Source organism: Callospermophilus lateralis, chromosome 8, assembly GCF_048772815.1.
Source record: "Callospermophilus lateralis isolate mCalLat2 chromosome 8, mCalLat2.hap1, whole genome shotgun sequence".
NCBI classification, from domain to species: Eukaryota; Metazoa; Chordata; class Mammalia; order Rodentia; family Sciuridae; genus Callospermophilus; species Callospermophilus lateralis.
The window spans coordinates 8,976,954-9,121,132 of NC_135312.1; the positions used below are offsets into that span (position 1 = coordinate 8,976,954).

Sequence of the window (144,179 nt, forward strand, 5' to 3'; positions counted from 1 at the left end):
GAGAAAATAAATCAAGCAAGTAAAAGTATACATCCACATGACAAAGACTCTCCAACTTAGAAAATTGTATGAAGTCAGAAGGAAAGCACCGTGCACACAGAAGTGGGGTGTCTTGGACAAAAGAGTTTGCTCCTTGAGATGAGCCCAAGGAGAAGTAAATTCCAGGGCTACATTGTTGGCTCCGAGAGAAGGGGAGACCTAAATACTTCACGGAGGCCTGAATCAGACCAGATATGAACACAGTCCCAAGTAGGTCACGGTTGTAGGGGTGCCTTGGCAGTCAGACCTGAGACAACCATGATTTCCTCCAGCCCTCTTCTGCCTCGCTGACATCACAAGATGTGGATGCACCCCAGAGAGCCCCCTGCAGGGAGGACCGGACTGCGCCTCTGGGGTGCTCCATGCATGGCAGTGAGGCATCTCCATGGCGACCTGATAAGATGACAGATGAGGACAAGACAAGATGCTGAGGACTGTCGTTGGGAGCTGGTAAGGACAGATGGCAGTGAACTTGTTCAAAACCTGGGGAAGAATGGGATGGACCACTCAGGCTAAGTGGGCCTTACAGGGGGAAAAATTAAGCCAGTTCACTGTGGAAAAGCAAAGGTTCCTTTCTTTCCCGGGGTTCACGCACTGAACTTTCCCGGGGTTCACGCACTGAACGTCACGTGGTGATCTGAGTGAGAAGGTGGCGGTGGAGTAGCTGGCACACAAGGGAGCAGCTGGCAAGAGGCAACTTGAGTTCCATTCCTGACCTCACGTCCTGGCTTTACAAACGCGTCGATGGAGGCCAAAGGAGAGGCAGCAATTGTTCCTAATCACAGAGCAGCTCGAATTCGGGTCTTCTAACCTCCAGGCCCACGCTGCTTCCCCAAATAGCTGGTTGTATCTTTTCCAAAAGGAACAGAATGGGAGCAGAGTGCCCTGCCTGCAATGGGCCGTTTCCTCGAAGTGCCAAGTCCTTGGTGCTTGTGTCTGGAGGGAGCAGTCTTTCCCTTGCATCTGACCCCTTCATTACATCGGGGGTGGGGGACATAGCCACAACATCCCAACTGGTTGCCCAGAGGGACGGGCGTCTTGAGAGTCCACCTATGTCAGGTTGGGTCAAGGAGTGATGGCCCAGCCCTGTGCCGCCCCAGTATCTTGCAACTACGTTTATTCTCGAGGCGGGACGGCCTGTGAGAATCTCCACCCATGAACCTCGATCCAGGTGACACAGGGACTTTTCTAATCTACACTATTGTGTTGCTTAGGACTACTTTGTCCGCAATGACTGAATGTCTTGAACTAGCTTGGGTAAGCCCACGAGTTTCTTAGGAGGATGCTAGTCCCAGGGCTCACAGACATGGGTTTGGACTCCAGGATATATTGGACGCAGATATTTAAATGCCATCAAGAATTCTAACTCTGTGTTTAATTTCTGAGCTACTGTTTTATTCTTAAATTCTGTAATCATCAGAAAGGATTCACCCTTAGGCTGGCCAGTTGGGCTAGACAGCCTGGGTCCCACCGGCATGTCCCTATTTTGGCCTTCACTTAACGGAAGAGGTGGGGTCAGAGGGTCCTCCGTAGGCACCCAGCACTGGTTCTAGTGTTCATTCAGTGGAGGACTCCATGCTAGTTTCTGAGGGAGAAGACAAGTCAGGGAGAAGAGCCAGATTTTTCCCCCGGGGAGCCTCCCACTTTGGAAGGGAAAATGACATAATGTGGTCCAGGAAATGCCCTCATCGTGTTGGGTACAGGGAATGGAATTCTCCCTCACACAGGGCCTGGGTTCTGAAGGTAGAAAGCAAGGCCAAAAGGGGCCTAAGTGCGTGTGAATACCTGAATCGCACCCAGGAGGCCAGGTGCTCAGGGCCAGGGAGAGGAGCAGAACCCAGAGTGACTCACACAACCAGGGTCACCTCTCACCCCACTGAACAGACTGGCAGGCAAGAGCCCCTCCCCAGCCAGAGCAGTCTCCTCCCATCCTCTCCTACCAAGAGCCTGGAGTTACATCTATGGGACGTGCCTCAGTACGTCCCCCAAGCCAGGCAGCACTGAGCTTGGGAACCAGGATGCCAGCCCAGGGGGCCTCAGCTTAGTCCATCTTTCCTCTCACTCCAGGCGGAGCCTAGAGTCACTTCACCACCGCCACCACCCCCCTTCTCTAAACCTTTTAAAAGTGGAGGAGGCGCTGCGGCTTCTCCCTGGGATTCTCGACCCCACCCCAGCAGCAGCACAAAGTCCAGTTCAGATGGAGCCCTGTGAGTCCGGGAAGGCTGGGTTGTGCTGGGCTGGACTGGAGGTCCTCTGGACAAGCGAGGGGGGTGGCGGGAAGCAATCCCCGGGCAGCTGAGGGGTGCCATCCATTTTCCTAGGTTGTATATGCTACAAAGAGCTTATCAAGGGGTGTTTACACATGAGGAGACCTTGCTGTTTTTAACAGATTAACATAATGTATTGGCTCAGTGACCTGGCAGCCCATTTACATGAGCTGTTAGTTTATACTTGACTTTTCCTGGACAGTAGGCAGATAAAGAGGCCACCAGGTTGGTGGGGAGGAAGCAGGCCTGGCCCAGAGTGTCCATTAAGCAGTTAGGCATGGGGTCTGCAGGCTCTGTGCACCCTAGAATTCGGCCCAAACTCACCTCCCTCTTTCCCAAGTGGAGACAGGAAGCCTCCCCTCTGGCCCTGCCTGTGTCCCTCACTGAACATCTCCAAGCACTGGCTCATGTCCAAACACCAAGGAGGAATTTCACTGTCAGGTAAAAATACCGAGTATTTATGTCACACCCGGGTCAGACAGGACAACAGGATCCCAGGGCCTGGTTACGTTTTCTGGTCTAGAAAAGTCTGGCCCCAGGGCACTCAACTGGCAGGCACTGTGCCCTCGCCTGTCGACTGTGTATGCTCTGGGTCTCCAGGAGCTGGGCACTGCTCTGTCTTGTGTGGATGAGGAAACTGAGGCTCGGCGACATTCGCCCAAGTGGAGCAATTCCTGGAGGTGGAACTGGAGGTCACCTGTTTGTGCTGCTCAAACAGATGACCAAGGACTGGGGATTTACAAAGAATAGATGTTTCTTTGCCAGTGGCTGTTGCAGGGTGGGGAGTCCAAGAGCAGAGTGCCAGTGTCCTGCAAGGGCCTTTGTGCAACACCACCCCCTAGAAGAGGGTCGGACAGGTGAGTGTGCAGACCAGAGAGGACAGGGTTTTTTCTTCAGGAACCTCCTGCTGAGATGATGACATCAATCCCTTCAGAATCCGATCACCTTGGAGAGGTTCCAGCTCTGCACACTGGCACAACGGCCATGACGTCTCAATGTGCATTTGGAGGAATCTTCCAAACACAGGGGTGTTCTTCTGCCTGTGACCTAACCAGATCTCTTAACTTCTAGGGGACAGAGGAACTTGTCACTTGCAGAACCCTTGGGACGGATGTCCGACAGTGAAACCTGTTGGCAGTAAGTCACTTTCAGTCGTCAGTGAGCAAGAGACTCCCCTAGGGAGCTTGTTCAAAGTGCAAACCCCCCGGGGACTCACAGACTGTGGGTCTGTAGTTCAGCCCAGGGAGCAGCATTTCCCATATATCCTTCACAGATGCTCCAAATCTGAGGCTGGTCAACCAGATGGCATCTTTCAGCAGCACAGGGTCCCCTCCTCTCCAGGAGTGGAGGGTCTCTGGTGAGATCAGTTATCTGCTCCTGTCCTAGTCCTTCCATTTTCTAACCTTTTAATTTTACGATGAACATACATGATTCCTGGAGTTATTACAGCCATCTTGGGGCCATGAGGGAACCAACCTAACAGTCATAGGCTGACAATACCAGAGAAAAAGGCAAGAACTCTGGAAACTTGATGGTATCTTGGGGCAACTTACTTAAGCAACCCAGGAGTCACCTTACCCTGAGAATGCTTCTTGTGAGGTGATTAGTATTCTTAGATTATTTAAGACATGTTAAGCTGAGTATTCTGTTACTTGCAGCCAAAAGGGTCACAGCAGGTATACCCGCTAATGAGCTTCACCTGCTTACTGCCTGAGCTAGTTCCAACAGGGCTTTAAATACATCAGCATCTGGGGCCCACCAGACAGTAACGCCTATGACTGCCCAAATGACTTTAATTGTCATGAAATACCTAGTTACCCTGAGAGCTGCTTCAGTGATAATCATGGCATTTCATATATACTCCCTTCATGCCAGGAGTTGGGTAATGCAGATGCTATCATATGCCACCTCATCCCATCCTTAAAATCACCCACTGAGATGAGGAGCATCTGTGTTTTGCACACGAGGAAACTGAGACCCAGAGAAGTTAAGGAGTTTCACCAGGCTGCTGAGCCGTGAGTGGCAGAGCCCGAACGAACCCCAATTCGTCAGACTCTCAAGATGGTTCTCTCCAGGAGACCATGCTGTTCCATTTTCTGTGACTTATGAAGCTCTGTGTGTTCACACATACACTGAGGTGCTTAACGATGCGGACAAAAGGCATTCATCATTGTAATCCCTGATGGAGATAACAGAAATATTAGCAAAGGCCCAAGTGAAAACAGATCAAGTGAGGCCTCGTCTTTTACAAGGCCAAGGAATGATTTACTTTATCACAGCAAAGAATTTTATTTGACAAATGCATACTTTATCATCTTTGGTCTGCTGAAACTGTAAGTTTACATTTTTCCCAGCCATAAAATTAAAATAATTTTGGCTCCAAAAACTTAAAAAGAAATCCCATTGTAGTTCAAGTATTTCCCTGGAAATTTCAATGTGAAATATGGAGCTGGAACAAGTAAAAGTACTTTCAGGCAGGACAGACTCTGGAGTCCGGAGGGGCAGGGTTCCAATCCTGGTTGGGCTTCTTGCTTACTGTGTGAGCCTGGACAGGGCAGTTCACTCCTCCAAGTCTGAGCTTTCCTATCTGAAAGATGAACTCACTGCAGTCTCACTGCAGGCCTGGGCAGAGGTTTGAATGAGTAGCCCGTGCCAGCTGCATGGCTGCATAGGTGCATAACAAAGGTCTCCTGATGCAAAACCCTGCGGGAAGCGTGTAACATGGCGCCTGCTACAATCGGTAGCTATGCGATAGATCTTAGTTCTCATTTCCCACCTCCAGGGCGGGCCTCCAGACCCCGCACCAAACCCAGAGGGTCGTGGTTGTGGAAGGAGTGACAAGACAGCATCCCCATGGCTCGGCTCTCTGGCATCTTTCACAGCATGGTCCCTACCCCTGACCCAACCCAGGGCAGCGGGCCCATCTGTCAGTGGGCCATCTGCCAACTGAGAAGACAAATTTGAGAAAGTCGGAGGATCAGAATAAGAACAAGGAGTGGGGCTGGAGAGAGAGGAAATGGTTAAGTCAGCTCAAGAGCCGAGGTCTCTGGGAAGCTGGAAGGAGGCAAGCCTCCATGTCCAAGTCAGAGTGGATTTCAAGCACATTTCAACGAATGAGGGAATGTCCAGGGAATGTGGGCGGCTAGTGGGAGAGGCAAGAGACAGGGTCCTGGCAAGGAGGACCTAGCCATGGTCAAAGGGAAACCCAGCAGCTCCCTAAAACGATGGGTTACCGAAACTGTACCCCGAGAGACACTGAGATAAGCAACCCTGGAAACCCAAAGTCCCCATCCTTCTTTGGAATCGTGCTTTCCTGCTATCCCCCACCGCCCACACCACATCCTTAGCACCTCCTCTCAGCCCAGGAAACTCTCAGCGCTGTCCCCGTTTTACACATTTGCAAACGGAGGTTCACCGCTGGTAATGTGTTCTCTATCAAATAAGGGAAACAAATGGAGAGACAGGGAGATGAGTGTGTGCAGCGATTGCCAGAGAGAATCCAGGGCCCTGGGTCTGGGCTGGAGCCCCAGAATTGTTTATTAAGCTTTCCAGGCAATTACAATAATCACCCAGGTTTGTGAAACACCAATATCATCCAAAACACCCTCACCATGGGTAAAAAACACAGCCGGACAGAGATGGAGGAAACGGCCTGAGATCACTCAGCTGGTCAATGGAGAGCAAAGACGGTTGGTCCCTCCACCTAATCTTCAGGGCACTTCCTGGGTCACTTCACTGGCTGTTTGACAGTCCATGAACCTCCAGTATGGATCGCTTTCATTCAATCAATAAGGCTTTTTTGGGTGCATGTTTGGTGCTAGGCACCAGGTTCTGGCCTTATGGGGTTCATGGTCTGATGGGAAACTGGTCAGGTAGCTTACGGAAGCAACGTGACACGAAGGTACTTTGAGGGAAAGCAGTTTGATGCACAAGCAAAGGGGCACACGAGGGGTCAGCAACTTCTTCCTGGGAGGCTTTAGAGGAAGGAAGCAAAAAATAAGTAGAGTGTCCTTTCCTGTGAGCCTTTTGTTTTAATAAGCCACTTATGTCTGGAACTTGATATAATTAAGTTAGAATCGACAATGTTAAATGGAATGTGTGTAAGGATATTTATTATGTGGATAAGAAAAAATATGATGCCACTGAATATGTTAGGACCAATATAGAGGTACCAGGAGAACTTCCTGTAGACATGGACCTCTGACTGAGCCCAGGCTGCGACTCTCTGCTTGTGACCAATGGTGGAAGTCAGCCCTTGTCTGTAGCACGCAGAACATGAGAGGGGTCAGCACATACACCACGTTTACAGAGGGGTTTACCATTTCCAGGGTGAAATGAGAAGGGGTGGAATTCATTTTCTGATGGGAACTACAAGGTCACTGCGAAGAGCACACTTTCATTTGTAATTAGCACAGCAAGCCACATGGTATCTCTGAAGGATGGTTTGGCAAAATTTAAGGGACATAACAATGTACTCAAAATGCCCTTTAAGCCAGTCATTCTACTTTTAGGAATTTACCTTGAGGGTAAATATATATAAAAAAAATGTAGACAGATACACATAAGATGTTCAACGAAGCACATAGCTGAATAATAGTGGAAAGGTGGACAGGGGGCAACTGCCCATAGACAAGAGATTGAAAAAATGAAGGATCACAAACTATATACTTAAAATCCGTAAAGTCATTAACAATTCTGTGCATTCATGTTCATGGATGTAAAAAATGTTTATAATATCAGTTAACAAAAAGCAAGTTTTGAATTTGTTATTTAATAAAATAATGCAACATATATGTAAGTTCAGTTCCTGGAGACGTGTGTTGGTGCATGGTTTGATCCAGGAGGTGAACAATCATGAGCACGGGAGGAGGTAACTTAGATATTTTTCCTCTGTATCATTGTACAATATCTACATAATCAGAACCAATAATAGTTATTTTCATTTAAGTTTTGAAGAAAAAATTATTTCTAAGCGATAAGAAACTTTAATTTACTAGAGTTTGCAAATATTCAATTTTCATTTTCATGGACTTCTATGTCATCTAATTCATTTCTTTTTTTCAGTCATAACAAGAGACTATTCATTCATCTGATACTGTTTAAGCACCTCCATGAGTCGGCCCAGGGAGGCCAGGAGTGAGGAGCATGGCTGGCTGGTTGGTTACGAGGTCAGGCGTCAAGCCAGGCCGTCCAGGATTGCATGGCAGCCCTACCACCTCAGATGGCCCATCACACTGCTGAGCCTGCTTCCTCGTCTGTCAGAGGTCATACCAACACCCACTGAATTAGTTTTCTATTGTTATGAAGTCAATTACCCCCAGACTTGGGACCTAAAATAACTATAACAATTCACTATCACTCCTAGTTTCTGTGGGTGAGGAACATGGGGGCAGCTCGGCTGGGTACTTCTAGCTCGGGGTCATTCATTGCTGAGGTTGCAGTCAAGTAAAAAGCCAGGTTACAATGACCCAAAGCCCTGACTGGTGGTTTCCAAGTTGATGGAACCAAAGGGCCACAGGTCGGTACTGAATGTCAGCAAGGTGTCTTGTCCACAAACTCACGTTGCTGCTGGAATGTTCTTGCAGCATGGTGTCCAGCTTCATCCAGGAAGAGAAGTGCAAGGGACCCATGAGGGAGCTTCAGTGCCTTGGGTGGCACTGGAGATCACTGACACCACCACCATCCCTGCTGAGGTATTCCAGGGTCACCATTAGCTCTGATTTAATCAGGGGGTAACACCAAGGTGCGGTTATCAGGAGGTGAGAACCTTAGGGGAGGGGCCCTTTGGGAGGCTGACTACCACATACATCAAAGGAGAAAACATTTAGAAAGAGCTCTGGATACCTGCACTGCAGGAATTAGGATGGATGGTGGATGATGGTCCAGACCTTTGGTATTTCAGATCAGAAAACCGAGTCTAAAAGGTCCGACTGATCATGCAGACAGTTTCATTTTTTGTTTATGGTGATACTGGCAAGTGCTCTACCACTGAGCTACATCCCCAGACCTTTCTATTTTATTTTGGGACAGGGTCTTGCTAAGTTGCCCAGGTTGTCCTTGAATTTGCGGTCTTCCCACCTCAGGCTCCCAAGCTGACGGGATTATAGTTGTGGACCACTGTGCCTGGCTAGGCAATTGGGTTTTGAGACAGGAGAAGTAAGTTTTCTAACTGTCCTCTTCAGGGTCTTTCTTCCAAGGGAAATCCCAGTAAAGGTGCAAAGTGGGGGCCCACATGCCAGAAATCAGTGGTCTGCAGAGTTGAAGAAGAGCAAATGTTTTAGAAGGAAGAGTGGGAAAGCTGTGACAGGATTCTGAATGTCATACAGAGGAATTCACTTTTCTTTGATGGAAAAGGCCACAGAGGGTCGCTGGGGGGGTCTGGCACCAGAGAGTGACTTAAAACCCATAGGTAAGTCCATTCTCTCAGCTGTGTGTGCAACGGTTTGTGAGGCCTCTGAGGTAAGCTGTTGGAGCGATCCACCAGGTGTTGGGAGACCAGGGCAGCAGCCAAAGAAAACAAAAAGGGGTCGAGACATGGCATCCAGGAGTCCCCACCATGTGCCATATGTGGGTTCCGTGTTCATTAAGGACTGAGAGCGAAGGTGAGGGTGGCTAAATGTGCATGGGCAGGGCCCAAGACATGTGCCTCCCCCAGTCCAACCCACAGCCCCGAGTCCGCTTCCCTCCACAGTGTGGGAGGCCCAGGAACATCCAGTACAACTCAGGATCAGGACTTGGAAGCAAGTAGTGTGCCCTTCCTCGTTTCCAGCTCTCCAGAATGGAAACCTGGTGTCATGAAGGGCCAGACATGGTTCTGAGCTCAGCCCAGAGGGCCCTGCCCTACTGACAGGCTCACTTCCTGCAGGGAGGGTGCTCTGGGGGAGGGCTCCCTCCAGGCTCTCCTGTAAGCCCTCTTTCCCCACCCAATATGTTCTGACCACCCCTGCATGCCACATTCTCCACAGATGGAACCTCTCCTGATACCTTAGGTGCCATGGCCTTCCTGGCTCTTCTGCTTACTCCTCCAGGCTGGGGGCCTCCTGAGGCAGACACCAGGTCTGCACATGCTATGTCCCCAGGGTGTGGCCTGAACACCATGATTATGCTCTCTGAAAAAGCTTGACAAATAATATTCTCTCTCCTAATTTCATTAGCTTTATATCCAGAAACTAAGGTTTACAGTCACAAGGCAGAATCTGGCCCATCCTTGGGGCTGCTATTCACAAAACCATTGCTGTAGATGTAGCATGTTCTCTACAACAGAGAAATGCCTTGTTCTAACAAAAATGGTAAGACAATGTTTGAAAACAGACAAGAAAGTGACTTGAGAAAGAAACCCATTTTCTAACAGGCATGAAGATTCTGCATGGGGTAAGAGTGGCCCTGGCCACACAGAGGAAGCTGGCCAACAGAACTTGAAAAGCTGGATTAGACAGGGCATATGCCCTCTAACCGGTCATCAGTTACCACTACCCCCTACTGTCTTACACGCTTACCTGCTTTTTATTCCTGTGATTACATGAATAACCTCTGAAGGCATATGAGTCCACAACCCTGCAATATGATACAGTGCTTCAAAAGGAATCCTCTCCATCTTTGGGAAGCAAATGTTTGCAAGGTTCTTTGTTAAGCTGGATAGAAATCTTCATAGCTTCTCCCTACCCATCTTATTTCTGGGTACCACAGGTCCTATAGCACAGATACAGCCTTGCCCTAAAACACACTGTCTGACCTATTTGAATTCTATCTTCAGAATCTCTCTGAGCCCTTCTCTTTTCCACATTAATTTAGCATGAAGTCTTCCTTCAACTGTTTCATAAGACATTGAGTCCCCTCACTGTAATCAGAATGCACCTTATTTCTTTAAAGAGGAACATCCATAAGGCAAAAAATACTGTAGGCCTGGCCTAATCCTTTACAATTCAGGATGCAAACCAAAAGCCAGCTGCACCAGCATCCTTGGGAACTCATTACAAATGCAGAACCTCAAGCCCACTGCAGATCTACCCAATCAAGATCCCAGGTGACTCACACACACAACCTACTCAGAGGAGAACCGTCTTCACCTTATGTGGCATAAGGCTACATGAGCTTTTGAAGGTTATTATGATATCCTATTGGCCTTGTTTCCTCCTATCAGACATACCTGCTTTTTTCTACCCTTATTGCTAAGCTGCATCTTATATATTATTGTTTTTTTTAATATTTTTTAGTTTTAGATGGATACATATTTTATTTTTATATGGTGCTGAGGATCCAACCCAGTGCCTCACACGTGCTAGGTGAACAGTCTACCACTTGAGCCACAACCTCAGCCCCATATATTATTGTTTTATTGAAGCATTTAACAGTCTTAATACATTTTGGTGAGTTCTGCATGTGCCTACGACTAAGTTCTGAGGGGGCAAAACACATCATGTTAATCTGTCTTTGATGTCAAGCAAAGACCCCAGTATGTCATAGTTGCTTGTGCAAGAAGTAATCAAAAACTAGAGACACTGAAATGACAGAGAAAATCAACATATCCAGGTATGCCATGATCCAGGGCTCAAGCACAGTGGCAGGGATTTGGACTCTTGACCCCCATCCCTTGGCATCAGCCCTGTCCCTGGGGAGGCTCTCTCTCTGCGGCCTCACATTGGCTGCCAACATTGCTCAGAGCTACATGTCTTTTTATTCTAGTCCAGTGGGTATAGTGATCTGAAAACTTCTGTGAGAAAAGCTTTTTCCTTTTCTGTTTCAGAAACCTCAGCAAATTTCTCCTCTGGTTTCATTAGCTCTGATGGACTGATCAGCTCAACTCTGGGCCAACCACTGAGGTGAGGGGAGAATATCACCTAATATGCTGAAACCAGTAAGGATACAATCTCAGAGCAACGAGTGGCCAAAATGGAGAAGGAGGGCTCCACCAACAATTCGGGAAACTGATGTTGGGAGGAGTGGTGACATGGGCACCAGGAGGCAGCGGATGTCTGCCCTGATGTTTAACAGCTCTGCCTCTCAGGTTCCTTTCAATCTCACAAATGCACAGGACACCCAGCATCTCAGCCACCACCAATATGGGTTATGGCCCCAAACTTCTCTGTTTTCAAAAGGTATACAATTATTATGCTCCTCTGCTTGTTTCAGTAATCAACTTTAAGGGCCTGGCCTACCTCCTCCTGGAATAATGAAGCAGTCACAGGAGCTCTTGGGCCACTCCAAAAACCACTCCAGAGCGGTCTGCCACACATAAGAGGGTGAACTTGAAAGGCAGCATCCAAACTTGGGTGGAAGACTTTTATGTTTTCCAAAAGCTCAATAAGCAGCAGAAGTGACCACAATGTGTTTGAAACTTTATAGCATGTGTCTTCAGGAGACAAAGTGCCTCAAACTACAAAGTAATCATGGAGAGACTTGTAATTTTTTAAATTAAAAACTGTAGGCAGGAGAGGTAACAGTTGAAGTAAAACAAGCACGAATTCTACTTTTTGTTTCAAAAATAAAACCCGAGGTACGGGGAAAATTATAATATGGAATTTAGAAATAGGCTTTCTCTGCCTGCTGTTTCTGTGTGTTCATTATGCCTGCTTGCCTTGGCTCAAAAGGCTCTCAGCGACTGGCCACACTTAGCTGAGAGACCCAAGGCGGGAACAGGGAAGGGTTTCAATTTCTGACTTCAGGGGGAAAATTATCACCAGCTCCTTTGGACACACACTGCAGGTCGAGGTGGTCAGCGTGAGAGCACAGGTGGACCAATACAAGCCCATGGCCAATTCTCCAGAGAACCATAAACCAGACCTGTTCAATGCCCAGGAAGGACGTCAGTGGAGCAGAGCATCTGGAGAACAGATAGAAACAGGTCCCAGTTTCTTCCATTATACCTCAGAAGCATTTGGGACAGCTCCTGGCTTCACCACTGACTCAAGGAGGGCTCTTAACTATCTCCTCACTTATCCTCAGCTTCAGTTTCCTCAGAGAGAGGGGCCAATGATTCCTTTCTCATTGATTGGTGTGAAAGTAAAACTATTCAGGTGACAAGTGCTAGAAACGTCCAGAACTGACCATTCTAGAAAAGTCCACAGAGGCCATTTTTCCCCTGCCCCCACTCAGTCCTTTTCAGTGCTCAAACTTTATAAAATACACAACTGAAGAATTCTGTTCTCATCATAGACCAGCAGCTTGTACAATCGTATTTATGTATAAAGTCACACCTTATAGTACTGCAGTAGCTGTCCTGGGTCAGGAGAGGGAAGCTTTTCAAAGTCCTCAAGTTTTCACACAGATATAAACAACACAGAATGACCAAAAGGAACTTGGTCCCATTCCTTACTAAATATAAAACCTTGGACAAGTTAGTTCAGTAGTGGGCTTCAATCAACCACGGCATTTAAAATAGCAGCAGCAACAACAAACATGTCTCCTACAAGACTGTAAAGCCGATGAAGGTTAACATCTCACTTATTCAACTTTATATTCTCCTAAAGGCCCTGGTTTGCATGCGTTAGGAAGATGTTGAAAGGAAGGATAAACCGAACTGTGTGAAGGGCTTAAAAGGGTGCTGAATTATTATAAAAGATACAGAAATCCAAATAAGGAAGTTAGATCTAGTACCTAATGAGTACAGTCAAAATGTTTAAGTCATCTTTAATTTAAATTTTTAAACTTAATTTCTTTTCTAGAGATAGATGATCTACCCAGTCTAGCACTGAGCTTCCATAACCTCTGGCAAGTTACTTATTTTGTCTCCTTAGCCATACAAGGATGTGAAAGAAGTTTTATAAAATCCCTCACAGCTCCAAAATCAAATGTCCAAAACTTCTGCACACACTGTGGCAACTTTCCTATGAGAAAGGCACCCTTCTAGGCACTGTTAGGAACACAAGAGAGAAGAAACACAGAATTGCCCTTCAATTAGCTCATGATTTATGAAACAGTAAGAGAGGGATACGAACAGCTCTGGTTTAATGCAGCAAGGGTGGTGGGCGCCTTCTAAGAGGGAGTAACATGGAGCCGTCAGCTAGCTTTGTACAGGAGTGGCATCCATTCCTGTTTCACTGTAGCAAATACAGGGTATCCATCATGCCAGGCACCATATCGGAACACAAAACACATCTATGATCAAGACAAAGAAAACTGCCTTCATGGTGCCCAACGTCTTGTGGCAGGAGACAGACAATGGGGGCGCAACAAGAGGAAACACAAAGCAGACAGAAATGAGTTCACAGTGCTACTTGCACAAAGGTCTAAGAGTAGCCGAGAAAAAATAGAAAGGTAGGATGCGGCTGTCATAGAGCTTCTGAAATGCCAAGCTGTGGAATTCAGACTTTAATGAATCCAACAAAATAACCTAACAACTCCAAGTCACTGGCTATATAGTGAACTTCAGAGGATCACTGACCATGTATTCAATTATAATTTTTCTATAATAAAAAGATGGCTGAAAGAAATTTTTAAAAAATTTAATTTAAATAAATTTATTTGTGAGAGAAAAACATCTGAACATCAGGTACAGTCTGATCCACAATGATCTAACAGGATGTTATAACTCATTCTGGAGTACTCTAATACAGTTTGTAGGGAAAATTCCATGTGGAGTATCAGCTGAACACTTATTAAAATTCATAAAGCCATCTAAGCTGAGCATAATACAATACATAATGACCATGATACAGTAATAAAAATACAATATCAAATACTCACTACTTTGTGAGTTACAAACTATAGTATAAACAATTTAGGCCCCTTTTTAAAAAATGAAAAAATATTTCTATTACAGCCTTATTTCAAGCATTTTCAGTTAGGTACAGCTTTATATATTTTCACTTAAAACAGATAGCAAAAGAATGCCTTCTTAAGTAAGTGCAGGTAAAATATGTGACTTGTTTCAATATTTGCACTCTGAAGTATACTATGACATATGTGAGTTCAGATAAGAGAATGAAACTGTGTTGTGGCAAAATTCTGGCTGATGATCAAGAATTGGACGGTTTTCACATTTGGTTAAAAAATTTCACATTGGGAAAAAAAAAAGAAGCGAGGATATAAGGAACCAACATCATTCCTTTCAATGAAGTAGTCCAATTCCAGAGAGTGGGCTTTCCGTTTTGATTTCAAAGTGTGTGGTCCCGAAGTTGAACTCCTTCCAGTCAAGGCACTGCCTGTGGCTGAGAGGCAGCACTTAATGATGAAGCGATGGGGAGGAGAGTGGGAACTGAGCTACAGAGATGGTCACTGATAAACAAGCTCCTAGATGGCCCAGGGTGGCCAGCGCTCCAACCCAGGAGGAAAACATGCTCACTGCACCGCACACATGGAGCTCCGGGGCGGGTGAACAGTTCTTGACATGGAATCCTGGCTGTAGTTTACAATATCTGCCTTCACCACCCTCTGTCATAAGAGAAAAGAGTTATTATCGGTACATCAGAAAGAGCTCCTTACAGTATATTTTTATTTTCTGAACTTTGGTGAACCCCTGATGATAAACATCATAAAAGAAGCAGGAGTTGATATTGAAAGAATCAGTCAGAACTAATGAACAGCTGTGTTTTTGGTTTTCTTGTTTGTTTCTTTTTTTGAAAAAAAGCAATAGCAACTCAGTTATTGAGTCTTTTCTGGTTTTATAACATTAATTTGCAGTTTTCATAGTCTTATAAAAATGTGACAGATCAACATGAAAAATTAAACCCTGATCATAATTTAAAAGAATCAAGATAAATCATTTACACATACTTTAATTCATGATTTTTTACCATCTATTAAATATTTCCATAACCAGGATACTCAGCCATACCTCCTCTTAGAATGTTTACAGCGGTCTGTGTGTCAGTGAGGAGAGGTATGCTGAAAAGGACTGAGGAAGAAGGCAGAAATGTTCTGGGAAACCAAGTTTTAAAAACTTTTCTAGTTTTAAACACTTGCCTCCTAAATCCCTAACTTACTGCCAAATAACTCACTATTGGATTGTGAATAAAAATAAGGTATAATGAGGAATTTAAAAAATGACTTCATGTTCATGTTTTTAAAATAATTCAATCTAAAAGATACTTTTAATTCTTCTCTTCTTTCCACTAACCCATATGTAAAGAAACATCTGAAACAATGAATTTATCAAAATGCCCTAATATTTATCTCTAAGTAATAATTTAAATTAAAACAAATCCTTTACTGATTTCAACTCTTTAAGTCTGCACATAGAAGCAGACAAAAAAGGCCAATTCAAGGCAAATTTGAAAATACTCTTTCAATTCCCAGCTATGTCAGAAAAAACGGTAAGAAATGAATAAGAAAAGAGCTGCCTCCACTCTCCACTTCACTGCACGTGTAATAAACACAACCATGAAGACAAACATGTTTGGAAGTAACTGAAATGTTATTTTAATTTGTTCTCAATTTCTTGTTTAATTTTTAAGTCTTTTGACAAAAAAATCAATTTTTCAAAGTTCTAAAACAGGACTTATGCAATATTAATTTACAAAAATGTACAATAATCATCTGAATTTCCCTATTCATACAGAATAAAGAACATAGCATTCACTGGTCATCCCCTCCCACCTCCCCAAATTCCAATAATTTATCCATTAATACCTGACTACTGTACTGAACAGATTCTACTCTGAGAAGAGCTGGTATGTTGATTATCTTCTTCCGGATACTTCACTATTTCTGCCCTGACAATATGCTGTCAATTCCGTACAATATAAACAAGATGAAGGAGAAAGAATAAAAGAGAGAGAGAGAGAGGGAGAGAGAGAGAGAGAATGAAAAGTATGTTCAATGACTGAAAACAGAAGGGAACACACCAAAGTAGAAAAAGAAGATTAACATATAAATTTAAACATGTCACAAAAGAAACAGCAGAAGCATGCAAACAAAAAAACAATAGGAACAGAGACCCAATAAACAATACTCTTTATAATTCTATTTAAATATTGAAATAGGTACATTGAACTTCCCAGACATGTAAGTTCTATTTTTTTACCCCACAATCATATATAACATATATAATGCCCAGTATATCAGAGGACTGTGAAGAATCATTGGGCTTTTCTACACTAAAGTACAGTAAGAGAATTAATTCCATTTCCTTTGACGCACATTGCTGAGGATCTTATGTGCCAGTTACTCTCTGCTGGGAACACAGGGGTAAATTACACAACTATTTGTCATACAACCCAAATGCTTTGCTAGTGGACCTATGCTGTAAGAACACAAAGGGAGGAGTAATTAAGCATCTTTCAATGCAGGGCATGGAATGAAGAAATTAGAGGCAATTTTTACATTCAATAATATTTGTTACTTGTCCAAAATTTCCTTTTGAAATTACTCCTCCACCCCTCCTAACCCTGACCTTTGTGCTTCCAAACTGATGTTCAGAAATAACAATTGTGAGACATGTAAAAAAATATATAGAATATGTATTGTCTTCACAAATAGCAGCTCATATTAAGATGCTATAGCTATTGTTTTCAAACATCTAAGAGTTTTGCTAAGTAAAAATAATAAACTACACTACAATGTTTTTTAACTGCTTCAGCCCTTAGGATGAAACAACATGCATGACAGAGATAACAAGCTCCCCATTATTTTTAGACTTGAAGCTATCCTTGCTTTTCTATATGACCACAATATTTTATTTCAGAAAAATCTTTCCTTTGCACTAGAATCTATAAATATATTAACACAAACAGAAACGCATCTTGATATGGGCTGCTATTTGTGAAGACAAATATGAATAAAGATCAGGTGAACAATTGAGAGTAAATTAATAGGATGCTAAGGCATATGTATGTATGCATTACCTTAGGTCAGTTCTGCTTAAGTTCTCCAGCAAACAGTATTAACTTCTGGACAAGATTCATGATTTACTAGGCACTCAACTATGGACAGAAGCACTCCTAACCACCAGATGAGGGCTGAGGAGGGGTCCTCAGTGAACTGTTGAGCACCTCCACCTGGCCTCCCTAAACCTGACTGCTGAATGTCAAACTATGAATTACAGTGAAGAAAAGGGAATTTCTAATCAGTAAGCAACTCATCAATCCAACAAATGTTGATTTATTCCTATCCTATAAACAACCAGCTTACTGAACTATGCTCCAGGCATTTTGATCAGAGTACCTGACTAACATAAATGACTTTGGTTTTCCTCATTCATCTTATAAAATTAAAGAAGAATTAACAAGGCAAGGCAGCATCTTTCTTAGGGGTCTTGACTCTATGACAAAAATCTTTGTATGATGTTTCTAAACTGTAAGCCATAATGAAGGCTACAGATTCAAAACTTAGCTTTCTATGATTAGAAAAATTAATTTCCGTGTCATAAACTTCATGGTAGGTGGTTTCACAGCAGCTGGCTTGTTTATAAGTCATTTATTGATTTTTTCTCAGAGAAAATATGGTCTACAAAACACTGACCTTTATTTTTAGAGTCAGAAAGTACACTTTAATTATTCTCAGCTATTGGCCAATGGAGTAAAAATAATGAAGTGGCTTTAGAAGGAAAGGAGCCTTGTGGGTGATCAGGAGCTTACTTAACTCTGACCTTCAAAGAGCATTTGCAAGTGGATACTGGAAAGGGAAGTGGTAGAGATCCAGAGCCTACACAAGAAGCAGCCTAGGGCTGGGCTAAAAGGTTTAAAGATGATAGATGGATTCATAGAAAGGCATTAAAGATAAATTTAGTTAACTGTATAATTATGCCTTAATGTAGATAGTATCTACCCCAGTAAAAGACATGGTTTGTCATACCTAGAATATGGAGCAATATTTATTACTATCTCTATTCTAGGTGTTGTGAACATTTAGATAAATAGTGTGTGATCTCTGTTTTTGATATGTGTAAGACTAGGACCAAAAAAAAAAAAAAAAACAGATGTGTAAACTATTAAAGAGTAATCTGGTTGATATACAAAGTATAGCAAGATTACAGATTTTCATACGCAGCATGGACATAGCATGTTAATAGCATAGTACTTTGCACAGAATAGAAACTAAAATAAAAGTTACTATTGTTCTTCTGTGTAATGGGCCATTATATGCTGACAGTAACATTCATAACTTTGGGTAAGTTATTTCATCTCTTTAGTCCTCACAAACAACTAATTTATAAAACACAAAGTTTATCCATGTGGTGTCTAAAATCCCAGATAGTCTTGAAATTTTATTTAAAAATAAATTTAAAAGGTGAATAGGAAAAAGAAAAATAGGATATGATGGGGAAATCCATTAAGCAAAGTTCAATACACGGGTATGAACAAAATGAGTAACTGTGTTCTTTAAGGAAGACAAGTGGTACTTAGAAAAGGGATTTCTGGTGCAGTCCTCAAAAACACTGGAGAAAATGATAAAAAGATTAACATTTGGATAAGAAGAATCAAAGTTCTCCCAGGGATACTTAAAGAAGGTTGATATTCAGGTAAGTGAAAAAGCAGGGAAGTCTTAGGACCAGGCCTTCAATGGGCGTTAGTGTTACACAGCTACTCGCTAAGATGTTAATGAAGACTCAACTGAAATCTAGAGCACGCTTACCACATGCTAGGCCCTATGTAGACACTGTCATATACAGTATGAAAATGATCTGAGGCGACATCAATGTACCAGACATTACAGAATTTTTTAAGAAACTAATGCATACCTAATTAAACAAATTCTTAGTTTATTAACTGACAAGAAAAATGCCAAGGCTAACAATGTATTTACAACCCTTAACAAAAGCATATATGGCAAAACTTCTATGCAATTAAGATTTAAAAAAAAAAAGATTGTGCATTCATCACAGTTTATCCAGTGAATTATTAAAAAGCTAAACACTGGACTTTCTGGAGAACAGCAGTTAGAAATTTAATTTTCCCCTGAAGCTCTATTTTTCAAACAGAAACATAGGAACAATCTGAGAAACCAGAACACCTGTTAACAACAGTCCCAATTTTCACACTATCTTAGAGGGAAATATTTGGGGGAGGAGAAATATTGATAAATAATGCAAATAAAATTATTAACTAAATTAGGGATTGTGAGAAATGCATCTGTAACGTATCTAATTGTTTAAATGTTTTCCTGCTCCATTTATCCTGAAGCTCCTTGAAGATAGGCACTTTACCTTATTCATCTCTGTTCACAGATTTTAGTATGCTCCCTGGCAATGAACAGACTCTCAAAACGTTTGCTGCATTAATAAATTGCATTCACTTTCCTTTTTCCTTTCCCTGTTTTGTTACAAAACTTATAAAATGTGTTGATAACCTGACTTTATGATTCCCACACAGAAGCAACCTGGATTAGAACTAAAATATCAAAATCCCTTTAAATAACCAGTGAATGAAACTAATACAGAAACCTCTTTATAAATGTTTATGTCAGAAATTAAATTATTACTACAGCATCAATTCCCATGTTACATTAATTTTCTGACATTAATTTTCTCCTCAAAATAATATAAAATACTCTCAAACATTACCTTGAATCCCCTCAAGAAATGTTTCAAATATGGAAAACCTGCAGAATTTTCTCCCCCCACCAAAACAGGACTTCTTTCTTTCTTTCTTTCTCTTGTTTTCTCTCTCTTTTGAGATGGGGGTTCACTCTGTTGCCCAGACTGGTCTTGAACTGTGAAATCCTGGGCTCAAGCAATCCTGAGTGCTAGGACTATAGACACATGTCACCAGATCTAGCTAAAACTTCTTATTCCTTTAAGCAAACTTTCAAAATTATTTCACTGAAAAATATCAATTGTGAAATTAATAATTGAATTGGTACCTCTACCAATTCATCAGGTTTAGGGAGGGATAATGAGTCTTCCCACTATACATAAAGAATTCTGAGACATGATAGAGGAGGGTTCAGTATCTTACATTTATCTTCACATTCATGAATTAAAATCAAGCTCCACCAATAAACTGAAGACAGAATGAAACCTCAAAGCACAATAAACAAGGGGCAGTGTGCAGGGAGGGAGGGTAGAGGGTTGTTTAGTTAACATGTCTAACATCTCTTTAGTTTAAATATGCCTAGGTGTTAAACACTCCTCTAAATCAAGGATAACTGGATGCTTGTGACAAGAGGGAACTAAGAAAAGTAAAGTTTTCTGGAAATTTTGCCTTTTAAAATTTTTCCAGTTCCTCCTCTTTGGGGGCGGGGGGTCTTCCTGCAACCTGAACACCCACACAGCTCAGGCCAAATGCAAGAATACTTCCTTAGTGCAGCTCATACCCCTGTGAAAGACCAGCATGTTTTTCATCCTAAGTATAGCCACCAATCACTGGAGGACCTTGTCTCCACTCCTCTAGGCAAGCAATCTTAGAGTTATATTGGACTTCTGGTTCTCTCTCTTATCGGATCATTCCACAGACCCTACAAATTCTTCTTGGCTCTGCTTTGACTCTTGTCTTTATCTCCAAATAGCAGTAACCCAGTCTCCTAACCTCAATCCCCTTCCTATCCAACCATACACAAAAATACCCCAATAAATTAATTCTATATCAAAATTCCTTTATTTCCCTACATAAAAATTATTTCCCTCTTGCTATAGATAACATTCATCAATATGGCATTCACAAATTCCTATGATCTTTTCTCAAACTCCCTTTATACTCCAATACAAATGGTCACTTATTTTAATCAAACTGCTCTTTTGTTTCCTAAATATGATCTAAGCTTCTCTACCCAGGTACATTGTTCATGTCAGCTCATTTTCAGCTCTTTTCTTCCTCTGCATACCAAACTGCTCTATACACCTTCCCCCAACATGGTAGAGTAGTGACAGCAGAGGAACTTGTGTCAGACAGACTGTGTTCAAATCACAGCCTCACCACTCCCTACCCATGGTTTAGTGATCATGTTACTTAGCTCATTCACAGAAACAGTGTCCTGGCCATAAAATAATGAAATGCCATTTGTCCCAGAGAGTTATTCTGAAGAATAAATGAGATAGTTCAGTATCTGGCATAAAATATACTAATTTTCTTTACTAGAGACAGAAACGACAATTTTAAACTCCTTCAACTCTTACATCCACCATGATATTGTGTATATAATACATGATCAATAAATCACTGACTGTTTGATAATTATCCACAGACTCCAATTAACCAGCAATAAACATCATTTAGAAAAAGAAGGGGAAAAGCAGAAAACCAAAGGATCTCTGAGGTCTACAGGGGTCTGTGTGATCAAACAAATCATGTTGACTCTTCTTTTTTGTATTCTCCCAAACCAAAACCAAGAAACTATTTTTTATGTGCTTGGGACCTGTTTACACAGCATAAAATATCTTACCTTTGTATCTGGCCATGGAAAGTGCTGAAATAAACATCTTTATATCATGAGAATTAAAATAGTAAATTTCCAAGTTCCAACTTTTAATTGAGTCCTAGACATAACCACCTCCTCCGTGTAAAACTTTTCAATTGATAGTTGCTCTAATTATTTACACACACACACACACAGTAGCCACAAGAATGTGACACAGAAATAACTTTAAAAGGAAGAAAAATTTAAGGATGGAAAAAGATAATTATACCTTTTTAGCTGTACAGCAAAGTAGGAAGGGTGGAGAAAATTGAGGGGAAATGTTGTTAGTTTGTTGCTTCTAACCAAACCACTTATGAAGTTTAACTGCAGACTGCTACTTTAATTATTCATTCTATCAAACATGAGACTTAAGTGCAATCACAATGGCATTCTCAAGTTCTTGACTGCTGGTATTCATTTGATTTAAGTCTAAGGCGACTATGGAGGAATAGTGAAAGAACACAGAAATTCTCAATAACCAATAACACTATTAAACTGACAAGATAACATCAAGAACTAATATTATAGTGGAGAGTGTTTTAAAGATGAACAGATTAGCCCCGAAAGAACTTAAATGAAGAAATACAAAACAATATGGTCAGAATTTTAACCCAAAATTAGCCACTGATAAAATTTTCATTAAATCTTTTTCTTTCCACCAAAAGGGACAAAATGAAGTTTCAAGATCATGATAATTTGTTACAAAGTTAATATCCTTCATCTTCTGCAATTAACACTGATTCATACACATAATCTAAGGTTTTACAGGATATGTACATAGAATGCATGAATGAGATTCATAGACAAAAACTAATGATTTGTTAAAAATTCATTAATTTTTAAAAATATACAGTTCAAGATAATCACCTGTGACTGTTCTATTTCTGCTTTGTTTAATTTTATCCCAAGGATTTCAGCAGCAACTTTTTGGAAGCACAGGAAGACCTACATAACAAAAATAGGTTCACATGATTTAAAATAGTCATACTTAAAGTTACCTTCAAATAAGCTAAATTTCCTAAAAATCAATAAACAGGAAGAATTGCAAAAATATGATGTAGCATGTGATTCCAAAAAAAACTTTATTGATCATGTGTAACAACTTTATCATTTTTCAAATCATTAAACCATAGTTTGAAAGTCCATGAAAGTCAATGAATTAGTCTAAATTTGTATTTATCCCAAAAGCATATGTTTGTAAATATTTAACATGACAAGTATAACCCACCACATTAAAACACACACCTACTAGCATAACAAACTACCATAATTCCTAAAAGAAAATAAAAATAAATTAATCTATAACTTAATGCTCTGGTTTGTCACTGTCAGCTCTATTTTGGTCCACTGAGCTCACTCTAGTCTATCTTAAAAGGTTTTTCTTTTCAACTAGTTAATAATCTTTCTGATTTTCCTATCAATTTCAACAAACTCTCCATGTCTCTTCAGTAAGACAGCTTGCTACTCTTTACTGTATTTTATCAGTTCAGAATAAAGGAACAATATACTCCATTACTATTATAGTTAAACAGAAATCTACAGAAGCTTTTCTATGAACAGTCTCTCATACATAGTCAGCTTAAAGCAGGTCCACTATGATTCTCAGAACTTCCATCCTGGCATTTATTGCACTATAACTTATCTTTACCTCAAAAGTGTCCTGCCATATGCCTAGCCCTCCAAATCTCATGATTACTCACTGAATATTTACTATAACTTTAATAACTATAATTTCTAATAAAAAGAGATACATACCTTTGAGAGGCTTATGCAATTTTACTCCAAAAAGCATGTTTTAGTTCACTGATGGTCAATGTTAAAGGAACAACAGAAAAGCTAATGTGGTATAACAGAGAGAAAAAGAGTGATCATAAAAGAAAATGAGCAAAGAGATGAAGGAGGTACAAATCATGTAGGATCTTGTGGGCTAAGGAAAAATTTGGCATTTACTTGGAACACAAATGAAAGCCACGGGAGAATGGTCTGACCAGACTTTTATTTTAGTAGGACCCGTCCAGTTGGTGTGTTGAGCATTCATTACAGAATCACAAGTGAACAACAAGAAAAATCAACAAGGAGATTAATGTAAGAGATTATGGAAACTAAACCAAAGTAGTAGCAGTGGAGTTGGTAAGAAACCAACTCCATCAGGATCTGAATTTATCATTAAAGTAGAACCAAAAGGAATTGATGATGGATAGATGTGGGTTGTGAGAGAAAGGAGAGTCAAGTATGACCAAAATTTTCTAGGTCTGAGCAACTGGAAGGATAGGATATGCCATTTTTGAAGTGGGGAAGACTGAGATTTGAGAAGAAACTATCAAGAGGTCAATTCTGCATGTGTTTAAACTGTTAAACATCTCAGTGGTGATGTCAAGGGGGCAATTGGATCTACGAGTCTAGGCAAAGCCATGAAACTAAATCAGGTGCTAATGGAGTAAGTTTAGAAAATGAGACACCCAAGAACTGAGCCCTACAGCACTCTAATATTTACAGGTTCAAGAAACAAGATGAGAGACTACTTAAGTAGAATGAAATCAGGAGGCATAGAATCCTGGAAGCTAGATGAAGAATCTATTTCAAAGAAGGGAGAGTAATCAACTATTTTATATGCAATTACTAAGTAATAAAGATGGAGATGAAGAAATGACCACTAGATTAAGCAAAAAAAAGAGGTTGCTGGTGAACTCTGGCCATAGCAGTTTGGGTAGGGGCAAAAGTTTGCTGGAACAAAAACTGAAAGGAGAGGAACTGGAGATAACTCTATCAAGGCCTTCTGCAAGAAAGTGAGGAAAGAAATAAAGTAATAGCAAGAGAGAGATGTGGAATTGAGAGTCTTCTTATTTTTAAGATAAGTCATAATATCCTGTATGCTGACATTATAATCCAGTACATAGAAAAAAAGACAATGCTGGAAAAAGTGAACTGCTATATCATAGATTAGGTAGAGGGAAATGGGACTACTGAAGTACATAATGGAGGGTTACCTTCCTAGGAGCACAGATCCCACAGTGACCATGGGGAAGAGGTTTGGGAACAGATGTGCAGGAGAGAGCAGAGGGATTACTATAGATGTGGTAATGTGAGTATGTGAAAGTTGTCTTCTCTTTGTTTCAAATTTCTTAGAAAATAGGAAACAGGGTCACCAGTAGAGAGAGTGAGAATGTTTTAGACATCTGAAGAGAGAAGAAAAGCTATGAAATAGTCATCTAGATATCTAGATAAGAGGGTGAGATGATAGAGTAGGAACACATGGCACAATCACCAAGCACCATTAAGGGCCCACTTGAGGTTCATCATTGTAAATTTGAAGTGAAACGTCTGGCATGCCTCTGTATTTTTTTTGCAGTCACATGATACTCTGCCTCATCTTGGACCCAGAGCAATGGAGCTGGCCCTCTATTAACTGAGACCTCTAAAACAGGAAGCACCAAAATAAACTTTTTCTCCTTTAATTGTTTCTTGTGAGGTCTTTTGATCGAGCAGAAAAAAAAAAAAAGCCGACTAAAACACTGGGTGGGTTGGGAAATTCAGGCTGTGAGCTAAAAAGACAGAGTAGGGTGGTAGTCAGTGATTACTGATTCTGAGAAGGACTGCAATAATTTTTAATGACACTCTCAGGAATGAGTGGCTCCAGTGTGGTGGAAGACAAATAAAGATGCTGAAATCACTAACAGTTATGACAGAGATGGTATCAGAGAAAGTACTGTAATCTCAACACAATCAAGGAGGGAAAGTAACCTGGAGCTAGAGACAACAAAAAGTTTTAAACTGATTCCACAAGAACAAACCATTTCAAAAATGTATTTATGAAGAAAACATTGAGCATTTCAACATAAGTACATAAAATACCAAGCTAATCACAAGCTAAAATACTAGAAGTTAAAATCATCCTAAAATGACAAAAGACCCGTAGGAAGATTTAAGGGCAGAAGCTCAGTGAATTCATAGACAAGTTTATCAAGTACTAAAACCATGCTTTAAATGGCACATGGAGCATGTGCCCATGTTCAAGTAATCCTGGAAGAAAGAGTTCCAAGAGAACAAATTAAGTGGCTCTACCCACCCCGCAAAATGAAGTACCCTTTATACTATTTAATATTTACCTTAGTCATAAAAACTATAAAGGATATCATACTAGAAAAATAGCAAAGATTAAATCACAGAAAATTTTCAAACTTTTTTTGGATGAAATTGTCAAGAAAAAAAGCAGTCATGCACAAGGCCCTGGGTTTAATCCCCAGCACCAAAAGGAAAAAAAAAATAACAAATTAAACCCTGAATAGCAGTGAGCATTTACCAAAAAAAAAAAAAAAAAAAGTATAACAAATGATTGTTATTTTTAATATAAAAATGGTCATAGGAATTTTTTGAAACCAAATAAGAGATCCAGAATAGCTAAAGCAATTCTAAGCAGGAAGAGTGAAACAGGTGGTATTGCTATACCAGATCTTAAACTATACTACAGAGCAATAGTAACAAAAACAGCATGGTACTGGCACCAAAACAGGCTGGTAGAGCAATGGTACAGAATAGAGGACACAGAGACCAACCCACAAAATTACAACTACCTTATATTAGACAAAGGTGCTAAAAGCATGCAATGGAGAAAGGATAGCTTCTTCAATAAATGGTGCTGGGGGAACTGGAAATCCATATGCAACAAAATGAAATTGAATCCCTTTCTCTCACCATGCACAAAAGTTAACTCAAAATGGATCAAGGATCTAGGAATCAAACCAGAGACTCTGCATCTAATAGAAGAAAAAGTTGACCCTCATCTCCATCACGTGGGGTCAGGCCCCAAATTCCTTAATAAGACACCTATAGCACAAGAGTTAAAACCAAGAATCAACAGATGGGATGGATTCAAACTAAAAAGTTTTTTTCTCAGCAAGAAAAATAATATGTAAGGTGAATAGAGAACCTACAACCTGGGAACAAATTTTTACCCCTCACACATCAGATAGAGCTCTAATCTCTAGAGTATACAAAGAACTCAAAAAGTTAAACAACAAAAAAACAAATAACCCAATCAACAAATGGGCCAAGGACCTGAATAGACACTTCTCAAAAGAGGATATACAATCAATCAATAAATACACGAAAAAATGCTCACCATCTCTAGCAATCAGAGAAATGCAAATTAAAACTACTCTAAGATACCATCTCACTCCAATAAGAATGTCAGCCAATATGAAGTCAAACAACAAGTGCTGGTGAGGATGCGGGAAAAAGGTACACTCATACATTGCTGATGGGACTGCAAATTGGTGCAGCCAATTTGGAAAGCAGTATGGAGATTCTTTGGAAAGCTGGGAATGGAACCACCATTTGACCCAGCTATTCCCCTTCTTGAACTATACCCAAAAGACCTAAAAACAGCATACTACAGGGACACAGCCACATCAATGTTTACAGCAGCACAATTCACAATAGCTAGACTGTGGAACCAACCTAGATGCCCTTCAATAGATGGATAAAAAAAAAATGTGGCATTTATACACCATGGAGTATTACACAGCACTAAAAAATGACAAAATCATGGAATTTGCAGGGAAATGGATGGCATTAGAGCAGATTATGCTAAGTGAAGTTAGCCAATGCCTAAAAAACAAAAACCGAATGTCTTCTCTGATATAAGGGGGGTGACTCAAAATGAGGTAGGGAGGAAGAGCATGAGAAAAAGATTACCACTAAATAGGGAAGAGAGGTGGGAGAGAAAGGAAGGAGAAGGAGAATTGCACGGAAGACGGAAGGAGACCCTCATCATTATACAGAATACATGTATGACGATGTGAGGGAAAAAAAAGAAGTGTGTCACATTAGATTGCATAGAGAGATGTGATGGGAGGGGAGGGGAGGGGACGGGGGGATAGGAAAGATAGCAGAATAAAACAAACATTATTATTGCTGTATGTATATACGTGACTATATGACCAATGTGATTCTGCAACCTGTACACTCAGAAAAATGAGAAATTATACCCCATCTGATTGAAATGTATGATATGTCAAGATCATTGCACTGTCATGTGTAATGAATTAAAACAAATAAAAAAATTTAAAAAAAAGAAAATTATAACTGATAATAACAGAAAATGAATAGTTAATGAAATTTTCAAAGATTTAATTTTAATTTCAAGGAAATTCAAATTTCAATGGTGAAGTATTTTTTTCTTTTCCTTTTCTTTCTTTCTTTTTTTTGCCTGCCACATTGATAGAGACTTTAAAATAAAAAAATTCTCAATGTTAAAAAGGGTGTAGTAGTATATAATCATACAATGCTGGGACTATAATTTAGCCTTTCTGGTAGTAATTTACAATATTTCAATCCCTTATCAAAGACTCCATCTGAAGAAAAAAAATCAAAACATCAAAATCTTATGGACAAAATTTTACATTAGAACATTATGTTCAAAACTTAGAAACATAACAACATAAACATGGTTAAATATATTCTAAAACATTTATCTAATGGATTATTAAATCTATCTGATAATATTAAATGATATGGGGAAGTTTTCTTCAGATAAAAATAGTAAATAAAATTTTAAGAAGTATTTCTATATTGTATCTTAACACTTTAATATTTATTGTGGATTGGAGAGGGGCCCCTTAACATCACTACTTGGTCACAGTCCTACCTCCACTAATTATCAGCTTGGTAACCTGGGCCCTCTTACATGCCCTCTCATAAGAGTTACCTTTGAAATGGAGATAATCAAGGTAGTACAACACCTGTCACAGCGTAAGTACTCAATAAGTGAAAACTGCTAGCAGTAGCAGTACTAGTGCTTATGAATACTAAAAAATGAAGACTAAAAGGAATCACATGAAATAAAGAACAGTCACCTCTGGATGTGGGGATTATGAGTGATTTATATTCTTTTAATTCTTTGAATTTTAATATTCCTTAAAATAATAAAATAATACTAAATTAGTTATAAAAATAAGATAAGCAAAATAAGCATGTTATCTCTTTTATGCCTTCAATAGGAATTAATTTGTTTCAAAATTTAAGAAATAGAAGATTACTGCCCAGGAATACTAGTAAATAAAAGTAAAACATTACTTATAATACACAGTATTCATTATTTTACTTACAGAGTCTCCTGTCTTGGCTGAGACAAAGTGGCTACTAAAACCATTTTCCTGGCAAAATCGTAAATGTTTCTCAGGTTTTACTGTTCGCATATGCTCCAAATCAACTAGAAAAGTGTTAAAGAGAGGGAAAAAAATGCACTATGAGAGTCAATCAAAACATTTTTTACATGTTTAAATTTGACTAACTTTGCAATATTATACCCTAGTATAGACACTAGCTGTATAATGCTAGGCAACTTATTTAATTTCTTTATGCTTCAGTTTCTACATTAATAAACTTGAAATGATAAATTTATTTCTTTAATATGGAGTTCTTTCAGAATTAGTTCATGTAGAGCCCACAATGACTGACACATATGGGCTTTAAAAAAAAGTTGAGCTGTCATATTATTATCTATATAAATTAAACACACTGATGAGGCTCAAAAAAAAAATCTACTTGACATAATGCATTTCAACATTGTGATTAACTGAAAGTAAGATATATTTACCCAAACATATTTATTTTGAAACAGTTTACTTTTAATAATTAGAACAGTTTTGTAATCTTTATAAACTTTAATAACACAAATACATAGTATTCTGCCAAAAGAGATCAATATTACATTACATATTTATATTAATTTATTTACAGCCATGGTTTAATTTCATAAAGACACATTCAACTCTTTTTCCATTTCTAAAGTGTCCACTTGGGGAGTTATGGGTAAGGATATGTCCCTTTGAATAGCTGAAAGTACTTTAAAGTACAGCACAGACCTCATATCCAATACTGTTTTTTTATCCAGCACTCTATTTTTTTTCAAATGTGATTCTTTATTGAACAGTTTCTCCTTTTACAACGCTACAGACCCTATAAGGGTGTTGACTCAATGCTGTCAAATTATAAGGCAAATACATTCACAGGACTTAAGGACAACTAGACTCTTTGAGTCAATAGAGGAAAAAAAATCTTAAACCTATTTCCTGAGGAAGGGACCCAACTGACTTGTAAAAACTTGTAAATTTGCAAATCTAGTAAGCCTACATAATAGTGGCAATTGATTGTCAACTAAAAAATGTTCTCATGCTTCATAAAAGGCTTTATTTAAAATTATATCGAAGGTTCTTAGTTTGTAGGCTCAAAGGATTTTTCTCCAGGAGATTTCTGATGTAGTGGGGGATTCCTGAGACCATTTATATTGCTTACCTTGGAAAATAGAGAGTTCTTTTTTTTCTTCTTCTTTTTTAGACAAGTTGCTATTCCTTAAACATCACTGAGACCTTATTTACAAAAACCAGGCCAAAAAATGTCCAGATGCCACAAGCACCAATTTGTGGAAGACTAAAATACTAAGCTATTAGCACTGATGTTTATACATCTAGTTCATCATAATATTGAAACTAAAATACTTTCCTAATTCAATAAGAATTAATTCTGTCTCTGGAAAAAAAGCCCCAATGAAATTTATATCCAATTAAAAAAACATGAAGTTGTGTCATTGAAAGTCTATTTGAATTTGTGTTTTCTAATGAAACAGTCTGTCATTGTCTTTCTCCCTTTTAATCTTCACTCCTTCTTCCCATCTCCCCATCTACCATATAAATTATAACTGAGCAATTTACTATCCAAACAAAAATTTTTCCCAATAAAGGTAACCATGAAGAGACAGTACTATATCACTGGTCAGTAAAAAAAAATATTTTATTTAATAAGCACTTATTGAGCACCTGTTATATTCCAGGTACCATGTTAGGCAGGCAATGGAAGAAAATTACTGTTTCTGCTGTGGGAGGGGTTTTGTAGCTATGTAAATCCAGCATAAAAATATACAGTCCAGTCTCTGAAAAAGCCACTACAAATACTGTGAGCATAAAAGGCCCTTAAAAATTATAAAAATTATTTTAATTAGCTGAGATTCTCAAAAATGAGATAACAGGTACAAAAGGCTCTCAAGAACTTCCCTACAAAGCTCTTCTCTGATGTGTTAGAATTTAGTAGGCAGCATTTAAGAGGGCTTGGTTACTAGAGGATTTGGCTTGAATGCCACCCACAAAATCATATGTTAAATTTATTTACTAATGTGATAGTACTAAGAGGTAGGATCTTTAGAAGGTAATTAAGTCATGAGGGCTGTGACTTCGTTGGTAACATTAGAATTCTGATAAAAGGGCTTGAGGAAATGGGTTTGCCCTCTTCTACTCTTCTGCCATGTGAGGACACAGCATTCATCCCCTTTTGCTTTTCCACTTTCCACCAGAAAGGACAGAGCACTCAAGATGCCATCATGGAAACATACATGGGGCTCTGATCAGACACTGATCAGACATTCTAGCACCTTGATCTTGAACTTCTCAATCTCCAGAACAGTGAGAAATAAATTTCTTTTGTTTATAAATTACTTGGTTTCATGTATTTTGCTATGGCAGTACTCATGGACGAAGACAATGGAACAATTAGTTCTAAATAGAAAAAAGATATAAAATATAATGATGGGGGCTGGGATTGTGGCTCAGTGGTAGAATACTCGCCTAGCATGTTTGAGGCCCTGAGTTCAATCCTCAGCATCATAAAAATAAATAAATAAAATAAAGGTATTGTGTCAACTACAACTAAAAATTTATATAAATAAATAAATAGAATATAATGATGAAATTTCAGTGAGACACTGAGAAAATCTTTTTCTTCTATTATTAAGAGCATCCTTAAAATTATTATCCAGTAAACTATCACAATGACTTTGTGTGAAGGATTAAACTAAAATGCAGCATATTTTCAACATGATTTATTCTTCATTAAAAATATTTTTTTATCTAGAAGGAATGGCTATTTTAGCTGGAATGAAAATAAATTTTTGAAAAGAAAGCACCACAACTTTATGAATGCCAAAAAGCATATGTGCTTCTAAAGACACTGTCCACTCAGTGTAAAATGATTAAGAGTACTGCTCATTTTTTCCTCCCTGCCTTCCTCCAAGTCAAATTATGAAATTTCTATCCCAAGAATTCCCAACAACAATTTTTACCCATCACTATCGTTTAGTCTTTTGTGAATTCTGTTAACAAAAGGCGGTGTTATTTTAGTATCACTACTTTTGAACAACAAGAATTTCCTGAGGAGTTAAGCAAGTCATAAAAGAAATGTTGACTGAGGACTTCACTTTGCTTAAACATGTAGACTTCCAAACATCATGGAAACCCCAGAAATTAACCTCATATAATATAACCAAATGACCTTCAACAGTCAAGACTACTCAAAGGGAAGAGGACAGCCTCTTTAATAAATGTTGGTAAATTTTTGGCATTCTTTCATGAAAAAGAATGAAGTTGGACTCTTACATCATGTGCAAAAATTAACTCAAAATGGATTAAAGACCTAACCAAAAAAATCCCCAAACTAAAACTCTTTGACTAAACAGAAGAAAAGTTTCAGGATATTAGAGTTAGAGATGATTTTTCAGAAGAAAAAAAATAGACAAAATGACTGAATTAAACTTTAAAATGTTTTTTGCATCAAAGCACACAACAGAGTAAAAAATCTACAAAATGGGAGAAGATATCTGTAAATCATTATTGATAAGGGATTAATATCTAGATTAAGTCCTACAGCTCAACAACAAAAATCCAAGTAACCCCATTTAAAAATAAGCAAAAGAATTATACAGACAGTTCTTCCAAAATGATCATCAGAAATGTAAGCTAAAACTACTAAGAGATATCACCTCAAACCAAGTAAAATAGCCACCACTGTGGGGGTAAAAATCAGAAGTACTGATAAGGATGTCAGAACCCTTGTGAGCTATAGGTGGGACTGTAAAACAGCACAATTGCTATAGAAAACAGTATATATCGGTTCCTCAGAAAACTTGACATAGAACCACCATATGATCCAGACATCAATTCTTGGTATATCTCCTAAAGAAATGAAAACAGAGTCTCAAAGAGTAAAATATTAACACACCTCTGTTCATAACAGCACTAAACACATGAGCCCAGAGGTGGGAACAGCTCAATCCATGGATGAATGAGTAAACAAAATGCAGTACAGACATGCAATGGAATGTTACTCAGCCTTTAAAAGAAAGGAAATCCTGTCACCTGCTACACCATGGATGAATGTTATGCAATGTAAAATAAGCCACTCACCCAAAAACAATTGATACTGTGTGATTCCAGTTACATGAGGTAACTAAAGTAGTCAAATTCATAGGAACAAAAAGTAGAATGGTGGCTATCAGAGGGATGAAGGGAGACAGGAAAGTGAAGTTGGTATAATTTCAGATTTGCCAGATTACAAAGTTTTGGAGGTCTGTTTCAAAATGTCATAAGTATGCTACTTTACTGACTATACACTGAAAAATGATTAAGATGGTAAATTTTGCTATGTTTTTTTTAACAACAATAATAAGGAAACACAGCCTACCCAAGCTAGAATTTCTGATAATCAGAAACTCCCAAATACTTTAATGGAAAACTTCAAATTTATATAAAAATAAATCAGAAAATGACTCTTCACATACCCCTCAATCAGCCTTAAGAACTGTGTCTCCCACACACTCCATATCACTTCACCCAAAGATATTTTAAGTAACATGCATTCTTATTTTTGTTTTGATTTCATTGAGTTTCACAGCTTTGGTTCCAAAGCAACACATGAGAATTTTGAATCTAAAGCTGTTACTTTCATCTTTCAGTTGGCCCTACTGATTCCAATGCAACAATCACTCCCCTAAACTTATGTAAGGACTCAAATTTGTTTACACAGATTACTTCCAGGATAAAGTGACCAGTATACTAAGATACAGAGACAGACTGTGATGAGCAACAGGAAGTAAAGGGTATTTAATAAACAGTAAACAATTCTAGGAAAAACTGCATTAGATCAAAGGTCATCATGAAGAAAGCATCATTACCAAAAAAAAATTTCTCATGTCCCAAGAAATGTCCTTTGATGTTCATTGATCCATAGATGATGGATAATTCATAAGAACTAGCCCCACAAGAAATAACTTTCTAATGTCTCAATTGTCTGTATTAAGGCAAATGTAGAAGAAACTTGGGCTGAATATAATCATAGTTCTTCAATTATTCACTGATTTATCTGATGAGGAAGTAGGGTGTGACAGTGAAGAACAAACTCCCCAATAGTAGGCACATCTTTGCCAGCACCTGTCATGTTTTATCTTATTAATAACAATATATTACAATCTTGAAAACTGTTGAGAATAGATTTTAAAGTGTTCTTACCACAAAAAAATGCTATGTGAAATAATGCATTAAGTTGATTTGCTTAATTCAGTCAATCCCCAATGTGTATATATTTCTAACCATAATATATGCTTTATGTATATTACATACATATATGTGTATAATTTTGTCAATAAAAATAATTAATTAAAAATAGATATTTTTAAAAAGAAAAAGAGGAATGCACTCTCCAGAACCAAAGTGGCTAGGTTTGATTCCTTGCTCTGTTATTATCTATGGGATCTCAGGCAAATCACTTAATCTCTTCTCAGTTTTCTCATGTACAAAACAGGGATGAAAACAGTATCTCTCTCATAAGGTGGCTACAGTGGATAAAATAACACCTGTAAAGGAAACAGATTAGTGATGAGCAGATGGTAAGGTACATGGTATGTGATGGCACATACTCAGTATTAGCCAGTGTGACTATAGTTGTCCATAACTACTTGGTGTTTTTAACTGATTAATAATGAGAAAGCAAAAGGAACCCATGTACAAAAAGTACTCTACAATGAAATGCAGAGACCAAGAGAGTAATAGAGGTCTATAAGGTAAGTTACAACAAGAATATAGAAAAAGACAACTTCTAAAACTGCCTGGGGATGACTGAAAAGATCTCACAGAGAAGGTGATACTTCAACTAACTACTGAAGAATGAGGAAAAATTAACACAGGCATAAGGATGCATATTTTTTACAAAAATAATAGCATGCAAAACCATCTAAAAAAAACCTGATCTGGTGACATTAGCAGCCTGGGCAATGAAAGTCTTCTATGATGAGATGCTAAGAAGTTTATATGCACATAGGAAATCAAGTGTGCAGCTGCAGCTTCCACCCAGCCTACTTCACACATTCCTGGCCACTTGAGCAAGGAAAAATTATAACCTTCAAAGGAAAATCCTAATGGGTGCCACATATTAGAATGGGTGCCACATTCATTTTCTCATTTTATTGGAAGCTCTTCTACTGACTACACAAAGTGATGATGGTTTCTAAATTCAGAGATTATTCAGAAGAAAATTACAAATGATAAAAAATGTTGTACTCCTTTACATGTCATAAATAGTATAACTGTTTAGCCACCTTGTAAAAATAAATAATTATCCATATCTATTCTATAACTTTAAAAATAGAAGACGGCAAGTTTGATACTTACAGATAGCTGATTTTTTTTCTTCCTCTGGAAAAGTCATTACACTCCTACACACTTGTCAACCTAAAAATGGTTTATATTAACAGTATATCTGGGAAACCACAGATGTTTTTAAAAAGAGGTAAAACAATAGATTCAAATAAATTTATTAAAATTGATATGAGTATCTATTATATGTCAAGCACTGTGCTACTAATAAGCATAAGCAATAAAAAGGGGAACAAATTAGATGTTATCCTTACCCTCAGACTCATGAGAGAGAAAGAATGATAAATAAACAAACATGTAAATAAATGAGAAAATTACAATTACCATAATCTAAAATGGAGAGGCAGAATGAACCAGATATGGAGTAAGAGGATGAAAGAGAAGGATAGGCACCAGAATAACAACAATTTTATATAGGGTTACCATGGAAGACCTCTTTGTTCTGAGATCTAAATATAAAAACGAGCAGAACAAGTTAAGAGGAGGTTCAGGGAAATAAATGTTTCGGTTACTGGGACAGCAGAGAGGACAATCAGAAGAGGACAAGATTGGAGTACCATAAGGAAAACAAAGAAGCATAATGAGCAAGAGTAGGTACCTATAGCATCATGAAGTTATGATCCAAATACAGCGATGATAAGCCAGTAGAAGGCTGTAACCAATAGCACAATGCAATCTTTAGCATTTCAAAAAAATTATTCTGATTGCTACAGGAGAAAGAAGGTTGGAGAGCAAAAATAGAAGCAGGGAAACCACTTTAGAAGACTTTTGAAACAACCCAAGTGGTTTCAAAATCTACAAAACCCTTTGGGACATCATAACAACCTTGAAGAATAGGTAAGCTTTATTCCAACTGTACACACACAAATAATAATAATAATAATAAAAACAGGTACAGAGTGGCTTGACCAAAATTCCAAAGCTGGTTACAGTAGCACCAGAATTAAAAATATGCTATCCAATTCAAAACCCAAGAAGAAAGAGCATCAGCTTTGGTGATAATCACTTAACAAGGTTTATTCAGAATTCTAATTAAAATAATAAAGACCAAGAAACTTTAAAAAGTCACTATAATTTTTTAAGTGTGATCTATTATATTGCTTGTTATTTACTTGTTAGTACTTTTAAAGTATTAGCAACAATGAATCATAAAACTGAGCCCATAAGCATTATAGAAGAATATCACATATGCTTTTGCCTGAGCACTTGATTATTTAGTCCTTTTTGAAGGACTTGCAGCTGTACCTACCAGTTGTGTAATTGTACAATGTTTAAAATGATCCATCATGATTAGCCCAACCATAATAAGTAAAAATTTCCATAATAATGTATTAAACTTGATTTACATGTTTAAAAATATGTATATATGCTGACTTCTACACACCAGTGCTAATAAACCAATTATATAAATACTTCCCTTTTAAGTTCTATTCATTTACTAGCATTCAGGAATCTTTACTCAAGGATCTCCATGGCATCTACATAAACAATTACTGATACTACTGGCCAGAACAGTAGTCAAAGACATAGTATCAAATGTAATTGATTTTTTTAGAAATTAGATACAGTAAATGTATTATAAGCAGAGTCACTGAACAGACTAAAATGATATAAATTTTTAATAAAAATTTTAAAATTCTGAAACACTTTACAATATAGCACTTATGTTTTTTCATACTGGCCTGAAACTTTACAATGTTTCATTTTCCAAATATTACTTTTTCAACATGCTATAAGAAAGAACATGTCCTATAATGAATATGACTTTTTTCATTCAAATCACAATGTTATTTCATGTTTTTAAAAAAGGGCAAGTTCTATAGATGCTAATTAATTATATTATTAATGTCTACTCTCGACAATGGAAAGAAAATGTTCAAAAGTATAAACTATTTTTGCTCCTTAATCCATACATAATAGCAGGAACAGAATATTCTCAGTGAAATGATTATAAAAAATGTCACTGTCTAACTTAAAAGAAGTAAAAGCAAAATACAAATATAGTACTTGTACAGATTTTCACAGTAATTTTTAGGTTATCAAGGAAACATCTAGAGTGTTGATCTGGTTATACTCAATTCAAACAAACTACTTGTCACATTAACTACCTCCAGGAAGTTACTCCAAACACAAAATAAACTGTTTATGCCCCTACTCAGATAGATAACATGACAGATTGTTATTAGTTGAAGACAGATGAAATACATTAATTTGATTGTGAGCATGTGTTTAATTTTACCCTGCCATGTACACTCTCTAATGCTGTCTTTCTATGATGACATAGTAAATCACGCCGTATTAGAAGAATTGCTTAATGCAAGAAACTAAAAAATTAGCAGAACTTGACTTTGACTTTGCAGATTCTTAAACCAACCTTCTCATAAAAATAACTAAAAATCAATGGGTTCTACAAACATTCAAAGAAAAAGGGTAGCATCAAAGAAACCACTTTAATTTCTAGTATAAATTTAAAGACCTCAATGAAGTTTAGCATTTTTCCTGTGTACTAGCCTTCATACTTCTTTATGAAATGTCTCTTCCTTCCTCTCCCCATTTTCTACTGGGTTTCATGTATTTACCTTATCAATTTGTGTAAGCACATTCTATGATAAGGACACTTGTCACATTTGTTCCAAAGATTCTTCTTAGTTTAGAACTTTTCTTTCAAATTTTTCATAATGGTTTTGAGGAAAAAAAATAATATTTTATGAAGTCAAATACTCTGAGAAAATAAACTTGTTATTCTTGCAGTTATACTCATTTGGTTCTATTGTTACATGGAGTCACAAACAAAAAACAAATGAAGAACATCATAAAAAAGGGCCCAATACAATAGCCACCCACAAAGTATTTGTTAATTGAAGAAAAATATTTCTAGATTCTTAAAATTAACACAAAATATCAACTGTACCTAAAATAATATTTATTCCTTCATTTTACAGGAATACTACATAGGACTAAAAATTAAGTAGAGTTTCACACCCCAATAAAAATAAATCTCATAGACATGTTGAGACAAGATACAAATGAATACATTAATGATTCATTTACATAAAATTCTAAAATGGCAAAACTAAAATCTGGTGAAGCACAAGAGACTGAAAGCAAGAAGAAGCAAAGATCAGGACAAAGAACAAAGTTACTTGTTTGGTTTACATGTTAGGTGTTCCCCCAAAACTCATGTGACACAATGCAAGAACTTCAGAAGTGGAATAATGCCGGATGGAGATATAACTGAGTGGTTACTGAAGTCAGGAAGGGTGTGGCTGGAGGAGGTGGGCATTGAACGTATGCTTCTGGAGTAGATATAGTGTATCTGGTGAGTAGGGTCTCTCTGCTTCCAGATCATCATGTAAGCCGCCCCCACACACCCTTCTGCCATGATATTCTGCCTCACCTGCAGCCCAGAGCAACAGTCAGTCATCTATGAACTGAGACCTCTGAAACCATGAGCCCCCAAATAAACCTTTTCTCCTCTAATTGTTCTTGTTAGGTGCTTGGTCACTGCAGAAAAAAAAAAAAAAAAAAAAAAAAAGCTAACTAAAACATTACCTGGGAGGACAGAAGGGGACCCATGAAGAAAAGCACATGACATGCCTCTGGGGAGTTGGCAATGCTGAGCCTCACCCAGGAACAGTTCTTTATACTACACACACTTTATATACTCCTCTAGATCTATATTTTCTTATAATAAAATTCCTACTAAAACTGAAATACAGGATGTTCTTGTCTTACTAATTTTTCATATGATCAGTGTTGCAAAAATATTCATAGTCTTCTGCCTTTTTCCCAATGACTTTTATCAACCTTTTAATCATAGAATCATACCCTCCCAATCTATCTATCTACCTATCATGAATCCTGTGGGTTCTCCTCTTTAATTACTCATCACCTGATTCTGATAGATCCTCACTTTTCTTTTTTTTTTTCTTCTTATAAAGATTCTGAGGAGATAACAATGAATATCTTAATTCAATAGACACCAAAATACCATCAACAGCAACAATTATCAAGAGGTCAGAGAGAATGTAAAAATTCATATTATTTCCTCAACTTGAAGTACCATTAATTGGATTACCCATCCCCAAATTTCTTCTGGGAGCAAATTAATGCCTAAATACTTCTCCTATTACCTCAGTTTAAATTAGATAGTGGGTGTAAATGAGGGCATAGCACCAGTGAATAAAATCTTTCTATATTTGAGGCTGACTACAATTTTTCCTCTTTTTATGTAATATTTGCATATAAATTATATAGAAGATTAGCATTTGCTCACATATCAAACAAAAGGCTAAAGGAACTGGAAAATTAATAAACATCCTTTAATACAATCTGGGGCATTTAATTTAATTTTGGGCATTTCTCATAGAAATTCTTATTAGAAAACTTCATAATCACACAGACTAGATAGGCTTATTAGAAAAGTTTTGTATAATAAGTAGATATAATAAGGCCCAGTTTCACTCATATCATTCTTACACAGACATGTGTGAAGAAAAAAAAATATATTTGCCCTGCCTAGATAATAGCATACCATGGCATCTTACAAAGAACAGAAGAACTGCCTTGATTAGGCAACTATACTATGGTTTTTAAATCCTTCTTTATATTTTCTCCTATTTTCCAATTACCAATAATGATTGTATATGTTAGAAATACGGGAAGAGGGGAAGTAATACAATATAATTTAAAATAAAAACAAGAAATCATGAGTAAACAGAAAATTGCCCTAATGGCCATAGAATTTACAGCAATAAGAATAACAAAGACTTATACAGCAGCACACTGTTTTCTAGGCATTTCACATGTATTAAATCATTTAATATTCACAACAATCATTATGTGATAAATGAGGAAACCAAGCTGTGGAGAAGATAAATGACTTATGTAAGACCATACATCTAGTGAGAACCAACTAGTTATGTCTTGATAACTAATATGGCAAATGCTTTACTCTGTGTTTTAGTAACTATCTGTGGTCCTTTATCCTCTATAGGCATTTCAGATTTAGTTTGCTTAAACAATACAAACACAAATTCTTATTTGGGCATTTGGTTAAAATAACACTGAATCAATTAATCAATCTGAGAAGTGATATTTTTATAATACCGATTCTTTATATCTTTGAACATGGTGTATTTGCTGTCTTTCATTATGTCTTGTTTTTGTTTTGTCTCAATATAGAGCTTCTATGTACTAATTATATCACCTGAGAATCCTGTAGTTAATTTCTTCCTTTTAAATCTGTAAATTGTCTTTACCTCTTTCTTATTGTTTTTAAAAGCTGAAACCTTAACAGTGTGGAACTGGGGTGGTGAAAGTGAATTTCCTTGCCTTGTACATGATCTCAAATGGAAACCATTCACTCTTTCACCATTACATATGCATTAACTGCAGGTTTTTTATAATTCTGAAGTTCTTTCTCATTCCTAGCTTATACACAGCTTCTTTTAAAACCATGAATGGATATTAAATGTTATCAAATGCTTCCATTCATCTATTGAGATCATAGTATAACTTTTCTTCTTTAGTCTATATACATGGTAAATTATACTCATTGATTCAAATATGAAACCAGTCTTACATTTCCATGATAATCATAATGTAATATCCTTTGTGAATATTACTGGATTCAATGTGTTAGTATTTTTTACTTTTTTTTTTCTTCCCTTAACCTTTCCTTTTTCCTTTCTTCTTGCTTTGGGTTTAATTCATTTTCTATTTTCTTAAGATAGAACTTAAAGCAAGGATTTTAAGGATTTTTTTTTCTTTTTAAATACAAGCACTTAATAATGCTAAGCATATTCCTTTAAATACTGCTCTGACTATATGGTATAAACTTTAATATGCAGTTTTCTTTTTATGCAATTCAAAATTTTTATAATTGTAATTTCTTATTTGTCTTGCAATCTATTTGGAAGCGAGTCACTCAATTTCTGAATATTTTGGTGATATTACTGATATGTCTCTGGTATTGATTTCTGGTTCAATTTCATCACAGAGAACATATTCAATTCTTTTAAATTTATTAATTCATTTTTTCTAGATCAGAATATTTTCCATCATTGTAAACATCCCATGTGTATTTGAAAGTAACATGTACTCTCCTGTTGTCAGAGGGATGTTCTATCAACACAAAATTAGGTCCAGCTGGCTAATGTTGTTCATACTATCTATATCCTTACCAGTTCCTTGTAGTCCCAATACAGTTGGGACTGCTTTTCTATCTCTATATCTTAATTGGTATATTTAGACCAGCTATCTGAAAGATTTTTCTGTGAAGGCCAGGAGAGAAAATATTTTAGGGTCTTTGTGTCATACATTTTTTGAAGCAACTACTCTTCCGTTTTAGTAAAGATGCAGTCATAAGTAATACTTAGAGGATAAGTGTGACTATTTATGGACACTGAAATTTTATTTCACATATTTTTCAAGTTTCATAAAAATATTTTCCTTCTATTTTCTCCCTACCATTTTAAAATGCAAAACCCATTCTCAGATAATGGGTAATCCAAAAACAGATCTTGGGCCTTAGTTTGCTGACCCTCTGCTCTACACCTCTGCTCAAACTGCCCCTCTGCTGAAAAACCCTTATAGGCTTTCTATGGTTCTTATGATAAAATCTAAGTTTCTCAAAACATTTGTCTGTTTCTCAATTCTTCCAGCTTTGCACCTTTGCAGCTGTGACAAAATGTTATAAATCCCCCTTATATTTCATACTATTTACTAATTTTTGCAGCTTTATTCATTCTTTCACTTCTTCCTGGAATGCCTTTTTTTCCTCACTTCTCTTCAAGGCACACTCCTGCACATCCCTTAGTATCTCTGCTCTTAATTTTCCTCTGGCCATTTCTTCCTGCCAAGCTCCCTGTATATCAAGTGCATCATCAGACAACAATATCCTACTGTCTTCTCCCACCATTGTGCTTGTTAATAAAAGGCACTCATGAAGGAATAAATAAGTTAATGGAAACTTTAAAATATATGAAGAAACTGAATGTGTGCAAATGTTTACAATATATTAGTGACATTCTAACATGTAATTATATATTTAAAATTACCAAAATATATCTTAATCAAACTAATTTTAGAAACATTTTTAAATTACAATAAAACTGAAATCATTTTGTCAATTATAAAATGTCTTTTAGATTGTAATATTAAACTGTAATGTACAAAGCTCTCAGAATGATGTTGCCCCAAAATGTCAATAAGCCAAGAAGTAAATAAATACAAAAATAATGTACAAAAATAATGCTTCCTCTAAAAAAAAAAAAAATGGTTTCACTTAAAGAAAAGACATAAGATAATTCCTCTCAGAATTCTCTTTGAAAAAAGTAAAATCCATTCTTGAATGAACCTAAGACTAAATACAAAATTTAATCAATTTTCACCAATTCATATAAAAAATATAGAATATAATCAGTAAACTTCAGTGTTTTAAAAAAGGGAACCTTAAAAAAGGTGGAATGTAATTTCAACCTTCAAAAAATACTCTTCATTGCAAAGAATTCAGTTCATAGTCCCAATATATTAGCATATCAAATTATAACTTTATGTATATAAATGGCAGTGGTGAGGAGAAGTTGGAATAAGAAAGGAAACAAAATTATACCAACCAACTTTGGTGTTCAATTTTAAAACCAAAACAGCATTTCTTTTCAGAAATTAAAATGGACATGTACAGTTGAGAAGTTTTAACAATACCCACCTATTTTTTGCTTATTTTCAGACAACTGCCACTTTACATTTTTGGTTAATCCCAAATTACAGAAAATAATAATATAGGATTTGAGACTCACTCCTGAGGAGTTTTTTTTTTTCTTTTGTTTTTGGCATTGGGAATTGAAACAAGGAGCACTTTGCCACTGGGCTACATCCCCAGCCCTCTTTATTTTTCACTTTGGAACAGGGTCTAAGTTGCTGAGGCTGGCCTGGAACTTGTGATCTCCTGCATCAGCCTGCCAATTCCTGGGGATTTTTAAAACTCCACATTCAGGTATTCATTTTCAAAAGATTCAGCCTTTTTATAGAATATTTCTGTGTCCTTGTGAGAATTTAAATCTATAGCTGAAAAATAAACTGTTTGGCTGAAAGACTGAAATGTTCTGATCTCGCAAGTATACATAGCCAAAATCCTAGTTCAATATCTGACTTAAAACTAGTAGGCTTCCTTTTACTGGGGTGTGTTACTGAATTACACATTTTAACTTTGAAGTATATTCAAATATAGAATGTTGATTCTTATTAAAAAAAAACAGAAGCATATCTCATGGAGGCCATCTTATAACAAACATATAAGTTTACACCTAAAAGAAACAAAAGAGAACTTACATGGAATATATGGTAAATTAAATGTACTACTGAAACACAGTTCTGGGGATAGGTGGCTTTCTTGTAGTATGGATCACTTGATTCTACTGATACTCTTTTACTAACTACTACAAGAAAAAACTTTTATTCAGAAAGGCCATCAAGCTTCCATCCATTAAAGTCAGAAATACAATTAACATTTATGATTAAAATTCTTAATTTTCAGAATGAATACTGTATTCATTATGGGCACTACTGATTCCCATTTTTTTTTCCAGAATACTCATTATCTGAAAAACAGAAGACTACACTAGGGAATTTAGAACAATTAAGCAATATAGTTTTCCAAGTGATATCAATAACAGAAATTTTTTGCACTCCTCAGCAGCCAACTCTCTCATTTTCCCAGTTTACTACAATCTGTTAGTCACTGAAGCTGGACCCTTGATTAATTTTTCCCCCTTTATAAGACTTGACAAGTTATTTTTAAAATTCTGAAACAATCACAAAATGAAAAGTGAGTTAACTATAGGAAATCCAATCAATAGGCATTTTAGTTAACTCTTCAAAATAAAACTTTAAAAAACTTTCAACACAGCAACAGTAAGTACACTGACTAAAAACATTACATGAAAAAAATACATATGAAAATAAACAAACATATCAATGATTTCTTGTACTTGAACAAGCTGTAAAGTTACTCCACCAATATTTAATAGTATTTTTAACAAAAACTTAATAATATTTGGGAACTCCCAATTTATAATTAATTTTTTCAACAATTTTTTCATTACACTGTCTTCTGTACATAACAGCCTCAGAAGAAAATAAAACATTGTAATAAAATCTCACTGGGGGACAAAAGTGGCATAATGGCTATTCTGCCTGGTTCCAACAAATCAAAATATACAGTAAAAATATATTACATCTAATAGGAATTAACTAATCATACTGAAAACAAGATACTGAAATCAGTTTCAATGATGAATCACGTGTCATTGAAACAGATCATTCAAATTTAAAAGTTGCCAAAAAGAAAAAGTTTTAGATAGTACTTTATAATTATCACATCATAATTCACTACCTAGCTTTAGGATCCAACATGGCGGCCGGCGGGGAGGCAGCACTTTCAATACCTCCGCATTAACGGGATCAGAGAGACGCATTAATCCGCCTAGATTCTTCCTGCTGAGAAACTTCTAGCAAAATTACACTAAAAGGAGACCTGCCGGGAAATAGTAAGTTTATTGGAGGTGAAAGTTTGCCCCAGACGAGTGAATCTCGGCCACGCAGCGCAAAGGTCCAGTCCCGCCGGCCACTGCCGAACGGCCCCTGCCCGCCCGGCTCTGCGAACGACCGCCCCCCACTCCTGCAAATGACCGCCGCCCGCCCGGCTCGGCAGGCAACATGAAGGGACTTTAACCAAGCCTTTATGAAATAGCGAACCAGGAACTAAAACCAGAGATTGAATCAGACCAGAGACAAGCCAGTCCCACCCCTTCCTTCGTACACTCCAGCAAGGAGCCTGGGGCCTGCCATAGCAGAGAGGTGACGTCACCAGAGTTCGGCCAACGAGATACCTTCCCAGTGGAATCCACTTTACCAGGTGTGTGACTCCCACCCCCACCAGATACAAACAACTGGGAAACTTCAAAAATCTCTACGTGGGCATGACCGTAAGGGCCAAGGGACTCCCGACCCCCAACTCCCCCTACCACCAGTGGTGTGGGCGTGACTGTAGGGGCGGAGGGAAGCAGAGAAGACTCCCCACCCCCAACTCCCCCAACCGCCAACGGAGAGGGCATGACGGTAGGGGCGGAAGGAAACAGAGGGCACTCCTGACCCCCAACTCCTCCTACCGCCAGCGGAGTGGTTGTGATTGTAGGGGCTGAGGGAAGCAGAGGGGATTCTCGATCCCCATCTCCCCTTACCACCAGTGGCGACACCCAAGGTCTTAGCTGCCAGTTTCCGAGGGCATGCCTACCAAAGGGGTCCGGAAAAATTAAACTATTGGCTCCCAGATCACAGCTCCACAGCACTGGAGCTTAGATGAATGACAGAGAGAGTGCTCAGTCGTTTGGGAAATAGGGCACAGGTGGGGCTGAAAGTGTAACCAGATCCTTGGGGAACCACCTCTGGTGAGCAGGACCTGGCTGGCTGGCAGGAGGAAGGGGAGGAGGGGCCGAAGAAGTGAAACGGCTCTGGAATAACAAGATTGAGAGACTCCCAAGAGCCGCCTTACAGGGATTGCTGTCGACATATAGAGCGCAGAAGCTCAGCTCGGAGGGCACAGCTCCGCCTACTGGAAGAGAAGAAAATGGATCTCTAAGACCTAATTTTATTTCTTATTCTATTTTATTTTATTTTTTCTCTCCCTCTTTCCTTCTTTCTTTCCCTTTTCAAGTTTTATTGTTCATTCCATTCTCCTCTATTATATCTATCTCCCTCTCCTTTCTTTTTAAGAGCACCTTCCTTCCCCTACCCCCCAACTTTCATCCCAAACATTATGTCCTCCATTACGTGTAATTGTCTAAATGCAAATAGGTGAATGTTTCGAGGCTGTCTATACGGCTCCTAAATACCTAGCTACTACCAACACCCTGATCCAATCGACTGTTAGTTTCCCCCTTCAGTAGAGCAATCTTCTAAAGCAGCCAAGACATACTAACCCTTATACCTTCATAGCACTTAACCTAAACATAAAGTCTGAAGAACAAACAACAAATCACTATATGCATACAGAATCTGGAAGCCTTTTATAAATTGAATGAATCAGCTTTAAAGTACAATAAAGCGAACATCTCTAGGCATAGTCTCCCACCACAAAGGAGAGACAACAGAGATATACAAAGCCAAAACAAATTTATAGGAGAAAGCAAAAACACAGCAGTCAAACAGAGCTGGAAAGTAACGTGAACAACATGAAAAAACAAGGGAAAAAAGGATTACAAACAATGCAGAACAACTTAAATCTACAGAAGGACCTAGAGGCATCAGAAAAATGGACAGAGAAAGAACTCAAGGCATACCTAACTCAGATGGAACGGAATATTAGAGAAGACATGAGACAGCAAGTCCAAGCATTGAAAGTATATTTTGAAAACAAAATAAATAAACAAATCCAAATGGCAAAGAACGAGCTCTACTAGGAGATAGAGATTTTTGAAAAAATCAAACAGTAATCCTAGAAATGCAGGAAACCATAAACCAAATTAAAAACTCAAACGAGAATATCACAAATAGACTAGAGCAAGTAGAAGTCAGAATATCAGATAATGAAGACAAAGTTTATCAATTTGAAAAGAATATAGTCAACACAGAAAGGATGCTTAAAACTCACAAGCAACCTATCCAACAGATATAGGATGTCATAAAAAAACCAAACTTGAGAGTCATTGGGATAGAAGAAAGTATAGAGGTCCAAACCAAAGGAATGGACAACCTATTAAATGAAATAATCCTAGAAAACTTCCTAGAGATGAAAGATGGAATGGATTGCCAAATCCTGGAAGCTTACAGGACCCCAAACATTCAAAACCATAATAGACCAACTCCAAGACACATAATTATGAAGATATCCAACATACAGAACAAGGAGAGAATATTAAAAGCTATGAGAGAAAGGAGGCAGATTACATTCAGGGGTAAATCAATTAGGTTAACAGCTGATTTTTCACCACAGACTTTGAAAGCGAGAAGATCCTGGAACAACCTATTTCAAACGCTGAAAAATAATGGATTCCTACCAAGAATACTGTATCCAGCAAAATTAAGCTTCAGATTTGACAATGAAATTAAAATATTTCACGATAAACAAAAGCTAAAAGAATTCGCAGCCAGAAAACCAGCACTGCAAAGCATTTTGAGCAAAATACTACAAGAAGAGGAATTGAAAAATAGCACCCAAAACTAACAGTGGGAGGTATCTCAGTAAAGGGGGAGAAAAATAACCAAAGAGGAAAAACCAGCCAAACTAAAATAAATAAATAAATAAATAAACATAACTGGAAGTACAAACCATATTTCAATTGTAACCTTAAATGTTAATGGCTTAAATTCACCAATCAAGAGACATAGGCTATTAACCTGGATTAAAAAAACAAATCCAACAATATGCTGCCTTCAGGAGACTCATATGATAGAAAAAGACATACACAGGCTGAAGGTGAAAGGTTGGGAAAAATCATACCACTCACATGGCCCTCCAAAGCAAGCAGGAGTGGCCATACTCATATCGAATAAAATCAACTTCAAACCTAAGTTAATCAAAAGGGATAAAGAAGGACACTATATACTGTTAAAAGGAACCATCCACCAACAAGACATAACAATTATCAATTTGTATGCACCAAACAATGGTGCGGCAACGTTCATAAAACAAACTCTCCTCAAGTTCAAGAGTCAAATAGACCACAACACAATAATTATGGGTGACTTCAACACACTGCTATCGCCATTAGACAGATCCTCCAGACAAAAGATGAATAAAGAAACTATAGAACTCAATAACACAATCAATAACCTAGACTTAACCGACTTATATAAAATATATCAACCATCATCAAGTGGATACACGTTCTTCTCAGCAGCACATGGATCTTACTCAAAGATAGATCATATATTATGGCATAGGGCAACTCTTAGTAAATATAAAGATGTGGAGATAATACCATGCACCATATCTGATCATAATGGAATGAAACTGGAAATCAATGATAAAAGAAGGAAGGAAAAATCCTGCATCACCTGGAAAATAAACAATATGTTACTGAATGATCAATGGGTTACAGAAGACATAAAGGAGGAAATCAAAAAATTCTTAGAGATAAACGACAATACAGACACAACATACCGGAATCTATGGGACACAATGAAAGCAGTTTTAAGAGGGAAATTCATTTCCTGGAGTTCATTCCTCAAAAAAAGAGAAAAACAACAAATAAATGAACTCACACTACATCTCAAAACCCTATAAAGGAAGAGCAAAACAACAGCAAATGTAGCAGTAGACAAGAAATAATTAAAATCAGAGCAGAAATCAACGAAATTGAAAAAAAAAACCATTGAAAAAATTGATAAAACTAAAAGTTGGTTCTTTGAAAAAATAAATAAGATCGACAGACCCTTAGCCATGCTAACGAAGAGAAGAAGAGAGAAAACTCAAATTACTAACCTACGGGAGGAAAAAGGCAATATCACAACAGACACTACAGAAATACAGATGATAATTAGAAAGTATTTTGAAACCCTATAATCTAATAAAATAGAAGATAGTGAAGATATCGATAAATTTCTTAAGTCATATGATCTGCCCAGATTGAGTAAGGAAGACGCACACAATTTAAACAGACCAATAACAAAGAAAGAAATAGAAGAAGCCATCAAAAGACTACCTGGACCGGATGGGTATACAGCGGAGTTTTACAAAACGTTCAAAGAAGAATTAATATCAATACTTTTCAAGCTATTTCAAGAAATAGAAAAAGAAGGAGCTCTTCCAAATTCATTCTATGAGGCCAACATCACCCTGATCCCGAAACCAGACAAAGACACTTCAAAGAAATAAAACTACAGACCAATATCTCTAATGAACTTAGATGCAAAAATTCTCAATAAAATCCTGGCGAATCGAATACAAAAGCATATCAAAAAAATTGTGCACCATGATCAAGTAGGATTCATCCCTGGGATGCAAGGCTGGTTCAATATACGGAACTCAATAAATGTTATTCACCACATCAATAGACTTAAAGATAAGAACCATATGATCATCTCGATAGATGCAGAAAAAGCATTCGACAAATTACAGCATCTCTATGTTCAAAACACTAGAAAAACTAGGGATAACAGGAACTTACCTCAACATTGTAAAAGCTATATATGCTAAGCCTCAGGCTAGCATCATTCTAAATGGAGAAAAACTGAAGGCATTCCCTCTAAAATCTGGAACAAGACAGGGATGCCCTCTCTCACCACTTCTATACAATTTAGTTCTTGAAATACTAGCCAGAGCAATTAGACAGACAAAAGAAATTAAAGGAATAAAAATAGGAAAAGAAGAACTTAAAATATCACTATTTGCGGATGACATGATTCTATACATAGAAGATCTAAAAGGGTCTACAAAGAAACTACTAGATCTAATAAATGAATTCAGCAAAGTGGCAGGATATAAAATCAACACGCATAAATCAAAGGCATTCCTGTATATCAGCAACAAAACTTCTGAAATGGAAATGAGGAAAACCACCCCATTCACAATATCCTCAAAAAAAATAAAATACTTGGGAATAAACCTAACAAAAGAGGTGAAAGATTTATACAATGAAAACTACAGAACCCTAAAGAGAGAGATAGAAGAAGATCTTAGAAGATGAAAAAATGTACCCTGTTCATGGATAGGCAGAAACAACATCATCAAAATGGCGATATTACCCAAAGTTCTCTACAGGTTCAATGCAACGCCAATCAAAATCCCAACGGCATTTCTTGTAGAAATAGATAAAGCAATCATGGAATTCATATGGAAAAACAAAAGACCCAGAATAGCAAAAGCAATTCTAAGCAGGAAGGGTGAATCTGGAGGTATAGTGATACCAGATTTCAAACTGTACTACAGAGCAATAGTAACAAAAACAGCATGGTACTGGTACCAAAACAGGCATGTGGACCATTGGTACAGAATAGAGGACACAGAGACCAATCCACAAAATTACAACTTTCTTATATTTGATAAAGGGGCTAAAAGCATGCAATGGAGGAAGGATAGCATCTTCAACAAATGGTGCTGGGAAAACTGGAAATCCATATGCAACAAAATGAAGCTGAACCTCTTTCTCTCGTGATGCACAAAAGTTAACTCAAAATGGATCAAAGAGCTTGATATCAACAGAGACTCTGCGCCTGATAGAAGAAAAAGTTGGCTCCAATCTACATATTGTGGGGTCAGGCTCCAAATTCCTTAATAGGACGCCCATAGCCCAAGAGTTAATAAAAAGAATAAATAAATGGGACTTACTTAAACTAAAAAGTTTTTTCTCAGCAAGAGAAACAATAAGAGAAGTAAATAGGGAGCCTACATCCTGGGAACAAATCTTTACTCCTCACACTTCAGATAGAGCCCTAATTTCCAGAATATACAAAGAACTCAAAAAATTAAACAAGTTGTAATCATAGAAATGCAAGAATCCGTAAATCAGATTAAAAGTGCTAATGAGAATATTACAAACAGACTAGATCAAGTAGAAGTCAGAACATCAGATAATGAAGACAAAGTTTATCAACTTGAAAAGAATATAGTTAACACAGAAAAGATGCTGAAATCTCACGAGCAATCTATCCAAGAGATATGGGATCTTATCAAAAAACCAAATTTGAGAGTCATTGGGATAGAAGAAGGCACAGAGAATCAGTCCAAAGGAATGGATGGCTTACTAAAGGAGATAATACTAGAAAACTTCCCAGAGATGAAAGATGGAATGGATTGCCAAATCCTGGAAGCTTACAGGACCCCAAACATCCAAAACCATAATAGACCAACCCCAAGACACATAATCATGAAGATAGCTAACATACAGGACAAGGAGAGAATACTAAAAGCTACGAGAGAAAAGAAGCAGATTACATTTAGGGGTAAACTAATTAGGTTAACGACTGATTTTTCATCACAGACTTTGAAAGCGAGAAGATCCTGGAACAACGTATTTCAAACACTGAAAAATAATGGATTCCAACCAAGAATACTGTATCCAGCAAAACTAAGCTTCAGATTTGACAATGAAATTAAAATATTTCACGATAAACAAAAGCTAAAAGAATTTGCAGCCAGAAAACCAGCACTGCAAAACATTTTGACCAAAATATTACAAGAAGAGGAACTGAAAAATAGCGCCCAAAACTAACAGTGGGAGGTATCTCAGTAAAGGGGAAGAAAAATAACCAAAGAGGGAAAACTAACCAATCTAAAATAAATAAATAAATAAACATGACTGGAAGTACAAACCATATTTCAATTGTAACCTTAAATGTTAATGGCTTAAATTCACCAATCAAGAGACATAGGCTAGTAACCTGGATTAAAAAAACAAATCCAACAATATGCTGCCTTCAGGAGACGCATATGATAGAAAAAGACATTCACAGACTGAAGGTGAAAGGTTGGGAAAAATCATACCACTCATATGGCCATCGGAAACAAGCAGGAGTGGCCATTCTCATATCGAATAAAGTCAACTTCAAACCTAAGGTAATCAAAAGGGATAAAGAAGGACACTATATACTGTTAAAAGGAACCATCCACCAACAAGACATAACAATTATCAATTTATATGCACCAAACAATGGTGCTGCAACATTCATAAAACAAACTCTCCTCAAGTTCAAGAGTCAAATAGACCACAACACAGTAATTATGGGGGACTTCAACACACCACTCTCGCCATTGGACAGATCCTCTAGACAAAAGCTGAACAAAGAAACTATAAAACTTAATAACGTAATCAACAACCTAGACTTAACAGACATATATAGAATATATCAACCATCATCAAGTGGATACACATTCTTCTCAGCAGCACATGGATCCTACTCAAAGATAGACCATATATTATGCCATAGGGCGACTCTCAGTAAATATAAAGGTGTGGAGATAATACCATGCACCATATCTGACCATAATGGAATGAAGCTGGAAATTAATGATAAAAGAAGGAAGGAAAAATCCTGCATCACCTGGAAAATGAACAATATGGTACTGAATGATCAATGGGTTACAGAAGATATAAAGGAGGAAATCAAAAAATTCCTAGAGATAAACGACAATACAGACACAACATACCGGAATCTATGGGACACAATGAAAGCAGTTTTAAGAGGGAAATTCATTTCCTGGAGTTCATTGCTCAAAAAAAGAAACAACCAACAAATAAATGAACTCACACTACATCTTAAAACCTTAGAAAAGGAAGAGCAAAACAACAGCAAATATAGCAGAAGACAAGAAATAATTAAAATCAGAGCGGAAATCAACGAAATTGAAACAAAAAAAACCATTGAAAAAATTGATAAAACTAAAAGTTGGTTCTTTGAAAAAATAAATAAGATCGACAGACCCTTAGCCACACTAACGAAGAGAAGAAGAGAGAGAACGCAAATTACTAACATACGGGATGAAAAAGGCAATATCACAACAGACACTACAGAAATACAGAAGATAATTAAAAAGTATTTTGAAACTCTATATTCCAATAAAATAGAAGATAGTGAAGATATCGATAAATTTCTTAAGTCATATGATCTGCCCAGATTGAGTCAGGAAGACACACACGATTTAAACAGACCAATAACAAAAGAAGAAATTGAAGAGGCCATCAAAAGACTATCAACTAAGAAAAGCCCAGGACCGGATGGGTATACAGCAGAATTTTACAAAACCTTCAAAGAAGAATTAATACCAATACTTTTCAAGCTATTTCAAGAAATAGAAAAAGAAGGAGCTCTTCCAAATTCATTCTACGAGGCCAACATAACCCTGATCCCAAAACCAGACAAAGACACTTCAAAGAAAGAAAACTATAGACCAATATCTCTAATGAACTTAGATGCAAAAATTCTCAATAAAATCCTGGCGAATCGAATGCAAAAGCATATCAAAAAATTGTGCACCATGATCAAGTAGGATTCATCCCTGGGATGCAAGGCTGGTTCAATATACGGAAATCAATAAATGTTATTCACCACATCAATAGACTTAAAGATAAGAACCATATGATCATCTCGATAGATGCAGAAAAAGCATTTGACAAAGTACAGCATCCCTTTATGTTCAAAACACTAGAAAAACTAGGGATAACAGGAACTTACCTCAACATTGTAAAAGCTATCTATGCTAAGCCTCAGGCTAACATCATTCTAAATGGAGAAAAACTGAAGGCATTCCCTCTAAAATCTGGAACTAGACAGGGATGCCCTCTTTCACCACTTCTATTCAACTTAGTTCTTTAAATACTAGCCAGAGCAATTAGACAGACAAAAGAAATTAAAGGCATAAAAATAGGAAAAGAAGAACTTAAATTATCGCTATTTGCGGATGACATGATAATATACTTAACAGACCCAAAAGGGTCTACAAAGAAACTGCTAGAGTTAATAAATGAATTCAGCAAAGTGGCAGGATATAAAATCAATACGCATAAATCAAAGGCATTCCTGTATATCAGCAACAAAACTTCTGAAATGGAAATGAGGAAAACCACCCCATTCACAATATCCCCAAAGAAAATAAGATACTTGGGAATAAACCTAACAAAAGAGGTGAAAGATTTATACAATGAAAACTACAGAACCCTAAAGAGAGAGATAGAAGAAGATCTTAGAAGATGGAAAAATGTACCCTGTTCATGGATAGGCAGAACTAACATTATCAAAATGGCGATATTACCCAAACTTCTCTACAGGTTTAATGCGATGCCAATCAAAATCCCAATGGCATTTCTTGTAGAAATAGATAAAGCAATCATGAAATTCATATGGAATAACAAAAGACCCAGAATAGCAAAAACAATACTAAGCAGGAAGTGCGAATCTGGAGGTATAGCGATACCAGAGTTCAAACTGTACTACAAAGCAATAGTAACAAAAACAGCATGGTACTGGTACCAAAACAGGCAGGTGGATCAATGGTACAGAATAGAGGACACAGAAACCAATCCACAAAATTACAAATTTCTTATATTTGATAAAGGGGCTAAAAACATGCAATGGAGGAAGGATAGCATCTTCAACAAATGGTGCTGGGAAAATTGGAAATCCATATGCAACAAAATGAAACTGAATCCCTTTCTCTCGCCATGCACAAAAGTTAACTCAAAATGGATCAAGGAGCTTGATATCGAAGCAGAGACCCTGCACCTGATAGAAGAAAAAGTTGGCTCCGATCTACATATTGTGGGATCAGGATCCAAATTCCTTAATAGGACGCCCATAGCCCAAGAGTTAATAACAAGAATAAACAAATGGGACTTACTTAAACTAAAAAGTTTTTTCTCAGCAAGAGAAACAATAAAAGAAGTAAATAGGGAGCCTACATCCTGGGAACAAATCTTTACTCCTCACACTTCAGATAGAGCCCTAATTTCCAGAATATACAAAGAACTCAAAAAATTAAACAATAAGATAACAAATAACCCAATCAACAAATGGGCCAAGGACCTGAACAGACACTTCTCAGAAGAAGACATACAGTCAATTAATAAGTACATGAAAAAATGCTCACCTTCTCTAGCAGTCAGAGAAATGCAAATCAAAACCACCCTAAGATACCATCTCACTCCAGTAAGATTGGCAGCCATTAGGAAGTCAAACAACAATAAGTGCTGGCGAGGATGTGGGGAAAAGGGTACACTTGTACATTGCTGGTGGGACTGCAAAAGGGTGCAGCCAATATGGAAAGCAGTATGGAGATTCCTGGGAAAGCTGGGAATGGAACCACCATTTGACCCAGCTATCGCCCTCCTCGGACTATTCCCTGAGGACCTTAAAAGAGCATGCTATAGGGATACTGCCACATCCATGTTCATAGCAGCACAATTCACAATAGCCAGACTGTGGAAACAACCCAGATGCCCTTCAATAGATGAATGGATAAAAAAAATGTGGCATCTATACACAACGGAGTATTATGCAGCAATAAAAAATGACAAAATCATTGAATTTTCAGGGAAGTGGATGGCATTAGAGCAGATTATACTAAGTGAAGCTAGCCAATCCTTAAAAAACAAATGCCAAATGTCTTCTTTGATTTAAGGAGAGCAACTAAGAACTGAACAGAGGAAAAGAGCATGAGGAAAATATTAACATTAAACTGAGACGAGTGATAGGAGGGAAAGGGAGAGAGAAGGGAAAGTGCATGGAAACGGAAGGACACCCTCATTTTTATACGAAATCACATATACAAGATTGTGAGGGGAAAGGGGGGGAAGGGAGAGAATGGAACAACAACAGATGAGATAGAGAGGGAAGATGAGAGGGGAGGGGAGGGGGGATAGTAGGGGATAGGAAAGTTAGCAGAATACAACAGTCACTAATATAGTATTATGTAAACATTGTGAATGTGTAACTGATGTGATTCTGCAATCTGTATTTGGGGTAAAAATGGAAATGCATAACTCATTTAAATCAAATGTATGGAAGATGAAAAAATAAAAAAAATAAATAAATAAAAAAAAAATTAAAAAAAAAAAAATTAAACAATAAGATAACAAATAACCCAATCAACAAATGGGCCAAGGACCTGAACAGACACTTCTTAGAGGAGGACATACAATCAATCAATAAGTACATGAAAAAATGCTCACCATCTCTAGCAGTCAGAGAAATGCAAATCAAAACCACCCTAAGATACCATCTCACTCCAGTAAGATTGGCAGCCATTATGAAGTCAAACAACAATAAGTGCTGGCGAGGATGTGGGGAAAAGGGTACACTTGTACATTGCTGGTGGGACTGCAATTGGTGCGGCCAATTTGGAAAGCAGTATGGAGATTCCTGGGAAAGCTGGGAATGGAACCACCATTTGACCTAGCTATTGCCCTTCTCGGACTATTCCCTGAGGACCTTAAAAGAACATATTATAGGGATACTGCCACATCAATGATCATAGCAGCACAATTCACAATAGCTAGACTGTGGAATCAACCTAGATGCCCTTGAATAGATGAATGGATAAAAAAAAATGTGGCATTTATACATAATGGAGTATTACACAGCAATAAAAAATGACAAAATCATGGAATTTGCAGGGAAATGGATGGCATTAGAGCAGATTATGCTAAGTGAAGCTAGCCAAGCCTTAAAAAACAAATGCTAAATGTCTTCTTTGATATAAGGAGAGCAACTAAGAACAGAGCAGGGAGGAAGAGCATGAGGAAAACACTAACATTAAACAAAGACGAGTGGTGGGAGGGAAAGGGAGAGAGAAGGGAAATTGTATGGAAATGGAAGGAGACCCTCATTGTTACACAAAATTACATATAAGAGTTTGTGAGGGGAAAGGGAAAAAAAACAAACAAGGGAGAGAACTGAATAATAGCAGATGGGGTAGAGAGGGAAGATGGGAGGGGAGGGAAGGGGGGATAGTAGGGGATAGGAAAGGTAGGAGAATACAACAGTCACTAATATGGCATTATGTAAAAATGTGGATGTGTAACCGATGTGATTCTGAAACTTGTATTTGGGATAAAAATGGGAGTTCATAACCCACTTGAATCAAATGTATGAAAGATGATATGTCAAGAGCTTTGTAATGTTTTGAACAACCAATAAAAAAATTAATTCACTATCTATTATATAATATAAAGGTATATCCAAATGTTGTTCATCAAACACTTCTTGCTATGCCTTTACCACAGTACTGATTTAAAATGACACTTCTATCTCAACCTAGGCCATTTAAATGTAAAAAAAAAAAACTTTCTAGTTCCTTTATGTATTCTCCAGCTCATTGTTTTGTACAACAAGTCTTTATGGTGAAAAGACTTCAATTAACTTTAGAAGATTTTCAAGTCTGTGTTTTTAAAACTAATGCACAAGAATAATAAAGTTTTTAATACAAACTATTATTTAAGTTTCAAAATACATACTATTGATAAGCCAAATAAAATCTAATACTGAGAATATGCAGTACTGGAAAAGAAAAACAAAAGGAAAAGGTGTCAAGAATAGAAGAGAATTACAGAAAAATTTCTAGAAGATAAAACGAGCCAGTAGAAATAACTTTCTTAATATGAAATCTAATCTTAAAAAGAGACTATTATTAGGAAGAACCCTGGAAATAGAGTTCAATTAAATAAGCAGAACCACTGTGAGTGATCAAAAAGAGTTAGACATTCCATAATCACAAGCTGGTGGGGCGAGAGGAATGGACTACTGGATTTGCATCTGTTCTTGAGCTGGAAATCACTACAGATCAGCAGAAGGGCACTCAGGATGAGACACTCTGAAACTTGCATGGGTAAGTTGAAACGGCCAAAAGTACAAGAAACTAGACCCTGAGAGGACAAGAGGAACTAGCAGTACCAAACTAGAACTCACACCTCTCTCTCACTAACTCCAAGCTTGATGTCAAAGATCAGTGAAGCTTGTACCCTTCAGAAAGAAGCCACATATGCAGAACAAGTACTCAGAAAAGCAAAGAGGAAGACATGGCAAGAGCTGGATAAGCTGTTGCCTCATGTGCTTTCTCATATCCTATGAGAACTGTGACAGTGGGAGGTATTTAGCACTGACCCTCAGAAAACCAAAAGAAGTGTCTGACACTTCATGTCCTCCTTACAAATCATTTGCAAAATGTTTCTTGTGGCCAGTACTAACCAGAACAACACAGAGAAGGAAATTTGGGGAAATGCATTTCTATTACAGCCAAGTTAACCTAGAAGATTCATCACAGAAGGAAACAGGTCAGTGCCTCTATGTAAATAGAGAAAGGAAGGACAGCAGACACAGCAGCAAAATTTGCTAACTCGGTCCAAGTAATTCCTTCTTTATTTCTACAAAGGACAACCAACCTTCTGCCCATCTTATGTACCCACATTAGAGGCCTGACTGCCAGTGCACAGGGTACACTAATAGTCAGGGTGAAGTCTACATTCAAGGAAGAACATCGGTGTAAGAACTCATTTCATGCTCAAGGCAAGACTGCTAAGAAAACTCAACAGTGATGTTCTAATTGTAAAACCCAAATCAGCTACCAATGCTATTAAACTCTATCTTCATGTTAAAATAGGAACAAGTTAAAGAATCAAAAATATGATTGCAAGGCCACATAGCTATTTGTTTTTAAACAATGGAAAATAAAGAAGATGAAGGACATGCAAATGTATGTAATGGTATGGCAACCTTAGGATCAATATTGTAAACATAAAGCAAGAATAGGCTAAGGAAAAGAATACGGGAAAATTTTCAAAATATAATTTCCAGAACAGTTTTCAGAATAAAATAATTAAGAGGCTGAATATTAAAATATATTTGGCAGAAATCTTGTGGATGCAGAAGAAAAATTGAGACACTTTCTCAAAAGAAAACTAAAAGCAAAAGAGGTAGATGTCATGAAAAATAACTTAAAGCTGTGGAGAATATATGAGGCAGCTCAAATTTCCTCAGATGAGCCAGAGCAATGATAATGCATGTAATCACAGCAATTCAGGAGGCTGAGGCAGGAGGATCACAAGTTCAAAGCCAGCATCAGGAACAGTGAGGCACTAAGAAATTCAGTGAGACCTTGTCTTTAAATAAAATACAAAACAGGGCTGGGGATGTGGCTCAGTGGTTGAGTGCCCCTGAATTCAATCCCAGTACCTCCCCACCAAAAAAAAAAAATCTACAAATCATTTTTTTTCTGAGCTGTATTAAGTTTTAAAAACTTATAGAGCCATCCAAGCACCACAAAGTGTTAATTTTTTAAAAAAATAAACAACATGGTAAATTTCCAATACTCCAAAGTAAAACAAAAAAAAATCTATAAACTCAATGAGATATAAAAATATAGAAGGAACACTAATCAAAATTAGCATCAGATTTTTCATTTTCAACATTAAATATCAAAATACAACAGAACAATGATTACAAAGTTATAGGAGAGAGGATTCTAAATTTAAAACAAGAGAAACTATTGTTCAAATGTTTGCAAAACAATAAAATTTCAAACACAGAGACACAAGGCACATCACCTAACATAACTTTTATGAATAAGTGATTAACTGATGAATTAAGGCACACACAAAAAAAGATGGTCCATTGAAGAATTCAATGGATACAAGAAAAGTTGATGAAAAATGAAGCTGTGAAACACCAGTGATATGTGACTATAAAATAAAGCATACTATATATAAAATATATAGTATGAAATATAAAGGGAAAAGCAAAAGTAAATATTTTATGCTGTAAATAGTTTATGCTGCTAGATAATTCTGTAATAAATGTTAAATTTAATGATTTAATGATAATATTGAATATTATTTAGCTTTTAAGGGTAAAATATATTTTATATTTTTAATACGGTTAAAATATATTTTTAATGTGAAATCAAATTAACTATAATTAAAGAATAAGAAATATAATTTAAAAATAGCCAAATCTCTAGGGGGAAAAGTGTTTTCAAAATGTTAATTGATGTACAAAAGACAAGAAAAGGTCTTTGGAATGTTCTCTTCCACCTGACTTCCTCGGAATATCATTCACTTGGTATCAAACCAAACAAAAAAAATTCTTGATATGTTCTAGAAATACACTAAGAATACTTTAAAAGAATTCTTTAAGGTTTTAATATTAATCTTATCAAGAAGATGAGCAAACAATTGATTCTAGAATTAAGTAAGTCTCATTACATGATACTAAAATTAAGGACTAACTCCCATTTAAAACTAAATCAACAAATGCTATTTTCCTGAAATCCTTCGCAGTAATTTAATATAGAACTTTGTGTTTCAAAAATTCCAACACTAGCAAATTCACTTTCTAGCATCAAGAAAGAATTGAAGATGTCACATTATGTCTGTGGGCATGCAATTGAGGAGGAGGGATTCTTACAGAAAGCTGAGTTGATTCAAATATGTTTTCTCAAGATCTTGATTTTGACATTATAGGTGGACTAACAGAAACTTTCAACCTCTGGAAAAGTTATTGGCTTTTACAAGTCCTAGCACTTTTGTTTTGTTTAACACGTGCATACAGAGTTCCATGGCAATAAAAACCTGACAGTACAGCAATCACACTTTGGAGTTGCATCAATTCTAAATAATGAACAGGTGATTATCCTCATAGGATTAGCACTTTAAGATACCAGTCCCTCCTTCCATTTCCACTCAACATTTGTTTATATTACTATAGCAATAAAATATGAAAGAAAAAGAAATTAAGCTTAGATTAAAAGCAATGTGGGATTTAAGATGTCACATTGATAACTATAATTTGTTTTATGATTATCATATCACTATCAGGTTTATCTCTGGAGATTTAAAGTTGAGATAAGGCTTTAAAATGAAAAAGGCAAAAATCTGCCTAACTGCTTAATTTCAACATGGTGATCATCTCTGACATTTTCATCTCCTGACAAAATTCCTGGGAGGCTTTCACAAAGATTCAATGCCAAAGACTTACTGAAGAAGATGAGGCAGAGCAGAATTCATCCTCTTCTGGGTCTCAGGTTACCAACTAGTCTCACCCTATCAGACACGATTCATGCACTAAAGAGGAAGCAACCTTGGAAAATAATCTCTAAGGAGATCCTCCACACCATAAGAACCACAAGGAACATGATTTGATCCCTGCTTAAGATCCCAAGGATGATGCCTCCTGTCTTTTGTTTTACATTTCCATGGTACTCATCCTTTAACTTGATGCCCATTTAATATATTTCATCTTCCTATGCCTGTCCATAAACTGGCCACTGTTCATTTTTAATCCTGTAATTCTAACCTTCCTTATAATTTTGTGGCTATACTTTGAAACCTATCAAGTCCTTACAGATAGGGACACTGTCTTCCTCTTTTTGAATTCTCAGCTTTCAACATGATTTCAGACAAAACAGGCCCTCAACAGATGTTTGCTAAATAAACTTGCTATTTGGTACGATGCTGAGAGCCATTAGCCAAGTAGGTATGACAATTTCCTTGCCAGCATACCCCATGCTGCTTAGTGGAAGGACTCGTGGAAATAGGACTTGCCTTAGACATTTTGCAGTGACATTGCATGTAAGGTGACCTTGCTCAAGGACCAGGGCGGATCCGGGATTAGGGCGGATCAGAGTTTAAGGCTCTCCTTGGATTTAGGGTGTTCCCGGTTTAGGACAATCCGGGTTTAGGGCGGTTCCAGGTTTAAGATTATTCCTGCTGGGAATAGGGCGTATCCTGCTGCCTGAGTTCCCCTTGAGTTCTCCCGGGATTCAGAGAGTTTTTGGGCAGAGAACGCGTTTGCCTCAGAGAACGTGTTTGTAGAGGGCCGGTGTGAGATCGGGAATAAAGAATTGCTGTTTGAATCTACAAAGCTGTGAGTGGCTCGTGATTTTGTGCCCAGCCAGACTGCGGCATTGTAGATTCAAACAGCAATTCTTTATTCCCGATCTCACACCGGCCCTCTACAAACACATTCTGGGGAAATCCACATTCTCTGCCCAAATCCACCTCCTCTGCCTCCCAAATACTCTCTGAATCCCGGGAGAACTCAAGGGGAACTCAGGCAGCAGGATACGCCCTATTCCCAGCAGGATAATCTTAAACCTGGAACTGCCCTAAACCCGGATTGTTCTAAACCTGGAACGCCTTAATTCCAAGGAGAGCCTTAAACCCTGATCCCCCCTAAACCCGGATCCGCCCTGGTCCTTGAGCAAGGTCACCTTACATGCAATGTCACTGCAAAATGTCTAAGGCAAGTCCTATTTCCACAAGTCCTTCCACTAAGCAACTTGGGGTACACTGGCAAGGAAATTGTCATACCTACTTGGCTAATGGCTCTCAGCATCACTATACTAATGAAATTATACTGATGTTAGCCAACAGAGTTAATCACAATATTTGGTTGAACTTCAAAATATTTTACTATTAATTTTAATCTTGGTTACCTTTCCTCACAAAATGACTAAGGAGAATATTTTCAACCTACGGCAAGTTTAACTTGATTCAAAGGCTTCAACCTGTACTTTAGAGCTTCAGGTTATTAATCCAGTCTCTAAAAGAAAATGTTGGTTTATGTGGATTTTCAATCATCATTAACATCCTCTTTTTCCTCCTTACAATGTATAAAATTGAGATGTGTATTGTATTAAAAAATAACTCAGCCTCATGATCCAATGTTCAGAATTTCCTATTCCTGCTATTTTAAAATAAACTGATTGTTGAGTTTTCCTAATTTTTTCTAAGTCTGGAAATTCTCTTTATGAAAATAGCTAACAAGACACTAAATATAATCTTTGTGCTTTGTGTATACGTATGTGTGTGTACATGTAAGCATGCACAATGAGGATCAAACCCAGGTCCTCATTCATGCTGGATATATGCTCTATATCATTCAGCTATATGCCTAGATTTCATTTTATTTTATATGTAAATTTGAATATATAAAACATTTTGAAGATATATATATTTGAAGACTTAAAAATCATTTTCAAAGATGCTTTACAGATGCTTTCATCTGTAACAGAATAACTAGGACAATTTTTTTTTTCTCCTGCTGCAAACAAGGAGAAAACTGGACAAGAGGAATGAAGGGGAGGGAAGGGGGATGGGAACAGGAAAGACAGTCAATTGAATCAGTTAAAACTTTCCTATGTATATATGTGAATATATGACCAGTGAACCTCCACATTATGTATAACTGCAAAAATGGGATCCTAACTGCAAAAAGTTATACTCCATGTCCGCAATTGTTTTCAGACAACAGACATCAGGCAGGACAAGCACATGCTCCTTGACAAATACACAGACAAAGGCAAGCTAAAATTTATAATCACTCTGTTTTTCTACCTGGAGGTACTTACAAGGCCATACATAATAAAGAGAAGGAGAATGTAATGATCTTGTTTAGTTCAAGAGAACAGAAGCACCTGGGATTTTGTGGAGCAGAGTACAGAAAGTGGAGCTCTAAAAAGATAAAAAAGTTCTGACATTTTTCTAGGAGTTTTCTGTAGTCTCTTCTTTACTAAGCTATATATATGCATGTGGAAATATTCTTAAGAGTCTGCCAAAGAAGAAAAAGAAGGCAATAACCAGAAAAATTCCCAGCATGCAAAAAGACTCCAGAGATATTCAACTGGGAAAGAGGAAGGAGCTCATTGAAATCTCAAGGCATTCAGTAGGGAAGAGAGAAAAGTAACAGCTAAACTGCCTCTCTGTATAGGTACCCGTAACAAAGCATAAAAACAAGCCTTGGAATATCAAATCACAAATAATTTAAGTGCCTGTTAAAGTTCAAAAGAAGATAAACAAAATCTAGTATTCAAGAAAATAAAATGTCCAAAGCCCAATAAAGAAGTATCACACATGTGAAGAATAAAATATCAGTGATGATTGGGAAAATTAGGGAAACAGACCCAGAAGTGGCAAAAGTTGCAGAATTAACCAAAAAATTTTTTAAATGAAAAATTCACTAGAGTGGCTCAAGAGAAGGCTCAAGCAGAGAGAAGAAATGATCAATGAATCTGAACACAGATCAAATGAAATTACTCAGCCTGAGAAGTAGGATGAAAAACAAATGAAGAAAACTGAACAAAACATCAGAGAACTATGGGCACCACCATGCATTTCTCCTCAGGAAGAAAAAAGGAGAAAAATTATTTGAAGAAATAATCAAAAACTTTCCAAATTTTATGAAAAACATTAATGTACACATCCAAGAAGCTCAACAAATTCCAAGTAGAATAAAACTCAAAGAGATCTATACAAGACACAATATAAACAAACTAAATAAAGGAGAAAAAACAACGAACCATCTCAATAATGCCACTTGCCTCACATGTATGAAAAATAAACCAACCCTGCCAGCACACTGATCTTGGACTTCTAACAAACAGAATTATAAATAAATAAACTTCTGTTGCTTAAGTCATCCAATCTAAGGTACTTTGAGATAGAAGTCCTAGCAAAAAAATTTTATATATATATATATATATATATATATATATATATATATATATAGAGAGAGAGAGAGAGAGAGAGAGAGAGAGGGGGGGGGGGGGACTCTAATAATATTTTTCTGTTATAGATCCTCTAACATGATCTAGATCTGTAACATGGAAACAAACACCAAAATACCGAAGTGGAACTCATATTTCAAGAAACTATAAAATAAAATCTTTTGGAGAAATAAATGTACAAAAGAACTTTGGATCTCTTTTCCAAAAGCTTGAATTACTTTGGGTGTAGTGGGACTGGAGGAATAGTAAATTCCACATTCTTACAACAAAAAGTTAGCTTCATTTTTGTGTCACGGTACATACATGTGTGTTTGTGTGTGTTTTAATTGTAAATAAGATATCATTAAATTTCAAAGCGAGAAGGCCTTTGAATTGGCTCAACACTTCCCTGTATCAACATGAAAAGTAGATATGCTTTGTGGGAAAACAGAGCTAGATTCAAATCTTAGTCCTGCCTCTTACTAGGTACTTCACAATGGACATGTTACTTTTTCAGTCTCCTGATTCTGGCAAAATAAGTTCTCTAAGCATGACTGATACCTAGCATACAGTATATAACATAAGCTTTATATATAAAAGAGACATCACTTCATCTTCACATCTTATTAAAAACTCAGCCCCAAAAGAACAGCAGGCTATCTACCTAAATATTACCCCCCCAAAATTGCATTTTTACTATCATACAGTTTAAATAATAAAGCCTAAATAGAATCAAAATTAGCTACATAGTTTATATTAAAACTATTAATACAAATACTATAAGAAATAATAAATACTTGGCATGGACTCCATTTAATGCATGAGATATTTAAGAAGGATTTGAGGTGTTTTTTTCTTGCTCATTCTAACTAAACCGTATTTTAAAATGTGACATTTTGCCAGAATTTCAAAACTCCCACTTAAAATCCAAACTCTTAATAATTTTGCAAGAATCCAGTTTTGAATTCCACACTCTAATTAATTTTTAGCTTAGAAAGGAGGAATATCAGCAAAGCAGAAGAGAGAGAAAAGGGGGAGAGAGGGAGGGAGAGAGGAAAAGAAGGCAGAGGGGCAATGGGGACTAAAATCAAATTCCTGTATGGATAATTATTTCAAAATGAATCCCAATGCCATGTATAAATATAATGCTCTAATTTTAAAAAAACAGCCATGTATTCAGAGAGAACACAGTGATCTCAGCATCAACTATGTTAAACAGCTATATAATTTTGTCTTTCCTTTTCTACAATGCTTAATTTAAAGGTGTTTGAAACTATGGAGAACTCAGAACATACCTTTAATTTAATTCATATATAGAATCACACAGAAAATTCAAAGAAAGCATTCTAAAGAATCACCTCATTTTACCTAATCATTTTTTAAAAGAAATTATTTGATAAAATATAGACCATAATATTTATTTTTTCCATTGTTAGCAATATTGTTAGCAATATATCTCTTTTATAATCTACAGTAGTTAATCTTTCCCATTCCCCAAATGATAATGAGAATATATTTTCACAGTAGCAATTTGTGACAAATCTATAAATCAATGTGCTTCAGTGATACCTAAATAAAAGCTTATTTCACTATAATGATGCTTCCAGGCTTCCCTCAAGTCAGGTGGTTACTTGCAGTTAATGATCTGTGACATACCACACAAGAAGTCCTAAAAAGACTTATTATCCATTGCATGTGCAACAATATTTGCTTTATGGATGGGAATGAATGAAGACATTCAATGTAACTGTAAAAGTAAAATCAAAAGAAAACTTACAAGTAACATGTTTTCTTTAAGTAAAAGGGCTGTGACCATTTTCCATTAATACTTAACCTTTTGCTGGAGCAGTGCAACCACATATGAGGCTCCAATCCATAAAGCCCAGGAGCTGTTCTGGGTTAATGCTAATTAACTGCCCCCAATCAAAAGAGCAGTCACTTTCCACAAATGTTAGATCATCAGCCTCTATTGTTAGCATCAGTCATATCTCAAAATTTAACCAACAGTAAAAAAGAGGTATGTTTTATACACCACTTGAAAACACATCTTTTAACCAAACCTATATATACAAATACAACACCAAAAAAAGAATTATGATGCATGAAAAACTGGCTATCTCAAATACTTTATCTTTCAAATCTGTCAGGCTTTGAAGGCATTCACATGTTTATCATTTATAATTTTATTTTATTTATTAGACTCAGCTTTTGTCTACCATATGTCCACTGTGGATTAACTATTCCCTTAGGCACAATTGAGGACTTTCCATTTGTTGTAAGAAGAGCTAAGTATGAAGGACACAGCCAGAAATAACATTTATACCTCAACCCCAAACAGAAGCACATTCAAACTCGAACGATGGTTCATGTTGCATCTATTTTTTTTTATTAGACACATGTCTACATAATAAAATAAACTTGAGCTACCAATCCATGGCAACAGTGCAAGAGCTTTCATCATTCAGATGAGATATCAAAATTTTATCACCTTCATCAATTGAATATAAACAATTTTCCAAAACATACTTCTAAACTATAAGTTAAAGTTTGGTTTTAAACATTGATTATATGACTATAATCATTTTAATTATTATGTATTTCTATGATATTTCAAATTTTTTTCATCTTTTGATTTTTAAATCCTTACATTAGAAAAATGGACACAGCAGGATTTCTCTTATAACCCTAAATTGAAGACAGGATTTGAAGAGAGAATGGGAGATACAATATCAACTACCACAAGCAGCAGTATTATATAATAGGCATGGTTCTAGGAACTTTACATATATTTAACCCTTAAGCTCATTCTATGCTTACATCTACTTCTAATGAGATAGATGCTATTATCAGCCCCAGTATACAGATAAGAAAACTGAGGTACAAAGAGGATAAATTCACACAGTTAATAAATGAGCCCACATCCAAAGGCAAGTAGTCTTGATTAGGAATCTATACCCCTAGACACTAGTCTTCACTGTCTACTTCTATTAAATATATTTGGGTGGGAAAACACAGTACAAAACAAATATCCCTAGAGGAAAATATAATTCTCATCTTTTTAAGCTTGAAATTTTGAATGAAAATAAAAAGATTAATTAAGGTTAAGAGTTTGCTTAACAACAACAAAAAAAGACTACATATGCAATGGGAAATGCTTTTTAAATGACTTTATGTGGTACGAAGTCATAAGCATCAAGTGAAGTTATTGTTTTCCGCAGCTTCATTAAGGTATAAATGACAAATAAAAATTGTACATATTAACAGTGTCCACCATAAAGTTTGGTATATGCAAACCTGAAAATGATAAAATCAATCTAATTAACACAGCCATCATATCACATTCTTATTTTTTTGTGGTGAACATTTAAGAACTACTCTTCGTAGCAATTTTCAAGTACAGTAGTTCCTTAGTATTTGTAGGGGACTGATTTCAGAAACCCTTGCAAATACTAAAATCCCATCGTGCTCAAGTCCTTTACATAACAACATGGTATTGTATTTGCATATAATCTTAACACATCCTCTCATACACTTTAAATATCTCTAGATTAGTTATAATACCTAATATAATGTAAACAGTTGTTACAGTGGATTAGTAGGGGAATACTGACAAGGGGGAAAATCTGCATGCATTCTGCACAGATTCTTTTCCAAATATTTTCCATCTGCAGTTGTTTGAATTCAGGGATGCATAACCTACTGATACAGAAAACCAGCTGTATACATTACTATTACATATAATTACCATGATGTACAACAGACTCCCAGACTGTATGTATGGTAATTCAAAGTTTATAACCTTTGGCCTTTCTTCCCAACACCCTAGACCCTGAAAACCAACTCTACTCTTTGCTTCTATGAGTTCAATGCTTTTAGATTCTACACATAAGTGATATGATACAGTATTTATCTTTCTGTTATCTGGTTTATTTCATTTAGCATAATGTCCTCCAAGTTCATCTATGTTATCACAAATGACTGGACTTACTTTTTTAAGGCTGAATAGTATTCTACTGTACACAAAAGCGCACACGTACAACACAGTAAATTTTCTTTATTCATTCAGTCATTGATGGACCCTTTGAATTCTTTTTCATGACTACTGTAAATAATGCTTAAATGAATATGAGAATAAAAAATAAATATATTGATTTCATCTCCTTTGAATATATACCCAAAGTGGGACTCTGGATCATATTTTTAAACTTTTTGAGGAACCTCCATACTATTTTCATAATCAATATACTAATTTACACCCACAAGCAATGTACAGGTTCCTATTTCTCCACATCCTTGCCAACACCTATCTTTCGTCTTTTTCATAACAGCTATTCTAAAAAGTAAGTGGTAATATCTTACTGTGGTTTTAATTTGCATTTCTCTGATGATTAATAATTTTGAACATTTTTTCTCACACCTGTTAACCATTTGTATGTCTCCTTTTGAGAAATGTCCATTCAGATCATTTTTTAATCAACTTATTTGTTTTCTAGCTATTGAGTTGTCTGAGCTTCTTACATGTTTCAAGATAAATTAACTCTTAATCAAATGTACAGTATGCAAATATCTCCTGCCAATCCACAGGCTGTCTTTTCACGGGTGAGTTTTTCCTTTGCTGTGCAGCTTCTTGGTTTGATATGTATTTTTGCTTTTGTGGCAGGTGCTTTTGGGGTCATATCCAAAACAAAACAACAAACAAAAATCACTGCCCAAACAAATGTTAAGAAGCTTTTTTCCTTATGCTTTCTTCTAGCAGTTTTCTGCTCTTAGGTTTAAGTCTTTTATTCATCTTGAGTTTATTTTTGTTATGTGGTATGAGATAAGGGTCTAATTTCATCATTTAGCATATAGATAACCAGCTTCCCCAGCACCATTTATTGAAGAGGCTATCCTTCTCCCATTATGTGTCAAATAAATAAAAGTATAAGTGGGCTGGGGTTGTGGTTCAGTGGTGGAGTGCTCTCTTCGCACATGTGAAGTACTGGGTTCAATCCTTAGCACCACATAAAAATAAATAAAATAAAGGTATTGCATCCATCTACCTAAAAAAAAAAAAATTAGAAAAAAAAATAAGTGAAACAGGAGACACTACAAATGATAAAAATAAATACAAAAAAATCATTAGAAATTATTATGAGCAACTATATGCCAGAAAATGGGATAACCAAGAAGAAATTGGACAAATTTTTATAAATATATAACCCGCCCAGAATGAATCATGAAGAAAATCAAAGCAAATCAGTAATTAAGAATATTGAATTAGTAAGCAAAACTTCAAAACAAAATACCCAGACCTAATGGCCTTACTGGTAAATACTGCCACTGAAGGAACAAATTTGAGTCAATCCTTCTCAGACTCTTCTCTAAGAGAGAATACTTCTAAACTCATCTTCTATGGCCAGTCTCAAAAAAATAAAAAGGGCTGGAGATGTGGCTCAATGATTAGTACCCCAATGTTCAATCCCTAGTACCAAATAAATAAATAAATCATAAGCCACCAGAATGAAATGAAATTTATCCCTGGGACATAAGAATGGTTCAACATCAAAAAAAAATGTGATACACCATATTAATAGAATAAAAGATAAAAATCATAAGATGTTAAACTATCCTTTCATGTTAAAAACTCAACAAACTGGGTATAAAATAAATGTACTTCACCATAATGAAGTTCAAATAAGATAAGACTATGACTAACATTATACTCTATCTTCAAAAGCTGAAGCTTTCCTCCTAAGATCAGAAACAAGGTAAGAATGCCCAGTCTCACCATTTATATTCAATATAGTAAATGTCAGAGCCAGAAGAATTAGGCAAGAAAAAGAAATAAAAGGCATCCACATTGGAAGGGAATAAGTGAAACTGTATTTATAGGTGACAGGATCTCACATCTATAAAACTCTACCAAAAACAAAGATTCTACCAAAAACTGCTATAACCCATACATGAATTCAATAAATTATAAATATACAAAATATACAAAATAAGTAGAACTTCCAAAAACAAACAGCAAACTATTCAAAAAAGAAATCAAGAAAACAATTCTATTTACAATAGCATTAAAAACCAAATTGTTTAGGAATAAATTTAACCAAGGAGACAAAAAAATAGTACTCTGAAAACTTACAAAACACTGAGAAAGAAATAAGGAAAACAGTGTGCAGTGGTATTCACCTATAATTCCAACAACTCAGGAGGCTGAGGCAAGAAGATTGCCAGTTCCAGGCCAGTTTCAGCAACTTAACAAGAATCTGTTTCAAAATTTAAAAAATAAAATTAAAAGGTCTGGGGATGTAGCTCAGTGGTAAAGTGCCCCTGGGTTCAATCCTCAGTACCAAAAAAAAAGAGAAGACACATAAATGAAAAGATATCATGTGTTTTCATGAGTTCATGGATTGGAAGAATACATATTGTTAAATCTATAATCCAAAGTGATTTACAGATTCATTGCAATTCCTATCAAAATTCTATTTTTTTGTAGTTGTAGATGGACAGTATGTCTTTATTTTGCTTATTTTTATGTGGTACTAAGGATCAAACCCAGTGCCTCACACATGCTAGGAAAGCACTTTACCACTGAGCTATAGTCCCAGCCCTCCTATCAAAATTCTAATGAAATTTTTCCCAGATTAGAAAAAAATGATTCAAAGGGTCAAAGTAATCTTAAATAAAAAGAACAAAATATAGTCACCACACTGATTTCAAAACATACTACAAAGCTACAGTAATCAAACATGACACAAATTAAGTATCCCTGACTGAAATGTTTGAGACCAGAAGTATTTCAGATTTCTGATTTTTTTTTATTTATCTGAATAAACATAGTGAAATATCTGGGGGCTATTATAAAAGTCTATACACAAAAATCACTTAGGTTTCATATAGACCTTATAAATATATCCTTAAAGTAACTTTATACAATAGTTTTAATAATTATCTGCATGAAACAAAGTTTCATGGTGTGCAATTTTCCACTTGTGTCATGTGAATGCTCAACAAGTTTCCGATTTTAGAGAATTTGATAAGGGATGTTCAATTTCTACTGGCATAAAAATAAACACACATATCCACAGAACAGAATAAGAGAGCCCAAAAATTAATCTATGCACTTTGGTCAACTGATCTTCAGCAGAATCTGTTAATAGTAAACCCCCTTTTGGGTTGAAAAATCTAGGCTGAGAATTAAGCAAAAGCTAGAAAAAAAGAAGAGTACTATTTTTACTTTCTCATCTCAAGAGATCCTCTTACTGAGACAGAAAACTAATTTTCTAATCATTCATACAACAAATATTTATTGAGCACTTTCTAGTTAGGGACTAGAGCAACAGCAGTGAACAGGATCCATGAAGCCTGAATCACAGAACACCTGCATAATCAGAAAAGTCACTGAAAAGATAATGTCTTCAGAGGCATCTAATGGTTTAAAAAGCAAAAAATAGCTAAGAATTACATAAAACAAGTGAAAAACTACTAGTTTCAGGAGCCATCCGTGGGCTGTGTGTGAACAATGTTGTGCTACATAGTAGCCTAAGAAGGGGATAAGTCTGGCACTGGGAACCTCCCAGGGCACCCCCACAGGGAATGATGGCCTGATGCAGGTGAACTTCCCCCTCAAGTTGTGCCAGAGATCCCACACAGCACCTGAGATGGGTATGACCTGCCAATACGTCAATCAACCTGCTGACTACAAGACCTGAAGTAAGACTCTGCTCTTGAAACCTTATCCCTGTCTTTAATGTCCCTCCTCCACATAAATAAAGCACTCACTGGCTCCATTTTGCTTTTTTCAGTGTGGAAGCTCCTCCCACCCCCACTTTCTAAAAATGTTTTCTGTGTTCTGTTTTTTTTGCAGTTCTGTTTTACTCAGCTTTTATTTTGCAGCCAGCCCATTCCACCTAGGGGAACCCCATTTCCACCGCTTGTGCAGGACGCGGGTGAGAACCTAGGATTCTTTTTCAGTCTCTTTCCATTTTTTCTTCATTATCTCAAAACTTTTATAAAAAATTCAGGAAATGGGAACGTTCCTATAGACTTTTCTACTTTCTCACTTAATCAGAACCAATGTAATAAACTGCAGAATACGGAATGGAGATGACTCATTCAAAACTACATTTACAAATGGAGCAAATTCAAAAACTTATTAAACCCATCAGGTGTTCTTTCTCCCTTCCTCCCTCCCTCCACCTTTTTCTCTCTCATAATTTCCATACACATAAAACAAGCTGTATATCGCCTATCCTTAACAAAACCAAGAGTGTCGTCCCACTGTATTAGACAGGTTTTACATTGCTGTGACCAGAATTATTGACAAGAACAACTTAAAGGAGGAAGAGTTACTTTGGGATCATGATTTTAGAGGTCTCATTCATAGTTGTGATTCTATATTCCATTGCTCTAGACCCAAGATGAGGCAGCACAGAATGGGGGAATGTGCTCAAGGCAAACACACATTCTCAGTGCTCATTACCAGTGATCCACCTCCTCCACCCATAACCCACCTGTCTAGTTACCACCCACTCATTCAAATTAGGATGGACTGATTAGGTCACAGCTGTCACAGTCCAATCACTTTACCTATAAACATCCCCACATTACACAGGAGGTTTTCAGGTGACACCTCACATCCAAACCATGACACAGTCTATAGAGCTGCTACCCCATTTATCAACCTCCTATTACGGCAGCATTATGTATACATGTTGCCTCTATTCACTACCTGCAATCCATTTCTTTCCCTTCACCCTTGACCCTACTCTAACCATCATTCCCCCACCAGCACCATTCAAATGAACCTGCTTGCAAGTTACCTCTACAATGATGAATCTAATAACCATTTTCAGTCCTTATCTGTGGACACTTTCTTCTCCTTAATACACCTTTACATTTGGCTTCCAGAACAGTTCATTCTTATGATTTCCCTTCTATTTCCACCGACCATTGCTAATGTTTCTTTTTTTCCTCAAACTCTAAAACATGGGTATTACCCACTTGCTTAATCTTTGGAAAAGTCATTTGATAAAATTTATCTAGCCTCATGGCCTTAAATGTACCCATGTCACTGAGTACAACTTTTACCTCCAGACCACATGGTGCTTTGAATGCCAGATATCTATATCCAATGTGTCTACTGAACATCTCCACACAGATTCCAAATAAGCATCTCTAACCAAACTTTTGAACCTCACTCAAAATTTAAGCCTCCCACACTTTTTGTCATCTCAGTTAAAACAACTTCAGCATTCCAGATGCTTGCATTGAAAATCCTCGCACTATATTGCCTCTTCTCCCCTTTACTGAACAACCGATCCATGAGAAAATCCATCAGCTGTTACCTTTAAAATATAAACAAAAGCCAGCCACTTCTCCCTACTTCTCTTATGATCACCCTGGCCTATGCCACTATTATTTCTCGCCTAGCTTATGTCAAAAGCCTCCGATCTGATTCTCATGCTTTTACTCCTAAACACTACAGTATATTCTCAAAACAAAAAGTATCTAATCCTTTTCAAATGTGAATCAAATCATTTCACTTTGCTCAAAACCCTCAGTAACTTTCCATCTCAAAGTAAAAGCCAAAGCTCTTAAGCAGCCCACAAAGTCTTTATTGATCCTTCACTCTATATAGCTTAACCTCATTTATGCTACTCCTTTAAGTTCTTATTCCCTATATATAACTACACACAGGCACACAGTTACACACACACACATATATATATGCATACACACACACAAACATGCGTGTATTTCTTTGGAATTCCTGGGAGAAAAAACAACAAAATATTGCACAAAAGTCTTTACAACTATCATTTCCCCTCTTCTTATACAACTCATCTCCCATTTACCTATGTAGCACTCTTCCACTTGTGTGCTCTCTCTCCTTTATACCTTTGCTCAAATGTCACCTTCTCAGGCTTTTCTGACTACCATATTTAATATCTTAATACAAGCTAAGCACAGTGGCACGTGCTTGTAATCCCAGTGACTCAGGAGGCTGAGGCAGGAGGAACACAATCTCGAAGCCAGCCTGGGAAATTTAGTAAGACTGTATCTCAAAATAAAATGAAAAAGAGTGGGGATGTAGTTAAGTGGTTAGATTGACCTTGGGTTCAAACCTAGTATCGCAGAAAAAAAAGTAAATCAATAAAATCTTAATAGCATCCGCCATACTTTCTTTCTTCTCCCTTTCCTGCTTTATCTATCTCTTATCATCAAACCCCTTTTCTTTCTTTCTTTCTTCCATATCTTCATTGGAACATACAGCAAGATGAGGGCAGGAATATTCATCTGTTCACTCCTATAGTGAATACCCAGACTAATATATGCTCAAATATTTATTAAACAAATGAATGGAAAGAAAATAATAAGAAATAAACAAATAACATACCTGCCAATTTGTTTTATTCACACTGCAAAACTAGACAACAACAAGGCTAGGGAGGTAGCTCAATGATACAGTGCATTTCTAGCATGTACAAAGCCCTGGTTCAACCTCCAACACCATTAAAAAAAAAAAAAAAACTTAAGTATTCATTTGAAAATTTAGAAAAGGATGACACATAAAATGGACACTTAAAATTTAAATTATAATTCAAGAACAATTTTAAGTTAAAAAATGCTATTTTTTACTACCTCCAAAAACACCCTAAAGTTGGCCATATTTCTAAGGTATGCCTAGCAAATAGTAAGAATTCAATAACTCTTAGGTAGATTTCTTACTATTATTATTATTAAATGCACTTATCCATGTACATAGAAATTTGAATTTTTAATAATCTAATAATTGAATAATAAAAGAAGCCAAAGAAATCTTCACAAAGACAACAGGTTTAGCCTACATATGAAGTTAAAATAAAACTCTCCTAAAACTGCATAGCAACTATTATGTCCCATTCAGTAATCTTACAACTAAAAGTCTGGGTCATCAAATTTTAGGAGTGAAAATAATTAGGAATATCCAGTACAATTCCCTCATTTTATATATTAGGAAGACCTTAGTGGTTAAGTGAATTGTCCAAGTTCATATAGCTAAATAAAAAGATAATACACCAAGAGAAAAGCTGAATTTTTCTGATACACAGTCTAGTATTCTTTTACATTATATTGTATTTGTTCTAAATTACCAAAAATACAGTTTAAGGAAACTACTAAAGGGACTTAAATTATGTTAAAGAAAATGTCAAACCCCTTTTCACAAGGAAATCTGGTATTGTAACTCTGCTTTTAGTATAACCTTTATATATAATAATTAATTTCTTCTACAATTTAAAATCAGTCAGAGATGAATCATAAAAGAAACAAAGTCAATATGATTCCTTAACATTTAATAGACCCTCTCTATTGTGAAGAAGACAGAATAAATTACATATAGTTATAGGACTCCCCCAAAACCAAAGAAAACAAAAACTGTAATACTTCTTAGGCTAAATAAATTACAGTACTATCAAAATTGCTTGAGGTAAGCTATCCAAAGTAACTGCAAAATAATGAAATAAGATCATTGCAGCTGGGTGCAGTGGCACATGCCTGTAATCACAATGGCTTGGGAGGCTGAGGCAGGAGTATCTCGAGTTCAAAGCCAGCCTCAGCAAAAGCAAAGCACTAAGCAACTCAGTGAACACTGTCTCTAAATAAAATACAAAACAGGGCTGGAGATGTGGCTCAGTGGTCAAGTGTCCCTGAGTCCAATCCCTGATACCAAATAAAAAACAAACAAACAAACTATCAGGTAAACAACTATCAGGTAAAACTATCAGTTTTTGATTAATGTTGTGAACAGCTCTCATTTGACATTTTCTTCCCGAGCAGTTGTCACACTACCAGTATGAAGGCAAGCTTATTCTTACGATTTGGAGGTACTATTCAACCAATAAAACTTAAAATACTATCAAAATGTCATGAAAATAAAATAGGAGTGTGAATAATCCTGTAGGAGAACACCTTTGTGTGAATATTAAAAAACTTTCTCTCTTGGTATGTAGAAATGCTTTCTGTATCTTCCAGTAAGTAAATAACCACAGCTGTTTGAAAAATTTACATGTCAAGAGAAGAAACAGTAAAGAAGCAGCAACAGTAACATTAGTTTCATCTGAAATACACACTTGGGCTGGTTCTTCAGGATAACTACTATCTGAACCAAAAAAGAAGCAAAGGATTAAAAGAAATAGGAGAAGGGGCAAAATGTGTGAATTTCAACCATATAAACAGAATAAATGTTTCAAATCCTCAAAAGAATTGTTTACGCTATATAAATTACAGCTCTCTTAAATTTTAACAACGACTTTTTCACCTTGGTATAATACTGTAGGTGATAAATTTTATAGGAGCTGGTATGATTCCTTCAAGATAAGAATCAAATTAAACATTACCTATTCAAATGTACATTTCTGCTCTCTAGAGGAAATAAGAACTTTTGTAGACTCAAAAGAGTCACAGTATAGGCAAATATTTTTACATAAATTCCAATGAAATTTTCAAATTTGACACTAACCATTTTTTATATTCTTCTATTACTAAGAAAAAAAGGAAGTTTTTAAAAGTCTTGTGTTGATTTTATTAAGAACATCATCAGTAAAATCTTCAACTTAAAATTTACTTGTTTTACTAGATATTCCCACTGAGTCCAGGGAACACAACTTAGAGGGTACATTAAAATGTAACCTTTAAACCTCCCAATGTAAAACATCACTTCCTGGGCAGAGATAGTTCTCCAAGAACAATCAATCACTGTTAAGAAGAATATACATTCCACATTGTTAATTAGTGTTGATGCACTCTTCTCTATGCCCTCATCTGTCAGGAAGATTGTTTAAAAATCTGAGTTATTAGTCTTTATTTGGGAAAGGATCTGGTTAATATCTTTAAGAGTAGAAATCATTCATCCATCCACTCTATACCAGAGCACGATAATTCCTACACCCAATACAAGTTACTGATAACCACCACCCCTTCACTAACTACACAGCTATAAATCAGAAAGAGGGCAGCTCCTATGCAACCCCTGTTAATTCTGTTTACAATCTATCCAACTGAGAATGTTAGCTAGCCCGGGAAGAAACAGGCTGATGGATCAGATAGTAGAAAGGCGTAACAGATTAAAGATAGAAAAATAACAAAATGACAAATTAAAACGCCAAGTGGTTATAAAACATGGACTGAATTTAAAATTAATGTTTGAAAATTAACATTCCTAAATTTTCATTTCATTTTATACCCTTGCCTGAAACACTGGAGAAAAATTTAAACTGTACTTCAGTGCAGATCATGGTTTTCTTTTAATTAAACATAAAATTAAAACTACATAAAGTAAAAATGGTAGAGGTTTCTATTATGTAAGTCACAAGTTAGGAAAAAGAAGCAAATTTCCTAATTCTTTGTATTTATTTAACCTAAAATCAGAATGTAAAATTTCTGACATTTTATTTCAAACACTAGCCAACATAATACAACTAGGATGTATTTCCTAAGAAATCCCACTGACATTATTCATCAGGGTGGAATTCAGTGGAACAGTTAGGTCTGAAGGCCATCTAATAGATTCCCTATATCTAAATATGTATTTTCCTCATTAGGAAAACATTTTCTCCGAATAACACACCCTGGGCCATAAACACTTCTAATTTCAACAGAGTCTTCATGAAAAAGGCTTTTATCCATTCATTCGGTATTCACTCATTCAGGCACTGTTCTCAGTGATGAAGTCCTTAGCTTTTATAAAGCTTAAATCTGTTAGTGGAGAAAGGCAGACAAGAAATAATGACAGATGGCAATGAGACTACATGGACAACTGAAACATAATGACCTGAAATAAAGGATTATGTGGAGCTCCTGTACTGAATGGTCAAAGAAGGCAACTTTAAAAAGATGACATTTAAAATGAGATGAAATGACCTATGGAGCTAGCGAAAATCAAGGGAAAAGCATTTCAAGCAGAAGAAATTCTAGTACAGATTAACTTGGAATGTTTTAGAAATAGAAAAAAAAATAGAATAATGAGTCTTCAGCATACAGTGGGCAAGAAAACATGTAGAAATGAGGTCTGAGAGACAGGGAAGGACCAGATCATGTATACCCAGCAAAACTGGATAAAGAATCTGGATTTGGGGCTGGGGATGTGGCTCAAGTGGTAGCGCGCTTGCCTGGCATGCGTGCGGCCCGGGTTCAATCCTCAGCACCACATACAAACAAAGATGTTGTGTCCGCCGAAAACTAAAAAATAAATATTAAAATTCTCTCTCTCTTTCTCTCTCTCTCTAAAAAAAGAATCTGGATTTCACTGGAAGTATGATAAAAAAATACTAAGGGTTTTGAGCAAAAGAATCATATAATTTGATTTGTCACTTGACAACTGAGTCACAGAAGAACAAAGTTAGGAGCAGGAAGACCAGTTAGGGGGATACTGTAATAGTTTACATGAGCAGTGACAGTGGTATGTTAAGCCATGGCCAAGTTCATCCATGAAGAGCCCTTAAGGGGACATAAATTAAATACCTGGAGGCTCTGCAGTTGAAGTGAGAGTGAGCCAAAACTGGAATACCATGACTTTCACAGCCAGGAAATTAGATAGATTCTGCTCCCTGCCTTGTGCCTCCTTGCCCAAGTTGGTTTATATGGTAATATAATGGTTTACAGGTGCTTATGCAACTGAAGTTGTGGCCTTTCAGACATCTCACTCTACATGGAGTGGCCAAGATCACTAAATGTCAACTGAATTTCTGTGACAGGCACAGAATAAAGCAGATGAGCTACATTCTTTCTTGTTTTGAAATTTACCTACCAGGAATTTCTTTTTTAACTCATTATAAGTAAAAGTATGAGCTTCCATAAAAATTTGAACATGAATGTATTTATTAATCTTGATAATTAGAGCAAAAGAAAGACAGTCACCTTTTAAGAAAACTTGATGATGACAGAGAAAAAGAATAAAAGTAATACCTAGGATGGCAGACTCTAATCATTCCTTAAAAACTCTCTCTGGCTCAATCTTTGGGCAAATTAACAATAGCTAGCTTAATACACATGGGCAGCACTCAAAAATGTTTGTTGAGTGATTGGACCTACTCAGCTCAAATATGTTAACTATCAACCTCAGGATGGGGACGGGGACAAGGAATAAGATAACAAGGAAATTCTCTATGAACCATTTCTTCCCAGCCAGTTTTTTAAAACATCTATTTTATTTTATTGACCACAAAAATGTTTATCTTAATTGAGCAAAAGTAGGGTGTCCTTGCCCCCCAAAAAAAAACATTTAAAGAAAAAAAGAAAAGTATTGGAAGGCATGATGATGATGGTATTACAGCATTGTGATTAAAATGGACTAATAATAGTGCCTCCTCATAGGATGGTTGTGAGATTAAAATACTATGCATGGGTCCTGGTATACAGTAAGAGGTTAATAACTAGCAGCTGTTGTTTTTGTTAACATCATAACTGTTACACAGTACCTGAAGAGTTGGGTTTTTCCCCTTTGTTTGCCATGCAGGGGATCAAACCCAGGGTCTTATAAAATTTTTTTTTAATTTTAAAACATCTATGTTAGCTCTACTAATTTATAACTTGTGATCATTCAATTGAAGCTGAGTGTACTCAGCATTTTTAAAAGCTATCCTAATAGCCTTTAAATAATAACTAATACTTATTAGGCATTTATTATGCATAAGACCACAAGATTGGTGCTTTTCATATATACCTCGTTTAATCTTTAAACCAATTTTATCAAACAGAAACTATTACTCTCATTTTAAGATGAGGGAAATTAAGGCACAGAAATGTAAAGCAACTTCTCTGATGTCATACTTCTGTTAAGTAAACAAGTTGTATTTGTAAATAAAATATATGTCCAAACCCTGTGATCTTAACCACTACTTAACCACTACTAAGGCATGCCATTAACTAATATCTGACAGATTTTCAGAATATAGACTAAAATAAACTAACTTGTTTTTATCATTACATACTTTTCATTGTTATACATTGAAATAATGCACTAATTGCCAATCATTCTGTCCATTTTTCTTTTCAAATTAAATAAAAATTTTTATTCATTATGCTGCTGAAAACACTCCACTTCATATTTATTATCAAAAACTCAATAATCTTTTCTTTATGGGATCTGGGTCAACACTGAAGTACATCATACACAAAAAAGTTTGTTCATTTCTTACAAACAAATCCCTTCCTCTAGTGCCTACATCATTAACTTATTCTAGTTAATCCATTTTTAAATAAAAAAAAAACTTAAATGTTCCAAATTTTTACCACACATATCAGATAGTGCACTAATCTCTAAGATTTATGAAGCACTAAAAAATCTTAACACCAAAAAAACAAATAACCCAATCAATAAATGGGCCAAGGAACTGAACAGACACTTCTTAGCAGATGATATACAATAATCAACAAATACATGAAAAAAAATGTTCAACATCTCTAGCAATTAGAGAAATGCAAGTCAAAACTATACTAAGATTTCACCTCACTCCAGTCAGAATGGCAGCTACTAAGAACACAAACAATAATAAGTGTTGGTGAGAATGTCGGGGAAAAGGCACACTCATACATTCATTGCTGGTGAGACTGCAAAATGGTGCAGCCAATATGAAAAGCAGTATGCAGAATCCTTGGAAAACTGGGATGGAACCACCATTTGACCCAGCTATCTCGCTCCTCAGTTTATACCCCAAAGACCTAAAAACAGCATACTACAGGGACGCAGCCACATCAATGTTTACAGCAGAGCAATTCACAATAGGTAAACTGTGGAACCAACCTAGATGTCCTTCAATAGACAAATGGATAAAGGAACTGTGGTATATATACACAATGGAATATTACTCAGCATTAAAAAAGAATAAAATCATGGCGTTTGCAGGTAAATGAATGGAACTGGAGAATATAATGCTAAGTGAAATTAGCCAATCCCAAAATACCAAATACAGAATGTTTTCTCTGATTTAAGGATGCTGATTCATAATGTAGTTGGTGGGGTGCGGGGAGGATTAGATGAACTCTAGATAGGGTAAAGGGGAGGGAAGAAAAGGGAGGGGCATGGGGGCGGGAAAGATGGTGAAATGAGATAGATATCAAAGTACATGTATGAAGACATGAATGGTGTGACTCTACTTTGTGTACAACCAAAGATATGAAAAATTGTGCTCTATATGTATAATATGAACTATAATGCATTCTGCTGTCATATATAATAAATTAAAATTTAAAAATAAGAAAACTTAAATGTTTCATTTTTTAAAAAATCATCTTTATATCAGACTACCCTCTATCCTCAATTCAAGTTTAGTATTTGATATAAAAAGCAAATAATCTTATAACTTACTAAATATAAGCTCATTGCATGGAAAAAGTTCTCTCTCTCACACACACACATACACAAACACACACTCCTTCTATTAACTTTGGCTAAAAGCTGTCTACTGCTGTTAATATTTTAACAGACTATATATATATATATCTTTTCAATATTTTTTTTCTATTTAAGTTGCAAAAAACAGGACACAACAGTTAAAAAACACATTTAAGCAGATGACTATGTTTCAATGTTGAGAATAATCTAGTTTTAAATGTCTATCATATTTCTCTTGCTTTTCCTTTAGTTAATGTGTGAAGTCTTTGTGAATTTTACTGCTTTTTGGTTTTTTTTAAATATATTTTTAGTTGTAGAAGACACAATACCTTTATTTTATTTTATGCAGTGCTAAGGATTGAACCAGGCCACACGTGCCCAGCAAGTGCTCTACCAGTAAGCCCAGCACTAGACCCAATTTACTGCTTTTTAATGTAATTATATTCCCAAAAAGAAAATGAATACATACTACTATATCATACTAATGTAACATCAATTTGAAAACAGAAATCATAAAATATTGAGGAAGCTCAGAGTTAAAGCCCTAATATTCTTAACTGCAGAAAGATCTTTCATTACATGATCACATGAAATTGAGCTAGTGACAGATTATACAGTAAACAATATCCTGGAAAATATTCATCTAGAATCTCTTCATTTTACATGTATAACAGTCTATGTGACTGCATACTCTATGATCTCATTCTGAAAGAGAATATTATAAAAACATGTAAGAAAGTCCTTACAGCGAAGCCAAAAGGGGGGAAAAACCTGACTTTTATACTATTAAATCTCAAGTAAAATACTGTATTAATTTTCTGTAAAAAATCCAAATAACATATAAATGTTTATTCTTAAAACCTGGGCATGGCAACACCAGCCCAGTTCATAGCTCATTTAGTCTGATTTCCTGTCTTTAACAGGGATCAGTGGTGGATGCCTCACAAATAGCATAAACATGTAACAATGTACATAATTATGCCCCACTATACCATTATCTCAGATGGTGGTTATATTATATTCTGAAAGAAACAAAAATGAATCCCCTCTTCTCTTTATAATTTCCCATAAATGATGGGAAACCCCCAATAAAGCATAACTTTCACCATAGTATAAGCCAATGTGTTGGTAACATGACAAACAATTAAGAAATTATCTCCTAAAATGAAAAGCTGAACCCAGAAACAGAACCTAAGATCATCAAAACTGAAGATTTGTAAAGGAAGATTTCAATGAACTGAAAAGCAACTGATTCATTTAAAAATAATTATTTATAAAACAGATGAGGAAATTTGACATACTTTTTAAATATCTTTTAGTTGTTGATGGATTTTTATTTTATTTTCTTATTTATATGTGGTGCTAGGAATCAAACCCAGTGCCTCACATGGATGAGGCAAGCACTCTACGGCTGAGCTACAATTCCAGCCCCATTGACATAACCTTTAAAAACTCAAAAAGTACAATTTCTATCCAGATCATGCCATTTTGTGATATGTAATACTGTTTTCTAGTGAATACTATATATTTTTAACTCTTGAGAGAAATGGCATCCAAGCCTGTTTTGCAATGGTTTTAAATTAAGACTTAGATTTATTAAATGCTCATCTCAGTATGCACAATCAGCAATGTATAAATCTTGATCTGGCTATTCAAGAAACACTATTTTCTAAACAATTACAGAGAAAAAAATTACTATATTTTCAAGACCTTTGGAGAAGGTAATTCTCTGGGCAGTATATATGGGTATTGAGTTAACAATCCTTGTAGTTAGGAAACAGTTCCTGACTTACATCCTCTACTGTACAATTTGAAATTTTTCCTCTCTTGCTGATTTCAAGTAAGTTGAAGAATATCAGGTCATATCTAATATTTCATATCTGAAAGCCTTTAACAATGATTCATTTCCTATGAACCAAATAGCAGTTCTACACTAATTTTTAAAATTTTATATGATATATCTCATAGCCTGAGAAACAGATATCAAAAAATGGCTATCCATAATTTTTACCAAGGACTGCTCCTCTCCTAATATAAAGCACTCTTTCTCAAAAAGAAAAACTACAAAACAAAAACCACTGAACAAACCACAAAAATTCTGAAAAGGAAGTTCATAAGTGATTGGAGCAAGAAACAATGCATATAAAATTCTATGCAGACACTGCTTCCTTCTCCAGAACAGAAGATTATTTAACGAAATGTATCTCAAAACCTCAGGGACAGAGCCGAAGCTGCAATGCAATATCATAAACTCTACAGCTGTGTTGCTGTTCTTAATAGTCCATGCTGCTTCCTAGACCACAGGAAGCCAAAACACACAGAGTCAGGACTGAACTTACCTTCACAGGAATTGGCCAAAACCAGCAGAGCAGTTATGAGAGAGCAAGGATCAAAATAGTTATTGAACAGTACATATTCATTACCACACTGTAATGCCTAAATGGGGGATTAATACGCATTTAAAAGATGTATACTACAATATGATGTACACTATATGGTATACTGTGAATTTCAAAGAACAGATACCATTTATGAAAATAAAGTTATTGAAAAGACTGAACACACTCTTAAGAATTTTCTACTCTCTTTCCAGTTTGGAAACAGCTTCCAAAAAAGTCAAATGTCTTTGTAAGTTCTCAGTTCAGGTGGCTACAACAAAATACCACAGACTGATGGCCTAAACAACCAACATTATTTCTCACAGTTTCAGAGACCCAGAAATCTAAGACCATGGTGCAGTTGACTCAGGGTCTGGTGAAGGCCCTCTTCCTAGTTTACAGACGGCCACCTTCCTGCAATAATCCCACATGGCAGAAAAAGATCACCTCTCTCCTCTCTGTTCCTATAAAGGTATTGATTTCATCTAAGAGGGCTCCATTCTCTTTATTAACAACCACCCAAGAGCCCCACCTCCAATTTCCATTATGTTAGGGATTTGAGTTTCAAGATATGAATTAGGAGGGGGACACAAAATATTCAGTTCACAGCAGCAAACAAACTTTACTATAAATAAGTAGTAAGAACTTACTTTTATTGCCCACCAAAGCAACCAGCGGCTGAGTTTCCGATTCTTCACTCACTTTCTTCACCACAGTATACCAATCTTCTAAATTCTCAAAGCTTTGATAATTTGTAATATCATATACTAAGAGGATTCCCTGTCACAAAAGAGGTACAGAATATTTGTAATGTACTACTTAAAAAATATTAATTATGAATATTCTTCAATTATGCTTCAGATATATCAAGTAGAATATAAGAGATAAAAATGTAGAGTTTTTATATATAAGCTGACTTTATTATAAATCCTAGCACATAAATAATACTAAATGTTCTTTCAATATAAATCCAGTAATTAAAATATAATGCAACTCAGGGTATAATTTTATCAAAAGTGATTTTCCTGTAAGATATGCTTGGCAAATTATAGTAAATAAAATCAGGGCTGGGATTGTGGCTCAGCAGTGGAGTGCTTGCCTCGCACATGCAGGACCCTGGGTTCGATCCTCAGCACCACATAAAAAAATAAATAAGTGAAATAAAGATAATGTGTCCAACTACAACTAAAAAGTAAATATTTTAAAAAATAAAATAAAATCATATCACACAAAAAGGAAAGGCTGCAGGTCTACAGTCCTGTCTCTCACGTTCATGAGGTCAAACATTTAAGCTTTTTAATGAATAACCATCTGTTGCTATTTTTTTAAAGTATTTTTTTAAATGGAGATTCCATGACATCCCTTGATAGTCCATTTCAGTGTTTAACACAATTTTCTTTAAATGAAAAGTCGATTTCCTCTTTTGGTCCTCTGTGCATTTGGAGAACAACTTGAGAGTATCTTCCTTATAATAACCCTTCATATACTTGAAGATAGTTAAGTAACTCCTTTACCGTCTGCTTTCCAGAGTAAATAAACTGAGTTCCTTAAACTTGCCTCAAAGGGCCTATTTTCTGTCCCTTTAATCATAGTTGTTGATTCTTCCCAGGACACACTACATATAGTTTTTTGACATCCTCTTTAAAATGAGCAATGTAAAACTGGACATGATACTGTAATAAGAGTCTGAGTAAAGCCAAATATAACAGAGAGATTGCTTCCTGCCTCTTATATATCATATTTCTCTTAATTTATCCCATTATTTTGCAGGGGAAGAATGAAAAGTATATACATACATAAAAATAACTTCCACATTCTTGATTCTCATCCAGTTTGTGGTCAAACACTTAATACAAAGTTCTGCATAAGTCTGGACTCTAATGGCATCTATGTCTACTTCTTAGAGTGAAGTACTTTTTGCATCTACTATGCATCAGATATATGTCTTTCATTAATTCTCACAATAATCACGTGAGGCTGGCATTATCATTCCCATTTTACTGATAAACAAAGGTTACACACCAATGTCATAAAGATAGGTAAGTGGGTCAAGCCAGAATTTGAGTCAAGGACTAAATGACTAAAACCATTTCTCTGACAACTATACACCATGCATTGTGCTCGGTGCTAGGGTTATAAAACTCTAAGGACCCCATAGTTTTGTAGGAAAATCAGACACATAAGTAGACAAGGATATACAGTAGTCATGGCCAGTAATATGCTGGTAAATATCGAGCAACTGGCTTAGGCTCAGTGAGGTTGGGAGTGGGAGTACTATTGTACTATTTGCCAAGATTTAGGCAGAGATTGGTAAAATAGAGCCTGTGGGTTGAGTCCGGCACAGAGCCTATATGTGTAGATAAACTTTTATTAAAACATCATCATACTCATTTGTTTAAGCATTACTAATGGCTGCTTTTGTGGACAACTGCAGAGTTGATTCGTTGCAACAGAGATAGTACAGCCTACAAAAAGGCCTAAAATATTCCCTACCTAGTTTTTTACAGGAAAAGTCTGCAAATTCCTAGTCCAGATCAATGTGTCCAAAATTTTCCATTCAGTGATCCTTATAAATTTTTCAGGACTCATAAAAAGACAGAAGGATAAACTTATTAACTGATCTAGCCATCTAAACAACCCTAATGCTTCTCTGATCATTCTCAATACAATTTAAGGTAAAAATATTATATTGTTTTTGATATTATCATCATAATTAGTACCAGTTTTGATCTTCACCATTTTTGTGAAAATCAGAGACGATTAAGAAAAGCAAAAATATTAAAATACAAAAGGAATTCTAGGACTTTCAGTTTCAGCTCCAACATATAAAAAATTTGTAAGTGATCACACCTGTCCTTAAACAAGGAAAAGTCTGGACACAATGAAAATCAGTGGCTTTATTCTTAGACTCATCAGAGAACTGAGATTACAAGGCAAATCACCATTCTGAAATATACAGAGACAGGAGAATTCAGATAGTTATTGTCAAGATCAGGTTACCTGGAGTAGAAGCTACAAGAGGCAGTAAATGGTAATATCTAGATGTTAACTTTGTTAGCAGTTTTAACAAATTGCTAGGAATAGTGGTCAAGCTTCAGTGGAATATACTAGGGGCACATAGTCTTAGGGTTACCCCCACACCTCCATGCGTCTTACCTCCAGAAACTTGGGGAAGAGCCAAGAAAAATTCCCTCATGGCTCTGAACAGGGAGAGAGAGAAAGTAACCATTGTGAGATATTTCCAGAGTCTTATGTTCCCTAGGAGAAGGAAAGTTTCCAACTCCAGTCTCCTCTGGCCATTGTGTTTCACTAAGTGGGAGAAGCTCAAATACAGTTGTAAAGAGAAAAGCTCCATGACACAGGCCACTAAAAACTGAGAATGCAGAATTCTTTCCCTTCTCCATAATTAGCCACATTACTGACAGTGTTCCAGTGTAATAGCAGTCAACGACAGCTCAAGAGCTACAAGATAGACTTCAACTAAGGAGTTCACTAAGATATCAAAAAAGGATAGGGAGAGGAAAAGAAAAACAAGAATACTAGAATTTCATGCCTTTAGCACCTACAGCTACAACACATATTCAATATGGCACAACCCAGGCCAAAACAACATAAAACCTCACACTAAAGATCTGTTTATCTAAATTTTTATCACTCAGTTCATCCTATCCAGCTTTCAGTAGGAAATTATACAGCATTCTAAAAGGCATTTTCAAGAGAAAAAGCAAGCTTCAAAACTAGAGTCTGATATGACACAGATTTTGCAATTACTAGATTTAAAATAACAATGATTACAATAAAATGCTAAGAGTTTTAATGGGAAAGACAGACAACATGCAAGAACAGGTGGATAATGTAAACAGAAAAACTGAAACTCTTAAGGAAATACTAGATAGCTAAACTACTATAACAGAAATAAAGAATGCCACTGTTGAACATATTAGTAGATAGCCTGGGACATCAGTGAACTTACAAAATTAGGTTAATAGAAACTTCCAAATCCAAAAAGAAGATGAATAAAACAGAGCAAAAACCTCAAAGAACAGTGGGACAATTCCAAGTCGTGCATCATATCCCTAACTGGAATAACAGAAGAGACACTAGAGCTTATGAAATATTTGAAGTAATAGCCAAGAAATGACCCTAATTCCACATATCAAACCTCAGAGAATACAAGTAGGAAAAATACCAACCAACAACTTTAAAAGGAGGCATACCACATGCATAAAAGACAAAAAAAAAAAAAAAAAAAAAAACCTTGAATGAAGCCAGAGAAGAAGGGGAAAATGCCTTCTTAAAAACAAGGATAAGAATTTCAGAGAATTTCTCATAAGAAACTTTGCAAATAAGAAGAGAGTAAAGTGATGATAGAAACAAAACAACCACCAGTCTAGAATTCTATATCCAGCAAATTATTGTTCAGAAGTTAATAAGAAATAAAAACTTCTCAGAAAAGCAAAACCAAGGAATTCATTGCCTGCTGACCTGCTCAGAAGAAATGTTTTAAAAATAGGTCTTAATTAAGGGGATTGAGAGGAAGAAAAGAGGGGAGAACATGGGGAAGCACTGGGGAATGAAATCTATTAAATTATGCTATGTCCAAACATGAATATATCACAATGAACTCTGCTTTTATACCATTATAATGCACTAATAAATATAATTTAAATTATAATAGTAACAATAATAGAAGATTGGTAGAGTAAGCAGATCAGAGAGAGGGAGAAGGAAAGGAAACGCGGAGGTATTTGGGAATGAGACTGATCAAATTATGCTATGTGCATGTATGAATACAGCATAATGAATCCCACTAATATATATGATTATGTTATAAAAATAAAAAATATTTTAATGCTCTTCAGGGAGAAGGAAAATGATCTAAGAAATTTGAGTTCTACATAACAAAGAATGACTGCCACAAAATACCTCAAATAACACAGCAAAATGAGCAAAAACAACAAAGCTGGAGGCACCACACTATCTGATTTCAAGTTCTATTGCAGTTATAGTAAAACAGCATGGTATTACCAAACCCCCACCAAAAAAAAAAACCTGACACAATGATAAATGGGACAAAATAGCCCAGAAATGAACCACACATGTACAATTAGGTTTTGTTTTGTTTTTTTTTTTTACAAAAGTGCCAAGAATACACAATGTTGGAAAAGGACAGTTTCTTCAATAAAAGGTGTTGAGAAAATTGGATATATATGCAGAAAAATAAAACTAATCCTTTATCTCACACTACATACAAAAATCAGCTTGAAATGAGTTAAAAACATAAGCATAAAAACAGAAACTGTAAAAACCACTGGCAGAAAACAAAGGGGAAAAAAGCTTCTTGATATTTACCTGGGCAGTATTTTGGATTTGACCCCAAAAGTACAGGCACCAAAAGCAAAAACTGTCAAAAGGAATTACATTAAACTAAAAAGCTTCTGCACAGCAAAGAAAACAACAGTGTGAAGAGAACTCATACAAATCAATAATAAATTTTTTTAAATGGGCAAAGGACCTGAAGAGATATTTCTCAAAGACAGACATGCAAAAAGTCAAAAGATACAAGAAAAATGTTTAACATTAATTATCATAAAAATGTAGATTAAAACCACAAGGATGTATCATCTCAAATCTGTCTGAACCACTATTATCAAAAAGGTGAGACTACAAATGTTGATGAGTATGTGGGCTACAGAGAAAACTTTTACACTGTTGGTGGTAATGTAAATTAGTAGAGTCATTACAAAAAACTGCATCAAGTTTTCACAAAACACTAAAAAACAGAATTCCCGTTTGATTCATCAATCTCACTTCTGGGTATTTATCATCCAAAAGACCTGAAATTAAGTTTATCAAAGAAATGCCTATACTACCATGTTCATGTCAGCCTTATTCACAATAGATAAGTTATGAAGTCAAACTAAGTGTCCAAAAACAAATGAATAGGAAAAAAAAAATATGGTATATTCATACAATGGAATACTGCTCTGCCTTTAAAAAGAAGAAAATGGAGTAATTTATGATAACATGGATTGTACTGAAGAACATAATTCTAAGTAAAATAAACCAGACATAAAAAGACAAATATCACATGTTCTCACTTAATATTTGAAATCTAAAACAACCAAACTCATAGATTAGAAGCAGAGAGTAAAATGATAATTACAGAGGCCTGGGGATGTGAGGTAAATGGGGAGATGATGGCCAAAGGGAATAAAATCTCCCAGTTAGAAAGGAGACATACTTTTTGTGTGAGATCTCAGCACAGCCTGTTGAGTATAGTTAATAATAACAATAGTGTATTGACAAATGTTAATTAGCTTGAATTGGTCTCCACTATATCTATAAATCACAATAGCACTTTATATACCATAAACATATAAAATAATCAATTGTTGATTTATAAAAAAATAAATTTTAAAAATAGATTCATACAGAATGAGGAAAGAAGAAAGGAAGGGAAGAAAAGAGAGAAAAAAGAAGCAATAAATGAAGGCAAAATAAAATATTTTTTTCTTATTGTTAACTGATCTAAATATAATTAAAGTAATTATAGCAACAATGTATTGAATGACTACAACATATAGCATATGGATAAGTCAGATGAATAACAATGCTATCATGAGAGACAGGGACGATGCATTGAAAATATTCTCTTTTGAAGCATCCTTACCTCACGTGAAGCAATAGAGTGTTATTCAAGGTGGACTTATATTAGTAAAAAAATAAAATATATATACTGAAAACTCTAGGGAAATCACCAAAGAAAAAAATTAAAGAAGAATGTTGATAACGACTCAAATAAAATCAAAAAAGGCAAAAAAGAGTGTGGAAAGAAACAAAAATGCAAAGAGTAGAAAACAAACATGATAAATATTAATCCAACTAAATCAATCATTGCTTTAAATGTAAATGGTCAAAAAAATACCAGTTAAAAGACATTGTCAGAGTAAATTTAAAAAACAAGACTTAACTATATATTTGCCTATAAGAAACTCATTTAAATTTTTTTAAAAAGGTTGTCTATAAAGCAATAGTGTATATGCAATCTAACAACAGGGCATCAAAATATATGAGGGTAAAACTGATAGAACTGCAAGGAATTCCAAATCCATGGATTCATTATTATAGCTGGGGACTCCTAAACCCTTTTCTCATTAATTGACACATCAAGTAAACGGATTATCAATAAGGATATAGTTGACTTGAAGATCACAAATAATCAACTTCATCTAATTTACATTATAGAATACTCCACCATGAGAATATACTCTCTTCTCATATTCTCTTGGAACATTCACAAAGACAGACTATATTTTGGGCCTTAAAACATACCTTAACAAATTTATAACAGTAGAAATAATACAAAGCATATTCTGAAACTACAAAGAAATTAACCAGAAATCAATTTTTCAAAGACAGCTTATGAAACTCAAAATATTTACAGATTAAAATATATATATATATATATATATATATATTTATATATAAAACAGCAGAATGCATTACAATTATTATTACATATATAGAGCACAATTTTTCATAAGAGATTAAACAATATATTTCTAAGTAATGTATGCATCAAGGAAATCTTAAGAGAATTTTTTTGAGTTTTTGAACTTAAGAAGTACAACTTATCAAAACTTATGAGATGCGCCTAAAGCAGTGCTTAGAGGAAAGTGTTCATTGAATGCATATGTTAGAAAAGAAGAAAGATCAACAATCTAATCTTCCACTGTAGGAAATCAGAAGAGCAGTATTTAAAGCAAAATAATAATAATAAAAAATTATAACAGACACCAATGAAAAGAGAAGAACAGTAGAAAAAAATCAGTAAAACCACAAGCTGGTTCTTCATAAAGATCAATTTTTTTAAAAAAAGAGAAAAGACACAAATTACTACTTTCAGAAATGGATGAAAGATCACTATTAATTATCACCAATATTAAAAGGATAATAAAATGAACAATTTTATGACCACAAACTTAATGATATAGATGAAATGGACCAACTGTCTGAAAGACACTTAATATCAAACTGGTAACCCCCAAGACCTCTAACCCACCAAGCTCAGCACACACACACAAAAGCTAGACCTCTAAGAACTCACCTCTTCAGGAGCCCATCAAAACATACAAGCATGTTTAAATATGAGTTTCTCACCACATCAATCAATCCAGAATTCTTCTGATTTCTTACAGAAACTATTAGAATCCACCCAATCACAAAAAAGTACAAGTCCCTCGAACATATCTTAACATCAACTGAAGTCTGAGGACAACCTATTTGGGGCTGCTGGATCTAATCTTCCTGGCATGCTTGTATCATCTAAACCCATCGCCATGTCTCCTGCCCCATAGACCTCTTGTTTCATTTATTCTTTCTTCTGTATTCATCCCCATAATGCCCTGTGCTTCCTCTTCCCAGTTTGCCTCCAACTGTACCTTGTCATCAAATTTTTATATGACCTTGGAAATAAGATTTCAAGTTTAATATGTCCTTCTTTATCTTCAAATTCTTCAACAAAAATTTCCCTCCATTTTTTTTCTTAACTGCACTTTTCTGCTATCTTCCAAATTCCAGAGGATACTACTAACCCTTCTTTGTAAACTTCACGACTCTTATATAAATAGTATGTAAGGTTACTTTATATAGTACTTTGTTTTCATCTATTTCACTTATCATATCTAATAAGCATGATCAGTCAGCCAATCAAGTCAGTCAAATGAATACCATTTCCAAAGTACTTGTTTTGAAGTAACACATATTGGTATCAACACTTAATAGGCTTAACAGTGAAATATTACATAGGTTTAGTTCCACAATCCACAGGTGCCAAAAACTATTTAACCTCTGAACTGAAACATTTCCTTTTCCAAAATGCAAAGTTTTTTTCCCCTCCCTTACCTGCAAGAAAAATTATCTACTTTAGTTTTTAGTTATATAGAGAAATTAATTAAGTCACACAGATTATACAACAGTCATAACAATATAATACCTTGCTGTACAGATACAACCTCTAAGAAATACCAACCCAAGAGGTCTCTAAATACAATCAGTTATAAACCGGCAATACCCAAATAAAGTTCATGGTAAAAGACAGCAGAGGGTTTCAGGGAGTCCAGTTTTGAGGTATGCTTTCTCCCCAGTTGTTATACAGGCACCAAACTATTTTGTTACTAGTTAACAAGTTGACTCATCTGTGTGGGGCACTGGCACACAATAGCAGTTGTGTTCTACTTCACAAATAACTATACTTCATTGAGTTTATGCTCAGTGGGGCAGTGTTTGCAAACCACTTAGATTCCAAGACAGAAAGAGCTACAAAAATGAAACATCCAGTCCTTCTCTGAGGTTTGTTATTAGCCTCTGTTAGCCACAGGTTACAGGGCACTAAACACTATGTACTGTGTGTTTGCTCCTAACCACTAGGAAAAATAGCCTATAACATCTTTCTGAAAACTCCTAGAAATTTTTTAATTAATTTAAAATCTGGGAATTTAACTGGGACATATTTCAATTCTTAGAACTAGTTCTTGTTAAAATATCTTACTAATTCTTTTTGGGTGTCAATTCAATTTGGTTTCAACCAACACTATTCAATAGACTATGGCTAAAGTTTAATGATACTGGGGGAAAAGTGAAGAGGGTAAAATAATCAGTTTTATTTAGGCCTAAGTTAACTTCCACCCTAAAATAAGCTTCTTCCTGGATATTAATAAATGCTTTTTAAAATAGACTTGCTAGTTTAATAGGCCAGACATGGATAAGATAATTCTTTCTAATCACAACACAAAGTTATAGAACCTAAAACAAATTCCTAAATAACACATTAAACTCATGTCCTCAAAATAGCTAATCAAACATTATTTGTGAAATATTTTTGTATTGTAGCATGTGTACACAATCCAAAGTATTCATGAAATGGGCAATAGAAAGAATCTACAACTCTAAAAGCAATACAGATCTACTTTTAAGAATAAAGTATATGATTATATAGTATAAAGTGATTAAGCATATTAGAATGTTTACAAAAGTATTGTTTATGGTTATAAATAATAAATCAGCTTTTCTGTCCTAGATAGATGTATGTTTATATCTATTTTAACAAAATAAACTACTAATAAATAGGCTTTGTATATTTTACCATAGCATTCACTTTTGAATTTCTGGAAAATAGAAAAAAGTCATAACATTATCATTAGTTTATGACAAGTCATTTCATCATCTGGAATTCTCAGTTTCCTGGTCAATTTCATGAAAATAGTCATGATTTTCTTAGGAACACTATACTACATGATTGTTTAATAAAGCAGGGTATGGGCTGATAACAGCCACAAAAACTGCAAGGTGTGAACAACATAAGGCATCAGCAAAAGGAAAAGCATCAACATGGACCTTCAAGACAGAGGCCTATACAAGTTCTAAGAGAAAAATAACATTTACTTTCTCCCAAGAAATGAAGCATATGAAAAAAGAGAATCGAGACATTTTACTAAACCTAAGGACTCCCCCAAAAGATGGAAATTCTCAAAATTTCCACAAATTTTCATATTAAAGCCTGCTGACTGTAATCAACTATTTAATACATAAAACAATATGTTAAGGGGATGGTTAGGCAATATTGTGAATGTACTAAATACCTCTGATTATGTACCTTAGAATGGTTAATTTTATGTTACATTATTTTCACATCAATTCTAATTTTTATATAATAGTATTATATTTTAAATGACTTTTAAAAATAAAATAAATAAATTTTAAATGATTTTAAGTAAAATAGAATTGATAAAACCCAATTCATGAACATTATATTTCCCTAATTTTTAAGAAAAAAGGATTATTTGAAGTTTATATTATTTACTCTTGAAATGCATAAAGTACTCCTGTTCTTCACTAACTCTAGATATACTATAAAAATTATCCTATTTGACACCAAGAATAAAATATCATTATAAATTAGATCAGTCTTACTTTTATTTAAAAAAAAAAAATCCTTTATGTGCCCAGAAGCTAAATTTTATGGGGCAAAGAGGAAAAAGGGTACAATTTTCAAATTGCATTTTATCAAACACAGGAGTAAATCAAGGACTGCAACTTTCTACATATCTCTGTCCAGCCAGTTTTCTTTAGCTTCATGTCCACTTTAGTTCTAATTTGTTTAAAATGGCAAAAAAGCCAGACACACAAATCTTATATACAGGTTTTAAAAATAATAGTGCATAAAATAGCAGGTCATATAATCACAAATGTAAATGTTAAACATAAGTAGAAATATTTTGCAGAAAATAAGGAACAATGTAGAAAAACAAAGAAGAAGGTTTTAAGAATCAAATTTTTGTCCTTGCAACTTAAGTTTTCTCCTTTTCTATTTTTTATTATAAACAAATCATCTAATAATACCTACTTTATTATAAACAAATCATCTAATAAATTTAATTTGACACTGCATTTTTCAACTGCTAACAATAACCTCTAGAAATATAGATGGCATGTAAAAGACATTAAGAGTTTTCTAATTCCTACCAATTCCCTCACCCAAATCATTCCAAACATAATTTGGGGAGAATGAAACCAAAGGACTGGCACAAATGCAAAATGAATCTCTCTCATATCAAGGAAAGATTAAGTTAGAAAGAGTGTATGCGTGTACATTTTTATAAGAAGAGTATTGTCAGTAGTAGAATAACCATAGAATTTATGTCATACCTGTGCTCCATAGATATATTTATCCAACATCTTTCCTCCTATTGTCTGCCCTCCTATATCCCAAAGTTGAAGAGTAACATTCAAGTTTCCTAGAATATAAAAAAAAGTATATAAAAGTTAAGTAATATGAAGCAACTGAGCGGAGTTTCACAGAACACCAAGTCACAAACTCTGAACCTAATGTGCCTTTTATTCTGAAAAAAAATATTTGGAACTGTGAAAATAGTGTTGTCAAAGAAGTCATAGTGGAGAATCTAGGTTTATGCCTTTACTTCATTTCCATGGAACCACATTTATTCTTCTTCAAAACAAAATTAAGTATGCTTTAAGTTATGAACTTAAGCCTTAAAAAAAACACAAGAAATATTCTGAACCTTAAAAAAATGTAAATATTCTCAAAGAATAGAACAATAAAGTACATGTGCATGGAGTAAGAAACATACTTTGAAAATAAAAATTAAAGCTTGATAATATTAACCCACCAACCCACATGAATTTTGCTGTCGGTTCTAAAACTCACCAAAAAAAGACTATAAAAATGCATCTTAATTTCAACTCAAAGAAATATTTTTATTTGAATGTCTGCTATATACTAATGGTAAACAATCAAAAAATATGTTTTCAAATTTAACCTGTAAAATATGAACACATTTGATGACCTTGGGTCAGAAATGATATAAGATACCCAGACCCAGTATATTTCTAAACAAGATACATTCATACATATTCAAAGTATGTCCACTGAAACAAATTATATGTGCTTCAAAGTCTTGATAATATACTGTGATTAATTCTCTTCCCCCATGCAAGCACGATAAAAGCATCCTAAAACACTAATTAAAAAGTAATCTTTAAAATTCATTTGTATAGTTTGTAAAATATTTGGGTAAAGCAAAATGTGTGCAATAAGTTATTTCCTCTCATCAATGCAACTAATGATTGAGCTATAAAAGTGAATGATCATGTCCAATATGCATTTAGTTTATCACTTCAAACTATTCTTGCTCATAGCACTATGTTGTTCTCTTCAAAGTCTCAACAAGCATCTTCTAAATGACTTGCAAATCAGGAAAATCCATATAAAAACTGAGAAAATGACCTCACTTCCAAAACAAAAAGAATTATAAAGACAAGAATTTTTAGGTCAATGTCAAACACTAAAAAAAGGGAATGCTAGTCATATCATTTAACTACGAAACTGAAAAGAAAGTAAGACATTGGATTAACCAGCAAAATTTTACCCTTACTTCTAAATTTTGGTGGGTTTGTATTACAATCTTTCCATTGTTTGGATGTAGGCCTGCTCCATCTGCCACCGCACAGAGGATTTCCAGGAGGAACTTCCATTAACATTAATGAGAGCTACTGAAGTTTATCACCCACCATCATTCCCAAAGAAACACTTTCAACGCTCACAGAGTAATGAGTGAAACAGTATTAAAGCCCTATGAATGCAAAAACCAAAATGTCACAGACTAAGACTTGTCCAACAACCTACATAAACCCAATTTCTTAAAAAATCTAAATTTTTGGAGAGTCAAACCAAAATAACAGTGTTACAGAATACTGTCTCAAATTTAGTAGATGAGAAAGCTAACCTCAGTAAAGGTATATGTTTCAGAAGTCCCTAGATAAACAGACAGTAATCCATTCATTTTATTTGAAAAACTCTTTACAGGCATTTGTTTATATCAAAAGACAATGCTTAACTCTTATAGTGAGTAAATTATAGAGTAAAACTATAGGCAATGCTTATTAATTGCTAAAGGGTATTTAATCCAATTTTTTCAAGGTCAATAATCCCTATTACTTAACCTCACATCAAGATAATATAAAGCTTTTTGCCTTTTTTTTTCTTTATATTCTAATACTAGATCCTATCTGAACTAGATATTGTGAATCCTTCAACTTTAGGAACACGCTCTTCATTACCTGCTTCCAAATACTGACTATAATCATCTTTAAAACCCTAAATCATCTACCTATCTCCAATCTAAGAGATTTATATTCATATGTTGAAGACACTTTTTAAAATTTATACCTTTTCAAACACTGTTGTTTGCTTGTTGCTTTTCTTTTTTTAAGATATAGATTCTAGTGACTCAGTAGTAAAAATAATTATGCATTATTGATAATCCACCAAAATTATCAGCAATGCATATTTTGCTAAAATATTAGTGAAAAGCAATTTACTATCATTATATCTTTGACAAGCGGTTATTAACTTCACAGATGTTTCATATACATAGAAATACATATTTTTAACTTCTGCATTAGAATTTTAGGCTTATAACACATAAAACTAAAAACGGGGATTCTCAATTTGAGGGAAAAAGTCATGTAAAGATGTGATTCAAATCAATTTTAACTTTAGGTTTGAAAGTGTAAACATATGAAGCCTCCTATTATGTTTTCAAGATGACATACCTATAAAGTTGCATAAGCATATTCAAGTAATACTATAATTTTTTTCAATCAAGTCTGCATCTAATACAAATGTGTAACAAATAAAGAACATCACAGATATTGTCAACAATCTAATCTCAAATGCAAAATGCGATAAAGTCCCTGCTCCTCTATAAGAAATGACATGTAACTAGGAAAAAAACAAAATAGATGGGGTAACAAAATACAAGTAAGTTGTTTTTGGTATGAATCAAAGCCACCAAGAGGACTCAACAGTAACCTTGTAAAAGTACACTTGGTGCCCTGGTTAACCTTACTTAAAGTGCTGCATAGTCAAGATGAAACTAAAAACACAAGACTGCCCACTTCTTGTACTAAGACTTAGAAATCCTTTTCACAGTAGAACGCTGTTTACTGGACTGTACCCACAAGCTTCCTGAAAGTATTTTGACTAAGGCTCTTAAGAAGCTCTATCAGCAGAATCTCTGACTAACAGATACACTATTTTAAGCAGTAAAATCTGCACAGTGGTTGCATCCAGACTATACAGAATACCGGATCATGAACTATACTAAAATGGATGAGTATTTGCAAAGTAATGACCTTGAAAACCTGCATGAAGAGAATGTGAATAGATGGACACGAGGTTTACATCCCTAACAATCTGACTGTTCAGAAGACTTTACTGAAATACTAACAAGTATTAGATTCACAAACGATGCTGTTTTACCATAAATTCAACAATGCTTAACTTAGCAAATGATACAAATAATAATTCTACATTGAACACTTACAATGAACTGAAATTAGGGTGAAAACATATAAAGGATGAACTACGAACCTTGTGATTATTTGTATTTCTTAAATACACATATTAGTTACATAAGATCAAGACACACTAAAACAATTTTGAGTCCATTAAATGGCAAAAAAATAAAATAAAATCCCATCCTTTTAAAATGTAGAAATTTTTTCTGGAACACTGTATATCAAAATAAAAATTTCATCAGGAAAATTAAGATATAAATTCATTAAGAGCATAAGCTTCCAAGAGCATATGTTTCCATATATTAGCTCAGCACTCACCTAACACATAAAAGCCATAGGTTGAATGTACTGTACCACAAAAAAAAATTTTCTTAAAAGAATATATGTTTCCTAACATCATTTTTTAACCTAAATACTTTGTAAGCCTAAATTATTATACTTTAAATTTGAATCTTAAGAATACCAGAACTTTTTACAAAGTAATCAGAATTTTTAAATTGGTAGCACTATGCAATGGTCAGAAATCATCACAAGTGTCACATAAATAGTCCAAGTCAGTCTTTATAATATTTAAGTAGGTGCTTCCTCCTTTATTTAAGCTTTCAACTAAATAAATGAGAAAAATTAAAATTAAAAAGACAAAAAGTTGGTGCTTTTACTAATCAAAACAAAATAGCTGATAACTATTGAGGTTCTCTATGAACAACTGGCATCCCTGAGAAAAACTGGCAAAACTCAATTTTTGATATGTACATTATATGATTTGTGACTTCCCTAAGTGTCTTGAATGGAGCTTTAATCTATCTATATGAGTAAGAATGATACAAATAAAAATATTTTCAGTTTTTAATACATTAAAGAAAAATACAGATGAAATAAAGAATGCATGTTTCTCATTAAACCTCTTACTAAACAATAACTTAATTAATGGAAAAGTTAGAATTCTTTTTTCCTCACGTTGTCTCTCCTATTCTTCATTAAGAACTAAATAAAAACAATCGAAAAATAGAATATATTAATAATGAGAGAAGAAGAATACCTCAATTATCAAGAGTTTTCCTTAACTGCTCTACAACTTTTATGGGGAATAGTCTGATAGGTGGGGTATCTGAGAGGTTAGCAGATTTTAATAATACTGGAATTTATTAAATCCCATTCCCCTGTATCAGTTGCATTCTAGTATATGCATTTAACATCATACCATTTTATTCAAATGTGTTTCCTTACAGAGAAGAGGGTGATGGTTTATAAAGTCAATCAAGATAAACTGCTTTTAATAAAATACTTTAAACATAGAATTTGACATTGAAATTGAATGGACAGAGCATTTTAAAGCCCCAATTGTTCAGAAACTAACTTAAAACATAAACCACTCTTTTTGTGTTATTATTTCCCTGTATTTCCCACAAAATGTGCTGCAACTGGCATCTAAATAGTTTCTTTGCATGGTGAACTGAAACATCTTGAATGCTCAAACTGTATTTTTATGAGTGCCTAGGGACCCTAAATTTTAGTGGTCTATTAAATGCCAGCAATTTCATGCTGCCTTGCATAAAACAGCATTCACATATTAGAGCACAGAAGTTCCATAGCTACATTATATTTCTGTTCCAACTTTCAAACAAAAAACTGAAGTAGAAGCTAATCAAAATAATATTTTAAAAAATAATCCTTCCCAATCTTTTCAGTTAGTTAATACAATATCTGTTAACAAATGTGTAGCATTTAATTTTTTAACACCTTTTAGAATTTTATAAGCAAATATAATTCATCCTCAAAAAATGTATAGTGGCCAGAAATAATGAGGGGGTGTGGGAACATATAATCTTTTTATCGCTCACATGGACAATATGCCTTCATGCAGATGCTGATTAAAGTTAAACTTCCTACAACAGATTTACTGATTGCATATATTTTCTTGCAGAAGCAGCACAAAAATTCATTTTACACAATTTGGCCTTATGTTTGTTATTGCAATATTTGTACAATTTTCTATGTTAAGACTTTTTTGTCTCTTACCTGGCAATGTTATCCTTCTCAAAAAGAAATCCAGTCCTATAGTTTGCTTGTACTGTTTTCCAAAAGTTTCTTGAGCAAAACACGTAGCTAAGGAGGTCTAAAAAAAAATTGATGCACAAAATACCAAAATTAATTAATGGAAACATAAGACTACTACTAAATCTTATTAAGTATTTTCTTAACATTTATACTCCAATTGATCCACCAGACAACTTAAAGCAGCTCTAATCAGTTACAAAGGGGAAGGAGAGACCTAATACCCCCAGGTAAACTTCACTTGCTAGCAGCCAGCAGTGGAAACAAAAGACTAATCAGTTAGATCTCTTCAAATCCCCTGGCTGTCAAGCAAGGGAAATTAGAATTAGAGAATTATCCACAAAGAAAATTAAAGGAACATGACCAATAATCTGAATCTGACCTATCAGTTCAAAAAAATGTTTTCAGAGAACTCTGAGTTTCACTTATAAGGTTAAAGATTTTGAGGGTAACTGTTCTCAGCTAAATAAGAAGAAGGGGAAAGTAACTTATAAAATTTCTTTTCTTTTTTTTTTTGCAAGAAATTCATCTTAACAATCTAATTTTCCTCTGTTAAGGATATTAAATGAAAATAATTAAGTAGAATGACCCTGATATGTATCTTTTACATAAAGAAGCTAGCATTATTAAGATTAATATAAAACAGGCAATATAAATCCTACTCAAGGTTCATGATGCTTAAAAGTCATAAGATTATAACCAGAACAGATAATTACCTACTTTTTTTAATAAAAAGGTTTCATTCAAAAATCCTAAAGCTTTTTTTAATGTATTTTTTCTAATCAAAGCAAATGAATAATTCTGATAACAACTCAAATAACTCAATAACTCAGATTTCTTAAACATTTTAAATGCACTATTATTATTTGAAAACCTCCCCAAAAGGACAAAAAAGGCAGCTTCACTAAGATTTTATACTTCTCAAGACAGAGTGCCAAAGTTAGGGTAAAATAACCCTTTTTTAAAAGTTAAAATTAGATGTCAATTCTTAAAATAACGAAAACTAAGATAAATTTTCCAAGATAGCTTATTATAGTTAATTATCATGTAAGAACAGCAGTGTAAAAGAAAACTTGGCCAATTTTTAATTTCTTTTAATAAGACGTAAACTTCCTTTTACACAAAACCATATTTTTCACAAATGGCAATTTGTACACCCTAGCCCCAACTTTTTAAAATATTTACTCAGAATTTGTAATAAATTGCTAAGATATTTGATCAAGTAATTATTGAGCACTACCATAAGAAAGATGTTCTACTAGACATATAGAAATAAACTCACTACATTTGTTACATCCTTGAAGCATATAACGATATCAAAACTGAAAGACAAGAATAAAAGAGGTGAGTATTCTTTTTTAAGTCTTTTTTGCTATCTTTTAGCCTAATTGTGCCTCCCTTGTAGCAAAAAAATCACCTGTAAAGAGACTCAAAGTTCTGAAGAAAAATAAGTATGATCATTTCCACAACTACAAGTGCTTCAAATGTTTAATATATAGGTGGTTGGAAATGTAAAAGTAAGGAGAAATTTGAGGCACATGGAACAGCATATTGTCATTTGAAATAATTTTTCATTTTCATTTAAGATTCTCAATATTTAATATTTTTATGTTAATATTCAGAAAAATTCTGAGTAAACTTCTTTTCTTGGAAATAGAACTTCCAAGATTTTTAAATATTTTTAATTAGCTCACTACATTTGTTATATCCTTGAAGCATATCATATAACAATATCAAAACTGCCTCAAATATTTGAGGCAAAAACAGTCTCAAAATCAGAGGAATTTCGATTGGACTTAAGTATAAACTGTCAACAGTATAGGTCATAGGAAACACAAATAGGTTCTTATTCAATCATTTCCTGACATCCAGCTCTAAAAATTATTCAGAGAATCAACTGAATCTATAGGAGAGAGGCTTCTTCAATTGTATAGACATCATCCCACCTTTCACACTCAATAATTTCTCACAAATTACTACAGATACCATTCCTAAAGATCATAAAGTGAACTACCACCAGCTACCATATCTCAACATTTTTATCTGATTCTTTGTATTTCTTGTTTGGAAAACTAATATTAACATCTTTAAATCAAACTACATTGTTTAACACCATAAAACAGCAAAAAAGACTATTTTGCCTCAAAAATACCTTAAGAAATGTTTAATAAATCAGAATTGAAAATATACAGAAACATGTGCCACTGGAAGGAGTAACTAAATTTCTCTTGAAGAAACTGTTAGAGGTCATGTCAGTACTGTTCTTTATTGCTTCTGTCTGTGTGTATCAAAAATGCACAGAGTTCAAAGGAGCAAAAAAAACTAATGCTAGAAAAATGGCGAAGAGTTAAATCAGGATACAAATAAGAAGTTGAGTTCATAAAAGAAAAGGACAGTAAAAGGAGAATGGAATGTTGACAGCTGCCAATAATTGGAGGCTGAGTAGGGTAAGGAGAAAGAAATTTTTCACCTAAGAATTAAAAAAAGAACCTTAGGTTTCAAATGCCCATTTCTGAAAATTTCTGACAGGAAAAGAAAACTGTTCCTTTTTAAATGCATTGTTTAGTCAAGAGGATGAAGAGTAAGTTAGAGCACCATAAAAAATATCACCATTATTCTTTGAAGCAGAATGATAAGTCCTGATTCAACTATACATAAGTGAAAAACTGTTCTGTTCTACAAGAGACGGAACTTAAAACAGAGATGAAAAACTATAATTATTCACACTAAATTAGCAACTAAGTAAAAATATGTAGAAAAGCCTAAATTTTGGAAAACATGGATTTGAAATTATGAATAATTACTCTTCAACTGAGTAATAGATGTACAGTTAGATAAAAGCCAGAAGAAAAAAATGAACAAAAGTTTATAGAAATATGATAACATATGGGATAATAGGTGATTGGAGGATCATTTCACAAATGTACTAATACTATCGTCATAATTTTAAATGGAAAATAAGCTTAGTTACTAACTGAATTCAATAAAATTTAGAAAGCAAAAAATTATGTGGCTTTCAAAATAAAATCTAAATGATAAAATCATAAAAACCTAACTTGAAATTTTTATTGAATAAGTGTTAGAACAAGGCTGACTTGTAAGTTTATAACGATTCACTTATTCAAAATCCTTTTTAAGTGTCCAAAACATTCGTAAGCTAATAAAGTGACCCCATGTTCTTTTCTTTCCCAAAATATTTAAAGGTAATTACAACATATCGAAGTATTTGCCTCAGAATAAAACTCAGTAATGCAGCCTGGAAAGATGAAGAAATGATAGGATTACTCCAATTTTGAATAAGAATGACATCTTTCCCAAGGTCTCTAAACCTCGGAACTTCAGCAGCAGCAATCATGCAGAGCAAACTGCCAAGGAGGATTCGAAGAGAAGCTGTCACCGCATTAACCAGGGTCCCAACTACACCAGCAACATGGTAACTTGAAACCGAAAAAGGGGAAAGGCCAGCGTTTCTGAAGGCTGGCTGGGGAAAGGGGGCGGGTAGAAGAGAGGCAAACTTTAGCAATATTCCCAGAAAGTGTGTTGGCGCCCTGGACAAAAGCAACAGGTGTGAAAGTACCCGGGGCAGAGGCTCTTCCATTTATTTGGAAAGTGGGTCTCAGACCCTCTGAGATCCCTGCAACCCTCCCTCTCCCCCGAGCAAATACCTGGCAGTTTATAGCACTGCAGGAGTCCCACAACCTGGGGTCAAGAAGCCCAGGTCAGGGGCACTGGCTGCCTGGGGCTAGTCTCAGGCAGGCACTCATTCATTCTTTCAACCAAAGATCACTGGTCATCGAAGGCTGGATTTTACGGCAGGGGCCACTGTCATGCTGGAAGTTCTACCCTAAGCATCTTGCGGACAGCAGGAGCTCAAAAAAACATTTGTCCAACGTATGCTTGTACTGACAGGTGCTGTGCTGGGAACAGATATGAAGAACAGGTATGATACTAGCTTAGTTACTAACGTTTATTGAGTGCACACCGTGTTCAAAGAGCTTCGTGTGTATTTTCGCATTTAATGTGTATTTTCACATTTCACCCCTGGCGGCGACCCCGATCGATACCATCTTATGGACGAAACCCAAATAGGTTCGCAACGTGCCCTCCAGTGACCCGCCGGGAAATGACGGGCCTGATCCTCTCGCAGGGCACCTGGGTCCTGAGCGGAGTTCTGGGGGCTCAGTGGGCAGCGCAGGCATCGGGACCTGGAAGGGTCGGGGGCGCCAGGTGCGACCTGCATTGCAGGCGGAGGTGCGGAACTCCCCGGCAGATGCTCGCCAGCCTGGAGGCGAGGAGCTGAAAGTCCCAGCGAAGGACGCGGACGCGAGTCTTGAAGGAGTTCGCGATCCCGCGGGGAGCTGGGGACCCACTTTTCTGTTTTTAAGGGGGCGCTGGAAAGCTCTCCGCCTCCGAGCGCCCGCTCCGTGTTCGGCCGCGGGCACCGCCAGGAGGCCGGGCCTAGGGGCGCAGGGCTCGGGGCGAGAGGCGACACCGGAGGGGCGGAGGCTGGGGCGCAGGGGCCGCGCCGGGATTCCTGCAGGCCTGTGATGGCTCGCCCGCTCGAGGACTGACCTTCCCGGAGGTGCCGTCCCCCAGCACGACGATTTTCAGTTGCCGGTCCTGGCTCTCCTCCTCGGAGTCCGACATGGTGTCCTGCGAACCTGGCCCGCCCCCCGAAGTGGAGGGAGGAAGGGAAGCAGGAGGCCTCCGGGGGCGGGGGAGAGGAGGAAGGGAGGTGATGAAGGGCCGACCCCCCGCCCCGGAGTCTCCACAGCCGCTGGAGGAATCCAGGGAGACTCACTCTCCGGGCGCCATCTTGCCCGCCTCCCCACCCCCTGCGCGCAGCCCCGCCCCTGCGCCTGACGTAGGGCGCGCGCCCCGCCCCTGAGCCAACCCGTGCCCTTCGCGAGCCTCCCCGGCAGGCTGGACCACTATGATGGTGTAGGGGTGTTCTATTGGGACTCACGAGACGCAGCGCTGCACTGGCGGAGGAACTTTGCTGGAAGAGAAAAATAAATATGTCTTTCAAGATAACTATAGAAAACATGAGCATATAAGCTTTCAAGCGTCCTATTAAATTCCGCTCTTTCTGTCCCCGCCTGAGACGGTCCCTGAAGCAAATGGTTTAGCCCAACGAGGTGTAGGATGCTGATGCTTGGTTGCCTGGGAAGCCGGGAGTCGAAGAGGCGGTGGGGCGTGGCCTGTCTCTGGGCACCCACGCGCGTGACGCTAAGGAGCCCAAAGGGAGCGTGTTCTGCAACCGACTTGGGGATGAACGTCCTGAGCAGCAAGAGCGCTGGCCGGCAGCAGGGCGGTGGGACGCTGACTGACACCGCCCTCCAGGCGATGAGCCCAGGAGCCGCAGTGAAGTCAGTGGAGCTCTCGTTTTGTCTGCTACTTGTCTTGGCCTCTCAAACCCTCGGTTTCCGCCTCTGAACAACCAGAGTCGGAAGATTCACCAAGCAGTGCTGGGCGGCAACCTCCTGGCGAATGCTTTTCAACTAGGGCACCCAAAAGTGTGGCCCCGCTCGTATTCCGATGAAGTGAAAACAATTTTCCATGATAATTTGCCTTTATTCCACCTTCATTTCTCACAGAGATGCAGTTTTCCAGAGAATACCTGCGTTGTATGACGTCTTCACTCTAGTAGCTAAGGGAGCTAGTGCTTGCAACAGTTCTTAAACATTTCTCAGTTTTTTATTTCAACGTATTAATGATACGTGTAACGCACAACAACATAAAGTCTTTGGCATTCACAGTATATCTTGAGAGTATAGAAGTCTTTGTCCAAATAAAGTTAGAACTGCCCTGTACAGCCTCCCTAACAGAATGTCATCCAAACTTCATTAGAATACATCCACATTCAATGAATTTATTCTTTCAGAAACAACCTGACAATGGATGATTATTGGAAAACTAAGTTTCTCAGAGAGGGGGTAGGGAAGAGAGGGAAATAAAGACCACCAAAGCACATTATATGCATGTATGAAAGTGTCACAAAGGAACCCAATTTTTGTACAATTAATACGAACTAATAATTTTTAAAAATACTTTAATTTTTTTTCTCACTATAAAGTCCAACCAATGGCATTAAGTATGTCCTGTAAAGTAAAACAAAAATCTCTCATTCTATAGGAAGATGCTCAAAGAACCATTAGGCTGGGGGAGGGGAGTGATTATTAATACTTAATGATTGGTTCAACAAATATTTAGTGAATGCCTGCTGTATCAGTTATTCGTGTTCACTACTCTTCTAAACGCTGAGGACAGGAAAGAAAACAAAACATGTAAGGGCTCTGCTCTATGCAAAATACAGTCTGGTGACAGGGTGTACTAGGCTGATTAATGGCTAGACAAGATGTCAAGCCCGGGTCCTTGGAAACTGTAAATGTGAACATGGAAGCATCTTTCTGATGTGATCAAGTGAAGGATCTTGAGAAAAAGAGATTATCTTGGACTACCTGGGTGGCCCCTTAATGCAATCAGATACATCCTTAGAAAAGCAAAAGGAGATTTGGCCCAGAAACACAAAAAAGGCAGCAGTATAACCACAGAAACAGAGACAGCAGTGATGCAGCCACAAGCCAAGGAAGCTGGCAGTTAGTAGGTGCTAGAAGAGATAAACAGTGAATTCTCCCATGGAGCTTGCAGAGAGTGTGCATCTACCCACATCTTGCTTTCCAATGATATGACTTAGAACTTCTGGCTCCCAGAAGTATGAGCATACGAATTTACATTGTTTCCACCTACCAATTTTATGGTAATTTGATACAACAGCCACAGGAAATTAATGCAAAGAATAACAGATATTTGATAAAAAGAAAACTTCAGATTTGTATAGATTAAAAATAGTGAAACAGCGGATGGATGGGATAGAGCAAAAATATCTGAACATTATTATTCGAATATCACTAAGAAAAGTAAGAAAATAAGTGAATTAGAAAGTGACTTATTTTAGAAAGTACAAGTCTCTGCTATCTTTTTGTCAAATGCAATAGTCAGCCCTCAGTTTCCTTCATCTTTTTTGAAATATTTCATAATTTTGAAAAGCAAATTTTATGACTAAAAGTTCATGGAAATATGGTTTTTGGGGAAAAGATAAAATATTATTGAGTAAGGCAAAATAATGGCCATAATCTCAACTTTTACATTTCTGTACTTATGCTGAAACATAAGAAAAACATAGGAGCAATCCCCAGAATTTACTGGTTTACCAAATGTCTACGGGGAAAAAATGAACCTCTCTTCATAAAATTATTCTCTCCCATGTTTATGTCTAAACATACAGACAGAAATACACATATGAATGTATGTAGGGGTGTGTGTAGATGTGTGTGTATGGGTGTGTTTAACACCACCTAGATCAAGACATAGAACAATTCAGAATCCCAGAAAATGCCCTTATGTATTCTCAGTCATTTATTCTCCAAGTAACTACTATTCTGATTTCTAGCAAAATAAATTTGTTTTTTTGTTGTTGGTAGACCTTTATTTTATTTATTTATATGTGGTGCTGAGAATCAAACCCAGTGCCTCACACATGCCAGACATGTGTGCTACCACTGAGCCACAGTCCCAGCCTAAAAATAAGTTTTAAGTGTTTTTGAACTCTGTATGAATAGATTACCCACAGGATGTACTATTTGGTGTCTGCCTCCTTTCACTCAATAGTATGTCCATGAGAGTTATCCATGTTTTATGTGCAGCAGTAATTTGCACTTTCCAATGCTCCATGCTATTCCATTGTGTCCACTTATCATTCATTTACCACTTTCTTTTGATGGGCATAGATGTTGTCTCCAGTTTATGAAATATGCTTCTTAGTACACATTACAGTTCCTCCAAATGAAATCTCAGTTCACAAACACCACTCTACTCTAAGAAAACAAATTCTCCAGCTGAGGTTGTAGCTCAGTACTGTTACAGCACTTGCCTCGCACTGTGAGACACTGGGTTCGATCCTCAGCACAATATAAAAATAAATAAATAAAGATATTGTGTCCATTTACAACTAAAAATATTTTTTAGAAATTCTCCATGTACATTTTATAGTCTTGAGATGAGTGAGGCCCCTTCTGAACATCTGCATGTAGTGATTTAACCTTGGATCATCTCATCTAACATATCTAGTGGTCTCTACTTAATGCATCAATTTTCACATAGCGTTTTGTTCAGAAATATAAAAATGTCATTTCCACATAAATAAATATATTTATTTCATTTTCAATCAAAACCTCCCTAACTTCTTTAAATTGATGGAATGATATTAAATTTTATCTGGAAGAATAAACACTTAAGAATAACCAGGAAAGTAAGTAGGAGGAGCAAGAAATAAAGGATCCATCAATAAGCAATATAATTTTATTTTTCAATTTCATTTTTATTGATTCTTTTAGTTATAGCTGACAACAGGATTCATTTTGACATAATTATTAATGCATGAAATAAATTTGCTCTAATTCATTCCCCACTATTTCCCCTTTCCCTTCCCTTCTCCCTTGCCCCCTGTTCCTTTCCCTCTACTGATCTTTCTGCTTATTCTAGTTTTCTATGGTTGAAAGATAAAAGAGTGCTTATTTTTTCTCTTCATTTTTTAAAAATTATTTTTAGTTATGTATGCCACCAGTACAAATCCTGACATAATCATAGAACACAAGATGCTCCAATTCTGGCCCCAGTCCTTCCTCACATCACCCCCTGCCCTACTCCCCTCCCTCCACTTTACCATCCCTCTTCAACCCATTTTTTTTAAATTAGTGTCCAGTAGACACACCAATGCCAGGCCCCACTGTGTCCCTTGCATGCATCCACATAGGAAAGTGCAGCCTCATTCATTCCACTCTTCTTCCTTTTTCCTGTCCCTTCCTCCTCCTCCTCAATCAGCTTTATCTACTCTTAATGCCTCTATTTTCTCTCTTTCTGGTTTTTTCTTAATTTTTTTTATTTCCCCCATCCCCTTAAATTGAGTTAGCTTCTGCATATCAGAGAAAACATTCTACCTTTGATTTGGGGGGATTCCATCAGTTTATAGGCCAATTCCATAACTGCATATGCCATAATTCCATTCTTCTTATGGCTGAGTAATACTCCATTGTGTAACTATACCACATTTTCTTTATCCATTCTTCTGTTGAAGGGCACCTAGGATGGTTTCATAGCTTGGATATTGTGAATTGTGCTGTTACAGACATTGATGTGGCTGCGTTATTGTAGAATGCTGATTTATTTATTGGTTCTCTTTAGTTATACATGACAATATAAATCCATTTTGATACAATTATACAAGCATGGGATATATTTTATTTTAGTTAGGATCCAATTCTTGTGGATGTAGATGATGGTGGGGTTCACTGTGGTGTATTCATATATGCACATAGGGAAATTATGTCAATTTCATTCCACTGCCTTTCCTTATTCCCCACTTCCCTCCATTCCCCATTGTTTAACTACTGAATTTCTGTTCTTCCCATCGGTCAGAGAAAACATTTGACCTTTGGCTTTGGGGACAGCTTATTTCACTTAGCATGATAGTCTTCAGATTTATCCATTTACGACAAATGTCATAAAGTTCTTCTTTATGGCTGAGTAACACTCCATTGTGTATATATACCACTTTTCGGATGGGTGAGAGGTAGGGGTCAAGTTGCATTGCCCTACATGTAGATATACACTTTTCCCAGCCCCATTTGTTAAAAAAGGCTATCTTTTCTCCAACATACATTTTTGGCACCTTTGTCTAATATCAAATACTATATTTATGTGGGTATGTCTCTGTGTCTTCTACTCTATTCCATTGGTACTCATGTCTTCATGCCAGTTTTGGTGCCAATACCATGCTGGGTTTTTTGTTGTTGTTGTTTTTTAACTATAGCTCTGTAGTATAATTTGAAGTTCAGCATTGTGATGCCTCCAGCATTGTTCTTTTTACATGGGATTGCTTTGGATATTCTAATCTTTTATATTTTCAGGTGAATTATAGAAGTGCTTTTTCTTGTTCTGTGAAGAGTATCATGGGTATTTTGATGGGAATTACATTCAATTTGTATTAACATTTTTGGTAGTGTAACACTTTTGACAATATTAATTCTGCCTGTTGAAGAACATGGGAGTTCTTTCTATCTTCTAAAGTCTTCTTCAATTTCTGTTCTTTAGTGTTCTATAGTTTTCATTTTAGAGGTTCTTTACCTCCTTCATTATATTGATTCCCAAGTATTTTTGATGGGACAGTTTTCCTAATTTCATTTTCAGCAGATTCATTATTGGAGTATAGGAAAGCAATTGATTAATGTGTGTTGATCTTGTATCCTGCTAGTTTACTACATTTGTTTATCAGCTTTAGAAGGCTTCTGGTAGAGCTTTTTGGGCTTTCTAAATATAGGATCATGTCATCAGCAAACAGTGGTAATTGACCTCTGTTTTTCCTATTAGTATCCCTTTAATTTCCTTCTCTTGCCTGATTGGTCTAGCTAGAGTTTTAAGGACTGTGTTGAATAGGATTGTTGAAAGTAGCATCCTGTTTTTAGAGGAAATGCTTTCAGTTTTTCTCATTCAGAGTAATGTTGGCCTTGGGTTTGTCATATATAGCCTTTACAATATTAAGGCAAGTTCCTCCTGTCCCTAGTTTATCTGGTGTTTAAAACTTGAATGGGTGCTTGACTTTGTCAAATATTTTTTCTTTATCTATTGAGATAATCATGTAATTCTTGTCTGTAAGTCTATTTATGTGGTGAATATCATTTATTGATTTCCATATGTTGAATCAATCTTGCATCTCTGGGATGAAATCTCTTGATCATTGTGTGCTGTCTTTTTAATGTGTGTGTTTTTTTTTTTTTGTATGTGGTTTGCCAATATTTTCCAGAGAATTCTTTGATCTCTGTTCACCAAGGATATTGGCCTAAAGTTTCCTTTCTTTGTTGTGTCTTTGTCTAGTTTTGATATCAGAGTGATACTGGCTTCAGAGAATTTGGCAATATTCCCTTCTTTTCTATAGCATGAAATAATTTGAGGCAGGTTAGTATTAATTCTTCTTTAAAGATTTATAGAACTCAGCTGAGAATCCATTCAGTCTGGGCTTTTATTTGTTGGAAGTCTTTTCATAGCTGCTTCAGTTTCATTACTTGATATTAAAGTGTTTAAGTTTCCTAGTTCAATTTGTGTAGGTCATATGTCTCTAGGAATCTGTGACTTTCTTTAAGATTTTTTAGCTTATTTGTATATAAATTTTTCAAATATCTTCAAATGGTCCACTGGATTTCAATAGTATCTGTGATGATGTTCCATTTTCACCTCTTCTTTTCTTTTTTAAAAATATTTTTCAATTGTAAATGGATCTTTTATTTATTTATATGTGATGCTGAGGAGGCTCAAACCCAGGGCCTCACACATGCCAGGCAAGTGCTCTACCACTGAGCCACAACTCCAGCCCCTGCCTCTTATTTTCTTTATTTGGGGTGTCTCCTTTCCCTCCCCTCCTCTCCCCTCCCCTCCCCTCCCCCTCCTCCTCCTCCTCCTCCTCCTCCTCCTCCTCCTCCTCTTCTTCTTCTTCTTCTTTTCTCTCTCTCTCTCTCTCTCTCTCTCTCTCTCTCTCTCTCCTTTTGGTTGGTTTGGCTAAGGATTTATCAATTTTGTTTATCCTTTCAAAAAATTAACTCTTTGTTTCATTGATCCTTTGTATTTGTTTTCATTCTCAATTTCATTGATTTCTGCTCTGATTTTAATTATATCCTATCCCTCTGATTTTGGTGTTAACTTGTTCTTCTTTCTCTAGAACCTCTAGGTATAAGGTTAAATCATTCATTTGTTATCTTTCTATTTTTTTTAATACAAGAACTTTTTTCTTAGAACTGCCTTCATCCTATCCCAGAGATTTTAACAATATTGTATCACTAGTCTCATTTCTTTCAAAGAATTTTTTTATTCATGAAATGGCTAGAATTAGTTTTTCCATATAATATAAGGTAGGATTCAAGTTTTATTTTTATAAATAAAATTTTATATTGATTACTTCTGATATTCATTTCATCATTCAGAAGTGTATTATTTAATCTCCAGGTATTAGAGTGGTTTCTTTTCTTTTTCTTGCCCTTGATTTCTTATTTCATTTCATTATGATCTGATAGGATACAAGAAATGATCTTCTCTCTCTCTCTCTCTCTCTCTCTCTCTCTCTCTCTCTCTCTCTCTCTCTCTTCTTTTTTTGGGGGGTAAGGGAGTATTTGCTAAAATTTGCTTTGTGGCCAAAATATTCCACATTCTGGTGAGAAGAAAGTGAATTAATTCATTGATAGATGAAATATTCTATAGATATGTGTTTCGTCCATTTGATTAATAGTATGTTTTTAGTTCTGAAGAATCTTTACCTGGTTGAAATTACCCCATACTATTATATTGTAATTCATTTGTTCTAAATATTGAGAAATTTTTATTTTATGTATGTAGATGTACCATTATATCTTCTTGTGAAATAAATCCTTATGCTGGTTTTCATTTTTATTATTTATTTCTTCTTAATGAAATATTTTGTTGAGTATGTTGGTAGTGTGGCTATGTTATTATGAATTCTTTTAGTTTCTGCTTTTCATGGAAGGTTTTCATTTCATCTTCAATTCTGAAGAACCATTTTTCTGAGCATAATAATCTTGGTTGTTATCCAGTTTCTTTTGGCAATAGATATAAATTATCCAAAGCCCTCCTGGCTTGTATAGTCTGGATTGAGAAATCAGTTGTAATCTACATTAGTTTACCTCTAAATGTGACCTGCTATTTTTCTCCTTCAGCTTTTAAAATTATATCCTTATTCTATGTTACGTATTTTTATTGTAATATGTCTTGGAGAAGATCTATTCTGATTTTGTTTATTTGGATTTCTATATGCCCCTAGTATTTGAATTTCTATCTCATTCCTGAGATTTGGAATATTTTGTAATATTTTATTGAAGATATTTTATATCCCTTTAGTTAGTATTTTGGAGCCGTGATCTACCTCCAGTGATTCTTAAATTTGGTCTTTCGTTATTGTTTAGATTTCTTGAATATTTTGGCATGTTCTCTTAATATCCTTTCCTTATGATGACTTTATTTTCAAGATTATTTAATTTGTCTTCAGGGCCTGAATATCTGTCCTCAAAGTGGTCTAATCTATTGGTGATGCCTTCAATTGAATTTTTAATTGATTTATTGAGTCTTTTATTTCCAACAATTCTGTTTGTTTCTTTTTCAGAGTCTCATTCTCTTAAAGTGACCTTTCAATTCCTGTGTTTTCTCTCTGATTTCACTCCTAATATCTTCTTCTAGATTACTGAACATTTTAACTATGAACTTTATAAATTCTTTTTCTGACATTTCCTCCATTGTGGTGCTGATGGAGTCAGCTGCTGAAGGGTGATAGGCTGTTTGGGGTGGTTTCTTCCCTTGTTTTTCATATTGTTTGTATGTCTTCCCATCTACTTGAGATGGTTATCACTTCTCCTTTCAACCAAGGGACTAAAAACTTCTTTCTCATAAGACTCCTGCATTGGGCAAAATATCCAGTTATTGATACTTTAACTCAACGAAGCAGACTCTGCTGTTCCCGAGATCAGCATCACTTTTAGAGAAGCCACTGAATACTGTTTACTACAATCACTTCAGAGCCAAGCCATGTACTATTTAACCTTATGAAAAGTGAAACACTTGTTGATACAGTTCTCCATAATTCATCTAATCCCAGTATAAACTTTCAGTAAAATTCTGGAGTAGGTAAAAATAATAGTTATTAAATTAGTAAAATTACTGTAATATTATATGGGGACCGAAAAGGGGTCTAGAGTAAGATTGGGCAAAAAAGAGAGAAAAAGAAAAAAAGGTAGAAATGATACACACCAAGGTAAAAGGAGAAAAAGATGTACAGGGGGTATTGAGGTAGTAGCAGATAATATAAGGGGGAGAATATGGTGCAAGAGGAGCAAGTATAAGCCAAACTAGAAAACAAAGGTAGAGAGAATGATTCCAATTAGTGGTTTAAAGCATTAGAAGAAATACAGTCAAATGGGTTGAAGGTAGATAAAGAGGGATATATATGATCAAAGTGGACATTAGAGTTATTTTATAGTAAACCAGGCCAAGGTGAAGAAAATTCCTATTGAATCTTTGTTTGGATTTCATTAGGATTTGGGACATTTCACAGATGTCCATCATTCGTGGGTTGTGGAACCTCCAGAGGTGCTGAACCTTCCAGAGGTTGCTATGAACCTCCCACCAGCCATTTCTGGTTTTTCAGCTCAGGGGTCTATGGCTGATTGCTCGGAGGGTGTGGTGCTGTGTCTGTTATGTGAGGAGTTCAGGATGCTGGCCTCTAGGCTGTCACTGTGTACCCCTCCCCTCTACAGTATCCTTCTCAAGATGACATAGTCGCTCTCTGAGGCACTAGGCCCAGGCAACTTTCAGCTTTGACTGACCTCCCACCATGGTCACCATCTGGGTTCCTTCCCTTTAAACCTCCTGGAACTCAGGCAACCTCTCATCCCAGCCTTTGGCCAGCTGCTGTCACAATCCATGCATGGACTGTCCCTCTGTGCCACTGGAGCTCCCAGCAGCCCACCTCCAGGAAAGGCCCCAAGCAGACTATGGCTATGATTGCGGGGGAGTCGCTCTAAGGTTCCCAGGACTGAGGCCACTTCTCTGCTGGCTGTGCTCTCTGCCAGCGTGAGGGGCAGCAGTGATCCTGGCAGCTCCCCTTTCCTCTATTCCTATTGAATCTTTGTTTGGATTTCATTAGGATTTGGGATACTTACAAATCTAGACATAATATTGTTCACCATTTTTAAGCTATCAGAGTTACCCAATCATAATATAAGGAATTAATGGGGCTAAGAGCTAGGTGAGGGAGGAAGCCAATGTTTGAGGCCACTCACCCGATAGTATTTGCTGGGAAGAGGACTGCCTTCCAGCCTGGATCTGAGCTCTAACTTCCTGACACAGGGGGTTGCAGGCATCCACTCCTCTCTGCCCAGGCTCCCTGGGAGGTTATGCAGAACTGGGTTGGGCGAGCACTTTCCCCAGTGGGCTTACCCACCTCACTCTCCTTGTTTGCCCTAGGAGGGAGGGTTTCAGCAAACTTTTGGCTACTGCAATTTCTCACAAGATCTTTTTAGATGGATTCTTAAGAGAACCCACTGCAGCGGTGCTCTCTCTAGTTTAGTTTGCTGCTATCAGGTAGTGAAAGATGATTCAGAGGGTGACTTTTGGCCACTGTGGGCTCCACAAAATGCCTGCAGAGCTGGTCACCTCTTTCTATTCATGATTTGGTTTTAAATTGATTGACTGCTCCAAGGATACCTCTGCTTCTATCACACTTTAATTTGGACATTTTTTCCCCAAGATGTTGTTAAAGCTATGATGTTCTTTTTTCTTCTCTCTCTCTCTCTCTCTCTCTCTCTCTCTCTCTCTCTTTCTCTCCTGCTCCTCCCCACTTCCTGGTCTAAGTTTCTTTCTTTCTTTCTTTTTAAAGAGAGAGAGATTTTTTAATATTTATTTTTTAGTTTTCAGTGGACACAACATCTTCATTTTTTATTTGTATGTGGGGCTGAGGATCGAACCCAGCACCCCACGCATGCCAGGTGAGCACACTACCGCTTGAGCCATATCCCCAGCCCCCCTGGTCTGAGTTTCTAGTTGGGGAACTCTGAGCTTATTTTCTGCTTTCAAGCCTCTCCAGGTCTTAGACTTTGTACTAGTGGGTCTTAAGAGCCTTTATTCTGCAACCCACCTCTCAGATAAACTGTTCCTTCACTGCTCCCTTTCTATTTCATAGGGAGATGGGGAATCACTAATCTCCAAGCAATATCGTTTTTAAAGACACTATTTCTAATTGGACACATGGGAAGATTTGTATCAATTTTCCACTAAGGATACTTACAAATCTAGACATAATATTGTTCACCATTTTTTAAGCTATCAGAGTTACCCAATCATAATATAAGGAATTAATGGGGCTAAGAGCTAGGTGAGGGAGGAAGCTAATGTTTGAGGCCACTCACCCTGATAGTATTTGCTCATTCACAAAGTGGAGTGGAGAGATAAAGGGGACAAGTGGCACTTTTTTTTAATAATCCTATAATATTTCTGGTACTCATACCAATGGACACAATACCTTTATTTATTTTATTCATTTATTTTTATGTGGTGCTGAGGTTTGAACCCACTGCCTCACATGTGCCAGTCAAGCGTTCTACCACCAAGCCAGAACCCTAGCCCCAAGTGGCACTTTTAACAACCTCATAAACATTGAGGAGAAAGGACAGACACTGGCCTTCTGGCTACTCCAAGGAGGAGAGGCTAGTCAACCAGCACCTGTTCTCTAGGTTGGGACCCCAAAAAGTTGCATCTTAGGAGAAAGGGTGGGTGAACCAGAAACAGAGCCTCCAGAGGACCTGGGGCCAATATTTCAGTTATCTTAGTTTCTCATTAGGTTGCTAGCATCCCTACGTAAACCACAAACCAAAAATAAAGGTACGGTTTCTTTGGAGAGACCATACCAAATTATCTCTATAATTTTCCATAATGAGTCTCTAGTCCTCAATCAAAAACTAGGTACATAGAAAGCAAAACTTTGTGGCTGAAAGTTAAAGGGAATTATGAACAAAGGAGGTCTACCACAGAAATCCAAATAGTGGAGATAGAAAACATGAACTTTAACTAGCTGATATATTGACAGGATTAAATGACAAGATTAGAATTTTTGTTAGGAAGTTGAAACTATAAAAAAGAACCAAAAGAAAATTGTCAATAAAGATATAGTGACTAAAATTAACCAATGAATATCTTTTATACCTAGTCAGACACAGCCGAAAGAAGAAATAATGAGGTAGAAGTAAGTTAAACGAGAAGACCTAAGCTGGGTATAATGGCACATACCTGTAAACCCAAGTACGTGGGAAGCTGAAGCAGGATGCTCATGAGTCTAAAATAGACTGAAAGACACAAAGACAACAGAATAGAAAGTACAGAAAACGTGGTAAGAGACTATGGAGTGTGGTCCTCAATGTAGAGTTGGAGTTCCAAGAGGAATTTCTTTCTTGATTCACCACAAATGTGCTTCTCTAGAACAATAAGAAAATGACTCTTTTTTTCAATGGTCTTGAGCCAATCAGATAATTATATAGGGTAAAAATAAAACTTGAATCCTACCTTATATTATAGGTAAAACCCAGTTCTAGGCATTTCATAAAGTTAAGTCTGAAAATAAATAAGTTTATAAAAGATTGTATAAAAATTTTTTATGATCATGGGATAGGAAAAGCTGTCCTAAAGAAGACACAAAGAAAAACAACCTTTAAAAGAAAAGTTGATTAAATGAATTATGCTAAAATTTTAACGGATCAAAAGATACCTTTAAATAAATAAAGATGAAAAACTTAGAACGGAAGGAGGTATTTTCAGTCACTTACAAGGCACTTATGGCTAAAATTGGAAAGTACATCTACATCAATTAAAAAACTGATGCAAATAACCCAATAGAATATTAGACATGAGGCTTAGATAGGCAGGTCACAAAATGGTCAATAACATTAGTAACCAGGTAAATGTAAGTGAAAACTACAGTGAGCTATCGCTCCACACCCTACCAATGAATAACTTTTATAGCTAGTTAGACACAGCTTATTGACTGCTCCAAGGATACCTCTGCTTTTATCACACTTTAATTCGGACATTTTTTCCCCTAGATGTTGTTAAAGCTATGATATTCTTCTCTCTCTCTCTCTCTCTCTCTCTCTCTCTCTCTCTCTCTCTCTCTCCCCTGCTCCTCCCCACTTCCTGGTCTGAGTTTCTAGTTGGGGAAACTCAGGCTGACATTGCCAAGTGTTGGGAAAGCAGAGCCCCTACACTTTCTGGACACTGTTGATAGGAGTATATCTGTAACCACTTTGGAAACCTTTCAATATCATAATTTAACTAAAGTCAAATACATACTCCTATAAGCCAGCAATTTCATTTCTTAGTGTCTATCTAGCTAAAAGGCATCCCAGGGTACATACAAAAACACTCATATATTTGTTATCCATAATATTCCCAAACTGGTACCATGTTCACGTAACATATTCATACAGTGGAATATTATGTAGCAATGAAAACAAATTAATTCCTCTATGTTTGAGTATGAAAAAAACTCATCAATATGATATTGAAAGAAGCCTAACACAAGTGAAGATTATCTTCTATGATTCTATTCATAATAAAAATTTTTAAATACTGTTATTCAAAGTCAAAATAATGGTTGCCTCCAGGAAAGAAGCTTTTGGAGTACTGATAATGTTCTACTTCTTGACCTGGGTGGTAGTCATATGGCTATATCTACTTTTTGATAATTTGCTAAAGTATAAGCTTAATATTTGCCCAATTTTCTGTTTCACTTATATCAAGATTATAAATATATCTATATGTATGATGGATAGTAAATGCATAGTAAAATCAAATCTAGAGGGATATAAGCCAAATTATAAATATCTGCCAATAGCAATTAGATTATCAACTACTATCCCTTTCCATGTTAGACATTTTAGTATTGTATGAATTCTTTACATCGAACATAAATTTGATTTGAAATTGGTAACAAAAAAATGAAAAAGTAGGTTAACAATTACAAAAGACATAACAGTTCTTTTCAATGAGCAAATGAGAACTTTGTCATGTGTTACATTCTACTATTATGTAGAAAACCTGTTAGTTTCACAATCCTCTTAAATCATCTTTTAAGCCTTTGTTTAAAAAGAAACAAGTCATTTTGCAACAGAACCTCAGGCTGGTTTGTGAGCAGCAATTTCCCAGCTGTCCACAGTTCTGCCTCATTGCTTGGGGGACGTGCTTCATTGATTCCTAAAGCATAGCTCCAGACAAACCGAAAACTTGTAGAGCAAGAGAGTTTGCAAATCACCTCCACAGCTGTGAAAACCAGACCTATCACAGCTCTGCAGCCAGGAGGCCTGGTTAAATAAGGTAATATGTGTCCAAGTGTTTTGAAGGGAGGAGTGGAGTTGCAGATGCAAACTATTACTTGAAGCTCAAAGGTGGGAGCTTTCAGGGTATGGATTTCCCTGGCCTCAAAAAGCAGCAGTGAGAATTCAGTGGTTTGGGGAAACTGCATTTCCAGATTCCACGGCATGGCAGTGTGTTCCTCAAGATATAACGTCCTTTACTTTGATCTCTTCTGAAACTTTGCTGTATGCACAGCTCCCCTATTGCATAACTCTTCATCTCTGATGGCCCTTGACTATGTCATCTGGGTTTCCAGTTTACCCATGTTGTTCAGTTTAGTTTTAAGAGATCGGGACAAGCGGGATGCTCTTATCAAGTTCTATTAACCTTGGTATGTGGTCTCCCCAAAGTGAGTTCTTTTGGACAATAGTCCTGGAACTTTCTTTTCAAATAAAGTTTGAAAGCAGCTGTGGCTATTCCACATTTGGGAAGGGACAATGAACCTGAGCATCTCATACCCTGAGAAGTACGGCAATAAGCCACCTCTGTGGGTCTTTTTTTTTTTTTTTTTTTTTTCAACACAATGTGACTTGAAAAAAGTAACGCAATATTACTTGCAAAATAGGTTATTTGGTCAAAAAGTTGGAGAGCTTTTCCAGGCAATATTTACTAATAGTATATAGAACTCATGTAGTAGAAATCATAATTTCTGAAATCCTAATTTAAACTAAAAAAATTCAGGAAAGAAAACAGAATCTTTCAGACAGTTAAAAAATAGAATCCCCACACTTAGATCCTCATTACTGAAGGGCTGATATGGTCCTCTGTTTCTCCTTAAATATATGTTGAGCTCTGTATGATACACAGTGTTTTGACTCAGAAAAGGTCAAAGGAAGAAAAAACACACACTGATATTTATGTAGGCACTATAAAAATACTAATATTAAAATAAAGACATCTTAATGACTATTTCCTTTTTTAAAAAAAGGATCTGTTTAAAGCTGGGAAATGCCTTAGTCAGGATTAAGAAAACAAATTACTATCATAGGAACTCGAAGAACCACTCCAGCACAGAGGGTAAAGTGGTAAACTAGAAGTAGATCTGATGTTCATTTTATACTCACACTTATGACCTTGAACACTGAGTTAAGTTCCATGAATTTCAGTTCTTCATCTACAAAATGGAGATCACAGTAATAGCACATCTACAAAAGAGTTCATCTACAAAATGGAGATTATATGGGAAATTACTATCCTAATGTGCACATAGGATGATACGACCAATGTGATTCTATATCATGTACAACCAGAAGAATGAGAAATTATACTTCATATATGTTTAATATGCCAAAATACATTTTAGTATCATGTATAACTAATTAGAACAAAAAAAAGCTAAAAACCTAGAATATGCCAACTTTGAAAAAGAATAATATTATTTAAAAAATAGAGGTATTACTAATAGGACTTTCGTTATGGGGTGGTTATGAAGCTTATCAACAATGCAGATATAGTGCTTACTATAACACTAAATCTATGTGAAAACCTATAATTAAAGTCTCATTTTATATTGAGTAAGCACATTAAAACATAAATATTCAAATGAGCTCCATCTATAAAACACTAAAACACTCATGATAGCAAGCTGTCCAATGGAGCCAGCCATGCTAATATTTTTCCCCCACAAAGATTTTGTCCCCACCCCAACCCCCGCCCAGGTGAATGAAGGGAGAGAGGGGAAGCTTTCTGGGTAAACATGCATGAGCATTTGGTGGGGCAGGGAGAACCATTTTCCTGAAGAAATTTAACTGAATTCAATAAAAACATTGGATTTAGCCTGTGTACACACAAAGCTGTGGATTAATACTGCATGCTTTGTGACGGTTAATTTTCAGAAACTGAGGTTTCCTGGAGAAGGAATTCTACCTCAAGACGGCCACAGTCTGCTAGAAAGCCTGCCTGAGTTTCCAGCCAGCCTGCCTGGCAGGGTCCACACTTACATGAACCAGTTCTTAAAATCTGTCTGTCTTTGTCTCCCGCGCTCCACATTCTGTTTCTCTGCAGAACTCTGAGTGATACACCCCACGAGGGATACGAAGATGAATTGTGCCTTTGTTTGATTAATATTTATGCTGTTTTTCCATATAAAAGAAGAAGTTCCAAATTACTCTTTTTTTTTTTTTTTGAGCACCCACTATGAACTGGACACCTCAAGAGGAACCTCAATATAGATTATCAAAAGTTATGTTCATAATGTTCCAACAGAATTGAGATGGAGTAGAAGTTAAGTTATCATAAGTTGGAATTTAGAACTTCCTTTACAGAACATGAGATCCTGAAAGAAGGGTTGAAAAATAAATAGAAAAAATGAAGCAAGAAGTAAGGAAATGTGAAAATGAAAAATAAATAAATAGGGAAAAATGTATTTCAAAAATCTCTTGTAATATACCCAGGAAACATTTTGAGCTGTCTTTAGCTGAGAATAATAGCTTTTTCCAAAGTTTAATTTCTACCTTATGAAACAGAGTAGACTTTTCCCAGATACACAGCCTCCACTATCACATGGCATACTCCTGAAAATTACTTAAGGATCTATACTAGAAAATATATGAATATAATGAGGACAATAAAACGTGGATTTCATTTCATCTCTAGTTATTACTAACTTGGCTGCCTTGGGTAAGTCTCTGTGCTTCAATTTTGTTACCATAAGATAGAAGTAAGTAAATACCTCAGTATTAAGAGGATCGAGCTACATACTATTAAAGAACTCTGTGATTTATACAAAGATATGCAAATACTTGTTATTTTTCTTCATTTGAATTTTCTTTTTCTTTATGTACCATTTAAATATCAGATAGACTTTAAAAAATAAAAATAAATAAAACTCTGCATTTTTTAAAAAATGGAACTTTAAGAAGTAAAAATTACAATTCCTGAAATTAAAATCTTAGGAAATGGATTAAATAGTACTTTTGCAACAATAGTATGGAAAAAGGTAAATATAATGGAATTACTCAGAATGTAGCACAAATATATCAGGATATTTAAAACAGGAAAGAGAGGTAAAGAAATATGAAGAACAAGATGAGAAGCTGTAACATACACCTCAATTTGGAGAGAGGCACTATTCTAAAGGATAAAGCCTTCTTCCAGAACTATGAAAGGCATTCAAGTGCACATATGTGAAACACAAATATTCTAAACAGAACAATGGCAATGGTGCCCAGATTCATCACGGCAATACTTCCTAAGTCACCAAACACCAAAAACAAACAAACAAAAATTCCATATGACATCCTACATGGGCTAATCAGAAACCCAAATTAATTTATTTTGACCAGGGAAGTGAAAAACAAAAACACATATTCCAATGATATATTTAATTGTCACTTTTTAAAGCTTTTGAGGTTTTTCTTGTGTTTTTTGTTTATCCCCACCCCCCCACCCCCTGTATCAGGTCAATTCATTACTTGCTGGAAGTCATACCAGAAAGCATTTTTGCCAACTATTTATGTTCTTTCTTTATTCAGGTAAAGAAAATCCCATACTTTCTCAGTGGGGTTAAGGTCAAGACTCTGAGGGGAGCTACTCCTTCCTAATTAGTTCCCCAGACTCCTCTTTTTCTCCCCTGCTTTAAATGGCCACAACAGTCTAGGGAAAATGTTTGGAGTCATAATGCCCCTGATGAATGAATCCCTGATGCGGCAGCTGGTTTCCAGAAGGGACCCCGTGCTGTGCTGCAATTATGTTGAAGCTGAACCCCAGTAGTTCAGGTCACAGCTGAAGTACTTCAGGGAGGAATACCCATCTCTGAGCTTCATTGTATGATACACTGAGCTGTAACACCCCTCCAAAGCCCTCACCCTCCAAAGCCCTCGCCCAAAACATCAATATTCTCATTACTTAATGAGAAAAATGCTTAATGATGTGAATGCATGTGGGGGTCCTCTGCTGGAGACCCGTAGAGGGGAAAGATCCATGCTTTCAGAATCCTGGTAACTTAAAACCCACCTAGAAATCTTGCAAATGATTTTCTACTTATTAGATAATTCACTTAATTTCTGAGCTACTAATTCATTGTCACCTGTGAGTGGATGAAGCCATATTATTTGTTTGAGATTTGTCAGGTAAAATCATTCTAAAGGGGAAAAATGTATAAATATAAAATTATATATCACACTAGAAAACATAAGATTTAGGGAATTTTTAAAACACTCTATCTTAACAGGAAAAAAAAAAAAAACAATTTAAAACACAGGCACACAGTACCAGAATTACTTACCTCAGCACTAGCTGAATGTATGCATGCAGTTCAGCTACCTTTCCACAACTCCCATGGATTTCTTTGTTTTCCCTCCCTGATTCTTCCAGGATAATAAAAACCCTGTGTTTCTGCTCCATGTGAAGGTATAGCTCTCTCTCCCTTGACCCCGTCAATAATGTTGTATCCAACATGAAGCTGATTATTGTTTATGCCAAGATATATAAGGCACCTGTGAGACTACCGTGACTCTACCTTTACCTTAGTTTCAAGGAAAAAAATTCAAGTCATTCTGGGAAAAAAATAATAATAATAATATGAGGCATCCCTGCCAAAGGTCCTGTGTGACACACATCAGATAGAGCACTAATCTCCAGGATACATAAAGAACTCAAAAAACTTAACACTAAAAAAAAAAAAAAAAAAAAAAACAAGCCAAACAATAAATGGGCTAAGGAACTGAACAGACACTTCTCAGAAGATGATATACATTCAATCAATAAATATATGAAAAAATGTTCAACATCTCTAGTAATTAGAGAAATGCAAATCAAAACTACTCTAAGATTTCATCTCATATCAGTCAGAATGGCAGCTACCAAGAATACAGATAACAATAAATGCTTGTGAGGACGTGGGGAAAAGGCACACTCACCATACATGGCTGGTGGGACTGCAAATTGGTGCAACCAATCTGGAAAGCAGTATGGAGATTCCCAGGTGGTGACTGTTGATAGGTAGGGTGTGGCTGGAGGAATTAGGTCACTGGGGGCGTGACCTTGGGTTTTATATTTTGTCCTTGGTAAGCAGAGCTCTCTCTGCTTCCTGGTTGTCCTTTCCTGAGCTCCTTCCCCTGCCACACCCTTCTGATGTTCTACCCCATCATGGGCCCAGAGTTACGGAGCTGGCTGACCATGGACTGAACCCCTAAACCATGAGCCAAAATAAATTGTCCTCCTTTAAGTTGCTCTTGTCAGGTCTTTTGGTCACAGAGACAAGAAGCTAACTAAAAGAATGAACATAAAAGATTGAATAAAGGATGAAAAGAGGATTCAAGATACAAAATCACAGTGAAGTAGAAGATTAAAGCAGTAAGGAGAACTAAACCTGTGAGAGTAAGTGACTTTGGGTCTTGAAAAATACTACCATTTTAATTTTTCAAGATTTCAAAGATCAGTAATACCTAGAGAGCAGTGCAGTGGTCAGGGGGGCATCTGCATTACCCCAATAGCAGAGGGAAAGTTTCAACTTCAAAATTTGTCTTTCCTTTACTTCTATGTAAAATTTAAAAAAATAAAGTGTATCCTTTAGAGTGCATATATAATTACTAAAAATACATAGAAAAGTAAATTCTATCTGGTGGTTATCTCCATGATGGGAGAGGGTACCTAGTGTGGGTAAATGACTTAGTGGAATGTTGGGAACATTGTATTTTCTTATTACTATAATAATTTATCAAAATGTAAAATGTAAATTTATATTATAGTTTCCTATATATGGGCTCCATTTCTTTCAGTGTCTGTAAATAAAGTTTTACTGAAACAAAATAAATAAATAAATATATAAAATTTGTTTTTCTAGTCCTAGTTCTAAGTAAATGCTGGATTTTATCAAACTTTTTTATATTAAGGATTTTTCCCACTAATATTGTTTTTGCCATACATTGAATTGATAATTTTAAAATAAAATCAACCTTGTCATTAAAATATTAGAGACTAAAATATCTTCAATGAAAGTCTATATTCACTCATAAATTTTTAAAAAACAAAACCCTTAGAAAATTAGAAATAGAAGGAAATTTCTCTAATAGGATTTAGAAATTCTTGAAACCCTTCGATAAACATCACACTAAAAACTTTTGAAGCACTTTGAAGTTTAGAATAAACAAGCAATGACGCTTATTCTCTATTCAATACTATAAGTAGAATGAAATTGGGAAGGAAAAGATAAACAGTCTCTGATGATATGATCACCTCCAAAAAGAAGGTAGGAAAAAATTTTTATACCTTTATTTATTTATCTTTTATGTGGTGCTGAAGATCAAGCCTACCACCTCACACGTGCTAGGTGAGTGCTGTACTGCTGAGCCACAAACCCAGCCCCAGAAAAGTTAATAACTCTCACACATAAGAAGAGTTTATTAAAATTGCTGGATCAAGGGCCACAATTATAATTCCACCTATTCATAAGACTGAGACAGAAGGATGACAAATTGGAAGCCAACCTTGTCAACATAGCAAAACCTTGTCTTAAAATAAAAAAATAAAAATAGATGTAGTTTAGTGATAGAGTTCCTGAAATTCAGTCTCCACTACCACACACACACACACACACACACACACACAAATGCTATATACAAGAGCAATGTGCAATGATTTAATGGTATTTCTACCTAAAGGAAATTCTAAACGTATTTAACATGAGAAAGGTAATGACATGTAAAAAGAACAAAGTGATACTTATGTGGGTGAATAAGTAAACACCTAGCATATAAGATGACATCACCCACTGTTTGAAAGGAGAGAATCAAAATACACAATAATGATAATATTCATGTCAGAGAACAAAAGGCATAAATAAAATAAAAGTGGTTTAAAGTCATAATGAAAAATGCAAGGTTGGTTTGACATTATAAAATTAAATAATGTAATATGCTAGATTTAAAATTTAAAAGAAAAATGATAACCATCTTAATAGATGCAAAGAGGGAAGTATCATAATTCAATAGAATTGAAAATCTATTCATAATTTTTTCAATAAAATTTAAATGTATTGTGTCACATGGGGTCTAAGGAAGCACAGGCTCCAATGTCTTTGATCCCATTTATGGGTGCACAATCCTTTCCTTTACAGTTGCAGGTCACATAATTCATCAGCCCAGTCCTCAACTTGCAGCTGCCAAAGGTGAAAGGTCTCTGTGACATGACAGAGAGGCACATCCCCTCGTGTCCTGAGCAAGGCATCAAAGCTGAAAAGCAGAAACAACCTGGCCAATAATCTTGCAGCAGTGATACCCCAATGCTCAGAAAGGGGAATGAGCACAGGGTTGGCAGTTTCTGGACATAATTTGGACAGATTTCAATCCGAGGAACTCTGTTGGAGGGGTTTCATTCTTTTCTGTGATTCCATTTTACAGAGAGAAAGCAGAACTCAAGTCTTCATCCAAGTGATTAACAGTCTTGCTCTCTCTTCAGCCACCTCATTTCTACTGCCAACAACACCCTCTGTGTCATCATTCTCTCCAGCATTTTCTTATGTGTCACCGGTCAGCTATGGGCTGTGTGGGGGAGCTATGAGTGTTGGAGTGTGTGAGAGGACTGGCCTGTGTTGCAGGCTCTTTGGGCCGTGCAACACACGTGTGAATTTTTCTCTTGCTCTGCCTGTGTTCCCACACAGCACCTGAGATGGGTGTGACTTGCCAAGATGTCAATCCATCTACTGACCACAAGACTCAACCCCCTGAAACCTGACCATTGGCCTTATTTGGAAAAAACATTCTATCAAATCTCCCTTTGTGTGTCCTCCCTATATAATTATAAAAGATTCAGGTGGCTCTCTCTCTTTCCAACAGACCCTTAAGGTCAAGAGAAATCCATCACTGGACCCTAGGAAAAAGGATCTATGTAATTATTTCATGCCAACCCAAATTCACCTGGAGTGACCATGAATGATTTAGTCATGTGTTGTGACACTTAAGTGCATTTCTTTTTTGCTCCATGTTCCCTTAACTCCATCAGGGCAAATCTTTGGTCTTAAGTCACTTTTTCCTATCAACTTCATAACCTTGTCATCCTGTGTTGGAAAGACAAGCAGTTTTTTTACCCCAATTAAATGTTCTGTGTGCTGGAAGAGTTGCAATCATACTGTGTGACAAAAACTCTCATCTTTCCAGAGTGTCCAGCAGTGGCTGTTCGACCTATTCCATAGATGTAATCACTGGAACGAGGCGGATGTCCAAGGTGACCACAGCATCCACATGAGGGATGTCCAAACCTCTGCTGGCAACATCAGTTGCCAGAAGAATGGAGCAAGCCTCGGCCTTAACCTTATTCAGCAATCCTAGGCACTTGCTCTAACTCAACTGTCCATGGAGCGGGTAGCAGTAAATCCAAGATTTCAAAGTAGCAAAGCTGTTCTCTGAGTATTATTACAGGTGCTGCAGAATACCATGGGGTTTCCAGCCAATTCCTTTACAATATAAACCAGGTAGGTATCCTGGAATTTAGAGGGAATAATAAGATAACATTGCTGTAAGTTTCCAACCTCTGGTATTTAGAGGAAACAGTAAATTCAAAGGATTTTACAGAATTCTTCAGAGTTGCTCTCCAAAGTTTTTGTACCTTCTGGGTAATGTCAGCAGAGAAATGTTTTCCAACCTTGAGGGACCACTTTGAGGATCTTGTCAACCCATTATTTTATTATATGTGGGGCTGTGTGTGTGTGTGTGTGTGTGTGTGCATGCATGGTTTATTTGTTTTTCCGGGGCTAGAGATTGGGACGTTTAATAGGATTGCACCTACAGTCACAGCACTCTGCACTCTAATAGAGGACCCCAGGGCTTCAAAGGGCTCTGAGATCTGAAAGGCCCACTCCTGAGTGGGGGCTGAGCATGTGGGCAAACCAACCCTGTGGTGCCTGCAGCGGGACATTCAGGGTGGGCTGTCAGGGCCCCTGTTTTTCCATAGCATGTTTCCCCCTGCATCATGATATCTCAACCTTGTAGGGCCAGAGGCATAGCTTCAGTATGGATCTTGGTGGGCTTTGTCCGCCTCAACTGATCACAATACATCTGTCATACCCAGGTCTTTTAATGTTTTGTTTCCTCCTCCTCTACTACCAGCCGGGATGACTCACCAGGGGAATCCTGCTCCTCCAACCTCCATTCATGATTTCTTTAAAATTCTTTCTGCAAACTAGAAACATAAGGGAAGTTCCCTAATCTGATTAAGGAATTTTCAAAAAGCTTATAGCAATATGATACATAGTGGTAAATGTTGAGTTTTCCATTTGAGGTTAGGAAGAAAATAATTTCCACTAACATTCCACATTGATACACCAGGAGCCCTGGCTAGCACCATAACTTCAGAAAATGAAAAAACAAAATTCTCATTATTGATGTTGACAATGAAAATCCAAAAGCACTATAGATGAATGATTAGCTTTAGAAGTGAATTAAGCCAGTCTCTGGGACTCAAATTCAGTATCCACATATTCAAAACTCAATTGCAGTTCTATGTACAATAACTAACTAGAAAACTAAGTGAAAATAAAAGGCTTTCATGATAGCATAAGAAGTATAATTCATTTAAGAATATATCTCAGGACTGGGGTTGTGACTCAGAGGTAGTACACTTGATTAGCATGCGTGAGGCACTGGGTTCGATTCTCAGAACCACATAAAAATGAAATAAAGGTATTTTGTCCACCTACAACTAAAAAATAAATATTAATAAAGGATATATCTCAGATAGACAGAATTAATATTGTCAAAATAGCCATACTGCCAAAAGAACTATACCTTTTTAATACAATTCCTGTTAAGAGTCTTGTTAGAGTCTGTAAACAAGTCTGGATGGTGCCTGGCAAAATGCCAGAGGGAGTAGTTTGTGAAGTAACTCCACCGAGTCATTAAGTGTGGAGATTCCTTATTGGTTGACTGCTGTATCTATTTTATGCTAGTTAAGATAAGTTGTGTGAAATGTATAAATACCACTCCTGTCCTACAATAAACGGCTCCCACTCCTGCTGTATCAATCTACACAAGTTGTTCGTCACCTCAAAATAACCGGTTTATTTTGCTGCAGTCGGACTGTGGTAGAGTCCAATGACACATGCTTCATAGAAATAGAAAAAGTAGTCATGAATTTCATTTGGAAAAATGAGAGACCAGAATAGCCAAAGGAATCCTCAGTGAGAAAAATGAAGCAGGAGGCATTACAATATCAGACCTTAAATCACACTACAAAGATGGACTAACAAAAACATCATGGTGTTGGCACCAAAATAGACATCAAGGAGCTGGGGATGTAGCTCAGTGGAAGAGCACTTGCCTGGGTCACGTGAGGCACTGAGTTCAGTCTTCAGTACTATATAAAAATACATAAAATAAAGATTTTTGTGTCTATCTACAACTTAAAAAAATAACTAAAAAACAGACATGAAGACGAGTGGTACAGAACAGAAGACACAGAGACTAACCCACATAAATACGGTTATCTCATAACAGAAAATAGCACCATAAACATACACTGGAGAAAAGATAGCCTCTTAAACAAATGGTGCTGAGAAAATGGAAATCCATATGTAACAAAATGAAAGCAAACCCCTATATCTCACCCTGCACAAAACTCAAAGTGGATCAGAATGGGAGAATATCTTTGCCATCTGCATCTCAGATAGAGCATTAATTTCTAGGATATATAAAATCTAAACCACACAACAAAGAAGATAAGGAGACAGTATTCATGATGGGCCAATACATTAAACTCCACTACATTCAATATTTAAATGAGAAATATTCTCCTTTTTTGTGCAGAACCAAAGAGGTTGAGTGGCACTCTCCATCATCTCAGAGCATTAAACCCCATTGGATATGAGGTATTTGGATATGAGGTGTCCCCCAATACCTCCTGTGTTAATGCAGAAATATTCAGAAGTGAAATGGTTACTTAATGAGAACTCTAACCTAATCACTCCATCCTAGTTTGAATGGGCTGGATAGTGACTGAAGGCAGGTGGGGTGTGGCTAGTGGAGGGAGGTCACTAGGGGCATGTCCTGGAAGGCCTCATCTACCCTGGCCCTTCCCTCTTCCCTCTCTCTGCTTCCTGGCCAGCCATGAATGGAGCAGCTTCTCTCACTCACACCCTTCCGCCATGATGTGCTACCTCATCTTCAGCTCAGAGCAATGGCATCAGCCAATCATGGACTAAGTCTCTGAAACCATGAGCCAAAATAAACTTTCCCTCCTCTAAACCATTCTTGTCAGGTATTTTGGTCTCAGCAATGTAAAACACCCTTCTCTACCCGTGGTTTGTTTTCCCTTTATTTTACTTGAACTTCCAAGCATACTTCGAAACTTTCAATTTTAAAACAAATTTTCACTGTCATCGTCCTCATATTCTCACAATTTTGTGCTACATGTACATCCTTGACCAATAGCCCCCCTCCCATCTTTTATTTTTTAATTATTTTTATGTTTTAATGTTCTCAGAAAGTTCTCTATGCAAATATTTATTTTTTAAAATAACTTATTTAATCTCCGTTAGCATTGTTTACAAAGGAACTACCAAACTTTCTTCTAGAATTTCATAACTAACTCCAACCTCTTGAAACACTTCATTTTTTTCCAGTCTCAAATCATGAGACTACACATGCATTGTTTTCCTGTAATCTAGAATACCCTCTATGCCCAAGGTCACCTCCAAATTCCAAATTCCAAAGGACAAGATCACTCTGTTCTGAAGCTCCTATGAGTAAGAAAAAACATTAACTTTCTATTAATGCATAACAAGTGACTGCAAACTTTGTGACTTGAAATTGCATTGCATTCATTTATGTGTCTGGGCACAATATGGCTGGATTCTCTAATAAGGGTTCTTCAAGGCTAAAATCAAGGTGATAACTAGGCTACATTCCCACCTGATCTGGTGTCCTCTTTCAAGCTCATGGGGTTGCAGCTGGGTTTGGTTCCTTACTATGGTAAAATCAAGGTCTTTGTTTCTTTGCTGATGGCAACTGGGGTAACTCTCCCATCTGTTTCCCTTACTATATGGCTCCCCTCTATCTTCAAAGCAAACACTGAGAGTTCCTGGGTCAAATCCCTCTCATGCTTGAAATCTCTTTCATGAGGAAGGGCCCAAGTCTTTGAAGGATCCATCTGATTCATGAAAATGGAAGGAGATCAGTTGAGTAGTGGAAGGACACTAGAGGCAAGAGGCGGGAGGGAAAGTGGAGCTACTGGGGAACAAAACTGACCGAATCATATTGTTCTCTCATATACATGTACAAATATGTAACAATGATCCCACTAGTATGTTTGTTCATAATGTGCCAACGAGAAACAAAAACAGACCCATCTGAGTAGGTCAGGCCTAGTCAGAATCAGTAGCTTTTCTTAAAGTCTCTGTCCCTAATCCTAGAAGTGACAACTCCATCAGAGTCACACACAAAATGTAACACACCATGGTGTGGATAAGGAGCTTGAGAGGTCTCAGAATTCTAATTCCCCTGTGGTTTAGAAGTAAGCTAGAATATAAAATATTGAATCTCCTACATTTCATTTAAATTTTGAACTCACATTATGGACCAGGCCCTATACTCAGTGATGCACACTAGTTCACTTAATTTCTTTAACAATTCTATGAAACAGGTATCATCATCCCCATTTTATAGACAAGGATAACTCAGCTTAGGTTGATGATGATATCTGTCTAAGTGAAGACCTCAAAGAAGCCCAGTCTTCAGAGGTCCTCTTCTCAACCACTCTGCAGAAACTCTCTTTTGAAAGTGACTATGCAATCTATCAAAAGCGACTTCCGTTTGTCTTCCAGTTGTCACGTAAACTGGAATCTGTTCCCACAACAAAGACTCACCTTTATCTTTTTTTTCCATTTTTCATTAAAAATGTTTTTTTCACACATTTATCCTCGAGTTTGTGGATTTCTCTTCAAATCTCTCCAACTGCTTCATCGGAACATTTATCTCCTTGGATCCCAACCCTTCCAAACTATAGCCACAGAGTGCGACCACTTGTAATATCAAATTTATCATGTTTGAATAACATCCCAAAATATATGCTCTAGTTTGAATGTTTTTGATCTCTCTGAAACTCAGGTTGAAACTTAGTTCACTATGCAACAGTAAAAAGAGACAGGGCCTCCCCTTCGTAAATGGATGAATGAGCCTCTAAAAAGGAATCAAATGCTTGTTCTCTTCTGATCTTCTGGCATTTGAGGAACAGGACTCCTTCCACCAGAGGATACAATATTCAAGGCACCATCTTAGAAGTGGAGCCCATTCCTCACAGAACACCAAACCTTGATCTTGGATTTTCCAATCCAAATTCCTGTCCTTTGTAAGTTAGCTAGGTTGTGGTATTCTAATAAAGCAGCACAAAACAAAAACAATACAATGCAAACATTATAATTTTTAGTTTGATTTATAGTGTCCCACTAAATTAATTTTACAGGATGTTAAAGAACCATGACTCATTACTTTAATGAGTGTTGCCACAGTAAAAATCTTCACAAACTAGTAGCATAAGACAACAACCATTTATCACCTTCAGGGATTCTGTAGGGCAGGAAGTTGGGCACAGCACAGTAGAGGTGACTCTTCTCTATTGTGCAATGTTGGCTCTACAGGTAAAAAAAAAAAAAAAAAAAAAACTCAAATGACAGAAACAACAGAAATGCCTGGGGCCTTGAACAATCTGGAGTCCTCTTCATTCAATGTCCAGGTTCTGTGCTAGGTGATTTGAAGACTTGGCTTAGTTAGGACCCACAATGGGAGCACTAACATGTCCTCTCTCAATGTGTCTTCCATTTTCTCATAGCATGATGGCTGTGTTCCCAGAGAGAGCCTCCTGAGAAGATGTAAGCAGAAAGCACACATTCAAGTACCACCATCCTTAGGTTAAACCCCTTTTTATTAAAGTAGTTATATGGCCTGGCATGGTGGCACACAGCTGTAACCCAAGCTACTCGGGAGGCTGAGGCAAGAGGATTGTAAATTTGAGACCAGCCTGGGAAATTTAGCGAGATAAATTTCTTAGATATAGCAGTGTCCTTCAGAACCAAAGGACCAAATGAATGAAAGCTCCTACAGGATGCACGCAGAATCTGTATACCTGGGGGGCAAGAGAGTACTGTTGTTCCTTTTAATTTTTCCCCATGCATGTAGTTTATTCCACTCTCTCTATTTAGCCTGGCATTCTCTGCTTCCTTGCCCCACTCTGTAACATAGCCTTGCCCCAACTCCCAGACTTATATAACTGTAATTTCACTTACATCAGAAATAAATTCTCTATCACCAAGTGATTCCCAATTCCAAAACAAAAAACAAAAAACAAAAAACAAAAAACTGTTTCAGGGTTCATTCCAGGTCTACCCTGGAACTCAGATCAGGGTCACTACCCAGGATTCCATGTGAGGAGGATGATAAAGAGTGAGGGAGGGTGACTTAAATTGTATACTCCATTGAGAGCATTACCCTTTTATGCTTTCCTGTCCTTCATAAATTATGTTCCAACTTTCCCTTTAACCTGGGTCACTCTCTTTCAGCTTGTTTTCCCTTATGGCACCCAGCTACCCTGCCTTCATTTTCCTTCTTGATTTCTCTTAGGATTCTAGATTTGTCTGACTCTTATCATTTGCTTTCTCTCTGTGCTCTTGGTGATAGCCTGCATCCATGTATTAGGGTTTGGTGTGTATGTCTTAAAGGGGTGGGGAGTAGAAAAGCATCAACTGTATTACTCTTATCCCTAACCCAAGCTCACTCTGGTGAATAAAATGTCTCCACCCTAATGCACGCATTCACCTGTTTATTCTTGATGTTTTTCCTCCGCCCTCTTAACAATTTGAACAGCTGCTCTCATTTCTGGATCTCTCCTTTCATTTCTTCTTCTCTTTCTGCACTATTCTTCTAGTACTTCTAGGCTCTACGGTCTAAAGGAATTACTCACTCCAGTGACACTCCAGTAACAGAACATCATTTCTCATTCTGTCTCTGAAATTCCAAATTCACATGTGGGGAAGGCATATGGGAAGCTGTATGATATCTTGGAATGGGTTTCCTAGTGTAGGAGACCAGAATGTGCCATCCCAAACCACAAGTAACCACAAGAGATTGGCATAGGCCACCTGAAACATACCTCCTAGGTATAAGAATTATTTTAAGTTGATTACTGTTAAGAAACAGCACACAAAGAAGCAGCTCTAAAAAGAGTATCAATTACCCTTTTATAAAGGGTATAAATGACTTACAATAACTAAAAAACTAAAAAAAAAATGCAAATGCTATCTGAGTAGTTGGTAAGCTGTGTTGTTTAGGGAGAACAAAAAAAACTGTTCAGTACCAGCGCAATCTCCCCTCCCTATTTCCCATCTACTGTTAGTTGAATCCAGGATGCAGTCCTGCACAGAGGCAGACTGTATTGGTAATCCTAACAAGATAAAGAACTGGCCTTGGCAGAAATTTATACTCAAAGGAAAACATCATCTCTGTGTGTCTCTGGACTAGGAAGAGAAGGATGATTCTTAGTTGCCAAAGGCACTTATCAATAAAGGCACTGACAAATCTGCACAACAAGCCTTACTCTTGCTTACCATTCCTTTCCTGGTTCCCTTCCCACAATTTACACCCTTCTTTTTGTTAACCGAAGGTGGTAGTTAGCCCAAATTCTAGCCACCTCTGTTGAATTATTCATCCCTGAGTTTCATCCATTATATGTTAAATATACATATTAGTAAACCTCTGCTTTTCTCTTGTTGGTCTGCATTTTGTTATAGAGTCCCCAGCCAAAACTCTAAAGGTTTAGAAGAAAAGAGTTTTTTTTTTGTTGTTGTTTTGGTTTTGTTTTTTCCTTCCCTACACTGGAAACGATCTCTGAGCCCGAGAATTGTCTGCAGAAATTTGATGAGCAGGTGCTACTGTGAGCTATTCCTGCCAGGAAGTCTCTGCTGAATCCAGTGAGAAGCTGACCCTGAATATGAATAAGACAGAGGCCTCCCTCATTCCATCCAGCAAGGTATTCTGGAGTGGGGTGGCTCTTCTGAGTTGTCCCAAATTGAAACAAGGAAGCCAGTTCTTTGAATTCTTGCACAAGTCAGTCACTCATCATGGGACAAGCTCTGGGAGGGGGTACACCTTGGCCCAAGCAGTGCTCTGCAGCTGAGAGCTGTTCTCAGCGAGAGATGCAGCCATGAGCAGTCAGATGCAGATACTCCCACCTCTGAGGAAGATGCAGTCAAGAAAGGACAGAACATCCTGGGGACCACCATGTGTGATTTCAGACTAAAAGTTCAGTAAAATTTGGAAGTAAAAGTTGGAAGACCCCAGCTTTGATTTTGGCTTTGCCAAAAGTATGTGTCCTTCGATCATTGATCTCTATGAAGCCTGTCTTACCTCAACTACAAAATGAGATAAATGTAGCACACTGCATAGGCATTTATTTTCCAGCAACAAGTCCACATATATATATAAAGAGGGTCAGGCAAAGGTCCCAGCTATTGTACTGAAACATTCAGCAAAGCAGGTAGGGAGCACCTAAAGTATGCAGTTACATGTCCAATTAAAATTAATTGTGTCCCTACATGTACTAATATGGAAACCTCTTTAAGTAAGACTACAAGGCAAAAATAAAAGCAGAGGGGTTAGTGGTGCAATCAGTGATGGAGCACTTGCCAAACATGTGCAAGGCCCTGGGTTTGAGCTCCAACACAGAAAACAAAATAAAAGCAAGTTACACAACAGGTATGGTATAATTCTACTTACATAGGAAATAAATTACACAAAAATAAAAATGTATTCAAATGCATTTGTGTCTGTTAGAAGACATGCTGAGGTAACATGGGTACTCACCACTGCGAAGGGTGTTAGGATTGGGGCCTGGAAGCAGGGCAGGGGAGAAGAAAGACTAAATTATTTTATATCTCTTAGCTTATGATTTGTAATAATCACTTATGCAACTTGAGAGCAAAAGAAGAAACTATAGATTATACTGAGGTTACCAGATGCAAACTCTGAAATTCCATCTCTAAAAATCCATGATTTTAAAGGCCATTCCTGTATTTTTACTCCACTTCCCTCCTTTCCACAGTGCTCCACAAAACACAGTTGTCCTTTGGAATACATGGGGGATTGGTTTCAGGGTCCCCAAAGGATATATTCAAAATCAGAGTATGCTCAAGCCCCTTATGTAGAATGCTGCAGTGTCTGCCTATAACCTGCACATATCCTCCTGTATGCTTTAGGTCACCTCTAGATAACTTACAAAGACTAATGAAATGCAAATGCTATGTGAGTAGCTTGTAGACTGTGTTGTTCAGGGATAATAAAACATCTGTTCAGTACAGGTGCAATCACCTCCCCCCCCATTTTCTATCTATGGTTAGTCAAATCCAGGGATGCAATCCTGCACAGAGGTGGACTGTATTGGTAATCCTAACAAGAGGGTAGGAGAAAGTGAGAAACTGGAAGTACAAATTTTCTTAAATTTTCTTAAAATGACTGTCTCTCAAACATAAACAAGTTAGCTAAGAAAACCTTAAGAACTATGTACTGGACATGTCCTCTATACATAATTTGAGTTTCAATTCAATAGATGTAGCAATAGCAAGGAGTATACAACTGTAATAGCTACAAATAGATGTTGGCTGATCCAGACAGGTCTTTGAGAAAGAGCTTTGACTTTTAATATGAAAAGGAAAGTCCGGCCCCTAATATGTGACTACTGTCTTGGTAATCGTAATTCTTATATGTGTATAAATTATTATAAGGCATTCTTGAGTTCCACTATTCTAAAAATAAGATGTTGAGTCTGTGCATTTACAATAGTTGCTTTCCAACATCCTTTAAATTATTCTAAAAGTAAAAAACATTTGAAGGAAGAGTCTATGTATACATAAAAATATTCATAATTATAAATGCTAAAACTTTCTAATACAATACAGTGTTGAAATTCAATTTGATAATGCATAGAACATTGTAATACTCTCCAGAAATTTAGCAAAGAAAGGATGATTGTCTCCTCACTACCAGACTGGGAATGTTTCAAGGGGAAGGCTCCTTAAAGTGAAAAAAAGGGTCGAATCCAATTAAAACTGCAAAGGAAACTTCGAAAGGATGAATGCCATTAGTACAAACTGGAATGTGGCCAAAACACAGGGTAATACTTCAACTCTCAGAAAAAGTGCCAGGGGGATATTTAACAACTGCAGGTGGCCAAACGCTTTCTCATAGTCTCATCAGAAAAGTCATTTATAGCAACAATATTCACCAAGGTAAAGTAATATCACTTGACAAACTGCATATTCAATTACTGTTTAAACTGACATTGGTCAGGTATCAACTGGAACTACTTCTCTATAGGACAGTAAATTCAGAAATGAAACGCTTCTGTTATTAAGCAAGGTGAGAGCATTGGATACAATTGCTATTTAAATCTAGCACTGGATTTTCCTTAAATAAAAAAAAAAAACAAATTATCATTTTGGCCAATAAAGTGAGCCTTGATATATTCATGTTTTAGAAATCTTTAGGAAATCGAACCCAGAGTTGATTCCCTATCATGTTTTCTCAGTATGTGCTTATTTTATGACCCCAGTCTGCTGTTTTCCATAACCTGCACTAGAATGAGCTTGACTAACTTTTTATGTGCAAATTTACCTTGTACATAAAAATACTATTTCTTATTTCTTTGGAAATCTACTTTTCTTTTTTATCTCTTTAATATTCCTGAACATTGAGTGCTCTCACCCCACCCCCATCAGGGTGGTAGGAGAAACATTTTGTGAACTGTGATATGAAGGTGATGGAAAACGCAGGCCTGTTAGTGACATAACACATCCATCTTGAATCCTGAAAAGGATATTATGTGAGCAAAGGCACAGAGTGAAACCTAAAAAGGTTCCTGTTTGTAAATGCTGTATGCATGAGAGCTCTGCTTTTACCTGCTGTGATTTAAAAGGCTAGAGGCCTCGTTTTGAGCCACTAAAATTCAAAGTGACAGAAACCTACAAATTTTTATTACTGTGCATTTAATAAAATTTACATTTACAAGCTGTCAGTTTGAAATATTGAATAACTGGTACTTTCGCATTCAGACGAGCAGATTTGGTTGTGCCGGGGGTTCATTACTACCTACTTACACGTTCCTTAAATACTCAGAATAATCCTTCAATCTATGACTTTTGATATCTCTTAATTCAGCACTACACAAAAACACCATTGAGTTAGCAGCAAGGTCAACAAAAGGAATTTATTGTGCTCCCATAAAGCACGAAGTAATTAAGAGCCCCTTTCTGCTTGTTTTAATGTGCTAATACGAGAACATTAGAACCAAGGCACAGTCTCTTGCTAGGTGTCTGCAGCAGCTGCCTAGGTTTTTTGGTAATTTACTTACTCAATTATGTCGACTCTCTTAAATCCACAACACTGGTGGGTGGTAAGGTAGAAGGATAATAAAAAGCATAGAGTAGGAAACCCCTTTAATGCATGTTTTATGTGCATCTTGGGTAACATTTTTTTGTTTGTTTGCTTTTGAGAACAAGAATTAAAGATTGTAACTAGGAAACTCTCTGGACAGGAATAAACGTGCATGGGTTTAAAACACCTCTAAAAGTTATGAGATGTCCAATAATCCTATGATTATGTGGTCTGTTCTTGAAAAAGAATATTGAACTGAGTGTTTGATTCAGTAATGTAAAAACAGATTATCTAATGGCTTCCAAGGGGGAAATATGAAAAAGACCATCCATAAGGTTACTATATAGTCATAAATCACAGGCACTTCCTTAGTCCCTACGTATATGGAAAGACAAAAAGAAACTGATGAGAGGTTATGGTTTCATACCTTCATAAGGATCACCTTTAAGAAAATCGCTCCAAGTTGTTTACTACCAAAGTAAGCACGGAGTTCTTTTCGAATGGGTATCAGACAAAAATGCTCACTACACTCTCAAAACACCTCATTTTTCTTATGAGTCAAAGAAGCTGTAAATGTCAACCTCAAAGTTTTAATTTTTAGAAAGCAGTTAATTTTATATTCAAGTCAAAGTACAGAGTGGGGGAAAGGCCCAAAGTGGTAAATTTAACCTGATTTACCCAGCAATTATTCAAATATGAAAAATTAAATGATTAAACCCAATACAAATTACTGACTTAACCTTGGAAATTCAAATTGCTTCATTTTAAATTTCATTTTAATTGTCTCTAAAATATGGCGTTTACATAGAAGGGCAACTTGTAATGTGTCAATATCAATTGAAATTTGGAGAGAAAAATGGTTAAGTAATTTTTTCAAATGTTATATTTATATGACATTCATTATCTGTTTTTATATATTCTCACAAAATATCTTTGATAAATCACTTATTTCCATGGTACAGCTCTAAAATTGCAAAATAATTTATAAGTATCAAATTACTGGTTTTAGTTGCAAATTAGATATCCCTAAACTTTCCTCTCTAGGACTCGTTTTTCTCTGCCAAACATTGTGACAATAGTTTTAAATAAGAAACAACATCAACAAACCTTGGTTTGTATAATTACTTTTTAATCATTGTCTTTTAAATCGTTTTTAACATACATTTTGCTCCTAAGAGAAATCTATTTCATTTTTATCTCAAGGACATGAAAGACATAAAATATTAATACTAGACCCAATTAAGTCCCATGTAAACATATATTACAAAATATAAGTACCTAAGGTTCCAAAGGCAATTTTTTTTTTAAATGTAGTTGCAAGAATGAGTCGAATTCTTTGAAAAAAGCCTGGGAGGTTTTGTTTTTAAAATGAAAAGTGAAACCTGAAAATGGCTGAGACTTCAGAAAGACAGTAAATGTGTAAAAGTCATCTTTTCTCTTTTTTCCTCCTTAATAATGACATCACTGAACTAGAGAGACCTTACTGAGTTTGCACTGTGCAGAAATCACTGAGGTAACCGCTTGGTGAATTGTGTGTTTTCATTCCATCCAACACAAGCTACTTGGTTCGCCTGTAAGTCAGCCCTTCTGCAGTCGTGTGCATGTCTCAGAACTCGTGGTCCCAAATGACATCTGTCACAAGGTCAAATAATCTCACCTCTCCAAAAAACTAAAAACCCAATTTTATAGTAAACAGAGCAGTGACACAGCTAAGATAACAAATACCAATGACTCATCCATTAGTCTGGAGTTAAAAGAGAGAGAGAGAAAGAATCTTTTGCCCTTTTTCATCAGCTCAGAGCAAGCTCAGGCTAAACACTAAATTTTTATGCTCACTGTTTCTTGCACACTTAGCTTAAATGTCTGTTTGAATGGTGAGCATATTGGTGCAGTGTATTCCTTGAATATATCAGCTCTCTGTTAACAGGACTGGTTGCCTAAAAGATAACCAAACTCTTAAGCAACTAAAATAATATCAATATTAATATAATTGTATTTACTAACCTCACACCACTCCCTCCTGCCTGGCATAAGTGTTGGAATTACAAGTCAGACAGGGCTGAGCAGCAATCTTCAAGAAAATTGCTTTAAATTGGCCTTCATTAGCGCTCATAGCTCTGAAAAACAACCCAAAGTGCACGTCTAAGGACAGTGAGCCAGTAGCAATAGCTCCCTATTAAAAAGACGGCACGGCACGTTAACCTACTCAGGCAACATTGATCACATTTGATAACTACCATTAAATAAAGAATCTCCAACCACAAAACAATTCTGCTGTTTCTAAACTGGGATTGTTAGGATCAAATTTGAAATCCAACCTAAATAGTATGTATGTTAATTCCAGTATGCTTTTTAAAATAATTGTAGAGAATTAGAGATTATAGCTGTACTTTTAAGTTGTTTTACTAATGTTCCTTGGCTATTATAATTAATGCTACACAGTAACAAAGAACAAAGACACTAAAACCTTCACAGAAAACTCAAATGTAATTTTGATACCAAACACCAAGAGGGAAATATATTTGGAAGAGAAGAAAAACTTTTTCTGTTTCATAGCTTTGCTTTGAAGACCCTGCTCTTTCTTGACATCTGCATAGTAAAAGAGAGTTTAATTTCCTTGGTCAACTATCCTTTCTAAAAATCCTGCATTGGCAGACTTGGAAATGGAAGGAATTTTTCTCAGGGATTAATTCTCAACTCTTCTTAACACTCAAAACGCTGAATATCTTCAGTACACAAGCCAGGGAATTCGGTCCTTGGAGTTACACATTTTAGCAAACAAATGTTTAAAAAATATTTTTTTCAACTGAAAGACTGCACAGAAATCTATCAGACTTATGAATTATCTGATATGAAATTGATATGCATATTAACTTTCCAAATCTGGATCCCCCAGTTTATGACTTGAAAATGTTCCAATATTTCGTCTTTTATATTGCATTTTCCTTTCTGAATCTTACCACTGGTTTTGCTCCAAAAAAATAATATTTCAAAACAGAACAGTAAAGTAAAACATTTTGGGCCTAGCAAATAAGACCACCTTCTTGAAAGCCACGTAATTTTCTCAAAGCCCATATTAATGCCAATTCTCCCATTTTGACTGAACCATTTTAATTTAGTAAACATTTTTAAATACAAGTTTCTATGAACTCAAGTGTCTATTCAGCAGAACATGGCCCTTCATATCAATGAAAGAATGCAGCTTAGAGAAGAGGCTAAAACTTGGGTCTTAAGTGATCTGGGTTTTACCATTTACTATCCATATGACTGTAAGCAATCTACTTACATTCTCTAAGCCTTTATTTCCTCACCTGTCAAGTGGGTGAAATTTAAGACTTGCATAGGAGGACATGATGTAATGTTTACAAGATGCTAAGCACGGTGCCAAGCATATAGCAAGTACTTAGTCATGGAAGCAGTTATCTCTATGTTTAATTTTATTTATTTTTTATTAAATGAAAGTTTTAGATCACAATGATGTTACATCTTCTAAAACTGTCAATTTTCAATTCAGATGTCAGTTAGTTTGTCATAGACTGCACATTATGATCATCAGATAAAATGTGAAAACTTGTATCATTCATAAATACTTTTCCACCAAAAACCCAAACAAAACAGAATGGAAGCAAAATCTTTTTCTTTAAAATATCTGGCTATCTATTTCAATAAACAGAACATTAAAATGACAAGGATATGTTTCACTTTTCTTGAAAGCCATTTGGCATCATTTTTTAAAAATTGGGATTGAATTCAGGAATACTCTACCACTGAACTATATCCATAGCACTATTTTTTATTTGTTTGTTTGTTTGAGGTGGGCTAAATTGCCCAGGCTTCAATCTTGAGATCCTCCTGCCTCCGCCGCCTGAATCACTGGAATTACAGGCATCTGCCAACTCACCCAGCTGCCCTTTCCTGTCTTAAAAACAGATATGGTAGGGCAGGGGATATAGCTCAGTTGGTAGAGGGCTTGCCTTGCATGTACATGGCCCTGGGTATTTCAATCCCCAGCATTACACACACACAAAAAGATATATTTTCCTTTTGCCACTTGAATGTAAATCAAATAGTATTTTAACATTCATTTCACAATTCATGTTGATGTTGACTTTATGTTTTTCTTAAATAGTCCACTGTCAAGCAAAATTCTAAAGCCTTGTTCTTTATTCTAACTCCAGATTCAAACAATCTTCTTATTTTGCTAGATCACTATTTAAAAAAAAAAAAATACTAAGTGGGGCATGATGGAGCACATCTGTAATACCAGAGACCTGGGATGCTGAGGCAGAAGGATTGCAAATTCAAAGCCAGCCACAGCAACTTGGGGAGTCTGTCTTAAAATTAAAAAAATAAAATAAGAAGGTCTAGAGATGTAGCTCAGTGATAAAGACCCTGGGTTAAATCCCTAGTATCAAAAAAAAAAAAAAAAAAAAAACCTAAAAAAATATCTAATATGGAAGATAAGGTTATGTACGATTCATTTTCTTCAGTTATGCATGTTATTATAATGAAAGTAATATAAATTAATTAATTATCTTACATTGCAACATCCAATAAGACCTAAGATTATTCCAATAAGACCTAAGATTATTTATCTCTAAGTCCGATTACCTATTCTTTGCTAGAGTCCATTTGTAGGGATCTAATTATCCTATTAAAACTATTTTCAATTTTGTGATTGAGAATAAAGAAGTGTAGAAATCCAAGGTAAAAGCCCCAGTGGCTCATTGTATGGGGAGGGGATAAGCATTATTTCAAACCACTTCACTGAAGGAAAGAACTGGGTAGTCTGTTAATAAGCTTCAATTTAGTTTTCATATTTGTTATAAAAAAAAAAAAGTTGGGAAAACAGCCCAGGCAAACCCATGGTAAAATATACTTCCAATATAACTATGGCTGTGTGGTGGTCTCGCCAAAGACCACCATTTGAAGAAGGGGACCCTTGCCCAACTTCACCAGGAATCAAGAGCTTCCTTCTGTCCTGGAGTCAAGACCAGTGTGGGATGCAGTTAGCATCAGGCACACATGCACAGCTTAGATCTGGCCAGCTTACTTAATTGTGCCATTTTCTGCTTGCTTCCCTGCATCCACGGAGGTAGGACTCAAGAAGTCAATGGGA

General features: G+C 36.2%; 1 protein-coding gene and 1 pseudogene across 2 annotated transcripts; both read right to left on the reverse strand.

Annotated features, from left to right (window-relative positions):
• Window positions 1-13,732: 13,732 nt before the first annotated feature.
• On the reverse strand, window positions 13,733-105,522 carry Rab28 (RAB28, member RAS oncogene family). Of its 2 annotated transcripts, XM_076864782.1 has the most exons (8): window positions 105,270-105,522; window positions 100,662-100,758; window positions 95,469-95,557; window positions 84,410-84,539; window positions 28,682-28,785; window positions 22,443-22,520; window positions 15,873-15,966; window positions 14,592-14,675 (listed from the first exon to the last, which is right to left on the reverse strand). In XM_076864782.1, the coding sequence occupies exons 1-7, from the start codon at window positions 105,342-105,344 to the stop codon at window positions 15,877-15,879; spliced, it is 663 nt and encodes a 220-aa protein (XP_076720897.1). In that variant the 5' UTR covers window positions 105,345-105,522; the 3' UTR covers window positions 14,592-14,675; window positions 15,873-15,876. The 2 variants fall into 2 exon arrangements, with proteins under 2 accessions (XP_076720896.1, XP_076720897.1); XM_076864781.1 differs by lacking the exon at window positions 15,873-15,966 and having other exon boundaries at window positions 13,733-14,675.
• Window positions 105,523-127,607: 22,085 nt separating this feature from the next.
• Window positions 127,608-144,179, reverse strand: part of LOC143406422 (putative ATP-dependent RNA helicase DDX47) — an 18,320-nt pseudogene continuing 1,748 nt past the window's right edge.

Bases quoted from the DNA above. Each gene is read 5' to 3' on its own strand.
- Rab28 (XM_076864781.1), bottom strand. From the start codon at position 105,344: ATGTCGGACTCCGAGGAGGAGAGCCAGGACCGGCAACTGAAAATCGTC. The intron at 28,786-84,409 runs GTAAGTTCTTAC...ACACTTTTCTAG, and splicing joins TGCTTTGGTGGGCAATAAAA to TTGATTTGGAGCATATGCGA. The intron at 14,676-22,442 runs GTGATTATCTTG...CTCTTATGACAG, and splicing joins CAGAAATAGAACAGTCACAG to AGGGTGGTGAAGGCAGATAT.